General features: G+C 43.4%; 6 protein-coding genes and 1 long non-coding RNA gene across 17 annotated transcripts; 2 read left to right on the top strand and 5 right to left on the bottom strand.

Annotated features, from left to right (window-relative positions):
* Positions 1-14,241: 14,241 nt before the first annotated feature.
* LOC133514442 (Na(+)/H(+) exchange regulatory cofactor NHE-RF2) lies at positions 14,242-47,946 on the bottom strand. Of its 4 annotated transcripts, XM_061846144.1 has the most exons (8): positions 47,402-47,946; positions 45,253-45,567; positions 26,919-27,146; positions 22,620-22,773; positions 20,700-20,818; positions 15,236-20,610; positions 14,556-14,690; positions 14,242-14,282 (listed from the first exon to the last, which is right to left on the bottom strand). In XM_061846144.1, the coding sequence occupies exons 1-6, from the start codon at positions 47,606-47,608 to the stop codon at positions 20,455-20,457; spliced, it is 1,179 nt and encodes a 392-aa protein (XP_061702128.1). In that variant the 5' UTR covers positions 47,609-47,946; the 3' UTR covers positions 14,242-14,282; positions 14,556-14,690; positions 15,236-20,454. The 4 variants fall into 4 exon arrangements, with proteins under 4 accessions (XP_061702128.1, XP_061702127.1, XP_061702129.1 ...); XM_061846143.1 differs by lacking the exon at positions 14,242-14,282 and having other exon boundaries at positions 14,373-14,690; XM_061846145.1 differs by lacking the exon at positions 14,242-14,282 and having other exon boundaries at positions 14,373-14,690; positions 18,215-20,610.
* A 2,353-nt stretch (positions 47,947-50,299) lies between these two features.
* LOC133514443 (somatostatin receptor type 5-like) lies at positions 50,300-55,503 on the bottom strand. Its single transcript, XM_061846147.1, has 4 exons — positions 55,382-55,503; positions 52,947-53,651; positions 52,443-52,865; positions 50,300-52,233 (listed from the first exon to the last, which is right to left on the bottom strand). The coding sequence occupies exons 2-4, from the start codon at positions 53,607-53,609 to the stop codon at positions 52,129-52,131; spliced, it is 1,191 nt and encodes a 396-aa protein (XP_061702131.1). The 5' UTR covers positions 53,610-53,651; positions 55,382-55,503; the 3' UTR covers positions 50,300-52,128.
* Positions 55,504-61,589: 6,086 nt separating this feature from the next.
* LOC133514675 (myeloid-associated differentiation marker-like) lies at positions 61,590-64,082 on the bottom strand. Its single transcript, XM_061846509.1, has one exon. The coding sequence runs from the start codon at positions 63,982-63,984 to the stop codon at positions 63,133-63,135; it is 852 nt and encodes a 283-aa protein (XP_061702493.1). The 5' UTR covers positions 63,985-64,082; the 3' UTR covers positions 61,590-63,132.
* A 2,255-nt stretch (positions 64,083-66,337) lies between these two features.
* On the bottom strand, positions 66,338-69,968 carry LOC133514676 (myeloid-associated differentiation marker-like). The gene is made up of 3 exons (XM_061846512.1): positions 69,848-69,968; positions 69,508-69,783; positions 66,338-67,668 (listed from the first exon to the last, which is right to left on the bottom strand). The coding sequence occupies exons 2-3, from the start codon at positions 69,772-69,774 to the stop codon at positions 67,075-67,077; spliced, it is 861 nt and encodes a 286-aa protein (XP_061702496.1). The 5' UTR covers positions 69,775-69,783; positions 69,848-69,968; the 3' UTR covers positions 66,338-67,074.
* Positions 69,969-75,735: 5,767 nt separating this feature from the next.
* On the top strand, positions 75,736-82,425 carry si:ch211-202h22.9 (uncharacterized protein LOC559480 homolog). Its single transcript, XM_061847344.1, has 5 exons — positions 75,736-75,901; positions 77,015-77,166; positions 80,949-80,963; positions 81,810-81,954; positions 82,028-82,425. The coding sequence occupies exons 2-5, from the start codon at positions 77,031-77,033 to the stop codon at positions 82,131-82,133; spliced, it is 402 nt and encodes a 133-aa protein (XP_061703328.1). The 5' UTR covers positions 75,736-75,901; positions 77,015-77,030; the 3' UTR covers positions 82,134-82,425.
* A 1,075-nt stretch (positions 82,426-83,500) lies between these two features.
* Positions 83,501-112,805, top strand: spag9a (sperm associated antigen 9a). Of its 6 annotated transcripts, none has more exons than XM_061846043.1 (31): positions 83,501-84,005; positions 88,166-88,286; positions 89,930-90,000; positions 90,106-90,194; positions 90,323-90,476; positions 92,156-92,242; positions 94,712-94,847; positions 94,952-95,045; positions 95,135-95,256; positions 96,403-96,414; positions 97,183-97,240; positions 97,368-97,520; positions 97,599-97,650; positions 97,767-97,897; positions 98,380-98,436; positions 99,789-99,953; positions 101,460-101,589; positions 101,738-101,827; positions 101,909-102,025; positions 102,137-102,314; positions 103,720-103,935; positions 104,020-104,233; positions 105,750-105,854; positions 105,963-106,043; positions 106,155-106,222; positions 106,343-106,491; positions 106,571-106,742; positions 106,835-106,948; positions 107,437-107,613; positions 107,940-108,077; positions 109,924-112,805. In XM_061846043.1, the coding sequence occupies exons 1-31, from the start codon at positions 83,706-83,708 to the stop codon at positions 110,040-110,042; spliced, it is 3,870 nt and encodes a 1,289-aa protein (XP_061702027.1). In that variant the 5' UTR covers positions 83,501-83,705; the 3' UTR covers positions 110,043-112,805. The 6 variants fall into 6 exon arrangements, with proteins under 6 accessions (XP_061702027.1, XP_061702026.1, XP_061702030.1 ...); XM_061846042.1 differs by having other exon boundaries at positions 101,909-102,031; XM_061846046.1 differs by lacking the exon at positions 92,156-92,242 and having other exon boundaries at positions 101,909-102,031.
* On the bottom strand, positions 97,834-109,068 carry LOC133514390 (uncharacterized). Of its 3 annotated transcripts, XR_009798799.1 has the most exons (4): positions 108,972-109,068; positions 101,903-101,998; positions 99,668-99,823; positions 97,865-97,973 (listed from the first exon to the last, which is right to left on the bottom strand). It is a non-coding gene; the product is annotated as an uncharacterized LOC133514390 (long non-coding RNA). The 3 variants fall into 3 exon arrangements; XR_009798798.1 differs by lacking the exon at positions 99,668-99,823 and having other exon boundaries at positions 97,834-97,973; XR_009798797.1 differs by lacking the exon at positions 97,865-97,973 and having other exon boundaries at positions 98,873-99,823.
* Positions 112,806-121,759: the final 8,954 nt, after the last annotated feature.

The raw sequence follows: 121,759 nt of genomic DNA, 5'->3' as shown, positions 1-121,759 counted from the left end.
AGCGTTCAATTCCCCTATCAACAGGTTGCAGCCTTTGCAAAAAAACAAAACAAAACGTGAGCCTCACTTAGGAGGACTCACAGTACAACACAACAGGAAACTGTACAGATTTGCCGGGTTGTAAGACAATAAAACACCAACGGTGGTCTCCTCATGGGAATGGTGCACCTACCTGAGAGAACACTGTTACTCCTTTCTTCCGTGTGTCGTTGACTCTCACCATGTTCTCCAGTGGTTGTGGCTCAACTACATAGATGTCAGCCCCTCTCTCATGCTCTCGCTCTAGCTCTCTCTCCTTCCTGTGTAGTCTCTCTCTCTTTCTCCTTGAGCAGTACAGACACGAGTGTGTGAGAACGCGAGTGTGTCTGGGTGCCAGACGGGGTGAGAGTAACCGAGTAGGCGGGTCTGAGCCCGGTCCAGGGGATTCCTTTATGACGATGTCAGAGAAGAAGAGCCCTCCCCTTCCGTGTGTCTCCTCTGTCTCTTTCCCAACAAGCATTACACCCCCCCCCCCCCCACACCCTCTCACCCGCTTTCCTCCCCCACAGGAAAGGGGGCAGGGACCTAATTGGCCACACAGCCGCTAATAAATGAGCAAAGCCAGTCGGAGTCAATAACAGGCAGGAAATGTACGTAAGTTCAGCAGCCAAAGATGTTGAGATGCTTTTGGATTGGATCCCTTTTAATGTACTATTGTGTACTGTACTTTATACTTCAAATGCATTTGTTGTTAGAAACATATCTTTCAGTATTAGGGTTCGATTTTAGTACGGTTTGGGTTTATCCGTTTGTTTGGTGCTTTACCAATTAAGACCCATTACTATGACTACTAAAAAAAGCAAAGCATGGAAACTTACACCAAAATGTGAGTGGAAGACACTTTTATAAATTGATAGTCGTCAACAGAACATAAAGATAAAGAGATTATTACACATTCCCTATTATTATCTTAAGCTCAAAGAAAGCAGATTTCTGTTTTAATACCCAAATTATTCATACCCTGGGCAAATTAATGCACATTTGTATTAGGCGCTTTGGTATCGGTTGACCCAATGGCCTCGTGTTTAGTATGGTTGCCTCACAGTTGTAAGGTTCGAGGGTTTGAATATGTGTGGAGTTTGCGTGTTCTCACCGTGTTTGCATTGCTTCTCTATGCATTTTGGGTTCATTGACGATTCAAAATTGTAGGTGCGGGTGGTGATTTATCCAGTGTGTACTTGGCCTCTCGCCTTAAATCAACTTTATTAAGCGCCATCTTACCTGCAGCCCCAATCAGGACACGCACTATAGAATATGAATTGATGGATTGATATCTTTTAGCAGGAAATGAAACTTAAAGGCAGCAAAGTAGATAAGATAAGACTTTATTGATTTCATATTCGGGAAACTCAGTAAAAATTCTCGAGATGTTAATAATTACCGATTACAATTTGATTTTACTCTTTTTCAACACATACATTTAAAGCCAGAGTTTTACATACAGTACACTGTCCAAAAGCACACATTTCATTTTTTGTCTCACTGTCTGAAGTCATATCAGACTAAACATCTGTTTCAGGTCAGTCAGGATTACCGAAATTGTTTCATTCTGTTAAATACCACAATAATGAGAGATAGTATTTTATGTTTTCTTGAAGGTCAAAAGTTTACAAACAAAATGTACTGTCTATAAAGAACACAGGGATGCGCGGATAATGATGTCATGGCTATGGAAGCTACTGATAGATTAACTGACAGCACACCTGGGGTTCTATTTAAGGCCATACCTCAAACACTCTGCTTCATTTTTTGAAATAATGGGAAAGTTCAAAGAAATCTCCCAGAAAATCAGAGAATCACGGAGCTCCACAAGTCTGGCTCATCCTTGGGTGCAATTTTCAGATGCTCAAAGGTGCCACGTTCATCTGTTCAATTACATCCAAGTATAAACATCATGCCAGCCATCACAATGCTAATCAAAATAAAATATTTTTGGTGATCCTGACTGACTGAGACAAAAAAATGAGAGGTGTTTTTGAAGTGTATGTAAACTTGAACTGTAAAGCATAGCCAAGACCAAAAATGATTATTGCTCTAAAGTAACCAGGACCCTTTAAAATATTGCAGTGCAAAATATTTTCTTCAAAATTGTTTTACATCATTGCAACTTTATTTCTAACAGCAAAAGTTCAATCAATTCAAAACTATGATTAAAATTGTAATTTAGGGGATGCTTAATTTTGGGGCTTTTTGACATCTGCTGAGCCTCACCTGCTATGATGGGGACCCCCACCAACAAACACACACTGAGTCTTGTGATGGGGTGTTATTAGAGGCTTTACAACTTCCCTTCAAGCTTTTGTGTGCATGTGTGTGAGAACAACAAAGTCCCACACAGACAACTACGCCCCTGTAGACGTCACGCATTCCACTCGCGCACACATGCACACACACTAGCTTGTCTCTTAGCAACACATACATCGAAGCCGAGTCAAATGACTGTGCCAGTAACACACATGACCGCAAGCACATTTATTTTTAAATGGAACAATGTTTTTTTTTTCTCTCCCCCTCTTATGTCCTTTACAGTTGAAGTTTGTCGCTATTTTTCATTATCGTATTCACTCTAATGATCACCACGTGTACAGAAGCAGGTAGATAATAAGAAGAATTGAACTCAAGAAAGGCTTCCAAGTCTTTTTCTGTGGTCAAAACTGGGATGCACGCCTTACACACACTCCCTTCTAATATGGCTCCAAGGACATGACACTTAAAAATTATTACTGTAATTAATCAGTGTGCAGATGAGACCAAACAATGCTCTCCAAATGTAGACTTCACTCCCTATTGAGCGTCATGATCTCAAATTATGTTTTGTAAATGTATAAGAATAAAATATATATTCCATGTAAGTTCCATGATTGTAACTTAAGTTGTGATCGGTCTGTGTGTGCCATCAGCATAAATGTTTAAAGCTGCAAAAGACAAATTAATATTATTCTTGTTTTTATTGTTCATGTCCTTAAGCCATGTACGGTGTTTAACAGATGAAACCAGGGTTTATGAAATCGTAGCTAAATTAACAGTATTGATAATTACCAAAATCATTTTTATATCCCAGTAACAGTTTACATATTTATGATAGGGCTCCTTATCCCAAATTGTATTTTTGATATTACTTCTGTCCATGGATTTGTCCATGTACAGTTATACCCCCTCGTCTGCCCCCCCCCAAAAAAAACCCATCGACACAAAATGTATTGCTTGATCAATTATGAATCTACATAAATAAATACAATTAATTACTTACATCCTTGAGCAGAAAACAAGTTCCGTAGTTGAATTTTATGCATGATTAGTTTTTGGGAGTCCCATTTAGCTGGCTTAATTATTATTATTATTATTATTATTTTAATCAAAGGATGTATTTAGCTTGAACGTCCTGCTTCCTATTGTAAATGGTGAAATACTGAAGGTTCACTTAAAGTTAAACCGTGTGCATTAACGCACTTGATGCTGGCTGGATGATCTCTTTTTTTTTATGACAGGTGGTCAACAGAATTCAAATTTAAGTGCCTTAATTTTTCCCTACGTACGCTTGGACACACGTGTCAGCCAACCACGTGAGATAATAACCCGGCTGACCATCTTGGTGTGTGTGAGTGAGTCATTGCGCGACTCTATTCTTGGCCGCAATGTCTGGGAGACAAAAAGGAGAGAAAAAAAAAAAACAGTTCCGTTGTTATGTACTGTCAGATCAAATTATGCATCAAAGGGTCAAATGTTTTTTTTTTTAAGTGGCAAATAAATAAAAGGGAGGAATTCTCATATTCAAGATATCCAACTTTCCCTAATGTAATGGATAGAAGATCACAAGCAATAATGTGCTTCTTTCCGTCAAGATGCATGTCCTTGGGATCGATCCTCAGGGGTGGATGGATCTTATAAAAAAGTAGAATTTTACACTTAATTTGTTCTGGTTTCCGTCACAAAATGTTTGTCCTTTATTCATAATTAAACTTTCTTGCTTCTCAGCAGGTGGGACAATATAGATCAGCATTATTGTTTTGATGGGCCAAATTATTTTGTTGTGTGTGTGTGCGCACCATGCACCCCCCCTGTTTAATAAGGCTAAATAGTAATTGCCCAATAGACCAGTTTAACAAAAAAAAAAGTCCTTTCTAGTGCACTGGTGTCAAACACGAGGCCTGTGGGCTAAATCCGGCTCACGCACATGATTTTATGTGGCCTGGGAAAGCAAATCATGTGTGGCAGCTTCCATGATTCTTGTTAAAATCTGTACCAAAATTTCTATTGTTATACGCCATAAATGACACTGAGATATTGCAACCATTTTGAACAATTGTTGAAAAACCCATTTCCCATGATTTTTTTTTATTCCAAAAATAGTTCATAAACTTCGTGTGAAAATATGATGAGGCGATTAAAGCTTTTTTTTATGGTTTCACAGTCATGACGGTAACTACAATGCGGCCTGTGACAAAAATGAGTTTGACAGCTCTGTTCTAGTGGAAGACGATGCAAGTAAGAGTATAAAAATGAATAATGAGACAACTTTTACTTAAAATGCTACTCTTTATTATAAAACATTTCATGGGAGAGGAATAGCTGACTAACTAGAAGGAGTGGAGGTCTAGTTTTTTTTTTGTAGTTGCTGTTTGTTAGTATGTAATCTACATTATGTACCTTTTGGTGCAGATGTTACATTCTTTTGGCCTTGACTGTCTATTTCTGTGTACATTTCAGGTGACACACACATCTGTTATGGCGGCGTTTACATTCACCGAACACACGAAACAACCGGCACACGCAGACGCTGCAGATGCACAAATTGAACGACATAAGTGTCCTCTCCTTTCGGACAGTAACAATACAGGAGTAAACGACGATAAATCCAAATCCTGAAAAAAAATTAACTCAACATTCCGTTTAAACATTTAGTTAGCCTGGATTTCCCCTCGTTAATTTAAATGAGGGTAACTTACTTGAGCATTTTTTTTGCCTGTATAAAGTTGGAAACACAGTTCAGCAGTTACAGCTTTACACTGCGGCATTCATATTTGGGCATATGCATTAGTATGTGTGTTATATTTAAATATAATATTTTCAATTGTAGGACTTGGGACTTGCTTGGCTTAGCTTTACAAAAAGACTCAACTTTGACTTGCTATTCCGGACACTTGACTCAACTTAGACTTGAGGTAATTGACTAGACAAGGCTTGCCCGGTTATATTTGAAAATCTTCATTTCCCAGATGGTGCGGTGTTTGTTCTTATTTTTCTTTCTTTCTTTTTTTTTTTTTTTTTTTTTTAAAGGAAAATGACTTCTTGCATAGTGTGCTGGAACCCATCAAGCCACAAGTATTGTATAATGCAGAGTGCAGGGGCCACTTCATGAAGCAAATATCTTAAAGGAGAATATCACGTTTGGGTTCAAAGATTTTGATTTGCAGAGTGGCTAATGCGTAAATGTATATTGCGACGGATTCTGACTTGGTTTATGACTCGCTTAACCAGACAGATGCTTCGACACAGCTTGCTTGTTTTTGTGAGAGTGACCTGGAACTTGTTTGAAATTAGAGGGTTCAGACTTATGTCTTGCACAGCTGTGCTTTACTCCCTCCCACCTCTGGGATATATGTCACCAATCGGTGACATCAGGCAAACTTTTCCAGGTTCTATCTGATTTGTACATTTTTGCTGCGATCGCATTGGCAGATGTCTGATACATATCGGCTTTTTATCTGTATTTTGGAAGTGGCCTGATTCTGATCTGAAGATATCCCATCCCATGCGTTTTCATTTTTTCTTTTACGCCGCCGTGACTCATATCCCAATTGTGCCGCTAGAAAGCAGAAAATGCGAATTGTGTGACTTGAACCGCGCCGCGTAACTCCAGCCTTACATCAGCGCGATGTCATTTAGCAGATGCTAAAGTGGGGCCTATGGTGGGAATTGGTGAGATGTACGCCACTCCCAGCCGTCAGTTCAGCGGCCATCTTGGCATTTCTTTCAGGCTGATGAAATGGGTTGAAATACTGTACATTTAGACTTTTTTTTGGCAGAAAGAAATGGCTTTAAAAAAATCAATGAAATGAGAACCGTACCACTTAAGCAAACTATTTGCCCCCCCCCAAAAAAAAATTGACTTGGCAACAAAATATAAAATGGATATAAAAAGTCTACACACTGCTGTTTAAATGCCCAGGATTAATGCTGTTAATTTCAAAAAAAGGTTTCCACCGTCAATGTACCTGTACAACCCAACAGTGAAATTTGTCCTGAAAGAGGAAATAAAAACATACTGCTATAATGTAGTTGCACGCAAGTATGCACACGTTCCTTTCTTAACTCACTAATCAAAGCATGGTTAAATGTCTTTGCATGTCAACAGTTTTTGCGTTCATAATACATAATTTACTATTTAAAATTGTAATTTCAGTGACAGCACGATTAAGTGCCCCAATTTATGTGTTTTTCTAGTTACAAGCAGATGCTTGGCTGATTTTATTTAATAACTTTGTGACCTTTGCCTTGTCAGATTGTATTGTCATCATACTTTTTAAAACAAGTATTTTACACACGTATTTTGTTTTATGTTTTTATAGAGTGTAGGTGCAGTTTTTATTATTTTTGGTGAGGGCTGGCATACACGAAGGGGATTTCCAATCATTTCAATGAGGAATATAGATTTGATTTGAGGATTGAGTTGAGTAGAGAGCTTGGTCACTGAACTAGATAAGGCCTTAATTCGCTGTAGTTTAGTTGGTCTTTAGCTTAGCACGAATGCTGTAGTTCCTAGTTAGCATCTCTTGGAGCATCATACGTTTCCCCCTGCCTAGTTGGTGGGCTCCCTCCTCCAACTATCAGCCCTTCATCTCTCCCGCCTCGCCCTCGGCTGCTCCACCCCGAGCCATCCCATTCACTCCTGGAACACTTGAGCTCACTCCTTTTTATACGGCTCAGTCACGCTGGAGCGCAAAGCCAGCGAGCGGCGGGTCATAAAGTGCACAAAAAAAGATCTTGCACGCATTGGACGGAGGCTTCGCCAGCCGTCTCCAAGGCTCCGACTGGATTCATTTGACTTTGATTGCTTTCTCTCGCGCGCTCTCTCTTGCTCCGGTATTTATGTGTTGGCAGTTACCGTGGAGACAGGACACACAAACACTGCGGCGGTAGACAGGAAGTGCTGCGGAACCACAATGGCGTCACTGCGGCTCTGCACTCGCTCGCGTCGCTCTCTCTCGCCCGCCTGAGCCAGCGCGCATGCTATTATCCTTAGCAAGGGAGACCACACGGCTCTGCCGCCGCCTCTCTTGCGCTGTTGCTTTTTCAGCTGCGGGCCTCCTCTCCTCCGCTCCCTCGTCGGCCATGTTTGCCCCGTTTTGGAAAAATCTCATGTCTGATTTGCGGTGTCTGCAGCGCCCTACTTCTTTCGCTGATTTGCCGGGAAGCGGTCTGTGGTTCTTCCATTTTTTGCGTGTGTCAGTCATATTCACATTTCAAGCATGAGGCTGCGTTGCCCATCGGCCCTCAATCTGGTTTTGGTGTCCAGGAGCTGTAGCTTGCCGGTCCGCAAAATAATTTGCAATAAACCTTGACTTCCGAGTGCCCAAACTTGTGAGTTTCTCGAGATCTGAGGTGTTGCCTGGTAGATTTTTTTTGCTTGGTGAACCAAAATTATTTTATTGAATAAAAAATTAAATACTTTGAGAAGTCGTATATTTGAAAGTCTCTTAAAATGTGCTTTTCTTCCCTTCCACTTTAGGATCATAAAATTACAACTTTGTCTCACAAAATGCAACTTGATTCACAGAAGATTGCAATTTTTAAAGGAAATACGTCTTTTGTTTTGAAATGACTTTACCCTTGCTCCATTTTAACAGTTTTTCTCTCAGATATAAAAATGTATTATGATGACATTGGGCTTTTTTTTTTCTTCAATAGGCAATCTTTGAATTCTTGTGGCATTTTGGGGTACACCTATTAGTGATTGTAATTCCCGGCCTACAGAGCTCAGGTGCGCTAACGATAGTACCGTGTTAACGCTAGCACGGCGCTAATGCTAGCGTTGTGCTAACACTAGCGCCACATCAACACATAAACCGCAGGGTTGTAAGCATATGAAAAAAGTTGTGGCTTGTAGGCCGAAAATTACGGCACAGTATTATGACGGTTTCCTTGGGTTTGTCCCTTAAAGTTTTGAGAACCCCTGCTGCTATGGCATGAATGGAGTCAACAGGTGACCGAGCGAGAAGGCACGCGCATGGTCCTGTTGCAGAGACTTGCATCAGAACGGCTTTAGCGTCCATCGTAGGCAGCTCCTGTTCTGCCTTGTCTTTTGTACACATCTCAATTCTAAATATACTCCCCTGGAAAAACCCCTTGAATAGATATCGCCCTCTCCCAGTCCGCATGCTAAAAATAGGGTACCTTTCCAAACCCCACCCTGCCAACTTGCGTACTCCATTCTCACTCCCTTGTTGGCTGGCCTGTGGCTTTTCTGGCTTGTGCACTCTTGGCACTCAACATGAGTTCACAAGCTTTGTTCGACGCTGCCCTTTTGTTGCCTTCCACGCCCCAAGTCTGTGCTTCACTGACGTTTTCAACACATCAACCTGTAAATTGACACTCGCCAGACAAAAGGCTTCCTTAAGCCAGCTGCACACTCTAAATGTGACTGAACTACTATTCACTCCCTTCACACACTGTGCATGGTTCTGCAACAAGTTATTATATACTGTAGATCATTTTTTGCTGACTCTTTACAACTAGTTGTCATCGACTCTACAAGTGAATGACGTTGTGTAGTGTGCAGCTTTCTACGTGTGGACACACCCTGGAGAAATTTGAAATGAACGCGTATTTGGAGGTTTTGCAACCTGGGGAAAAGTGAATAAATTCTTTGTGAAAATTTGGGCCACAAGCCACAGTCCCTCTTTCTTCTTGCTAGAGAAGGGTGAGTAGTTAAACTAGGTATTGCTATCAGGCGAAGAAGATACTCATGAAGGTAGCTGATACCAGCCACCAAATCTGGCATTGATTCAGTTAGGTGCTGTCATGATCATTTAATATATTTCCCCCAAAATATCACGAGAAATGACATTGTCGTTTTTATGTCTCTGAAGGTCCTTGAGCTGCAAGACTGTGTCCAAAATAGGTTGACGCTCGCTAGAGTCAACTCCTGGCTGAATAAAGTGTGCCTATGAGGTTATGCTTAATAAATAGCTGACGTTCCCATGTTTGTTAATTGTGGACTGACACACACAACTCTGAGGGAGGGGGGAAGGTTTGGGATCATGATCCCTTGAGGTTAGACTGGAATCCCTTGGGACCATGATGTTCGCAGATGATATTGTGATATGCGGTGAAAGCAGGGAGCAAGTGGAGGAACAATTAGAAAGATGGAGGCACGCACTGGAAAGGAGAGGAATAAAGATTAGCCAAAGTAAATCAGAATATATGTGCGTGAATGAGAGGGGTGGAGGGGGAAGAGTGAGGCTAGGGGGAGAAGCGATCGTGAGGGTGGACGACTTCAAATACTTGGGGTCAACAATCCAGAGCAATGGTGAGTGTGGCAAGGAAGTGAAGAAAGGGGTCCAAGCGGGTTGGAACAGTTGGCAGAAGGTGTCTGGTGTTCTATGTGACAGAAGAGTCTCCGCCAGGATGAAGGGCAAAGTCGAAAAAACAGTGGTGAGGGCGGCCATGATGTACGGATTAGAGACGGTGGCACTGAAGGGACAACAGGAACTGGAGGTGGCAGAAATGAAGATGTTGAGGTTCTCGCTCGGAGTGAGCAGGTTGGATAGGATTAGAAATGAGCTCATTAGAGGGACAGCCAAAGTTGGATGTTTTGGAGACAAGGTTCGAGAGAGCAGACTTCGATGGTTTAGACATGCTCAGAGGCGGGAGTGTGAGTATATTGGTGGAAGGGTGCTGAGGATGGAGCTGCCAGGGAAACGAGCGAGAGGAAGACAAAAAAAAAGGTTGATGGATGTTGTGAGGGAAGACATGAGGACTGTGGTGGTAGAGAGGAAGATGCACGAGATAGGCTTAGATGGAAAAAGATGACACACTGTGGCGACCCCTAAAGGGACAAGCCGGATGGAAAAGAAGAAGAAGATGTCCACTTCATGAAAATGTCACCTTACTATTAGGATGTAAATTTCTATAGTGGCTGTGTACTTTTGATAATCCAGTTTATATTCCATAGTAATTTATGTGTTTTTAGCAGTAAGCAAGTGTTTTCTTCCTTCTGTTTTACTTGTATTGTGTCGTGTTGTGGATTCTTGGTAGTTTTCATAACTTCTTTGTTTGTGAGGGTCTACTTTTATTAGTTTTTATTGTTATGGGGAACCCCCTGGAACTGAAAGACCCCCCTGGGGGATCATTTTCTGCTCCCATTTACTCAATTCTTTACACTTGTTCTCATCCCCAAAGGTTGCAGAAGCCCTTCACACTTCCAACTTGCCATCCGCTGGTCTGTCCATTTCTCCATCAGTCCACCAATCAGTTCTTCTAACCTCCTGTCTGTCCGTCCATTCATCAAATTACCCGACCACCCGTGTGGCCAGCTGGCCAGTTGAGGAGCGCCCCAGGCATCGGGGATCTGGCGGGTGCTGAAACACGGACAACAGATGAGTTCCCAGGATACACAAACTCAGATGAAACCCAAGTGGATTTTGTTGTGGTGAGCTCATCGTCAGAGCAAGAGATGAATCAAGCGGAGGGAAGGATTAGGAACAAATTGAAGAAAGTTCACAGAGGCTTTGGTCTACCAGTGGGAGTATAAAACATGTTTTCGAGGGCGATAACACAGACACTTGCGGCAGCAGGGATTGATTATGAATGCTACCAGTAGCTGTGTTGTTACAAGACAAGTAAAGAAGGATTAATTACCCACAATGAAAAGAAGATGCTTTGACTTTTTTTTTTTCTCAAGTGAGGAAGCGGGCCACACACAGACCGATTTTAATATCTAATGAACCTTTAAAACGCAAGAGACCTCACACATGACTGAGAAGAATCAGAACGTGTGTGCTTACTGCATCGAGATGGCCAACAGCACAGCACACAACGACATGCGTGAGAGCCCCCTCCCAAACCAGATGTCTGTCATAATACCAAGACTGATCTGTAAGAGGGAGCGCAGTGCCACAGGCCACCAAGACTGGCGCAAAATACAAAAAAGAAAGAGAGGTTAAAGTACAAAAACAGAGAGCGCTGCGCTGCAGTGAAGAAAAGTATTTGAACACCCTGCTATATTGCAAATTTCTCACACTTAGAAATCATGGAGGGGTCTGAAATTTTAAATCGTAGGTGCATGTCCACTGTGAGAGACATAATCTAAAAATCTGGCGTGTCGCTGAGAAACACCAAGTTTCAGCTCCCTCCAAAGATTTTCTATTGGGTTTAGGTCTGGAGACTGGCTAGGCCACGCCAGAACCTTGATATGCTTGTTACGGAGCCAATCCTTGGTTTTCCTGGCTGTGTGCTTGGAGTCATTGTCATGTTGAAAGACCCAGCCACGACCTATCTTCAATGCTCTGACTGAGGGAAAGAGGTTGTTCCCCAAAATGTCACAATGCATGGCCGTAATCATCCTCTCCTTAATACAGTGCAGTTGTCCTTTCCCATGTGCAGAAAAACACCCCCAAGGAATGATTCTACCACCCCCAAGCTTCAAAGTAGGGACGGTGTTCTTGGGATGGAACTCATCATTCGTCTTCCTCCAAACAGAATTATTAAACAATAGAATTATGACCAAAAAGTTCCATTTTGGTCTCATCTGACCACAAAACGTTCTTCCCATTACTCCTCTGTGTCATCCAAATGGTCATTGGCAAACTTAAGACGGGCCTTGACATGTGCTGGTTTAACCAGGGGAACCTTCCGTGCCATGCATGATTTCAAACCATGATGTTTGAGTGTATTACCAACAGTCACCTTGGAAACGGTGGTGCCAGCTCTTTTCAGTCCTGTCGTGTAGTCCTGGGTTGATACCTCACCTTTCTAAGAATCTTTGAGACCCCACCAGGTGATATCTTGCATGGGGCTCCACTCCTATTAAGATTGACGGTCATGTTTAGCTTCTTCCATTTTCTAATGTTTGCTCCAACAGTGGCCCTTTTTTCACCAAGCTGCGCGGCAATTTCTCCGTAGCCCTTTCCAGCCGTGTGGAATTGTCCAACTTTGTCTCTGGTGTCTTTGGATAGCTCTTTGGTCTTGGGCATGCTACAAGTTTGAGTCTTCCTGATTTTATGGGGCGGACAGGTGTCTTTATGGAGCTAACTACCTCACACAGGTGCATCTGATTCAGGATAATACATGGAGTGGAAGTGGGCTTTTAAAGGCAGACTAACAGGTCTTTGAGGGTCAGTATTCTAGCTGACAGACAGGTGTTCAAATATTTATGTGCATCTGTATCACACAAATCATTAAAAAAAATCATACATTGTGATTTCTGGATTTTTCTTTTTAGATTATCTCTGTCACAGTGGACATGCACCTACGATGAAAATTTCACACGTCTCCTTGATTTCTAAATGGGAGAACTTGCAATATAGCAGGGTGTTCAAATACTTGTTTTCTTCACTGTAGGCTAAGTCCTGGGTTCTGTGTTAGCTAGTGGATGTCCCGAAAGGATGTTTTGACAACATTTTGTTCAACTGAAAAAGTAAGAAAAAGCATGTTTAATGTGATGACCAAAGATTGTAATTCAGAGATTGATGCGCTTTACAGGATTTGCAAAGTTGATGCAATAACGCTACACTGACATGTCTCCAGACCTTAGGGACATCTAACACATTCTGGTTAAAATATTTCTCATCATTTCCTAGACATTATACAAACTAGTTTTTCCATTTATTTGTTGTCCAGCAAGAGAACAAGCTTCAGGTCACTTTCTAGTGATTTATTATTTTTTTTTTATTTTATTTTTTCCCCATTCATGCCCGTTGTGGTCTAAAGTGTCCACGCCAGCGTGAAGCCCATGTCCACATGTTGATTATCAGCTTGGGATTTTCTAAAGTGTTTTTTTGTTTTTTAAAAAAAAAAGGTATTCCCTCTTTCTCTCCATGGCGTGTGCTCACATGTAGCCAAAAACAAGGTGTTCTAAATTAATCCACACACCGGCTATCATGTAGCGTTTTTAAAAAATACCTTCCCCTCCGCCCTCCCTCCCTCCCTTTTCTGCCTTTTTCTCCGTGACGTGTGTGCATTCGTGGCTGGCAATGAAGCGCTCCAAAGCAGCCAATGCAAGGAGTGTCCAAACCAAAGATGCACGTTCAGGGTGTAGCCATACTTAAATTAACTGCACATCACAAATGCTGATGTGAACAAAGGCACTTTATGTCGTGGGCTATGGGTGAGTCGCGTTGAACTCCAAAGTGCGTTACGAGGCACCGCTTTAGTCATGGCCAATAAAAATAAAAGAAATGGTCACGTTTCCTGCAAGTACAGTATCTTGAAACATGTAATGTATTTGGGGAAGAAATTATTTACTTTACAGGGTCTTTAAGAGACGTTTATGTGCATAATTATGACTTGATTTTAACATGAAGGCCCGATAATTGGATCTTTGCTGATTTTGATCAGAAAAGAGGAGAAAGGCTCAAATTAGCCCCGTCGGTCGGTATGCGTGTGCCCTGCTTTTACACTGCCGGATGGTATGTGGAGTCATTCTTGAGAGTGTTTTTGGTGGTCAACAAGAGCGGAAGCCTATCTGCAGCCACATGGTGTTTCTGTTCCTCCATTCAGGCCGCTGACATCGTCCGGAGTGACACGCGGCCGAGCGACTTCCTCCACGCCATTAATCACACTCCCCGATCCCGCCCCACTTTGCAACTCCGCATCGCATTCTGTCCCCTCTCGTCAGCTTCCTGGCTCCAGCGCGAGCCATTGACGCTGTTTCACAGGCGCTGGTCCACTTTAACGGCAACCCCCTGACCCTCCACATTCGCACCCCCTTAAAGTAAGAGCCGTGAAATTCACCCGCCACCGCCGCCACCTCCTTGCCCACTTGCCACCCTGCCTGCTCCTCACCTGCCGCCTGAGTGAAAGTTTGTACTGAAACAAGGTGTGGCTTTGACGCAGTAAAACCTGCAGCCGTTAGTTGACAGGTGATATTTGAAATCTGCGTAGATAACAGTACAAGATAGAAAATCAACTCTGGGCTTTGTATGGCTCATTTGAGTTCCATTTTATTCAAAAGTAAACTAATGTACACCAACTGGTCTTGCCGTGGGAACCGCATTTCCCCGTGGTCATTAGCTCTTGACCCACTGTAATAAAAGTCAAGAAGAGGAAAAATAAAATAGATTACATTGTTTTAACCATTGAGATGTTCAACGCACATTCTCAAGAAACTGAAGACGTGTTCAGGTCCTATGTGGAGAACAAATACTAATTCTTCCTGAGATGATAACATGGTTGTCTCAGTTTTCATGTAACTGTGTGCTGACTTTGGCAAAAACAACAACAACGGTGAATCATTGTGGCAGATGTTGTTTTCCTTCGCCGTGATTTGGGCTTTTGTTTTGAAGCGGATATCGTACCAACGATCGTTGCAACGATCCCTTTTCTTGCTTCCTTTTGAGTATTTGGCAACGTGACCACGCCACCTCAGGCCCGGCAAATGAACTGCAGCGTTGCGGTGTCTTTGTTGGAAACTCCCGTTCTTTGAACCAATTCTGTGATAATGGGAAACATCGTGAAAACAAAGAAAAAGATTAACACCTACCTAAAGTTATGGCCAAGCAGTGCAAGTCCAAACCTACAAAATCATCCTGGTGCTATAAAAATGGCGGTTACATAAACTTAAAGGCCCAGTACCGTCGCAAAAATGTTCCCATACTCCAAGCATCACAATGACTAATCATAATAACCCAACTACTCATTGATTTTTACCACGTAAAAGCATGACCCGCGCTTTAGTCATCTTACTGTATTATTATTTTTTTAAGACATAGCCTGTTATCCATTTCCAAAATCCAGTGGGCACATTGTTTGCTGAGCAAAACCAGGTGCTTGCAGACTGCGTGGGTGTTACACAATAAATGGCTGCTTCAGTGAATTGAGCTAAGGTGTGCTCCAAGCTGGCGGGAGCGTATTTGTGCGTCAATGGGATGGACACACAGGCCAACGCACGTGCCCTCGGCCTCTGGCCTTTTCACTCATAGGAAATTCAAATTACTTTCATGTCCCCCCCCCCCCCCCCCTTCTTCTGACAAATTACCTTAACCGGTTACTTCTGCCCTCACGTTCGCCCCTTCCGTGCACGTTGTTGCAACCGTCCTTATTTGGCATCCCTTTGACTAAGTGGGAGTATGAATGCGCCCGAGTGTATGTGTGTGTTTCCTCCTGACTGTGACTCACTGCTTGCCTGACTCACGGGCGCTAACAAAAACATACAGTTGCCATGGGGACGCTCGCCCTCGGTTTCCCTCCCCTCTGGCCTTTTTTTTTTTTTTTTTTTTGCGGGCACCGCTGCATCCTGGGCAGCCCTGGCACTGCTCAATGGGTGGCACGCCTGGGTTGGGTGGGACTATGTGGCCTACACATACTGAGAACCAGTGGTAGTAAGAAACCAAGTACAAATACCGTGTTACTTTAGTAGTTGTACTTTTTTTTTTTAATACTTCAACTACGTATATTTGAAAACATCGGTACTTTATACTCCTGACTTTGTCAAAATAAGCTCCAAAAATGACAACATTGCTCGAATGATTTGTGGAAAATGTGTCTTGTGCCAGTTTAGGATTCTCTGGTTTCAAATCTAAACGAACACAAAAGTTTCTATTCCCCCCGACCCATTGCTATGGTAAGCTAATCTAGCATGTTTTTATTAGTGAAGTCATTAGCAAAGTTATGGAAGCACTAACCCACTTACGCGGAGAAGAAAGAGAGGTTGAAATAATGACAGAAACCGATAAAAAGCTGGGTTGGAAAAAGACAAATCATCTTTCATCAGTTGTAAGTAGAAATATCTGCCTGGGTTGACGCAGGCTAAGCACAAGAGCGACCACCTGGGGTTCTTTTCTATGCTGTCTTTCTCGGCGCTTTTACTGCTGGGAAATTGCGGCCCGCTTTAAAAGGGGGCCTTGTGTCCTGCGAACGTCACAGTTTTGACCTTAGCGTCACCTCCGGGGCGCGCGATCACGTGCGCCACGACAATTTGACAAAAGGGTTACATATGGCTTCCCACACAACGGTGTTTCGGGAGAGGTTAGGCCTACTTCCTGGAAGCAAAACGCAGAGGATGCACCACCTAGTGGAGTAATTATTTTCTCTTCCGTGCAAAAAAAATTCTATGGAAATTCTACAATTCTATAGAATTTGTGCAGAACAACTTCTGTAGAAATTTTGCTGTGATTTTCTATAGAATTTCTACAGAACAAAAATGTTTCTATCGAAATTTTTTAGCAGGGTTTTATCTTCAAGACGCCTCACTGTGTGTCTCTGGCATAAATCATCAATACACTGTAATAAATTAACATTTTCTGGAGCAGTTTAGTGACATTTCTAGCGGACTTTTGGGCGAGTGGCGAGCTGCATCCCGGTCAGCCGGCCAATCGCTCGAAACGACCTTCACCATCACAAATTTCACACCCATCTATACAATTTAGAGTCTACTCATAACTAAACTTTTCCATGGTTGCCTTTACATAATTCAGTAATAGATAGTGACAAAGCGGACATTGGCAATTTAATTAAGAAATTCAGGTCTTTGAGGGGGCGGCACGGTGGATCACCTGCTAAAGCGTTGGCCTCACAGTTCTGAGGACCCGGGTTCGGTCCCGGCCCCGCCTGTGTGGAGTTTGCATAATCTCCCCGTGCCTGCGCGGGTTTCCTCCGGGTGCTCCAGTTTCCTCTCATGTCCCATAAATATGCAACATTGATTGGACACTCTAAATTGCCCCTAGGTGTGATTGTGAGTGCGGCTGTTTTTCTCAATGTGCCCTGTGATTGGCTGGCAACCAGTTCAGGGCCCGCCTCCTGCCCGTTGACAGGTGGGATAGGCTCCAGGACTTCCCGCGACCCTCGTGAGGATAAGCGGTGAAGAAAATGGATGGATGGAGGGCTTTGAGGGAGTGGTGCATTTCTGAACATTTTATTTGAGCTTTTATGTGTTTTTAGACGAGTTATCTTTTGTGCTTCACTGCATGTTGTACAGAAGAAAAGTAGATTAAGGTATGGTCACAATATGCTAACCTTTTACAATTTTCCTCTAACACAGAAAAAAAATTCAATTTTTAAATTTTCTGACGATGGCATTCGTTTTAGGTCCATTGGTAGTTACATTAAATTTGAAATCCCACAAACAATGGTTTTATAAAGTAAATGTTTTTTTCGTTGTCTTTTTTTATATACAGTAATATATAGATTCACATTTAGTTTATTAATAATTGATCGGAATGATCTTGTGACCAGCCGCACATGAATGAAGTTGCAAAAATTATCTTTGAAAAAAAAAAAATCTTTTGTAGTCGGCCTAACAATGAGGAATGGAGTCAAAAATTCGACTTTGTACAAACTAATGTGCACGTGGAAAGTCAAACAAGGTTTCGTCTAGATTAGATCCAGATTGCGTACTTGGCTGGAAAATCCCATTTAACGTTTGGAGTTTTTTTTTATTTGTCTGCCATATTGCATCACATTAGATATTTATTTGTGGGTTTTATCTCTTACCACGATAAGTAATACAAGGTTAAGGTTCATCTAGACCCCAAATGGATTTCCCACTCTGTGTTGATAGTTTTACTTTTTTGGTACTTAGAGCACATTATTTGTCTCAGCAGTTTTTGGATACGTCTCCCGGAGTCTCTAAGAACAATTACAAACTCGGGTTGTAAAACAAAAACAGAGAGCGGACACGCATCGCGATACATCTTTGACCTTTACGCGACACGCGCAGCTGTCTGGTGGAGAATTCTGAGAACGGGATGAAACCGTACGCCGGCGTAATCCTCATCTGGAGCGACAAAGAGTCGAGGAGGACAAAAACGTGACAAGAACGTTCAAGTATGTCCAAAGTAAAAGAAAAGAGTGTACTGTAATGCCAGTTCCACACTTTATTGAAAACGCTACTGCGTGTGTCCGCTTTGTAACATCGTTTGCTTGCTGTCGAAGCGTTTAGAGCCAAATCGGAACGCTAGTGGGTAAATAAAACAAAAAACAACATGTACACTGTCCACATGAATGGCTTTTTTCCAACCTGCAGATCCACTTGAAATCCAATCATCGCAAGACGTGAAATGACACACACCAGCATGTGCGTGGCAGCTGCTCCTGTGTGTGCGTGCAATAATCCTTCATAAAATCCTCCCAAATTTCTCCCTCAATCTGAAGCAGCGCTAAACTTGGACGCTCTGACTTCAAAATGCCTCCAAGCCTTTATGACATTAATTCACAAGCCCCCCCCCCCTTGTTTCCCTTCACTGGAAGATTCATTTCAACACAATGTACTCATAATTGTGGTTAGAGATGCTGAATACTTTTTACTCATAGATGTACTGTGTACACATTAAACAACAGTACTCAATCCGGAACTTCATTACGAAAAGTGGGTTTTATTTAATGGTGTACATGCTTTGCGCCTAAAAGTGCGAACTTTAATGGACTAAATGTATGTAACTAATAAACTAGAAGTACAATAGTAAGTAATTGTGGTGAGATCACCATGTAGTATTTTGCAAAGTGACAGCGCGGCCGAACATTCCTAGTTTAGATAAATGCTAAATTTTACCCCTTTATATTTACGAGGTTCCTTCATATGCTCGGATTTTGTCATCTCCAAGAGAGTTTTTACGTGATCCGCTCCAATTAGCGACAACGTTTGAGGCGTTTGGTCATTTTAAATTGCTCAATTTAGTAGAAAAAAAAAGTCCTGTTGTGTAAAAAGTTGTGAGCTGTTATGATACAATACAGTGAACTGGCATGAAATACAGATACTGTATCACCATCTCTTGTGATATTGATTCGTCACCATCAGTTATTGATATCGTATCATGACCTCTTGTGACACTGCATCATTAGACTGATGTCGAGTATTGCTTGCACGGTGTATCGTGCCTGCTATTTCAATAATGTATCAATACGCAGCTGACATAACGATATCGATGTGACTATTATGATACAAAGTATTGATACTGTGCTGTCGCTAATATATCGTATCAGGAGTTCCTGCGAACAGTATTGATACGGCAATGTTAGCAACTTTGCACCGTTCCACCAGCGTCTAATATTGATATCCCAATGGGTCCTATCGTCTCTTATGATAATATACAGGCAACAGATATGCATATGACAATGTATCATCTCTTGTGATACGGCATCGTCAGACTGATGTCCAGTATTGCTTCCACGGTGTATTGTACCTGCTGTTTCAACAATGTACCAATACGCAGCCAACAGATATCGATATCGATGTGACTATTATGATACAAAGTATTGATATTGTGCTGTCGATAACACAATATATCGTATCAGGACTTCCTGCGATTATTTATCAACATTGTACCGACACAACAGCGTCTAATATTGATATCGCAATGGATCCTGTCGTTTCCTACGATAATATGCTGGCATCATATATCCATATGACGATGTGTCATGATCTCTTGAAATCAAATATTGCTTTTGCTGCTGTCTGCTGAAAATCTGTGCAGTTCCTTATAATGATGATCTTGCTATTGTTGTATTGTGATACCATCATTTTATTGTTGACATCATATGTTTATTGAGTTATATTCCTAGAGAGGAGTACCTCTTTCGCCTGTGTATGGCCGTGCCTTTATAATCATAATTGTATTGTAATACTGTCTCTTAATAGCTGGTTACCTTTATCAGCAGCGCATGCCTCAGCTCCTTATTAATTCCCCCGAGTAAAATACATTCTCCATTACTCGTCCAGTCTCAACCACATAAACGTGTTTTTCACATTAAACCGCAGTCGGGAATAAATATGCCCAGACTAACGTAACGTTATTCACTTCTTGTCGTCGGCAAATTGTTCATAATGACTCCCCGAAAATCCCCTCAAGAAATCCAAGGGGCGTGTTGGATTTGTGGTGCGAGTTTGCCCTCTGCTGCACACATTCAGCGAGTTTTCTGCATGTTAAAAAAAAAAAAAAAAAAAAAAAAAAAAGTGAAATGGCAGCACAAAAAGCGATTGCCAGTTTGCCGAACCCCTTCGAGTCATCAATTGTCCTTGTGAGAGGTTTTGAACCCGCTTGTGGCCGAGGGCGTCCTCTCTTATCACAGCGATCTTCAGGGCTACAATCGTTGACGTCACGGTGACCATGCGTAAATTCCTCGTTGCCGTGACGATGCTTGTATAGCTTTCAAAAGAAAAGTAAGTCCGCTGGAGTAGGGAAATGCTGCTGAAATGTCCCCAGAGCTCCTTCAATTTCCTTCTTCAAGTTGTCGTTGCTAAAAACGCGATTCGACGTCTCTTCAGTAGTTGCTGAAGAGCTCGTACTTCTTCATCCAGTCCATCTGAGGCGCCCGCCTCTTCTCTTTCGCGTGGAGCTTTCGCTTTTCCTCGGCCGCCGTGGCGCTCAGGCCGATCTCCGCGAACGGGTCCGAGAACCGGCTTAGCTCGTCGCCCGCCTGCCGGAGAAGACGCACGAGGGGCAGTTGCCGGGGGTTACGGACGGCGTCGGTGAAGACGGCCCGGCGTGAACGAGGGCCGCACCCACCTGTGTGCCGTTGCTGCGGCTGCTTATGTCCGACGTCATCGACCGGATGGAATGTGAAGTGGAGCTGCCGTTCAGGAGAGGACTGTGGGATCCGTTGGACATGGAGGGACCGTCGTAGTCTGTGAGAACAAACACACTGCATGCGATGACTCCACGTAAAAGGGGGGGTAAGGAATATATATATGAGTATTGTTACAGTATGTCTACATGTGGCGTTCCACCAAATATCCTTCCATCCATTTTCTGAGATGCTTATCCTCACAAGGGTTGCAGGACTGCTGGAGTCAATGGACCTTTCCGACCTGTCAATCACTCGTACAATAATAGCCAATCAGATATCCGCGTTGTCTTAACCCCTGGCTTGACACGCCCTTCTCGCCATATTGTCCCACAAGCAATGCTGGTTGTCAGTAGCGTGCGGTTGGAAAAGTTGATGCCGCGAAGAAAATGGTCCTGAGGTGCGCTTGGGGAATGTGCAATTCTGATAAAAGATATCCTGCTTGGTTACAACGGGCCCGATTGATTCATTTTCCAAACCCTTAAACACAGTTGAGGAAGTGTATACGATGGACTAAGGCTCGCGGAAGAGCGCACGTACAACTAAATGTGGACAATGTCAACAAACAAAAGGCTGCATGTTCGAAGGTAAGTCAGGGAGAAGTCATATTCTCTTAGTTTGATTGAATTATTATCAGTGCTTTATACATTGCAGGAGAACAACTTTCACTTTGTTAGCATTTTACTACCCTTCTGAATGAAGTGTGTCATGTTTCATGCCGAAGAGTCGTGTTAGTGATGCGTAAATGCGCCATGTCATGCAAGAGAAATTTGCCTATTTGTATCACATCGGACTTTTAAGACAGAGCACTGGGTTCGATTACGAGCCTAGTCAAATGAATACACCCACTCACCTCTAAAGACTACAAAGATATCACTCGTGATCTTTCCAAGTAAAATGTACTCTCCCTGCTTTACATGCACAGTACGATTCCACTATTTTATCCTGTTGGATTTCAATATGAAGTTTGTGAGGCATCGATCGCTTACGTTTCGCTGTCACTCTGACATTGCGTCCTGCTCCGTCCATAATCTTAATTCCGTGTCCATATCCTTGTGTGAAATAGTTGAGACCTCTCTGTAGAACTCACTATTATCTATACCTCACTATTATCTGGAATATGCGATAGAGAATTGACTTCAAACATGTTCTGTTCAATCGCCATTTTGGACACTTGTGGGACATGGCTAAGGGGGCGGAGCTTAGGATTGCCATCGGAAAGGTCCATTGCGTAAAGGGTTCGCGGAGCCCTTTCTGACTGTCGGGTCGACAGGGAGTCGCGCTGAAATGGAAAGTTTGATTTCTTTGGCGACCTTTTGGAGACTCCTCTAGATGCTTTCTGTAAACTTTACATTGGCTTTTAATGTCGCCAACTTCAAACTTGGAAAATGTCAAAACGATCGGGGGGTGGGTGGGGTGTTGGGGCACCCCCATGTTTGAAAACCACTGGCTTAATGTCACAAAACGGCGATCAACTATCATTTATGCGGACGTCACTATTTCTTATGATTATAATCTTATTATTGTAATGTACTTAAACTTAAATCACTCTTAAAATTCAGTTAAGCGGCATGGTGGATCAGGTGCTAAAGCGTTGGCCTCACAGTTCTGAGGTTCCAGGTTCAATCCTGGCCCCGTCTGTGTGGAGTTTGCATGTTCTCCCCGTGCCTGCGTGGGTTTTCTCCGGGCACTCCGGTTCTCCCCCCCACATCCCAAAAACATGCAACATTAGTTGGCGGCTGTTTGTCTCCATGTGCCCTGCGATTGTTCTCGTTTATTTACTTTTGGTTCACGGAAATAACTCGTAGCTCAGTTTGAATCCCATAAAACGTTTCTCCTTGAGCCTAGCGGCGACCTTTTACCTTTCACGTGGCTGACGGTTGGGATAATGCCCTTCATCTTGAAGTACTCGTCCGCGTCCGGATCCACAACCAGCAACCAGGTCTCGTCGCCTCCTTTTTTAATGAAGGCCACTACCTCGGAGTGCCGCATGCCCTCGATGTTCACTCCATTTACCTAACAACAAAATACATAAACAAGGAAAGACGATTATTACTGTGCCTCCATCAAAAGAGGTTCTTACATCCATTATGCATTTTCTCCCAAATTGATTGTGAGTGTAGAATCCCAATAATACTGTGTGCCCTGTATCCATCCATCCATCCATCCATTTTCTGAGCTGAGCTTATCCTCACAAGGGTCGCAGGTGCTACTGGAGCCTATCCCAGCTGTCAACGGGCAGGAGGCAGGGCACACCCTGAACTGGTTGAGAGCCAATCGCAGGTTTCCAACTAATGTTGCATGTCTTTTGGATGTGAAAGGAAACCGGAGTGCTCGGAGAAAACCCACGGTAAGCACGGGGAGAACATGCAAACTCCACACAGGCGGGGCCGGGATTGAACTCGAGACCTCAGTACTGCGGAGTCGTGGTACACACTGTGGCTTCGGTGCGTCCAGCGTGGGATCGATTCCCGCTCAGTGATGGTGTCGATATCTGCCCTGCGACTGACTGGCGACCAGTTCAGGCTGTAGTCCACCTTTCGCCCGAAGCTAGCTGGGATAGGCTCTAGCTTTCCCGCAACCCTTGTGAGGATAAGCGGCTGGGATAATGACATGACCAGAACTGCGAGGCCAATGCTTTCCAGCTGCTTCACCGTGCCGCCCCTCTCTCTCTCTCTCTCTCTCTCTCTCTCTCTCTCTCTCTCTCTCTCTCTCTCTCATATACTGCAATTTCTCATTATCCCAGTAGGGGGAGTAGTAGATCAACATATGCAATCGTGCACAAGCTACTGCCACGTTCCAAGAGCTCTCTCATTTTAAGCGTTAAATTATTGCATGTTTTGGGAACTCATTTTAGTTTCTGCACCTTTTGAACAATCTGGTAGCGTTTATAGTAAGAATCTTTCACGCTCATTGCTCATAATTTTCTTTCTGTGCTTTCCACGTGAGACGGGAGTGTGTGAGATGGATCACAAACTGTGGCTGGTAGGAGATTTTTGTTCTCTTTCCTTTCTGTTGCTTTTGCGTTAAGTATGAAAGGGGCCATATAAATCAAGTACTGATATACTGATACTGACTGCAATACAACACGCGGACCCGATGGACGTCCGAGTCCAATTGCTGCTTTGTGTCAAGTGGGCTTTGTGTGCCCCCGGAGGGTAAAGCTATGTCTAGACCTGTGCTTTCCTGTGCCCGCCTGGCAGTTTCACAACCCGCACAGTTAGCCGTGCATATAAATTATTAATGGCTCTCTTTGGTTTCGGGCCTGGTTTCATATGTCTTTGTCCTGAGGGACACCTGAATTAGTGCTTATCATATTGGCCTAAAAAAACAAACACATGTATATAGTACTGAACCGCACTTAACCAGTCTTTCAGGAATAACAAGCTAAAAACAGAAAAAGACAGCTAGGTCATTAACTATTTCTCCCATATCACTCGTGATAGAAGTGCAGAGAGAACAAGCATCTTTGTATTGGGTCTAAGAATAGGTGTCAAGTTCCGCAGGCCTTCATTAACGCCGCATCCCACATACGACAATGCAGTCTGTTCTCTCGGCTAATTAAAATGTGCCGTAGGGACGGGGCAGCTCCTCGAGGGACCGCATTGGAAAACACCCGACCCGAGCGGTTGCACGCGCGAGCCACAGAGATTCATTTTCGTTTTCATCCCTTCGCGCTGAGATGACGAGGCGACGTCCGTCATCTGGTCGTCACGTTGCCGCGCGCTGCGTAAATGTAAATTGACTTATTTTAGGCGTGTGCGGCTGCACTCCAAATAAAATGCCGCTTTCTGCTGATGAAAAGTACGATAACCAAGACTTGTGTTGACGTAGTATTCTAGGTTTGATTAAAATATTGTTAAAGCAACCCTTTGCTTCTGTAGTGTAAAACGGGTTCATACACCTATTCTGAGGTCAATTTTCTTCCTGATTTTACACCAGTAACTGCTAAATTGCGCATTTACACGCAAGGAAGTGCCTGATGATGTATGTAACAAGGAAAAGTAGTAGCCAGACGCTTTTGCCAGTTGCAGTAGCGCTGCTGTCAGTGTCAGCCCGGTATGGTTTAGATATTAAATGGAGAGTGACACTTTTCATCACGATGATGAGTATTAAATTGGTCCAAGTGATAAAATATATGCAGATGAATGTTCTTATAATCGACGGTGAAGGGATTGAGAACATTCATTTGTCCGATGATAAATCTCGAGAACAATTTTAAGGACTTCATCTACCTCAAGGAACACACAAGGAGCAATTATTTTCTCAGATTGATTAACATTTGTATTCAAAATCTTTGCGCTACACAGATGTGACCAATACTGTTTGCTTTGGGGCCTCAAATGATGAAACGCTGCTGCTGTACTGCTGATTTTTGCATAAAAGGACTGTAATTAGTACCGTAATTTCCGGCCTACAAGCCGCGACTTTTTTCACACGCTTTCAACCCTGCGGTTTATGCAGTGATGCGGCTAATTTTGGGTATTTTTTGCCGCAAGGGGGCAAGGGGAGGGGTGGAAAAAGTAAGAATGAGACCAGTGGAATATATGCGCTGAGGAAGTGACTTTTACCGGCCCTGATAGCGCTGTGCTAGGGTTTTGCTGCTGTGTTACTGGCGTGTCTCAGTGATATTTACTGGTAAGTTTTTTTTAACTGGCCCTGTTAGCGCTAACGTTAGCGCGGCGCTAGCACTAGCATTAGCGATAGTGTTAAACTCTTTCTGTGTACCATCTTTCTTTGTAAATATCTCATGTTTCAATCTGGGTTTCAATGTGGGCACTTGCGGCTTTTACACAGCTGTGGCATATATATGTACCAAATAGTATTTCCTTTACAAATGTACTCGGTGATGCTTGTAACCAGGTGCGCTCTGTAGACCGGGAATTACGATAAATAGAAAATTATGCATTTTTTCTGAAACCTCTAAAACACTTCAATCTCATGTTGAGGGGTTTAAAAAAAATCTCCAATTACCGTTTCATATTTTCTTCATCACGTTGAAATATGCTCAAGACAAACAATTCTGTCGTGTTGCAGGACGCCGAATGAAAGTACAACACCTTGTTTTGTGGCTTCAACGCACTATTCACACATTGGCTTTAAAAGGATGACAATAATTTAAAAGAAGTTGTTAAATCTTGAAAATGTGCTGTAAAAAATTCCAAGTCATCCCTATTTTAGTGGTACAACAACAACAACAACAACAAAAAAAAAAAACCCCATTCAAAGCACTTTTTGAACCCAAGGAGATGTTTGGCGCCCGAGAGCCGGAGATGGCAAAGGTCATGAGAACGATCGCGAAATGCGGACTAAAAGTAAATCTAGCTCAAATGATGATAAGACGGATGACATATCTTACATTTAGACGACCGTTTAAGGAGCGCAATTTATTAACTTTGGCTTTGATATGACTGCCAAAAATACACAGTGTGGTGGTGCTGGATGAAACTAAACCTATTTGTATTCATTCATTTTTGGATAAGGGTCAGCTTCCTTTTTAATGATGAAAAAGTCACGACCTTTAACCAATGAAAGACTGAAAACTGAGTCCAGCTTTTGGGTCCAGGTCTCAGGTCTTGGTGTCAGACACGAGTGGGACCCCACCACTTGTAATTGTTGTTCTTTTATGATTTGGTCTCAGCAGCTTGGGATCCTAATCATAATGATGATGATATCCCATAATATAAACTTTTACCAGCCCTGTTAGCCCTGCGCTAGTGTTAGCGCTGTGCTAGCGTGTTGCTGCTGTGTTATTGGCGTGTCAATGAGGAAACTCCGTCAGCCCGCCAGTCGCCAAAAACATTGATGGCCCGCGGGCATGACCATCCCTTTGCACGCCACGCCTTGACTGCCGCTCAGTTGTAAAACAACTTAACCACTTTTACCACAAAGCTATAGGAACTATACTTCGGTTAAACTATTCTTCCATCCATTCATTTTCATTAACGCTTGTCCTCACTAGGGTCATGGGTGAGCTGCAGCCTATCCCAGCTGACTTTTGGCGACAGGGTGGGCTACACCCTGGACCGGTCACCAGATGACCATTCATTCACACTACTACCCATGGACAATTTAGAATCTTCATAATTTTGAAACGCACCTAGAGATGAACTCAGAGAACATGGAAAAGCGAGATTCTCCGGCTTCCCTGTTCTTCCTACCTCAACGATTCTGTCCTGGGGTCGGAGCCCAGCTTGGTCCGCAGGCGAGCCCGTGTCCAGCGAGCGAATGTACTGGCCCGGCCTGGAGCGATGACTGTGGAGGTTGAAACCGTAGCCCGTCTTTGAGCGCACCAAGTGGCACAGACGCGGAGCCAGCTCCGACGGGTCGCCGTGGAGACGTGATCGGGACTGCGCCTGGGTCGGGGCTACGGCACGGATGGAAACCTCCTGAAACATTTGGATTTCCGGTTAGAGCCGTGGACATATTTTTAAATTTGTTAATTTAAAATTGACAGTTTCAATTAACCCATCCCAGCAAAAAATAGAGAGACAAAATAAGTGGTTAAGGACAGAAGGAACCCAGTTTGTGTCCCTTTGTTCACGGGCAACATTCTGAACCCGTGAACCAGGGCTTCCCTAAGAACGTGAAATACAAAGTCTTTACTTATTAAGTCAACAAAAATGCTGCGGTGCACCGTTGCCAACTTGTGGTTTGCTCTTGCTTTTTTGTTTCGCTTAGGCTATTCGCTAAGAATTCTCACATTTGTTTCACTGTATGTACTTTCTGCAAAATCCCAATATGACACAAGATGATTTGCCCTGGCTAATAATTGAAAAATACTAATTGGCAAGTATTTTTGAAATGATCTATGCAGTGATACGCTAAGATCTTTGTATATTGGGAAGGAGCTAAGTTTAACCTGGGTTGTTATCGGAAGTTTCTTTGATGGATGTGCAGGTACGTGCGCGTTTCCAGTGCATTTCTTTCAAAATCAAAGAATCCACTTTCCCAGTTGCTTATCCTCACAAGGGTCACAAGAGTGCTGGGGCCTATCCCGGCTAACGAAAGGCAGACTACACCCTAAAGCGGACACCAGTCAGTTGCAGGACACATATTGACACCATCACTGAGTGGGAGTCGATCCCACAAATAATCATTACATTTCAATGATTTTACAATTTTTTTAATAGACCAAAGTTCAGTTCAAGTTAGCGCAATACGATTTGGGTTTGGAACAGTCAACGCTGGTCTGGATTGTTTTGGTAGCAGCATTGTGATAACTGCCTCTCCCTTGTGAGTACTGAGAAATGATCGTAGCACCTCAAAGAAATAATAAAGCCAAAGTGACCAAAACACACATTGTATGATTATACACCTGAAATTATGAGAATAAAGTCATAACATTTGGACAAGAACATCATAACTACAAGGATCAGACACATTTCGGTGATAGCTAGTTGCATAAAATAAGTCAAAGTAAAGTAGAAATACCGCGAGAATAAATTGGAACAAAAAATATTTTAAAAGAATTGCATCGAAATAGTACATGGTTAAAGTTGTAATATTATGAAAAGAAAAAATAAATAAATGTGATGATAAAGGAATAATTCTATGAAACTATGATATGTATAACAAAAAAAAATACACACCTTGAGAATGGTGTTGACATTTTACTGGAAAGTTGTAATTGGAAAGTTGTAATTTTAAAAGAATAAAGTGGTAATTCTACAAGACAGGTTCTAAATTGACAGACAAAAGTAAAAAAAAAATACACACCTTGAGAATGGTGTTGACATTTTACTGGAAAGTTGTAATTGGAAAGTTGTAATTTTAAAAGAATAAAGTGGTAATTCTACAAGACAGGTTCTAAATTGACAGACAAAAGTAAAAAAAAAATACAATAAGGTAAAGTACATGTCAGGTTTACCAATTAGACATTCATTAAACAGGACAAAAAAAGGAAGCAAAGACACCAGTTCAAGTTTGAGAGCTCGCGAGGAGAGAGGAGAGGAACTGTCTCGTACAATTTGCCACTGCACTCTCTGATCATCTATGTATTTAGTTTCAAGACGCCCCTTATTTACATGCATGGTACGAAAAGGAGACGGCAAGCAAAACACAGTTGGAAACAAAGTGTACTTGTTTGTTCTTTGTGTTGTGTGCATGTGTGTGGAAAATTGCTGAGTACATGTGTGGTCATCATTTCTTTAACAGGCAGCAGGTGTTTCTGGTTCTGACAGTTCTCATGATTAGATGTTTTTGTTCTTGCCATCTCCTGCTAGGCGGCTGCTATGTTATCCCTACCAGAGCAAAGCATTTCTTTATTGGAAGCAGATGTATGATAATTATATTCACAATTATTCATACATTTCCCCCCTGTTTATCCCACATTTGCTACCACGTTTTCTAGAGCAGAGCAAAGCATTCTTCATTGCAGGCATGAACGGTAACTGTATTGTATTAGACGACTTAAACACCATTAAAAGTCTCAGTAACCTTCCAAAAAAGGTGCGACATGATCAATTAAAAAAACATGCAATCAGTATGCTGTTATAGATTTTTGTTACATTTTGCGATATTACCAAGCATGAACAAACAGTGGTGGCATTAAGGAACTCTGATGACCCCTGTCAAAATCCACTTATTTTGACAAATGGTTAGAAAAATACTCGTATTCCTCATTGGCACGATCAGAAACTTTAGCAGCCTTCATAATTTGTGAAGATGCCGGGAAACGGCCAAGCGTACTGAACCTGACGGAAATTATTGCTACGTGCTGAATGTAGGCCGTAAAACCTCCTCATTACATCCCCCAAAACCTAAAACTTCCTACGGGGTGATCACAAATGCAAAACAGCAGTGGCTCCGGTTCGAGATGGGCGACATATGGTTCCATTTCAAACCCGTCAATCCCTTCAGATTCTCCTCATCCTGACAGAAAGCGAGCGGCCTTGCCAAGGACTGGGAAGACGGGGGCGGGTCTTCCACGGGCGAGAGGGAATCTCGAGTCTTTTGTGTTTTGAATACTGGGAATTGGGCTATTGAGAACAAACAGCAAAAAAAAATGGAGCACAGGAACGAAAACGACAAGAGGGAGAGTGTGTGTGGGAAGCAAAGCTCATCAGAAGCCACAGGAGGATTGAGATTGGCAGCTCGAAAATAGAGAAAGAGCGAAGAGTAATTGAAGACGGCACACAGAAATGTGAGATAACACCGGCAACATGACAGAACTTTTCAGAGCGGAGGGAAAAGCAGTGAAACTCCTTTTGGATAAACACTGTGCAGCTGGGAGTTATTATGTGGAGGGGTTTGGGGGTTTGCGAGCAAATGTAACCTCCGACTTGCCCCTCACGGCTCACCGCACCCCTCCAATCGCCCCCTGAGGTCTCTGCCGTCCGTCGCCATCTTTCATCAGTCACAGGTCCGAGCCCTGGAAGCTTAAAACGTGAACGTTTGCAGAGTAAGCGCACAGTTGCACGTGATTGGTGAGAAATCGAGCCAAGTATTTCGCAGCGTGCAGTGGCCAGCGAGGCCTTTTCTGCTGGCCCAAACACAATTAGAAGTATTGAGTCCTTTGGCAGAAACGATGACTTGAAAACCCCAAAAAAGCTGAAGCAAAACTTCTGCCTTGAAGCTTCGCAGGGATCGTTTTTTTTCCCACCAGTGATACCGCAGACCCACAATGCACCACTCCTTGTAGAAATAAAATGGCGCGATGGTGGCAGGCTGGGTGGAAAGAGTGCGTAAATGACAGAAGATCCCAAACTTGCCATTATTTCATACTTAAAAAGAAGATGAAGTCCAATGTCTCTCCTGCACATCTATGATCATGTCTACGATCTTCAACGCGAGGGATCGATGTTACCTATAGTAAAGAAAATAAGTATTTGAACACCCTGCTATATTGCAAGTTCTCCCACTTTGAAATCATGGAGGGGGCTGAAATTTTCATCGTAGGTGCATGTCCACTGTAAGAGAGATTATCTAAAAATTAAAAAATCCAGAAAGCACAATGTATGATTTTTTTTAACGATTTATTTGTGTGGTACACCTGCAAATATGTATTTGAACACCTGAGAAAACCAATGTTAATATGTCGTACAGTAGCCTTTGTTTGCAATTACAGAGATCAAACATTTCTTGTAGTTGTTCACCAAGTTTGCACACACTGCAGGAGGGATTTTGGCCCACTCCTCCACATAGATCTTCTCTAGATCACACAGGTTTCTGGACTGTTGCTGAGAAACACGGACTTTCAGCTCCCTCCAAAGACTTTCGATTAGGTTTAGGTCTGGAGACTGGTTAGACCACGCCAGAACCTTGATACGCTTCTTACAGAGCCACTCCTTGGTTTTCCTGGCTGTGTGCTTCGGGTCATTGTCACTCAGCCACGACCCATCTTCAATGCTTTGACTGAGTGAAAGAGGTTGTTCCCCAAAATCTCACAATACATGGCCGTGGTCATCCTCTCCTTAATACAGTGCAGTCGTCCTGTCCCATGTGCAGAAAAACACCCCCAACGCATGATGATACCACCCCCATGGTTCACAGTAGGGATGGTGTTCTTGGGATGGAACTCATCATTCGTCTTCCTCCAAACACGGTTAGTGGATATTATGACCAAATAATTCCATTTTGGTCTCATCTGACCACAAACCTTTCTCCCATGACTCATTGATAAACTTAAGACGGGGCTTGACATGTGCTGGCTTAAGCAGGTGAACCTTCCGTGCCATGCATGATTTCAAACCATGATGTCTGGGTGTAGTACCATGTTTCAAGTTTGAGTCTTCCTGATTGTATGGGGCGGACAGGTGCCTTTATGCAGCTAACGACCTCACACAGGCGCATCTGATTCAGGACAATACAAAGAGTGGAGGTGGACTTTTAAAGGCGGACTAACGGGTCTGAGGGTCAAAATTCTAGCTGATAAACAGGTGTTCAAATACTTATTTGCAGCTGTATCACACGAATAAATCATACATTGTGATTTCTGTATTTTTCTTTTAGATTCTCTCTCTCACAGTGGACATGCACCTACAATGAAAAAAACCCTCCAAGATTTCCAAGTGGGAGAACTTTCAATATAGCAGGGTGTTCAAATACTTGTTTTCTTCACTGTAATTTGATATGAACTTAATCTTTCTAACCTGCTCCAGATGACGATGTTGCGCGCTGTCATATTGCGTTTTATATAGCGTTGATGGGTTCTATAATTGCAAAGCAATCGTAGTGGTCCAGTAAGGTCCCACTGATGGGCCAGGTACTGATTTTGCAGCCTGACACTGTTTGAATAAAGGAGACACGTTGCTTTCCCTCGTGGTCAGCAAAATAGTTTGTCATTGGAAAAAAAACAACCCCCCCTAAAAAAAAAAACAAAAAAAAAAAACAGCTGGCTATCTGGTTCGCATTAGGACAAGCTGTGTCAAAGTCCCAGATGGGAACAGGAGAGGAATAGTCCACGATTGGAAAAACTGTATTCTGTTTACACAAATGCAGCACACCTCCGAACGAGCGCACATGGAAAGACTTTTGCTCCCACTTTGTAACATTGTTCCACTTTACGAGTTTTACACACACAAGCGCACGCACGCCACGACTCAGCCGTACACAGGATGTGCTTCGAAAGGGACATCCCATAAATTCCTTTAACTTCAAGTCACAATGAGCCTCCGCTTTGGTCTGTGTAAACATGTCAGCCATTTGTTTTGTTTTTGGACTCCGCTTCTGGCGCGCATGCCGTTTCGATTACATTACAAAACAAGAAAGCCTCTGGAAGGCCACATTGTGGCATTTTTCTCTTGCAGTCCAGCACACGAGTCGACGGAACCGCGATTGTGCGCCGCCTGTCCTCAGTACCAGGGGGAAACCCGCACAAACGTAACGAGATCTTTCTCTAAAGAATCGCAGACTCACTATCCGGATAACTGACTGTTATTTAATTTTTATTTTGCGTTGTTACAAGTAGCTGCGGCGAGCACTACAACAAACCTTAATACTTTGTGCAATTAGGCGGTTTTTCCGGTTCAGCACGTGTTACCTAAAGCCGGTTAACAGCACTGGTAAACTCTCGCCTTGTGAAACTGCGTCTATTTAAGGCAAGGGGATTGCCCGAGCGCGGTACCGAGAGAGGAAATTCATCAGCAGAAATACGAACATCAAGCTAATTATATTCCAAGTGCCAATGATGCCGCTTTTCTTCCATGGAAGACAGAAAACAAAAGCGCCACTGACGTGATGTAGATGGCGGTTTGGAGCAAGAAGCTAAGCGTACTTTCCACAAGTCGAGGCTTAGTTTTACATATTCACCATCACACCACACCGAGGGGCAATTTAGAGTCTCCAATGAATGTTGAATGTTTTTGGGATGTGGGAGGAAACAATAGTGCTAGAAAACCCACGCAGGCACAGGGAGAACACGCAAACTCCACACAGGCGGGGCCGGGATCGAACCCGGGTCCTCAGAACTGTGAGTCCAACACTTTACGAGCTGATCCACCGTGCCGCCCTTAAGTCTTATTTCGTGGTATTAAAGAGCTTGGTAAACTTTTTTGGGGGAGCCAAATTGCCACTTGTTGTAAAGTGAGTTGAATTTAATTCACTGTCGCACGCAGCGCTTGTATATCAAATTTGCGCTCACAAAAAAGAAAAAAAAAATTCGCACAGATGACCACTAACATCGTAAAAAAAAAAACTCCCAAGTCAGCTCACTCCAATTAATAAATAATAATAAAAGTAAAACCAGCGGCACAGTGAATCAGCTGGTAAAGCGTCGGCCTCACAGTTCTGAGGACCTGTGTTCGATCCCGGCCCTGCCTGTGTGGAGTTTGTGTGTTCTCCCCGTGCCGTTTTCTCCGGGCACTCCGGTTTCCTCCCAGATCCCAAAAAACTGCGACATTAATTGGACACTCTAAATTGCCCCTAGGTGTGATTGTGAGTGCGGCTGTTTGTCTCGATGTGCACTGCGATTGGCTGGCGACCAGTTCAGGGTGTGCCCCGCCTCCTGCTCCGTTGACAGCTGGGATAGGCTACAGCACTCCCAGCTACCCTCGTGAGGATAAGCGGCCAAAGAAAATGGATGGATGGATGGATGGATGGAAGGATAGATAAAAGTAAACCCATCTGGAAGCGGGTTGTAAGCAACACCTTGACATGAAGTAACCACAATAATGAAAATATATATAATGAGACAATGAGACAAAAATTGTTTGAAAAAAAGCACAACAGTAGAGAATTATATTTACTCATGTGACATTCAACATCATAAAAAGAAAAACATCCTGGTCCTTATGTACTTGAAAGTTCAGGCCAATTAAAAATACCACAAGGATTGCAGCGCTCATGTTAATGCCAGGGAAGAACAAACGGCGCCAGTGCGTGGGGCCAAATGTCACCACGGGCACCCGGTTGGCATGGAGACACTCGGGGAATGAACGAACTAACTAACTAACATCTGATGGGTCAAAACGGACTCCTTCCAGAAGTTTTCTTAAATGAAGACATTTTGATTCTCACGCCGTCTTGTGTGCAGCTGCTGTTGAGTGTTGCTCAATCGGAGGACCAAAGAGAACTCGTCCACAGAGGTTCCGTCGAAGAGAGGGCCCGGGAGGAAATGACAAACGGATTGGTAACGATCAAAAAGGGGAATTGAGAAGGGGACTCCAGAGAGGGCCATGCGATGAACAGAGCGGAAGGCAGAACATGAGAACCGTTTTTTTGTGTAACGGCTCGGCCCGACAAGATCTCGTTAAAGAGCACGCTGACCTGCTGCGACAACAACCTAACGGACAAAATGCAATTTTAATGGATACTGCTTCGTTGAACATTTTTCTTATGACTACATGTTCGTGGCTCAAAAATACTGTATATTTATGGAAGTAGATTAGTGCCACCAGGATTTGAATATGAAATGTAAAATGATTACATTTTCAATAGTTGCTACAATTCACTGTCTGTGCCACCAGGCAGGGTTACTTCAGGTCAGAACTGAACACCCAGCCAATCGCAGTTACCCTTTCTTAGTCACGTGACATCACATAATAAGAAAGTGGATTGAAGTGGATTGGCTGGTTGTTCGGTTGTGACCTGAAGTAACCCTGCCCGGTGGCACGGACGTTGAATTTTAGACAGCGAATTGTAGCCGGTTGAAACGTTTACATTGAAAAGTTACACTGAAATGGAACTAATGAAAATGTGATCACAATACATTTCAAATTCAAATCCTGGTGGCACTAATCTACTTCTATATATATATTCTTCATATATACATATATACTTTAGGCCTCTAGTGGCTGAAAAATACTGCATCCCTCCGGGTATGTCACTACTGGATTGGATTAATAGCTGAGACCAACGAAGTGCTCATTGCCAAACTCCAAAGTGCGTCAATGGGCGCCGTTTTCGACATGACCCAACAAAAATATGGGCATTTTTAAATATAATCATCCCGCCCGCTATACACACACACACACCCTGAGTTTCTGTTTTCACACACTGTGCTGATATCAGTGATGTCATGTACGTGCTCACACCCTCGTTATCAGTCTGTGGCAGATGTTCCGTGCTGCCTATTTTGGCCCTAACTAAGTTTTTATTTTATTTTTTTATAATTTTTCACTGCGTGGAGTGTAACGTCCATTTGTGTATTTTCACAGCGGTTCAGTTCGCATATCACCACCGAGTCAGATATTTCTATGTTTACGCGACAAAAATTCCGTTGACACTGTTCGGCTTGGATGTTTTGGTATGCAAATGCGCATGAAAAATTCATATATAAGGGTGGCAAAATGCCAGAGATTGTTTGAGAGCGCAGTTATCAACACAGCTGTGAACGTACGCGAGGGCAAAGTGAATATGTGAAAGGCCGGAACGCAACAGAGGGCGACATGGGCGAGCCTTTAAGTGGTCCACAACAAAAATGAAACAACGTTGTTGCCGGCACTCTTGCGTGGGCAGCACATGCAAATCGATGTTCGACAAAAGATACATAAAGTAACAACAGCAGCAGAATCACACAAATGGCTTGGAATCAGGACAGCATCATCAATGCCGTTGCCATAACAACCCGAGATTACCTCTTTTAGCCGGCTATAATATTGGTGGAGAAGCCTGGGTCGCGCACAGCATTTCTGTGTCTGTGAAAGTTTGCAAACGGTGTTTAAGCGAACTAATTGTCGTAAAATTTCAGTAATGTGATTTTATAGACGAGTTCAGTAACAATACCCAAACAAAACCCCCAATAGGGACCAAGCCCACCCGTGAATAGTTGAGCACCCACTAAAAAGGTTTATACTTGCCATGAGAGGTCAAAGCACTATTCTTTCCCTGAATGAAGTTCCTCAACTCACTTATATAGTTCCTCGATACCAAGATGCCACATGATGGCTATTTTTGTCAAAATGAAACTCCTGAACTCACTACAGTACAGTTCCTCGAGACTCAAGAGGCCACAAGATGGTGCCAAAGTTATCCGTGTGTTGCTCCGGCCTCAACACAAAAACAAAAAATAAGTTTTGGTCACCAGAAAACTGAACACATAGTCACGATTCAACATTTGTACATTCATAGATGTGGAAGTTTAAAGGTCCACTGTCATGAAATACATGATTTTTAGTATGTCATTAATGGGGGAAAAAATGCAGCCGAAATGGACAGATCCATTTTTTCACCACAAAAAATGATTTTGACGTATTTGGATTTTTGTAACTCCCGCCATGAAAATCCTCTCGAGGGATTTGTTTTGGAGAAGAAGCAGGAAGTGACGTTGCTCAAACACTCGGGAGGATGGATTCATTCTTCGCACTTTTAAAAAAGACCCGGTTCGTCGTGAAAAATGGATTGCACGGGTGCAAAGAACGAGACGTTTGTGGGTTCCAAATGACAGGTAGGCGTGTATACAGCTACTAAAAAAGATTTGCGTACGTAAGTCTGGGGTGCTAGATGTGTCAAATGTGATTCGGGCGGGGAGGTGGTTTGGCCGGGCTCTCCCCCCACCGGCCACCGGTGTCTGGGCACCCCACTTCGAGCGTCGGCTCGCCCGCCAGCGACGGCTTCCTCGTTGTACCCGACGCAGAGGTGGTTTGGCCGCGTGCGGGAGGAGAAAGGAGCTCCTCTCCCGCCCGGCATGGGTCCTCCTGAGTACGCTGCATACTGTCGGGGAGTCCGTTGTTAGTTCAAAATGGTCCGCATATCATCAAAATATGGCTTGAAATGATTGGGTAATATTGCCCAGGTAATTTCACTCGATTGTGAGATGTTCTCTTCTTCGAAAAGAGCTTCCGTGTCCCATAGCAAGTTGCCACTATGTGTTTTCAATGGCGAATGTCCCGCTGTAACATCTGCTGATGACGTTGCAGGCAATATGGCGACCGCTTGGATGTCAAATGAGACTTCTGCAACTTTGCGCATGGATGACATGCTTTCCGCTCATATTTATTTTTGGGTATAGGGACATTGAAGTGAATAATGTTATATGTATTTTCCATTGCAATATCTATTTTAGAATGTCTGTAGGCATGACAGTGAAGCTTTAAACACAAGTTTTAACTCATAGGAAATAATGCAAATAGAATTGATCCATTCAGAGTCAACTTGTAACCCATTATTAATTATGCAAACAATGTTTTAAGTAACATTTAAACTTCTAAAATAGCAACAATCACACATTCTCGTAACTTTAATGACTAAGTACTACTAATGCACACACACAGACCGTAAATATGCGATAGGTTCAAGGTAATAATGCACTTCAGGAAAGCACTTTGTTCCGGAAGGTCCCACAATAATAAGACCTTACGTAAGAAGACGCCAGGCCCGTTTCCCCACATTCTAGAAGCATATAAACGCGTGTACGTGATGAGTTGTGTGGGCGTCTTATCATTATTTTGGCATTGCTGCGACTTGTAAGAGGCAAACCCGTCCGTGGCTCGGCAAAAAAGAGAGAAATTAAAAAAAAAAAATGCTGTAATCATACTGTGGAGAATCCGTCCGTGTCCTTGGGCTGAACACGGGTTTACATTTCTGCTCGAGACAAAATGACACGCAGCTGTGCTCGCACACTCCTTTCAAACAAGCAACTTGCTTGTTTCCCCTTCGCCGTACACCTAACCGAGGAGTTGAATAGCAATCTTGGGTTACCCCCCCATGAGACCCTTTTACACGCACGTGCATGGTCCAGACCCCTGCGTCGTGATGTAACATATTTGGTATTCGAGAAAGGAAAGCAGGGGGGGGTTGGGGGGGGTCTACAAAACACGAGCTCCAGATGTTACTCAAAAGAAATACGCACTCGGTCTCAGCAAGTCACTTAACAAGCATTTAAAGGCAAATGTGATCCACTACAAGCTGATGTGGATCTAGAACCACCTCCATCACCCCCCCAAAAAAACCCAAAAGAAATCACTTTTTCAATGTTACTTTATAGGGTGCTACATTTCTTTGCTCCCCCGACAGCACAACTTTATTATTCATTGTAAAAACACACCAGAAGTACTCTGGACATCGCAGTTTTTATGATTCTTGGATGGATTTAAAAGACAACAATGTACGTGATTATAGTGCAGATTGTCAGCTTCGACGAGACACATGACATCATTGTTTATGTAAGTAGGGATGGAGGATAACTATCAGGCCGATGAGCGTGAAGCAGGTATGACAAGACGGGTTTGGGGTTCTGACCGTGTCCCCCGCATCATTTTCTAATGTTCAACTGATGTGGGGATCAGGCTGGGGACGTGTGTGTTGACTGCGCCCCAGAGACGAAGACCATGACTCCACCACAATGGAATCCGCCACTCATTGGATCGGCTCGGACTGAGCTGCTGTGAACACGCGCGCTGCTGCAGTTCTTGGACCTTGAAATCGAGACATTCCCCCCTCCCCATCCTGCTTTGTTGCCTCCTACCGCTGCTCCTGCATCTTTTTTTTCTCCTTTGCTGTCGTCCCGGAGACGAGTTCAAGAAGGATGTTTGTAGCAGCTGTGCTTCTATTCAGTCTCAAAAATCAATCCATCACACTCAACATTCCGGCACGACAGTCGCAAATGCACTAAGTTGGACTGAGACTCGAGCGATTATTTACAGATGACACTGACGTGTTTGGAAAACAAGGAAGTGATGACAACGTATTTTTTCTTATCTGCTGCCTTGATACCCGAGCTAGAAAATAAGTAGTACAACGCAAGCAAACGACACAGACCGTCTATTTTTAGTATAATATATTGGTGGAGGGATGCCCAGAGTTTTTTACCCCAAGGTCTACTTTTCAAGTAGCCAGCCTCTCGCGAGCTACCGACGAGAATAAATAAATATATATATATATATATATATATAAAATACAGAATGAGCTTTTTGTGCACTGTATTGTCTATGCTTTCATCCTGGATTAGGCTGTGCCAAGGTGGATTTTGAAAATGACACACCATCTCATCCTGCACTTTCTACTTTGGCTTCAGACCAGACCTTTCTCACTCGGAAAAGAGAAAATCTCATCCAGTTTCGCCACTTTTTATTCAATTTTTCACACACTCCAACAGTCATTGCATCTTAAAACAACAGCATTTCTTTCTTTAATGTTCTCCATTAATATCAAAAGTCAACATAAGTAGCATGTCGAGCTCGTCTTTGCTCTACGTTGCCCTGACTGTGTTGCTAACTAAAGCAGCGGTGGTGGACGCTGTCATTATAAAACGCATTGATGGGCTGTGTAAGGACTGTAACATTTGTAATTACGAGTGTACGTCTTTAAGAGCGAGGATGTTGGGCGGGTGTAAGGTAAACTAGGAAAAAGAAAGTGTGGTGGAGCAGCGGTCGTTGTTAGAGAAAGTTCCGCGCGCTGGCTAAAAGAAACTTATTTTCAGTTTTTACATTACGTATGTGAATTGTGCCATTGGATGTAACAACCAGTCATCACTCACTCATTGAATCACGTTACAAAATGCCACTAATTGAATAGCTGTATGTTATACTTTCAATTTGCGTTGGATTATTATTTTTTGATAGATTTTTTTTGCATCAGCAGTGCACAATTGCACATTTTTTATTTAATTTTTGGCACGCCGTTTCACGATTCGCGATCGATGCATTCAGCACCCCTGCATCGATGGCTCTAATTTTCAAATATTCATTTCTTAAATGATAATAACACAATAACGCCATTACTACAAACAGCTGGGAGTCTTTTTGTGTTCACTCTTTGCCAAATTGAAGGAAAGAGTTGAGATCTCTGCCATGATACAGCGCTTGTATCTCAGATTTTTGCTTGCAAGTTTGAGCAAAAGTATCGACCTACCTAAAAAACAAACAAACAAAAAAAACCTTTCTTTTTAATTATAACACTGCAAAATTCTCCAATTGATCCGATATGTTCTTGACAAAATGTGGTTGTGAGGCCTAATGCAACATTCACGATCACGCCTTTCCACTTAACTTGTGGCTTTTTAAAATAAAACTGAACATTCTTTCCAGCATTTTAATTGAGATTTGGACAATACATCCTAGCAACAACGATCCTGTTTGGCTCCAAGCATGCTTGGTGTGGTGGATCGGGGGGGGGGGAGTGGAAAGAAATACACCAAAAAATAAAGACCGCAAGATGTTTGCAGGAGAGCGCCAGAAGGCCCACCATATAACACCTCCAATATAAGCGCCAGGAACATGTCTGGCTGCATGTATGCTGAGTGTGCGTGTCTGGTGGGGGGGATTGCACGTTATCTGTTTGCCATTCTTTTTTCATAAGTTTTGCTTGCCCCGTCTGACATGTGCGCGCAATCACGCGTTGGCAGGTTAAAAAGAGGATCTGCTGAGAAAGTGACAGCTGACACGTTACCTTGAGCGTGGGGGGCGGGCGGCCGCCGACGGGACCCGCCTGCGCGACACGGCTTCCGTGCCGACGCGAGCGTGTGCAGTGGGTGGGGTTAGAGATCACCGCTTTGACACCTCAGGTATGTGCTCAGGTGAGATGATACGCGTGAAAGTCCAACGTAGGGGAGGGTGCGGAGGCTCCACGGCGCACTGACACGTGCGAAGGACTCACGGAAGAGAACAAGTGACTGTGCGTGTGTTTGTGTGTCGGCCGTCTCACAACTCAAAAGGATAGTCAACATGAGGAATGCAACAAAACCAAAACCAAAGGGGAGGGGGGGGGGGCAGCTGGGAATGGGGATTGGGGCAGAACAAACACACTTCTAGCATGTTTACTGGACAAATATGATAAGCTGAAAACACTTTCATAAAACACTGACTGCTTATAATGCAAGTATAGCGGCATTTTGGCATACTAGTACCTTAATAAATCTCGTCGTTGACAACCTTTGCTAATTACATGCTTGTGGTATTGTGTTAGGCAACTTAATTGCTCAACACCGTTCAGGCCTTTCTCTCTCACATAATGAAGCCAATCAATGAATAATCATCTTGCTCACAGGCCAAGAGTGCATAAAAATAACAAGAACGCTTGTCTGGTAATGCGGTGCCGAGGGGAGTAATCTGTTGCCCGTCGAATAATGCCATGACTTGATACCACACACGGACCAGAATTTAGCAGCGCGGCGCATAAAAGATGTTTCAGGTCCTGAAAGGTCAAGTGTCATGCCAATAAACATTCTAAAATAGATATTGCATTGAAAAATACATATTACATTATTCGCTGCAATGTCCATACGAATATCCAAAAATATGAGCGGAGAGTTGGGGAAGTCTCATTCAACATCCAAGTGGTAGCCATATTACCTCGATCATCTGTTTATTACATCACACCGCGACATTCGCCATTGAAAACACGCTATTCCACCTATTATGGAACACGAAAGCTCTTTTCATAGAAGAGAACATCTCACAATGAAGTGAAGTGACTGGAGCAATATTACCCCATCATTTTGAGCCATGTTTAGATGATATGCGGATCACTTCTAGCTAACAACAGACTCCCAGAGAGTATGTATGAGCCAGCCTGGGCGAAGCCGTGCACCGTGGCGGAGGCGTCACCGAAGCCATCCGCCGCGGACACAATCGAGTGAAGTGACCGGGGCAATATTACTATATTATTTGTTTTGTTTCAAGCCGTAATTAGATGATATGCGGATCACTTCTAACTAATAACAGACTCCCAGAGTATGTATGACCCAGCCCGGCTGAAGCTGTGCCCCTCGTCCAAAGCCGTGGTCGGCGCTGACAGGTACATCGACACATTTATCACCCCTGATTTACGTGCGTGGATCTTTTGTTACATTCTGAGAGGATTACCCCCTGCGGTCCCAAACTATTGTTTTTTTTTTTTTTTTTTTAGCAGCTGTACACACCTACCTGTCATTTGGAACCCATGAAACTCTCGTCCTTTGCACCATTTTTCACGACGAACCAGGTCTTTTTTAAAAGTACAAAGAATTAATCCATCCTCCCGAGTGTTCGAGCAATATCCAGCAATACAACGAGCCGGCATTTTGGCTAACACGAAGGAACAACGAGCTACCTTCCAACAAATAAAAATAGTATAAACAGACGAGACCGCTTGAGTGGGCGTCTGGTACTAACGTCACTTCCTGGTTCTTCTCCTGAACAAATCCCTCGAGAGGATTTTCATGAGGAGAGTGACAAAAAGCCGAATACGTCAAAATCATACTGCGTGGTGAAAAAACATTTGGGTCCATTCGGGGTGACTTTTTTCATTAATAACATACTAAAAATCATCCATTTCATGACAGTGGCCCTTTCAATGCAGTGAAATCAAATGCAGTGGAAGAATTAGTCACTTTTAAAGTCACAGCGGAAAGCTCGATTGAGTTCAAACGGAGACCACAATTCAGAATGTGACTTGCGTTTTCTCTGCCGCCTTTTTGTGGCTCTGTTGCGTCGCCATCGCGTCGCGTGAAGCAAGCAGACTGGCAGCCAAAGCGATAAGACGCTTTCGACATAAGACCGGTCGCCCGTTATCGTTAAATGAGCTCCGTATTGGAGGTTTATTCAAATTTGATTATTTTTACTCCCGCGATGTGAAAATTGCTTCCAAATGGGAACAAATTGGAGGTCACTCATGGTTTGATTAGCTTTGACTTTACGGATTCCGTCGTATCATGTTTTCGTAACAAAATGCAGCATTTTAAGCGGAACCGATTCGCGGAATGTCCTAGCGGTTCAAAAAATGTGCAGACCCTCTGTCAAGCACATTCATACGCTCTCCCTCACGCTCCAACACTTGAGCACCCTGCATATGCTTTGTTTGCCCCCCCCCCCTTTTTCAGGGAGTGGGGGGCCCACTTCCTACTGATCTTAGTAGTTAGTACAAGTTCAATGCTGCTTTTTTTTCACGTTTTTTTTTCAAGATTTTAGTAACCATGGAAAAGTGACAACACGAACAGTAAAATAAGTTTGCTCCTTCTCAAGCAGTATCAAAAATGACACATTTTGGCTGAATTGAGTCAGTGATGACAGCGAAGATGTGGTTAAACGTGAATTCTTTCTTTGGTGATTAGAGGTTGAAACACGCACACACACGAAACAAGTTGATTAAGAATTCCCATGAAGTGACTGACTGGGACTCCTCCGTGCAGGTCACTAAAGGCAACCGCGCACAAACATTCTGGTTACAACTGATAGGCGTTGTCGCTTCTCTTTTTGCAAGGGGGACCCACTCACGAGGTCCATCTAAGCCAGAACGCATGTTGTGTAAAAGCATCTTTGGGGGCGGGCATGAGGAAGCATAATATTAGTCTTGCGCCTCAGTACAAGTAACGATGATATAAAAGATATCAAACAATGTGTGTTTGACAGGGACGCATTTCTTGTGTAAGAGTATGAATGTTCTTCTTATTTGCCACTCTGGACGATTCTGCCGCATATTATTGACAAACATTCTGACTCAGTCTATGCAGACAATTTCCTGGGGCCGTCTAGATTTCCGTGGACCGCCAAATGTGTCATAAAAATTGATTAATCTAAAGTGAAGAAAACAAGTATTTGAACACCCTGCTATATTGCAAGTTCTCCCACTTAGAAATCATGGGGGGGGGGTCTGAAATTTTCGAAATCACAATGTATGATTTTTTTCAACCATTTATTTGTGTGATACAGCTGCAAATAAGTATTTGAACACCTGTCTATCAGCTAGAATTCTGACCCTCAAAGACTCGTTAGTCCGCCTTGAAAAGTCCACGTCCACGTCCACTCCATGTATGATCCTGAATCAGATGCACCTGTGTGAGGTCGTTAGTTGCATAAAGACACCTGTCCACCCCAAACAATCAGGAAGACTCAAACTTGTAACACAGCCAAGACCAAAGAGCTGTCCAAAGACACCAGAGACACAATTGTAGAACTCCACACGGCTGGAAGGGGCTACGGTGAAACTGCCCAAGCACCTTGGTGAAAAAAGGTCAACCGTTGGTACAATCATTAGAAAATAGAAGAAGCTAAACATGACGGCCAATCTCGGTCGGAGTGGAGCCCCATGCAAGATACCAAATCGTGGGGTCTCAATGATCCGTAGAAAGGTGAGGAATCAGTCCAGAACTACACGACAGGACTTGGTCAATGACCTGAAAAGAGCTGGGACCACCGTTTCCAAGGTGACTGTTGGTAATACACTAAGACGTCATGGTTTGAAATCATGCATGGCACGGAAGGTTCCCCTGCTTAAGCCAACACATGTCAAGGCCCGTCTTAAGTTTGCCAATGACCATTTCAATGTTACAGAGGAGACATGGGATAAAGTTTTGTGGTCAGAGGAGACCAAAATGGAACTTTTTGGTCATAATTCCACTAAGCGTGTTTGGAGGAAGATGAATGATGAGTTCCATCCCAAGAACGCCATCCCTGCTGTGAAGCATGGGGGTGGTAGCATCATGTTTTGTGGGTGTTTTTTTGCACATGGGACAGGACGACTGCACTGTATTAACGAGAGGATGACCGTGATGACCGTGAGATTTTGGGGAACAACCTCTTTCCCTCAGTCAGAGCATTGGAGATGGGTCGTGGCTGGCTGGGTCTTTCAACACGACAATGACCCGAAGCACACAGACGGGAAAACCAAGGAGTGGCTCCGTAAGAAGCATATCAAGGTTCTGGCGTCGCCTAGCCAGTCTCCAGACCTAAACCCAATAGAAAATCTTTGAAGGGAGCTAAAATTCCGTGTTTCTCGGCGACGGCCCAGAAACATGTCTGATCAAGAGAAGATCTCTGTGGAGGAGTGGGCCAAAATCCCTCCTGCAGTGTGTGCAAACCTGGTGAACAACTACAGGAAACGTTTGATCTCTATAATTGCAAACAAAGGCTACTCTACCAAATATTAACATTGGTTTTCTCAGGTGTTTAAATACTTATTTGCAGGTGTATCACACAAACAAATCGTAAAAAAAAAAAAAAACATGCAATGTGATTTCTGTATTTTTCTTTTTAGATTATCTCTCTCACAGTGGACATGCACCTACAATGAAAATTTCAGACCCCTCCATGTTTTCAAATTGGGAGAACTTGCAATATGGCAGGGTGTTCAAATACTTATTTTCTTCACGGTATGTACTATCATAGTCTTTCTATATGTGTCAGTGGTTCTGTTGTTTACCTTCTTCAGAGCTAACGATGGTAGCTTCCTGGTGTGTTTGGGCACCTGACAGCTCTCGCTCCTCTGCAACATGGACTGCAGCACGCCAGAGCCGTTCTTCCCGTCCTCGTGCTTGTTCTTGTTCGGAGAAGCCGGGAGCGAAGTCGGTCCGGGGCCGGGGGGTTCTGGGGGCGAAAACGGGGGCGGGGGCTCCTCTCCGGGAATGGCCATCTCTTCTGTGGCTGTGAGGCGCAAGTTGCGCAGATATTCGTGCGTTTCCTGGTCTACTACCAGTAACCTGGTCTCGTTGTCTAAGGCCTTGATCCGCTGCACCACCTGAAAGATGGGACACAAAATCAAATGACGCTTTGCCTGTTTTTAGTATATAATGGGTCGTATAAAACATTACATTAAAAGATACGATGTTTTGTCCCCCCGCGTTCTCCCTTTGCTTGTGTGGGTCTTCTCCGGGTTCTTACATGTGTGCTTGGTTGATTGACGACATTGGAAATCATTTTTGTCATGAGCAGCATTGTAGTTATGGTTATTAGCGTCTCATATTTTTACACAAAAAAGTGATGGATAACTACCTTTGCAACTAGTTTTTTAGTAGATTTTATTTTGAAAGGGGTTAACCCCCTCCCAGCTGACTCTGGGTCAAAGGTGGTGCACACCCTGAAGTCGTTGCCAGGCAGTCGCGGGGCACGTATAGACAAACACTCGTTCACACTCAGATTCACACCTAAAGGCAATTTAAAGTTTGCATGTTTTGGGGATGTGTGTGTCGGGGGTGGGGTCAGGGTGGGAGACCCACGCAGCAACAAGGAGAACACACAAAACCTTCAAACAGGCTGGATTTGAACCCGGGTCCTCAGAACTGTGAGGCAGATTACTAACCAGTGGTCCGGGAAGGGGGTGGTGGGTGGTCTTAACAACAAACACTTGCACTATTTCAACATTATTAAGAGTGAAGACAATTTGCAATTTTGATATTTTAAAGAGAAACACGAAGTTTCCGGCGACACGCGTGATTTGCTTTTGCGGGCCAGATGTGGCCCTCGGGCCTTGAGTTGGACCCCTGTTAACGTAGTTATGAAAGATTCTTATAATATATGTGCCCTCCTTGGCTGGCGGCCAGTGCAGTGTTTAGCCCGTAATTTTCAGCAACCTACAATGACGTGATTAAACTGTGAGGATTGGATATGGATCTGTCCGCAGTACTAAGTATGTGGTCATCTTGTGACGGCAGAGCGGCAAATCCCTGCTACTTTGTCACATCCTCATTTCAAAGCAGTGGCACTTCTTTCCGGAATGACTGGCACGACGCTTCCGTCTCGATCAACAGGTTTGCAAATAACGACTTTCATTTGTCGGGAGGTCTGTTGTGTTGCTTGCGACCGACGAAAAGTGTGTAAAAAAGGCGTCCGGTTGTGACACGACCAGCAGGTGGGCCTTAAACCTGCTGAGTCCATCTTTTTTTTTTTTTACACATTTATCTTCATTTTAACTGGTATTACAAGCATTTGTTTTCACTAAATCCCTCCTTAACATGATACAAAACAGGATTTTCCATGACAACTTATTTCTAGTTCAGTTTATTAAAAATATGCCATTGTGTATAATATCATTAATATCATATGAACCCCCCCCAAAAAACAAAAACAAAAACAAAAAAACACAGTCACAAGGGTCCTCTTAGGGGAAACTGAACTATGATGTGGGTGGGAACAAAAGTTTGGCAACCGTTGAAGGCACATGAGTTAAAAAAAATGTAAATATATAATTGTAATATAACAAATATATATAAATATAACGACAAGATTAATTGCACTTTTAGGAATTTAGGATGGCTTGACACAGTTTAGTCTTACGTGGTCCCAATAAGTGCTTTTGATTCATTGTTTATTAAATGTTTAATGGCAGTTGGTGGTTGTAGTTAATGGAGATTAGATCAGTAGAGGAGCCAAACAGGCTTAATCAAATAAATATACCTATTTAAATTATATAATATTTAAATATTACATTATTTATTGTTAAATTAAATTATATAATTAGAATATATATAATATTAATATATTTAAATATAGGATATTGTAATATTAGGAAATGCTGTATCATGATATCGATAGTACAAACATACAAATTGTAGACGATGAGATGATTAGAATACCTGGTGGTGCGTCTCCCTCTCCACGTTGACGCCGTTGACCGCAACCAGGCGGTCCCCCGCGCGCAGACCGGCCGCTTCTGCAGACGAGCCGGCCTCCACTTTGCGGATGAACTGCCCGGTCTTGCCTTTCTCCCCGTGCAAGTGGAAGCCGTAGCCCTGCTCCCCCTTTGTCATGACGCAGAGCCGCGGTTTCCTTTCGCCCGCCATGTCCAGCTTGTGCCTGGCGAGTCCCCTTCGCGGGGTTCAGGGGATGGGGAACAATTGCAAAGGGGTGGCCCGGTCGGTTCAGGAGTGGGCTAAACACATATCTGACACTCACGCACGCTGGCCGCTGTGTCAGAGCAACACCAGTTTAAAAAGTTTAAAAAAAAAAAGGATAAAACATAAAACTCCGCAGTGAGGATACGCGCGTCGTTTCATTCCAGGCGGTGCGTCCAGTTCCCAAAAAAACGTGATCCTCGGAGCCTCCAGTGCAGCATGAGGGATGTTTGTGCACGACTGAGCTCCAACTTTTCCCTCGACATCGAAGCACAGCAACAGCTCGCTTGCACTTGCGCAGCCAGTGTGGGGCCTCTCGCCCCCCCCCCCCCCCCCCCATTTCGATTTGACTCAGACTGATGTTGCGACGCGAACGTGCGCGCGACAGAGTGCAACACCGCCCTCATGTGGCACAAACTACGCCCTAATTAGATTTTCTTGCAATACTGCTTTTCAAACATCCATCCATCCATCCATTTCTTCGCCGCTTATCCTCACGATGGTCGCGGGGAGTGCTGGAGCCCACCCCAGCTGTCAACGAGCAGGAGGTGGGGTACACCCTGAACTGGTCGCCAGGCAATCAATCGCAGGGCACATAGAGACAAACAGCCGCACTCACAATCACACCTAGGGGCAATTTAGAGTGTCCAATTAATGTTGCATGTTTTTGGGATGTGGGCGGAAACCGGAGTGCCCAGAGAAAACCCACGCAGGGACGGGAGAACATGCAAACTCCACACAGGCAGGTCTGGGATTGAACCCAGGACCTCAGAACTGTGAGGCCAACGATTTACCAGCTAATCCACCGTGCCGCCGCTTTCCAAACATTTTACACGCAATTAAAAAATATATATATTGGCTCTCTTGCACCACAATCCTGTCAAACAATAAAATACAGTAGTGTATTAGGCCCAAGGGTTAATCAAACAAGAGACAGAAGAGAGTAGGTTCAAGCATGTTAAAAAAAAAAGGTATTCAATAAGGTGGCACTGTGGAGGAGTTGGAAAGCGTTGGCCTCACAGTTCTGAGGTCTTGGATTCGATCCTGGCCCTGCCTGTATGGAGTTTGCATGTTCTCCCCGTGCCTGTGTGGGTTTTCTCCGCTGGCTTCCTCCCACATCTCAAAATCATGCAACATCAATTGGACACTCTAAATTGCCCCAAGGTGTGATTGTGAGTGCGGCTGTTTGTCTCTATGTTGCCCTACGATTGGCTGGCAACCAGTTCAGGGTGTGCCCCTCCTTCTCCCCATTGACAGCTGGGATAGGCTCCAGCACTCCTGCCACCCTTGTGAGGATAAGCGGCTAAGAAAATGGATGGATGTATTAAATAAAATAACGTAAATTAAAAATGTGAAATTAAAATATTCGACCACCAGGTGGCGGCACTGTATCGGGGAAAAAAAGAGTTGGGTCAGCAACCATCCATCCATTTGGAGCGCTGTCGCCTATTCCAGCTGTCAAAGGGCAGGAGGCGGGGTACACCCTGAACTGGTTGCCAGCCAATCGCAGGGCACATCTCGACATACAACAGTCGCACTCACAATCACACCTAGGGGCAATTTAGAGTGTCCTATTAATGCATCAGCAACCAGTTTCAATTTCAAAACTTAAAACATGAAAAAGTGCGCTTCACTGGACTCACCACCAGGTAGCAGCATCGTATCCTAAAAAAATATAACCAGATAGCCTCGCGCCATCTGCCCACGAGTTAGAACAAATGTATCAAAATACTGTATTTCATTCAAGACACCCCCCCCCCCCATAAAACCACGTTTACGCCTTCAAATGAAAGCTCTCACGCTATTACATATATTCACAAAAATCACAGTCGCACATCCACCACTTTTTATTCTCACACAGCTAACACACACGTCGCATGAAGAAAACAACAAGCTCTCGTTTGAGGTGAGAAATTGATGAGTGCATGTATTATATATCAAAACTAGAAGCCTTTATTCTACCGCTCGCTTTTGTACTTTTCGGACCAAAAGACAAGTTTGACATCATACCTAATATTGCAGTTCTTCACGCAAAAAATGAAATCTTAGCCATTGAAATGAAATTAAAGCGCGTGACCTCTCTATATCAAGTGCATTTATAGCATGAATAAATTTTTATTTATAACAACAACAACAACAGCTACAATTATCACCATAAAAAGCCGATGTTACTTTGCCTCGAGCGGATTTCCTTTACACCGAACCGAACCTCGGAGTGGAACAAAAGAGTGCCGTCGTCATGTGACATCGTTTTAGGCCCAACAATGCCTCTTTAATTAAAATCATGTCACGAGACAAGATTTTCATACATTTCGGATTATTCTGCTTCATGATACGCGGTCCATCATAGATTGGAGCAAAGGCAAACGTTCACATGCTGCACTTTTTTTTTTTTTAAAGAGCAGCTTTTTGGAAAGTTCCCCATTCAACAACTTATATTTTCGCCGTCATAAGGATTTTAAACATTTGCTTTCATACATTCCTCCAAATTCTTGTAAGGACGGCAGACATCAGACATAAAAGATAGTCAGTGATGAGGATAAGGAGAAAAAAATAACACAATGACAGAAAAGACTGAGAAGTTCTCCAAATATTTCTTTTTTTTTTTCTCAAGAATTTCTTCAAGGAAACATTGGCAGTTAATAAAACTGTGACACTTTATTATCATTTATTACAGCACTTGTTTGAGTCAGTCGAGGTCTTTCCAAAAGAAATTCAGCATCATTAATTTACTCAATGTGCAAACGTTTATGTAGCCAAAAACATCAATGTGATGATTTATGGAAAAAAATGAAAATATTTGACCAAAAAGTGACAACAGAAGGGTTACAAGACAATTTAATATTTCGGTTGTTTTCAGATCAACACTGGGATTTAGAGGACATCACATATTGATCACATATCGCGATGAGAATGATAACTCCTACATTATATATTTTGCATTGAAAAAGTTGACTGGAATATCCAAATTTAGTTTTTGCACCGATTAATTACTTAGATTAAATAATGTTTTTTTTTGTTTGGGAGATTTTTTTTTTCATTTTTAATCCTAAGGTTATATATACTATTCTTGCAGCAAAAAAAAAAAGATGAAAACAAAATGTCATAACCTAAGCTTCAAGCAGGGCACAAACATCATTAATCAGGACTATGTTGAAATGAGTTGTTTGGTTTTGATTAAAAAAAAAAAAAAAAATAGCACCATGCCAGCATCTTGTGGGATCGGGGTGCGCAAGGAACTATGTTGAAGTGAAGCGAGGCATTTCGTTTAGACAAAAATAGTTCTTTGGCGGCATCTTGGCGCCACGAAAAATACGTTGACCTGAGTTGAGCAGTTTCATTTTGACAAAAAAGGTTGTCATCTTTGTCGCGTCACCGTATTAATATGTATTGCTCTAGCTGGAGAGGAAACACTTACACATTATTTCCCGAAAACCTTCACATGTAAAACCACGACAAATGAACATCAAACAAAAATACTGCTTTTGGTCATGGATTAATTCCCCTTATTCTAATGAGTAATATCAAGTTTGAAAAAAAAAAAAAAAAAAAAGGACATGAAGTTTTTTGAACTCTTTGAAGATTAATCGAGTTTTAAAAATGACCACGTCTTGTATTTTGCAGAGGTTCTCCATAATGGACCTTTCCGATGGCAATCTTAAGCTCCGCCCCCTTAGCCATGTCCCACAAACTAACAAAAACTGAACAAAACGTGTTTAAAGTCGATTCTCTACCGCGTATTCCAGATAACATTGGGGTATGTTTTTTGGCAAATGCGTCGGACTTGTCCAAGAGAGTTCTAAAGAGGGGTCTCAACTATTTCACGCAAGGAATTTACGCGGGATTACGATTTTGGACGGAGTTGGACGCAATGTCAGATTTACAGCAAAACGTTGGCCATCAATGCAAAAAAAGTTTGACGCCTCACAAACTTCATATTGAAATCCAACAGGATAAAATAGTGAAATCGTACTGCGCGCGTAAAGCAGGGTGAGTACTTTTTACTTAGAAAGATCACGAGTAATATCATTGTAGTCTTTACGAGTGAGTGGACTTGGCTCATAATAGAACCCAGTGCTCTGTTTTAAAAGTCCGATGCAATGCAAATAGACATTTCCGCGAGCCTTAATCCATCGTAGACACTTCGTCAACTCTGTTTTAGGTGTTGGAAAATGAATCAAGTGGGCCCCTTGCAACCCAGCCGGATATCTTTCATCAGAATTGCACGTTCCCCAAGCGCATCTGAGGACCATTTTCTTCGTAACATTAACTTTTCCAAGCGCCTGCTACTGACAACCGGCATTCCTTGTGGGACAATACGGCGAGAGGGGCGTGTCAAGCCAGGTGTTAAATCAATGCGGCTATCTGATTGGCTATAATTGTACGAGTGATTGACAGGTCGGAAAGGTCCATTGAATGTAATCCTCGCAGCATCTCTGATAAGCACAATAATAATGGACGGTTGAATTTTAGTCAGCTTGAGTTCCGCGGCAAAATGGTGCCACATCCATTGAGCAGGGCAGGGCAGTTAGAGGCTCGTTGTCAGGTTTTTCAACGGCCGCCGTCTGGATGCACTGTTAGGGGGAAAAAAGGGGGGTAGGTATTACAAAACAGTGACGTTTTTTTAACATTCCGTATTCTGAGCCTGAATATGTGCAGAAAAACACAAGCCGGCACAGGAGAAGTTCCAAACCCAACACTGGAATCTCAGAGCTCTGATTTAAACCGCTTTAATGGCGCAGTTTGTTTGTTAATAATGGAGGAAATTGACACAAGATCCCACCTGGATGTTTGGCGCATTTCCATTGTGGTGAGGTTGGCTGGCCTGGCAAAGAAGATCCCGGTTGTCTCTTGGGGTGTCCTGGGTTGCGTCCCGTTGCGCTACCCTGTGCTCTGCAGCGCCAACCGGGGCGGGTTTGTGGAAACAGAGCACCATTTGGAAGCTCTGTCTGAATTTGTCCGAGAGGAAGCCGTAGAGGATCGGGTTGGCGCAGGAGTTGACGTAGGTGAGGATGACTAAGAAGAAGTAGGTGGCCACCGTGGCGTTGTTCTCTGGGATGATGTGAACCAGGTTGACGATGTTGGTCGTGAAGAAGGGCATCCAACAAAGTACAAAGACCAGGACTATGATCACCACCATGCGTGTCACCTTCCGCTCGGACTTGCGCCGCTTCGTCACACCCGCACGCACGCCCGCTGACCTGACCTGGAGAAAGGCAAAGAGGACAATTTCCCAAAAAGCCTTCACGGAAAAGCAGCGGGTGAAGTCAGTCGGCGAGACGTGTACCTTGACGACGATGAGCAAGTAGCAGATGCTGATGACGAAGAGCGGTCCGAAGAACCCCAGGATGGATGTGTAGAGGATGAACACGACGGACCACCAGCTCTGCATCTCGGGCCAGGTGATGTTGCAGGTGTTGAGGCCGTCCTGCACGTGCGAGTAGATGGTGACGGGCAGCACCACCAGAAATGACACCAGCCACAGCAAGCCGCTGAGAATCTTGGCCACCTGCGGCGTCCTCCACTGGGCGCTGCGGATGGGGTGAACCACCGCCAGGTAGCGGTCGATGCTCATCACCGTCAGGCAAAAGGTCGACATGAACTGGCTCATGGCGTCGGCGGTCATGCACATCTTGCAGAAGAAATCGCCGTAGGGCCAAGAGTAAAGCACGCTGTTGGTGGCCAGGAAGGGGATTCCCAGGATGTAGAGTTCGTCCGCTACGGCTAAATTCAGGATGTACGTGTTGGTCACCGTCTTCATCTTGGCGTAGCGGATCAGCACGAAGATGGCCAGCGAGTTGCCCAGGAGACCCACGATGAAGACCGCGCTGTAGACGACCGCCGTCACCATACGGAAGTGCAGCGGCTCGCTCGCGTCGGACGTGCCGCTGCCGTTGTGGCCCGTCGGGTCCGCTACCTCCGATACTGACGTCAGATTGTAATCGGCCATCTTGAGGTCGTCTTATCCAAAAGGGATTATAGTTGGGGACAGCTCATAATTGGAAAAAAAAAAACAAAAACACACACTTACGATCATAACACGCAATATAATATAATAAGAAACAAATCTCTCAATTCTTTAGATGTGCTTTGTCACCGATTGGTTGGATATTTTTTCAAGAGAAAAACAACAAATGCAAATAAAGCCACTGTCATGAGCAAGGCTTGGCCACTGCCGAGAGGGGCGTGACCACGCCACAGCTGTTTCACACTGGGACTGTCATTAGGTTTTTGTCACTGGCATTTGCCAGTTCGTTGCCTTGCGTTAATGAGTTTGCACTGTGTTACCGTGCCCGGACACTACTTCTGGAAAGAAAAAAAAAACCCACTGGACATTATGCCTTTGCCTTGTAGTCCTGCATTTGGGCCCTCCTCCGCACCGACGTGCTCGTGACTGCCAGATTGATTGGTTGTTTATTATTGTTGACATTTAAACCCCAAGTCGTTCATAATGAGAAAAAGTCAAAGCCATTCGTGGGCAGCGTCCCATTTTTGGGCTGAGATTATAAATTGGTAAAGTTATCATATAACTTAACCATAAAACGAAAAAGGAGTGTTATTTCCTTGATTGTGGCCTGTTAGGAGATTTTTATCTCAATAAGGCAAAAAAAAATTGCCACCCAGCCCATGAATGGGTTAAAGTAAAGATCATCTCAAGTGAGTTGTTTGTTCTTGTCTTTGGATTTTTTTTTTTTGTAGACACTTTTACTTCTCAAACTGTAATAACTCCGTAATTTTGAATGAGTTTCTGAATACTGTTAGAAGTAATTATTGCACTCTATACTGTACTTGCTATTACAAATATGTAAGCTTGACATGTCATTAAGTGTTCACAAAAACGTTATTATTCCAATTTATTCACTCGCTCATATTGCTTCACTGTGTTTAAGTTCTCGTAGTTTCATTGCCCGTGTGAATTTAAAAATAATCAACTTATTTTGTCAAATCTTTAAGGGGTGGTCTTGAGTCGCATTGATACAAGTACGCACCACGTCGGCCCAAATTTGAAAAGTGCCGCCTGTCGGTCTTCGCGACCCGGGGCCCTGGAAACGTTTTTGCGCAAATACAGTCGCCGGTTTGATGTAAAGATTCAGTGACCCGCGTTCCAAAACAAGGAGAAGTGACGCGCGACCCGCAGCGCCTTGTTGGGAAAACAAACTCCGTTTTTGCTTCAGGCTACGTACTGCTTGACATCTTGGGCGAGCAATTAGTCATTTTTAGGGCATTTTTGTCCATATGATCACATCGACATTTGGCCTGAGGTCTTGTTTGCCTCCCAAAAATAAAAATAAAAAATTGAGGAAAAAATCCAATTAAATGCAGTAAACACTTTTACAGGGAATTTTCACACACACAAAAATTCTAAATTTAGTATGTTGTGACTTTTATATCCTGCAAACAGGAAAAAAAAAAATACACTATGTAGCCCGATGGTGTACGTTAATGTAACCTTTCTCATAACAAGCTGCAAATCCTTTTAAACATCACTCACGAATGAAATTTAAAACAAAAGTGCTGGAATTGCTTTTGCATTATAATTCTTTGTTTTAGGTACAAATAGAATTTGGAGAAATATTCATTCTTGGTCTTTTTTTTTCAATAATCATAATACTACATCACAATTAAACACTGTACTTTCGGAATCCCACAATTTACTGCAGAATTATTCCCATCCATTTGCGCAAATTATATTGTGAGTGCCGAAGATGGGGCTTCTCCTACCTGTTTCTTTCCGCGAGCTTCATCTCGTCTGCTCCGCCATCTTTCGGAGTGATGCTGTGCGCTCTCTGAGCGGCGAAAGACGCTTTGGAATTTTTCGGGGGGTCAGAAAGACGAACTTTCCAGCTCGGTTTCCTCGTCACTTTGAAGCTTCATCTTTGTGGACATCAGTGCCTTGTTTGACGGGGGTGGGGTGGGGGGGGTGGGGTGGAGTTTTGCCTTGTGGATGTTGGCTCGGGCGCTTCACTCTCTCGATGGCGCCGTGTTGGAAACGTGTCGAGGGTGGATGCCCGGCCGGTATTTATGTGAGGAAAAATGTCAGCCCTCCTTCTGATGTGGAAGTCCCACCCACATACGGGCGGGTGTACGTACCATCACAGCCCAACGGTGGAAAAGCTTTTACAACATCCGGAAGTAAACATACTATTAATAACTGCCACTAAGAGCGTGTGCGTGTGTGATACGGAGAGCAACGTTGAGGCTGCCGATTTAGACGAGTGTGGAGAAAAGTTTTAACAACTGCAATTTAGACTTTTGTGTGTATTTTCAATCAGAGGCAAACTGCATGTGCGCTGTTTTGCTCACGATGGTCAGTTGGTGACGTGGGTTGAGAGGACCTGTTTGGCTGGTCCCAAGTTGGGAGCAGGGTTAATTGTGAGTAAACAAACTAGAAAGTTGACCCAGCACGTGTGTGCATTGCTTAACGGCGCATGGGCGGGCGGTGATATGGCTCATTTAGATGAGATCTCGGGACAACCGGGGCTGGAAAGCATGATGTGCGTTCAATCGGCGTATCGAAGGTCTGATTGGCGATGTGATTTCAAGACAAGAATTAATTAATGCTATCCGTATTTAATCCATCTAATCCATCCTTTTTCTTTGCCGCTTATCCTCATCAGGGTCACGGGGAGCGCTGGAGCCTATCCCGGTTGTCAAGCGGCAGGAGGCGGCGTACACCCTGAACTGGTTGCCAGCCAATCGCAGAGCACATTGAGACAAACAGCCGCACTCACAATCACACCTACGGGCAATTTAGAGCGTCAGATTAATGTTGCATATTTTTTGGGCTGTGCGAGGAAACCGGAGTGCCTGGAGAAAAGCCACGCAGGGACGGGGAGAACATGCAAACTCCACACAGGCGGGGCCGGGATCGAACCCGGGTCCTCAGATCTGTGAGGCCAACGCTTTACCGGATGAGTCACTGTGCCGCTCACTGAATTAATGAATTCATGATTTAGTTTGTTTACAAATAAAGTGTTGAAACAAAAGTGTGTGTAGAAAAGAGGTAAAATGTTATACATGTATAACCGGACCTCCATAATATTATATTATAATAATATAATATATGTCATGTCATGACATTATCCAAGCTGCTTATCCTCACAAGGGTTGCGGGAAAGCTGGAGCCTACCCCAGCTAGCTTCGGGCGAAAGGCTGACTACACCCTGAACTGGTGGCCAGTCAGTCGCAGGGCAGATATAGACACCAACACTGAGCGGGAATCGATCCCACGCTGCTCGCACCAAAGGTAGGCGTGTGTACCACTACACCATCAGTGACACCACTAATATAACATATAGAATTATTATTATTAAAGTATAAATATACAATTATTATATAATGTTAGTGCTGTTCCAGTTCCTCACCCGGTCCGTTCCACAACCCTGTACACACACACACAAAAAAAAATTAATTTAAATTCAATATACCGCTTAACTCTCAACCCCACTCCTTGTCAAAAACATTTTTTGGAATGTTGCCAAGAAGTGAATTATTTCCCCCGCGTTGTACATGAATAATGCAGTTTTACGTTTGACCGCTTCTATAATTTAAACTTGGACGGCCTTTACCACTTTCGAGCACCATTTTAACTTTTAGCTTTTTTTTGGGGGGGGGATGAACACATGGACTCCGGTTCATATTTCATTTTGACTACAAAAAAAATACAGTACATAGATGCTCACAATTTTGATAATTTGTGAAATTAAGCCCCAACGAGACCTCTGAAGGTTTTTAGACGAGTCAGTTTGGGATCTCCAAGAGCCAAAGTTACCTCATTTGGCACTATTCTTATTAATTTTTTAACAGCCTCATCTAGTACAAGACTTTGCTGCCTGCTGAGTTCAGGATCGTCGCTCTGGCACGACACTTTTCCTTCATTCATTAATTATTATAACACAGAGATGATCATTTATACATAACCCTGGGATTGACTGGGGATTATTGTAGTCCAGGGTTTCCTTCGCCTATCACCCAAAATCAGATCAGCTCGACGTTCATACGCAATGATGGAAACAAATTAATATATTCACGGGTCCACCGAGTGCTTCATGCCATCGACTTCATTAGTTTTGCTCGCGGGTGCTGAAAAGGGAAGATTGCCGCAATGGCATTTGTAAGCTTTTATTGATTTTCTCTTTTTTCCATCCCCGTCGCACCTTCACGACATCCTCGCAAGGCTCCAGAGGGGGTTGAGACCCAGTTGAATCGCTCGCTTCAAAACAGGACAAGCTCAGCTGAACCGGCAATGATTGAAAAAGTGAGGTGATGTGTTTGTCGCAACTTTTTTGTAAAGTCGGGACAAATGCTAGGTTGACGGCGGGCCGGAAGACTCGCTGTGACCCGAATGCCAAAAATATGGCGGTTAGGCCTAATTGCTGGAGAGGTGCCACTTCCCCCTGCTGAATTAACGGCCCTTGGGGATGCCCCATCATTCTCTTCACGTTTGCGTGCCGTTGTTGGGGACCTGCGTGACAAAAATGTGTCTGGATATGCATTTTGGCAGGTTGCGCTGGTGTGGAAAATCTGTGCTGATCGGCCTGGTGATGCGCTACAAGTAAAGGTCATTGTTGTGATTTTAAAAGACCATAATTACCACAACACACGAGCCAAGTTTGGATGGAAGCTGTGCTGATGTAATGTGGCATTAAGAGCCCTAAAGGGCATCCTCATTATACAGTGACGAAAATAAGTATTTGAACACCTTGCTATAGTGCAAGTTCTCCCACTTAGAAATCACGGAAGGGTCTGAAATTTTCATCGTAGGTGCATGTCCGCTGTGAGAGAGATAAACTAAAAAGAAAAATCCAGAAATCACAATGTATGATTTTTTTAACGATTTACTTGTGTGATACAGCTGAAAATAAGTATTTGAACACCTGTCTATCAGCTAGAATTCTGACCCTCAAAGACCTGTTAGTCCACCTCCTCTCCATCTATTATCCTGAATCAGAGGGACATGTGTGAGGTCGTTAGCTGCATAAAGACACCTATCCACCCCATACAATCAGGAAAACTCAAACTTGTAACATGGCCAAGACCAAAGAGCTGTCCAAAGATACTAGAGACAAAATTGTACAACTCCACACGGCTGGAAAGGGCTACGGAGAAATTGCCAAGCAGCGTGGTGAAAAAAGGTCCACTGTTGGAGGAATCGTGAGAAAATGGAAGAAGCTAAACATGACGGCCAATCTCGGTCGGAGTGGAGCCCCATGCAAGATACCAGATCGTGGGGTCTCAATGATCCTTAGAAAAGTGAAGAATCAGCCCAGGACTACGCGACAGGACATGGTCAATGACCTCAAAAGAGCTGGGAGCAGCGTTTCCGAGGTGACTGTTGCTAATACACTAAGACATCATAGTTTGAAATTATGCATGGCACGGAAGGTTCCCCTGCTTAAACCAGCACATGTCAAGGCCTGTCTTAAGTCTGTCAGTGACCAGAGGAGTCATGAGAGAAAGTTTTATGGTCAGATGAGACCGAAATGGAACTTTTTGGTCATAATTCCACCAGCCGTGCTTGGAGGAAGATGAATGATGACTTCTATCTCAAGAACACCATCCCTACTGTGAAGCGTGGGGGTGGGAGCGTCATGCTTTGGGGGTGTTTTTCTGCAAATGGGACAGGACGACTGCACTATATTAAGGAGAGGATGACTGCGGCCATGTATTGTGAGATTTTGGGGAACAACCTCTTTCACTCAGTCAAAGCATTAAAGATGGGTCGTGGCTGAGTGACAATGACCCGAAGCAGACAGCCAGGAAAAACAAGGAGTGGCTCCGGAAGAAGCATAGCAAGGTCCATATTCTTCTCGTATCATTTTCTTCTTTTTTTTTTCATGACGACCTCCTCGTTTTATGAAAACCCACAAAAAGCCAACGCAAAAATCGAAACCTAGTGAAGGGTTAATAATTAGGTGGAACTTAAAGACCGTTTTATAGTAGAGCAAAAAACAAAGCAAATGCTGCAACGACAGTATGGTGGCCCTTAAGAACAAAAGACGCTCAGATATTTGACCAAACTTGCCAGGGTGCAGATTTAGTTTTGTTGTTTTATTTATTTATTTTTTTTTAATCATAGTTGGCCTTTTACATGCAACTGTCACGGAAATATCTTTCATTCACAATCAAGATCAAGAAAGCGGGAAAACGCATAACTTTTGATCGTTTCAGCGAGCCCGCCCCGACCGCGTCTTCAGAAAACGGCACGAGAGGAATATTGTCATTTGTCTTCATTGACTTTTTGCCTCTTTCTGCCATAGTGGAGTTTCGTGTTGAATCTATCATCCTCCATATAACTTAAGAGAGTTGACATCGGAGGGTCCCTGGTCCAATCCAAATCACAGCGGACCTCGATACCCTACAAAGACTATTGACTTCAACATGCCTCGCTGGCGGAGTACAACAAGAAGAATTGAAAGAGGTGGGGCATGGGGGGGCTTCAGGTGTTCCATTTGACTCAGGTTCACTTAAAATGCCACCCCTGAGATTGTGCTGCAAGGTCACAGAAAAGCTTTACAATTAGTCCGATGATGGGATATGCCCGGAGAAATCCCACACAGAACATGCAAACTCCACCGTTGAAATCTAGTTTAAAAAAAAAAAAAAAACATTACCTACACTTTGGGAATTATTGTCTCATCTGGCTCCCGAGACCCTCTTTCTCTAAAGTGCATTTCTGTGTCTGCTGCTTCCATCCAATCATAAAGGACCCTCGGAATTGTTTACAATTGGAATTGTACAGGATTTTTTTCATGGAGATTAGAGAAAAGAAATACTGTGCGCGTCCTTCCGAGAAGTCTTTTAGATGAGCGGCGCTCACGTCTCACTGGGACCTCAAAACAGTCATTAAGAAAAAGCCTAATGTAGAAATGAAGGGGGCATTACACCCCCCCCCACCCCCCAATATTGTAACCATGGAGAGGAAATAGGTGCCCATTTTCCAAAGGAAATTAACGGAGGAGAAACAAGTGACAGATGCAGGTGTAAAAACAGCTTTAATGACCGTATTATGTTATTATATGACGGGAGGCGGCACGGTGGATCAGCTGTAAAGTGTTGGCCTCACGGTACTGAGGTCCCGGGTTCAATCCCACACCTGCCTGTGTGGAGTTTGCATGTTCTCCCCGTGCCTGCGTGGGTTTTCTCCGGCCACTCCGGTTTCCTCCCACATTCCAAAAACATGCAACATTAATCGGACACCCTAAATTGCCCCTCGGTGTGATTGTGAGTGCAGAAACCAGTTTAGGGTGCACCCCGCCTCCTGCCTGTTGAGAGCTGGGATAAGCTCCAGCACTCCACGCGACCCTCGTGAGGATAAGTGGCTAAAAAAATGGATGGCTATATGACAGGAAGGGTTTTTCCAAATTGAAATGATTTTAAAAAAATCTAATCCAACATTTATTATCATAGGTCTTTTTTTTCATCCCTTACCATGTAGTCCAGAGGAGAATAATTTATCAGTCTAATCCTGCAAGAACTAACATAAGAAGTCCCAAAAAAAAAATATCCGGACATTGAATGAAGGGGTAGGGGGGGAGGAGAAGTAAAAAAACATGTGAAATCGGGGTTCAAACTGGTCAAAATCGAAACATTCTTCCAGCTTGGTGGCGCTGTGGGCGTGTCACTGAGTGCTCTGAAAGCTCCGCCTCCCTGGAACTTCCAGCTGTCAATCAAATGCAGTACATACCTTTTGTCCGTACGCGGGGAGTGGAGAATTCCCAGCGACCAACGTTGCGCAAGCCTTCATTGGTCTCCACGGATGTCCTTCCTGTGGCCTCTGAGGCCTTTATAGTTGCAAGCATAGTTTGATAGCTAATTGCCTGCTTCGTCGTATCATTTAGATTTCAGTCCAAAAGACTCACAAGTCATGAGTACAATTTATGAATATTTTCCATCTTTTTTTTTTTTTTTTAAAACCAACCTTGATAGACTTTCAGTCGTGTTTAAATTTATTTCAACATTGCTAAATCTGGCAAATGAGTTAGTTGTGTAAATTCCGTTTTTGTACCTGCGCGTTGACAAATCCTGTAAAGGTTACTGAAAGGCTTTTCTTACGTGTGAATTTAGACTAAAATCCCCAAGCTCAAATCAGCAAAATATGACAAAGCAGTTGTATTGCGTTTCACACAATTTAATCACACACACACAACACAAAAATAATAAAACACAGAATAGAAGTTCAAAGACCGAGTAGTTAAGCCGAGCTATAAATAGTACTTGTCTACGAGTGGTGGTAAGAAGCTCTGCTGGCGGTCCTTCTCAGTTTTCTTATATGGGCGCACCTCAGAACATTCCACAATTCCACATCACAAAAGAACCGCATCATGATAACATAAAAGAATGAGAGGAAAATAAAAAAAAAAAAATAAAAATACACACACATAACACTCTCCCCCTTACGGAAAAGAAAGTTACAAAGAAACTTTCTATTTTAACATAACTAAGCAACACTTAAAACATGACAAAACAGAATAGAAAATAGAATAAACAGAAAATGAAGAAACAAAAACACAGAAAAATAAAATAAACATAATACTAAAATAAAAAAAGGAAAATAAAAAATACACAGTTACATACACTTTCTTAAATCTGTTAGCGTGTTGGGATGTATTTATGTTGCGCACTGTACAGTACATAGCTTCTGTTCCGCGTTCTTGAAACCAGAAAGGGAAAATTGTAGATTTTAGAGGAATTTAGATTGTAGAGGAAAAAACGTCACACGCATAATCGTAATGAAGTGGTTAATAATGGCAGTAAAGTGATGTGAAAAGCGTAAGATGAATGGATCCAAAGTTCTCTGAGGTGTATATTTCTCAGCTGACAACTGTAATACAGTTTTAATCATTAATTCTACTCCAGCTCTTTGAACACACATTAACATGCAAAGTATCCGACAACGGCAACTCAAATCAATCCACGGGGAATGGGGAAAAAAAAAAAAACGAGACGTCACACTTGATCATCCGGGTACTCGACCGCCATTGTCGCAGACAAGGAGTCAGCTGTCCATCGTGATCGTTGCTCCGACTCGAGTAAATCATCGTGCCAGATTTTTGTCGCATCTACGGATGTGGAAATCGTGGAAACGGTGCAAAAGGACGTCTGTAATTCTAGGTCGTTTCGAGGAAGTCTTTTAGATTCTGTGAAAGTACGTCGTCGTGGAGAGTATACGGATCGATATCTTCACAGAGTTTGATCTTCTGTGCATATCTAGCTTTGGCGACATCATTGAGTCAATTAAAGTAGGCAGAAAACGTCTGCCGCTCGCCGCTTACACATGGTTTCTGTGGACGTTGCCGTGGTGATGTCGTCTGCAACGCCCAGCTTGTCTGTAGAAATGGCGGCAATTCGATTGAGGGCACATTTTTATCACGTGATTACAACCCGAGAATGATGTAAAACCTGATTTAAATAAAAGTTGTGTGCACACGAGTCAAACACAGAACACCCATTTTCAGTTTTTAATGACGGCTTCACTCGCTGGTGAGACAAAACACGAGCCATATAGAGTAGACGGAGTCCACGCTGTAAACGCACAAGTTGAGAAGTGTCATGAAAGTGACCATCCCCAATTTATCCCACGAACACAAGTAGCCGCATTGTGGCGGTCTCGGATTGTTCCGGAAATTATAAAGTGGCCAGATAACCGTGGCTGTTATGTACGAGACCGCCGCTAAAATGTTGTAGGCGATCACTATCTTGTCAAAGAAGGGGAGCAGAGTGGTCACCTGACCCACCGTGAGCAGGATGATCACCAAGGCTAAGATGAAGCACAAAGAGTACACGGCCACACACCACTGCAGTTCGGGGGTGCTGCTGTACTGACTTTTCTCGAGAGATGTGAAGATGAGACAGGCGAAGAAAGCTTCCAGCATCTTCATGATGCCGGGCCAGGTGGCGAGGAAACCACGGACCTGCCCGCTCGGCCGACGCCGCGTGAGGCTCACCTCGAGAACGTACACCGCGCTACACACGACGGCCACCACAGAAGCGCCGATCTGCCGGTAGCAGATATTGCAGGCGAAAAATGTCGGGTAGATGGCGCAGGCCGTCAGGCACATGAGGCTTGCCAGCAAGGCGAAGGCGGTTGTGAAGTCGTCCCAGGCGAAAGGCATCTTGCTGCTCAAGGTGCTGACCTCCAGGATGACGATTGAGAGGGTGAAAAGGAAGCAGAAGCACCAGGTGAACATGCACCATGCCCAGTACGAAGAGGGGATGTACTGCACCGATGCCACCAGGCTGAAGCACGTACACGTGAGGACGATGGCCGCCAAACGGGCGATGCTCACCGGCTGGGTGAGACAGTGAACGTCGACGTGGATCATTGCTGCTCCTGCTCCTCTCTCTCGGATTTCGCCTCCACCTCTTCCCCGTCTTTGCTCCGGAATGCCCACCCAAAAGAGCTCCAGTTGAAGAAATCCTTGTCCACGAGAAACACGATGTCGGAAATTTGAAGCAGAAAGCAAGGGCGTGTAGTCAAACACAGCATCTTCGGCTCAACTGTGCAGTTTATGGTCTTTAGCTGATTGGGCCTGCGCTGATCGCTATCAAGCCCACATCAGGATACACTCACACTGGACTTTGCTCTTGGAACCTCAATCACGGGCTTATCTTTATCACGGCCGGTCTATGTGCTCCTCAACCTGGATCGTGCGAGTGCTGAGACTAAAACAGTCACACTGACAACTAGAATGACACTCAGGAGAATGCGGAGCTGGTTGAAAAATCGTTCAAAATAAAATATTTGCAGCCTCTGCTGGTACTATGGCTGGATCAAAACAAAATCACAGTACCAGTCACTCACATTTGACGCACGCGACCGCGCCCGCGCTCCTCCATGCTCGTAAATCTGCACAGTCGAACACGAAAAATTTGTTCCGAGTAGAAAAAAATAGATATTGGAGGACCTCGCTTATTTTATGTAGTCTTGACATTCATTTACGTGTTTATTTCACAAGTGTTGTTAACTAAACAAGGCTGCTCCAAAACAACCAGTATTCACCCGGAAACAGGAAATGCAAGTTGACCGTACTGAGCATGTCCGGAAGTGATGCCGAATGCGCATGTTCAGAGCTGCTTCACGTACTGCGAGTGCATTTACGTCGAAGGTCATCAATATAATGAGCCATGTCAAAGGAAATTCATTTACACCAGGGGTGCTCATTGCGTCGATCGCGAGGCAGTGTGACGGCATGCCCCCCCCCCCCCCCCCCAAAAAAAAAAAAAAGAAGCTGTTAGACTATCATCCACCTCTTGATTCAGGTGTGGCCAATACGTCGAGTGCATGCACATAAAGGCGCGTTCTAGCAAGCCGGCCTCCTATTTACGGCAGTCCCGCGACGCGCATTTGAATTATTAATGAAGAGGTAATGATGTCGTGTCACTTAGGCTAACTGGAGACAGATCACGGCACATAATTGATTTGTCAAAATTCAGACTCATTCAAGCAGCTTGAAGATCGCTGCTGTATTAAACCTGAAGTATCAAAATATAAAACATTAGTGAGGGATTTGTTATTATTATTTTATAATGATAATAATAAAAACTGTGTTTTTCCCAGGCCTTTTACTAGCGATGCTTTGACTTTTTGTGCATTTTGCTGCGATCTTCAGCAGGTCGAAAATTTATCCAGTTGACGTCAAGCTCCTGACTTTGCCGTTGAAGACTGTTTTTGCCTTCAAAACGTTCAAACTCTCGAGTTGTTTCGTGGTAAGTTTCGGGTCGTCGTGATGGGTGGGATAGGCTCCAGCACGTGACCCTTGTTAGGATAAGCGTTTCAGGAAATGCTTTGATGGATGGATTACTTGAACGTTGCCAGTGGTTTGAACCATGTTATAACCCCACACGCCATCTATTTATATTCATGAAAGCATTTCTCAAGTATCAATTTTGACAGTGAGAATGTACCTGACTTGTATCAATGTGGTTGACTATTATCTTTTAAATTCACTTGCCCATGTCATTGCAAGCCTGAATGTACACTAAATAAAATGTCGTTGAAGTGTCAAGAGTTATTTAAAAAAGCTCAGCAAAGCAACAAAAATGTATTGCTTTACGGCTCCCCTCCGATTGAGAATGAAGTAGTGAAAACAATGGCCGCCGTGTGTGCTTTATGGTAGTCGCCGCTGCAACACGCCCATGTAATCAGAATTGAAAGGTGAACGGTGGATCGCCTTATCTCTTCAACCACTTCATAAAATAAACAATCCATGCCATGAGTCACTGATGGTGCAGTGCTACACACGCCCGACTTTGCTGCGGGCAGCGTGGGACCGATTCCCGTTCAGTGACGGTGTCGATATCTGCCCCGCAACTGACTGGCGGCCAGTTCAGGGTGTGGTCCGCCTTTCGCCCGAAGCTAGCTGGGATAGGTTCTAGTTTTCCCGTGACCCTCGTGAGGATAAGCGACTTGGATAATGGATGGATGGAAACAATCCGCGGCTGTCATCAGTAATTGATGTGCTTCAACAATCGGCTAATTTGACACGTAAATAAAAGCAAAGCAAATTTATTTGTATAGCGCATTTCATACACAAGGTAACTCAATGTGCTTTACATGATTGAAGACATTTGAAAACAAAGAGATAAAACATTTAACAGTTAAAACCGCATACAGTGCAAGTAATATGATCAAAAATTTGATATATTCTAAAAGCATGAGAAAAAAAAAACCTCACCTCTGTTGGCAACTTCTTCCATTTGTGTGCAGCATAATAGCTAAAAGCTGCTTCCACATGTTTGCTTTGGACTCTGCGCTCCACTATTTGACCCGAGTCAGTCGATCTCAGAGCTCTACTGGGTTTGTATTCCGTAAGCATTTCTTTCATGTATTCACGGCGTAAATCATTTAGTGATTTATAGAGCAGCATCAGAAATTTAAAATCTATTCTAAAGCTGACTGGAAGCCAGTGCAAGGACTTTAGGATTAGCCGTTATATGCTCTGACCGCTTTGTTTTGGTCAGAACGCAAGGTGCAGCATTCTGAATGAGCTGCAGCTGATTAATAGTCTTTTTTTGGGCAGGGGGAGTCCAGTCAGAAGACCATTACAATAGTCAAGTCTACTTGAGATAAAAGCATGGATGAACTTTTCCTGGTCTGCTTGACACGTACAAGACTTCACTCTCGCTATGTTCTTCAAATGGTAGAAGGCAGTTTTTGTGATTGATTTGATATGATTGTTGAAAAGTCACATTTTTATTCATTTGAAGCAGAGGTCACATTGTGGTAACAGTCATAGCGCATGAATGAATGAGTTTGTGGCATCAAGTGAAAGCGCCAATAGATAACAACACTGCATCAAAAATGGAGAATATGTCAATCTATATGAATTGGAAATCACTCAATTAAATTGTTTCACGTGGTACACGGTAGGCTGTATATTCAGATTTTCCAATCTTGAAGTAAAAACTAGACATTAGGTTCTAGTCATGAAGAAGACCAGCCGGAAGGAATAAAATGTATCAACAATATAAGCAACAAGGTTGAAAATGGTCATAAAGGTAACGACCACAAGCAAATTCCACCCACACGACTTTGGAAATTGGTTGCAGATAGCTGGTCTGGGATTATCCTTTAAAGTGTAATAAGGCCACAAGACCACAGCAGTCATGTACATCAAAACCGCCAACACATTGCACACAATGAGAATTTTGTCAAAGGGAACTGGAGAGAGGGACAGAAGTCGGCAAATGGTAAAAATGATGACGAGGAGTGCGAAAATGAAGCAAATGGAGTAGACGGCCACGCACCACTGCAGCCCCGGGAAGTGCGTGTACGGGACATAGCGCACACATACGAAGATGATGCAGGCCACGTAGGCCTCCAGCACCTTCAGGAGACCTGGGACTGTGGAAAGGAATCCACTGATTTCTCCAGGTTTGGCCCGGGTCAAGCTGACCTCGGTGGCGTACAATATGAAGGCCAGAAAGGAAGTCACGCAAGCGGCGATGAACTTGGAACACGAAGAACACGCGAAGTAGAAGGCGAAAATGACCGATGTGCTGAACACCTGAAAAAAGAAACAAAAAAGGAAAACATTTCAAATGACCAAACACTGTACGTTTTGAATTGATGTTAAAGTGCCACTGTCGTGAAATGCAATATTTTTAGTATGTTATCAATGAAAAAACGGCAGCCGGTATGGACCCGGCTGTTTTTTCTCCACTTTTTGTTACTCCCGCCATGAAAATCCTCTCGAGGGATTTGTTTTCGAGAAGAAGCAGGAAGTGACGTACAGGACTGTAGCGCGCTCAAATGGCCTCATCTGTTTATACTAGTTTTACCGTTGTTCCTTCGTGTTAGCCAAAATGTCCGCTCGTTGTATTGCTGGATATTGCTTGAACACTCGGGAAGATGGATTCGCTCTTCATACTTTTCCAAAAGACCCGGTTCGTCGTGAAAAATGGATTGCACGGGTGCGGAGGACGAGAGCCTCGTGGGTTCCAAATGACAGGTAGGTGTGTATAGTAAGTTTCTTTTGGCTTGTCCTGTTAGGGGTCGCCACAGCGTGACATTTCAGTTTTTTGCCGGATGCCCTTCCTGACGCAACCCCTCTCGGAGAGTGGAGGCCCCCCAGTGAGATACGAACTCACGACCTAACTACTTAGCTAAGGGGCCTCCTAGGTGTGTGTAGAGCGACTTAAAAAAATAATAGTTGAGGGCGGGGACACGTAATCTTTCAGAACGTAACAACAGATCCCCGTCCGTAAGTCAGAGGTGCTAAATGTGTCAATGTGCCCATCGGTGCTGTGTTCGCCGATCACGGCTTCGGCCGGGGTGGCTCATCTATGATCGCGGAGGTGGATTGGACGGGGAGGTGGTTTGGTTGCAGCGTCGTCGTCGCCCGTGGAGGTGGATTGTGTGGGAGGGCTGTTTGGCAATGATCCGGTTATCAAATATGGCTCGAAACGATAGGGTTATATCGCCCCAGTCACTTCACTCGGTTGTGAGATCTTCTCTTCTTGGAAAAGAGCTTCTGTGTCAGAAGGGTCGAGTTCGTCTCCCATAGTAGGTGGCACAGCGTGTTTTCAATGGCGAATGTTTGGGGCGACATCACGGACAGTAGATGCAGCCAATATGGCGACCACTTGGATGTCGAATGACATTTCCGCAACTTTGCACATGGATGACGTGCTCTCCGCTCATATTTATTTTTCCGTATAGACATTGAAGTGAATAATGTTATATGGATTTTTCATTACAATATTATCTATTTTTGAATGTTTATAGGGATGACACTTGGGCTTTAAATGAACAGCTCTCAAATGGTTTTGATTGGTTCGCCACGGCAGCCTGGACACCTTTCGATTTGTCAGTGCTTAATACAATCAAAGCAGATTTACTGTCTCACATATTTTTTTCACTTTCACTTATGAGCGATTTAAAAAAAATATCTGAATGCTGTGAGACTCAAGCTGTATTTTTAGGAGAGTCAAATCATTATTTACAAAGGAGTATAATTTCCATACTGAAACAAAATAGGAGCTCAGTTATTAAAAAGGAGGTCCATGCCTCACAAACTCAGTCACCGTTTTTAAGGTCGTGTAATCCAGTTTCCCCCGCAACATTTACTGCGACAAGGCGGCCATTTACAGGAGTTACTCTATCATATAGAAGACGACAACCAGGAAACGGATTTGTTGTTTCCCCTGGCGTCTCAGAGTTGTTAATTGTATTAAGTATGAATGGTGCATCAGCAACACAAAACAGTCAGTACTAGTGTTCAATACTGCGTACCAGACTAGTCGCACGCAACAAGTGACTACTAAGCTCCTCTCTTGATAATAATAGTAATTAAAAAAAAAACTGATATGAATTGCACATCCAGGAAGAAAAGGAGGACCCCCACCATGAGCGTGGCCAACATGGCAAAGGCAGTGGTGAAGTCTTCCCAGGAAATAGCCAGCTTGGAGCCGAGACTCAGGAACTCCAGAGAGAGGATGAGGATGGTGACGACGAAGCAGAAACACCAGGTGAACAAGCACCAGGTCCAGAAGGAGTCTGTCGAGGTCCCGACCGATAGCGCCAGACTGAAGGAGATGCAGGTCAGGATCACCTCCAGAATCCGCAAAATGCCCACGGGCGTCGTCAGCGCCCTCGTGTCGAGCGCCACCATAGCTGCTTTCTGCGATGGATATCAAAATTATCTTCTGTTCAATATGTTCGATAATCCTACAGTATTTGACTACATGAGCGTCAGTGACGAGCTGTCATCCTCCTGGTGCCGCACCAACAGCTGCTGCCACACGTACAAACGCCAACGTGAACTTGCCACTCCCTTTCCGTTGCGTTCACTTTACATCCTGTAACAGGCAGAAACCTTCCCTTAAATGCTCATTCGTCTTATATCATATTTCATTTTCGTCAGAGTGGGCGTTGATCACCTCTGTTGGCTTATCACCCCAGTTGAGGTTATGTCAATAAGTAGACCCCCCCCCCCACCCCTGTATGACACAGTTTACAGATTTCTCTCCCTATCGAATTCCTTTTGTGGTATGTCGGCCCATTAATAGATCACATATCCTCATATATGTCAATGTTTCACAAAAAGAATTGATAATGAACTTCAGTATTCGACAGGAAGGAAGAATGTGCTTTGACACATTGTGTAGTAGAAAATGTACACCTTGAATGTAAAGTTTAACTGCATCAAACTGACCTTAGACTGTCATGCACCATAAAGTACAATGTTTTATCCCATTAATTCATTTGATAGATCACAGATTCCCCTTATGACTGGCATAAAATGATTTGTTCTTATCTGTTTCTGTTTTCTAGGCGCTTGTAAATGAGGAAACACGCACACATTTTGTCTCTTTTGGTTGTTCTGTGTAACAAATGGCCCTCCTACCTCGCGTCTAAACACACATTCCCTAATTTCTCGAGTATAATGCATCCTGAAGTATAATGTATGTATTTGAATACCCTGGTATATGCAAGTTCTCCCACTTATAAATCATGTAGGGTTTTCATCATAGGTGCATGTCCACTGTGAGAGAGAGAATCTAAAAAGAAAAATCAAGAAATCACCATGTATGATTTTTTAATGATTTATTTGTGTGATACAGCTGCAAATAAGTATTTGAACACCTGAGAAAAACAATGTTAATATTTGGTACAGTAGCCTTTGTTTGCAATTACAGAGGTCAAAGGTTTCACCAGGTTTGCACACACCGCAGTAGGGATTTTGGCCCACTCCTCCAGACAGATCTTCCGGAGATCAGACAGATTTCTGGGCTGTCGCTGAGAAACACGGAGTTTCAGCTCCCTCCAAAGATTTTCTATTGGGTTTAGGTCTGGTGACTGGCTAGGCCACGCTAGGACCTTGCTATGCTTCTTCCGGAGCCACTCCTTGGTTTTCCTGGCTGTGTGGTTCGGGTCATTGTCATGTTGAAAGTCCTGGCCACGACCCATCTTCAATGCTCTGACTGAGGGAAAAAGGTTGTTCCCCAAAATCTCACAATACATGGCCACGGTCATCCTCTCCTTAATACACAGCAGTCGTCCTGCCCCATGTGCAGAAAAACACCCCAAAAGCATGATGCTACCACCCCCGTGCTTCACAGTAGGGATGGTGTTCTTGGGATGGAACTCATCATTCGTCTTCCTCCAAAGACGGTTCATGGAATTATGACCAAAAAGTTCAATTTTGGTGTCATCTGACCACAAAACCTTCTCCCATGACTCCTCTGTAACATCCAAATGGTGATTGGCAAACTTAAGACGGGCTTTGACATGTGCTGGTTTAAGCAGGGGAACCTTCTGTGCCATGCATGATCTCAAACCATGATCTCTTAGTGTATTGCCAACAGTCACCTTGGAAACGGTGGTCTCGTCCCTCGGCCCCAGGTCAATGACCAAGTCCTGTCGTGTACTCCTGGCCTGATTCCTCACCTTTCTAAGGATCATTGGGACCCCACGATCTGGTTTCTTGCATGGGGCTCCACTCATATTGAGATTGACCGTCATGTTTAGTTTCTTCCATTTTCTAATGATTGCTCCAACAGTGGACCTTTTTTCCACCAAGCTGCTTGGCAATTTCTCCGTAGCCCTTTCCAGCCGTGTGGAGTTGTGCAATTGCGTCTCTGGTGTTTTTGGACAGCTCTTTGGTCTTGGCCATGTTACAAGTTTGAGTCTTACTGATTGTATGAAGTGGACAGGTGTCTTTATGCAGCTAACGACCTCATAAAGGTGCATCTGATTCAGGATAATACATGGAGTGGAGGTGGACTTTTAAAGGTGGACTAACAGGTCTTTGAGGGTCAGAAATCTAGGTGACAGACAGGTGTTCAAATACTTATTTGCAGCTGTATCACACAAATCGTTAAAAAATCCTCCATTGTGATTTCTGGATATTTCTTTTTAGATTATCTCCCTCACAGTGGACATGCACCGAGGATGAAAATTTCAGACCCCTCCATGATTTCTAAGTGGGAGAACTTGCAATACAGCAGGGTGTTCAAATACTTATTTTCTTCACTGTATATGTTTAAAAAAAAATTACCACTCAATAGAATTATACAATGTGATTGCATTTTTTCTTTCATCCATACCTAAATATAATGCGCTCTATTAACGTTTTAACTATTAATTTTTTGAAAAATTTGCACATTATTTTCTGAGAAATTATGGTATATGGGGTGCAAAAGAGAGGAAACAGGAAACAGACATAAAAAAAAAAAACAAAGGGTGACATTTGAAGTCTGGTCTCGTGTTCGGACTGTGAACGCTAATCCTCCGGCTTTACTGTTGCAGCTGCAACAGTTGGATCAATAATGCAATAATGCACATTTAGCGAGTGTAATGTTTTGATGTAATACGTGCGGGGATGGTTTCGGGTTTCCGCTCTCCAGGAAAAGAGTGCAAAGAGATAAATGATGCCGCTCTCACTTCTTTCGTTCTGTTGAGAGAACACGGACGCTATTTCGGCTGACTCTCGTGATTTCCATTTTTGTTTGAATGCAATGAATGAACACGTTAACAAACTTTTACACACGCGTAAAATGCGAGCCGGTGGTCTGTTGCTGAGTTCCCCACCCTTTACTGAGCGAAGCCACATTTTTATTTTTGAGAAAACTCATGACACATTACCAGAGAAGTTCACAAAAAAATCATTTGTAATGTTTCTTTCGCCATCTGGTGGAGGAACATGCGATTTCTATCTGCCAGCATAAATAGATGGGCAAAAATGCATTATTTGTATTTTTTTTTGAACCATCTAGGTTAACTGGACTATTCAAAACTTCTATATTATACTGACCTCGAGTTGTTATACAATTTAAAACCTTAACAATAAATGTCAACCAAACCAAAAGTGGTATAATTAGGTCAACACAATATTTTCAGGAAAATTTAAACATAATAAAACAACAATTTAAAAGTTCATCAGGTTACACAACAATCCCAAAACATATAAAAGTCCATAAATGTATTTTGCTTTTTTCTTGGTGTGATATAACTTCCTTTCCACAACAAAATTCCCAAATTAAGTCATATTTTGCTAAATTACCCTGTTCCACATAGTGTCCCCTTTCCGGTGTCCAATTGTCTTTTCTCCAGAAATTGAATTGTCCTTTTAAACATGAATAACTCACATAAATACACTTTACTAAGCAAATGTTTATAGCACTTATGGCATATTGCCAAAATAATAATTGCAGATTTCTAGTATGAATATGACCAGAGAAGCATTTAGTGCAAACAAACACAAATCTTTTCCACACTCCCAAAAAAAATGAAAAAAACACAACCCTAACCCAGGAATGCATTTATATTGTTATTTATGCAGTTAATAATGCCAATGGGAATTTTAAGAATACAACAAATTTTAGTCATTCACTTTAAATATTTCCCAGCAGAGAAAATAATTTCATTATTCCGCCATTATGGACTGGATGGTGTTCAAGTTTGGAAGTTCTGTATATTTTAACATTCATTCATTCATTATTACAGTACTGTATTTATAGTTTCCTTCCCCGTATGATGGCTGCAGAAATCTGTGCGTACAGTAATCCCACATTTTTTGTGGTTAGTTGATACCAGACCCACCCGCAAGAAGTGAAAAACTCTAAAGTAAGGGTAAATGGTGGGGGGTTTTTTTCAATTTATTTTTTCATTCTCATTTGAAAATTGTGTGGGTGTGGTCAGTTATACCCGCAGATATAAAATTACAGGTTTGGTCTACTTGTCATGCCCGCAGATATAAAGTTGCGGGTGTGTTTGTAATTATGAGTGTACCACTTTAAGAGCAGAGGGGGGCAGTGTCAGGTAAACTAGGAAGTAGAATTCGGCTGAGCAGCAGCGAGTTGTTAGAGACGTGTGCTTCCGTGTTAAAAAAAAAAAAAAACATCAGGCTGTGGTTCACTGCGCTGGATCAGTTTTCATGTGCGCCGAGAGTGTGCAACAAGTCCGCAATTGCGCAATGGCGCAGCTTAGAGGGAACATTGGTCAAGACTACGCAACGTCTTTCAATAGATATATATTTCTACTCATAACACATTTTACGCATGTGATTTTTCATGCTCGACTGTGCAGATTAGCGAGCGCGGTGGCGTGCGGCCGCGAATGCGCCTGTCAAACCACAATGACTGCTAATGTATGCTGGCGTTGTTTTTTTAAAATGTATTTATTTATTTACATTTTATATATATATATATATATATATATATATATATATATTTTTTTTTTTTGCTTCATTGGTCCATGTTGTTGTTGCCTCCCCCAGTAATATACAGTACAGTACTGTACTAATGTATGCTGGCGATTTTAAAATTTTGTATTTTTTTATTTTTGCTTCATTGGTCTATGTCAGTGGCATGGTGGATCAGATGGTAAAGCGTTAGCCTCGGAGTTCTGAGGTCCTGGGTTCAATCCCAGACCTGCCTGCGTGGGTTTCCTCCGGGCACTCCGGTTTCCTCCCACATCCCAAAAACATGCTACATTAATTGGACACTCTAAATTGCCCCTAGGTGTGATTGTGAGTACGGCTGTTTCTCTCTATGTGCCCTGCGATTGGCTGGCAACCAGGTCAAAATGTACCCCGCCTACTGCCCGTTGACAGCTGGGATAGGCTCCAGCACTCACCGCGACCCTCGTGAGGATAAGCGGCAAAGAAAATGGATGGATGGATGGATGGATGGTCTATGTTGTCGTGCCGGTGATGACGCATTAGTAGGTAGCGATCCATCTTTTTTTTTTTTTTTTTTTGTGGGGGGTGGTGTCCGGAAATCCGCGATGCACTGAAGCCGCGATAGGTGATCCGTGAAGTAGAGAGGGATTACTGTATTTGAGTATTTTTGTCTGTCATGAATCTTATTGTGAGGTTGCTGAGGCGCTGACAAACGGTTCTCACAGGACTTGTGACATGTGACGTGTGACGGTCATGCGGTCTTGTGTCACGCGATGCGAAATGCGTGTGTCACAGGAATGTTCAGGAGACCCAAGGCCATTTTTCTTTTTTAAAGAGTCATCACAGGGATGAGCGGAATTTGTCAAAGTTATTTCATTCAAACGGTATGTTTTACTCATATGCACTTGTAGAGCCGGGGTAAATGATGATGTACTTACAAATGTAATATAAAATGCTGTAGGGCATTCCAGTGCTATTTACTCCAAGTGCAAACAGGCGTGTGCTTCTTCATCCGCCGTACATGGTAACAAATGAGCTATCGGGATTGAAGAATCGATGTCATCTCTGAAGTCGCCACTTAATGATACAATGTTGGCTTTAGTTTGTAATCATAATATTTGTTCTGGCATATAGGGTTAGGATTACATCAATCAATCCAGTAGAAAAACACTTTAAATTGCCATGATAAGTATTCATAGGTACTGTATTCCATGATTTTGGACGAAAATTGATAATGACCAAGTTCAACTGTCTATTTCTTCTTCATTGCGGAAATAAAAACAAAAAACAAAACAAAACGTCTGCTCCCTGCCATTCGTCGATATTGATGCCAAGTGTATCGACAGTTATAATTAGATTTTTTTTTTTCTCTGAAGTATGCAGTCACGTGGGAGGCTGGGTGGAGACGATGGGAGGGACTTGTTTTTTTTCCAAAGATAAAAAATTGAAGCACATGAGACTATACACTCTCTGTAGTCTTATCTATATGGTGAAATGCCAAATTTATAACCGCCTTGCGCATATTAATTTTGTCCTCTCGTCTCCAAACTCATTCAGTGTCAAGCGGGTCCGGCGAGGAAGGTTCTTCTTGCTCTTTGCTGGTGAAAAGCCACAGGTAGGTAAATTGTATGTGTGTGTACATGTACTGTATATACTGTATATAGGGATTTTATCACATATTGAAAGAAATTTAAAGCAGCCCTTGTTATGGTGTTATGCAAATCTGTTGTATTGGTATGACATTTGAATGTTGATTTTGCTGATATTTTGCCAATATTTCACCCCAAAGTAGAGCTGACGTCAAGTGAAACGGTATTATTTTACCTGGTGAGCAATGTTTTATTATTTGTGTATTACGTAAGGTCACTTGAACAGATAAGAAGTCATCTCACTGCCATATTGTACAAAACAGGGTGAGGCACCCGCGCAAGACTGCGGTCCGCAAGAGCGCTCGAGCGGCTTCTGCTTCTTTAAATGTTTTAGTATAGGTTCACGGTGAGATTTAGGATGGCTGGCCGAGAATGGCTGGGAATACACGCGATGATCAACGGTCGGAGCGCGACGGGATCCTGACCGGCGCTCTGCAACATGATCCCAGCTTTTAAGCACGAGCCCCGCTTCTCCCTCGCAATCAAATTATTGATAAGATGAAGTGCTGCGGCTCCACGATTCCTGGACCATGGACTCTGCGAGAACCGCAATTATTTGGTCACGTCATTTGAACTTCACCATCAAGCATGAAACGCTCAATTTACACTAAGGGGCTAAAGAGTACGATCACAATGTGGAAGTAAAACCTCCAGTGAAACATCAAAACACGGAAGTTTAGTTTCATTCGACAGGTTCACACAGTTTCAAAGTTCCCAGGTTTTGTATGTGAAATGAGAGTTGGATTAATGACAATTGAGGGGGATTCTTGCAAAAGACCAAAGTGTCACTTACACTTAATTGTCTCGTTAGGTTGCCGTGGCATTTTCCTCTGAATTGCCATTGCGATAACTAGAACAGCAAATATTGACTGCACAGTACATCTGTGGGCTAACCCACTCCTGCTAACACATGTCAAAAAACAATCATTCATGTCTTTGATAACGTTGCGCTTTTGTTCCCTGGGAGGGGCCCACAGCCACGCATTAGCTGGAGCGCTTGCAATGTTTTGATCGTCCACCTGGCTGTTTACTCTCCAGTTTGCTAAAAAAAAAAAAAAAGCAGTATATTTCCCATCTAGTGAAGGACTTCTCACAATGGAAAAAGGATACCCTGGACAAGAATCAGCTCCACCCTACCCTGGCCCACCCATGACCTACGGGGGTCCAGCGCCCCCGCCTGTGTTGTACCCGTCCCCTAATGCAGGACCCCCACCGATTGGATACCAAGGAGGTCTGTGGATGCCGCCCGTCTAAAATGTCTTAACTTCCTACAGAGCTTGCGCACGTGACGTCACCATTTTCACGGCGCCATATTGCTGGTCAAAAAGAGGTGCTCGACATTGAACCGGAGGAGAATATTTACAATACCAGCGACCTGTTGTGCTGTTTGTCACAACAAACGAGAAAGATATTCAAGGAGCTCACGGGCGCCTAATATGATCCTCACAGGCTACCGTTTGCCCGCGGGCACCGCGTTGGTGCCTCCTGTTCCATAGAATACTAGCTGAAAAGACAAGAAAATATCGATGGATTTCGGCAATTAAACGTGATGGATGGTGCCCAATAGGGATCGCACAAAAATGCTTACTGTCATAACCGGTTTTCACCGAACACCTGTAGCAAAAAAACAATTAACCTGTTTTAAAACTGGTTTATGTGGTGTTTACATAATTCACCCGCGGGAGCTCGAGTTGGGGTGCAGGCTTCCCCACAGACTGTTTTTGTTGTTGCTCTTCCGCAGTGACGAGTTCACAGAGTTCCGCCCGTTTTGCGAGTAGTGTTTTGATGTCTGCCAATAAAACAAGTTTTGTTCCTGTGTCCGACACTCCGCCTCCGGCTCCTTTTTCTCCGGCGCTACAACTTCTTGTAAAGTACTCCTATACTTTGGAGCGTTTCCTCGATGCCATGTTAGATGTTTCTTTGATTTAACTGAATGTTCTTTTGAGTCCAACTTTACTCTAACAGCGAAACTTGAAAAAAGTGGAAATGATATTGAAAAAATAGCGCAATGTGGAGTACCGGAACCGGAAGAAATGATTGTAAATTTTAACCGATTTTGAAAGTCCGATTACGGTTTCGGTTTTAAAAAATCTAAAAACGGTTATAACCGGTTATTTGTAACCGGTTGCGATCCCTTGTGCCCAACCAAATACACACGCCTGTGTAGCAATCACTTCATTTCAGGTTGGAATTATTCTTCTCAATCTCAAATTCCCAAGAAGTACTTATAATGCCAAGTTGGCTCATTTGAGAAGAATGCTTTAAAAAAAAAAACAAACAAACAAAAAAAAAAAACGACAGGGAGTCATCTCTAACGTACATGGAAGCGTGTTGTGGCCTCATGTTAAACTTTGGTAAACCTCTCCCCAACAGACTTTTTTTTTTTTTTTAATAGGCATTGTTCTCAAATGACTCCCAATGCGTATTTTAAAAAAAGAAAATAAACCGTCGGTCACGGTTTATGGTAATCCAGTTGTCCAAGACAAGCAGAAGCGGGTTAACAGTCCAATTTCTTATCGGCGAAACATCGAATTCAGCATTAAATACGGGTCCCAAATGCAAGTGTCTCTCATTTTTCCATGTACCTTTGTTTATTATCACCTTCTAAATCTTTAACGGTATCAGACAAAACTCTGTGAGACTTAGCTAAACCTCTCCCCGATAGACTTTTTTTAAAAATATGCATTGTTCTCAAATGAGTCCAATGTGTATTTAAAAAAAGAAAATAAACCGCCAGTCACACAGAGGTTTACGTTGGTGAACGTGTGGCCACAACAGGCTTCATTTACAGAGGAGCCGACTCACTGTCTTTTTTTTCCCAATCATCGTAAATTAATGCAAGTTTGTGTAAAAAATATTCAAATATTGGTATTTGTATTGAAAAAATGTGAGCTCCATCACTATGTGGGATTTATTCCTGATTGAGAACAGATCCAGCATCGAAGTATTTGTATGCGTCCAGAGTTTTCTACGCTTTTAAACTCTTCCGTGTAAATCTCGACGACTTACTCAGCAGATCCATGTGTAGATCCAGTTGTCCAAGAAAAGTGGAAGCGGGTCAACAGTCCACTTTTTTATCGTCGAAAACATCGACTTCTGCATTAAATTTGGGTCCTCTACACCAAGTGTTTCTCATTTTTCCACGTACTTTCGTTTATTATCACCTTCTAAATGTTTAACGGTATCGGACACAACTCTGGGCGTCGTGCTCTAAGACATTTTCGTGTCGTCTCCAACCGACTTAGCATTGAAGAATGCTTTGCAAGACCGTCAATGTGGGCAGTCACGTGACTTCGGTGACGTACATGCACGAAATACACGTAAATTTATCTTCTAGCATGATGCCCAGAGTCTTGTCCGACACCGTCAGACATTTAGAACGTGAAAATAAACAAGGATACGTGGAAAAATTAGATAAACTCGGCATAGAGGACCGTATTTAATGCCGCAATTGATGTGTTCGCCGATAAGAAATTGGACTGTTCCGCTTTTGCTTGTCTTGGACAACAGGATATACGCATGGATCTGGTGAGTAAGTCGTCGAGATTTACACGGAAAAGTTGGAAAGCGTATAAAAGTCTGGACGCATATGAATACTTGGTTGCTGGATCTGTTCTCATCAGGAATAAAACTCACATAGTGATGGTTTTGATGGCTCGTGAATGCAGAAGTGTGTTCGGCCACATGTTAACCTTTCCTGGAATCCATCGATTTTTTCAGCTAGTATTCAACACAAATACCAATATTTAAATGAATGACCCCTGGTTTTACACAAACTTGCATTCATTAACTAAAAAAAAAAAAAGAGAACAAGCGAGTTGGCTCCTCCGTAGTGTTTCCCAAGAACTACTTATAATGCCAAGTTTGCTTATTTGAGAACCATGCGTTAAAAAAAACAAGACGTAGTCGGCTCCTCTGTACACCAAGCGTGTTCCGGCCACACATTAACCGACATAAACCTCTGTGTAACTGACAGTTTATTTTCTTTTTTTTTAAATACGCATTGGACTCATTTGAGAACAATGTATATAAAAAAAAAAAAAGGGATCTGTTGGGGAGAGGTTTACCAAAGATTATCGAGTGGTCGCAACACGCTTCCGTGTACCTTGGAGACGACTTCCTGTGTCTGTATGTTTTTTTTTTTTTTAACGCATTGTTCACAAATGAGCCAACTTGGCTTTATTAATACTTTTTGGTAATTTGAGATTAAGAAGAATAATTCCTACATGAAGTGAAGTGTTTGCTACACAGTCGTGTGTATTTGTTTGGGGACCATCCATCACATTTAATTGCTGAAGTCCATCGATATTTTCTCGTCTTTTCAGCTGGTATTCCACAGAATGATCTCTGAATATCTGTTTTGTCTGTTGTGACAACAGCACAACAGGTTTTGGGCATTGTGTATATTCTGCTGCGGTTCAATGTCCACCACACTGTCGAGCAGCTCGTTTTGACCGGCAATATGGCGGCGTGGAAATGGCGACGTCACGTGCGCGAGCTCTATAGCTGTTGTCATGTTGGTCTTCTGAGTACGGCAAAGTAGCCAAATAGTAGACTTGATTTTGCATTATTCTTTCAAGCCTCAATCATTAAAAAAAAAACTCATTTTACAATCATCCAAAGCTATGCCCTGGGCAGATTCTACTGACATGGCAACACAAAGAGAAGGAAATCCGATTGGGCAAATGAAAATCGAACATCCGTAGATATGTACTGGAAGCATTGCAGCTAAGTGAAATGCTACGGAATAACGGGAATAGAATGCTGGGAATGTACAGTGTGCAAACAATTTCTTGGACCAAATATATGAATTTGTATTGTAAATGTAGGTTAGTGCTTCATCCAGGAGAAAAAGTCCTGTTGGCCAAGACAGCTCACCACTGATCCAAGTCCGCTCATGCAACTCTTATTTGTTTTATGCAAGAACAATCGAGTTGAATCAAATTAACAAACATGCTGTGTTGTTTTCTTGTTTTTTTCATCTGCCATATGGTGCCCTCACTTCGGAACCAGGTCCGACGACCACAGGTGAGCTAATACGTACACAAAAGTTGCACAGGTCCGGTCTTTTATCTAGAAAAATGTTGTGTTTACAACAACATTTTTTTCAATGAAAAGTTGGTAAGATTATGTGAATAAAATGTTGCTTTCCCAAAGAAAAACATTGTGGTGTTACGCAAATAAAGTCGTTTCTTTTTTTTTTTTTTTTTAGATGAAGTTGCAATAAAATTCACTTTTTAAAAATGACTTTCAAATGTGGAGGCACGTCGGATCATCTGGTAAAGTGTTGGCCTCACAGTTCTGAGAACCCGGGTTCGATCCCAGCCCCGCCTGTGTGCAGTTTGCATGTTCTCCACGTGTTTGTGTGGGTTTTCTCCAGGCGCTCTGGTTTCCTCCCACATCCCAAAAACATGCAACATTAATTGGACACTGAATTGTGTGATTGTGAGTGCGGCTGTTGGTCTCTATGTTCCCTGCGATTGGCTGGCAACCAGTTCAGGGTGTACCCCGCCTCCTGTCCGTTGACAGCTGGGATAGGCTCCAGCACTCCCCGTGACCCTCGTGAGGATGAGCAATAAAGAAAATGGATGGATGGACTTTCAAAGGTGAATTTTAAAATTACAACTTTACTCTCACACGTTTCCCTGTCCTGACTTCAAGTTGTTCAAAATAAGGAGAAGATTACTGAAATTACTGTACAAGAATGAATGAAACTAAAACCATATCAACAGTTCTCGTGTTTTCACGCCAGTAGAATGTAGCGTTCACTTCCACAGGACAGGGAGGAGAAAGAAAGCAGACCCGTGAGGCTATGCCAGAGCATTTCAGCTGGGTTGAGATGACATGCTAACCGTGTGCTTTCCTCAACTTCAGTGACACAGATGGTGGTAACACCTGCCCTGCAAGATACCGCTGGACAAGCCCTGTGCTCCCACTGTCAGCGGACTGTGGTCACCCGGACAGAGCACAAATCAGGCTTGTTGGCCTGGGCCATCTGCGGAGGCCTCACCATCTTTGGGTAAAGAGAAGAAACACACAAAAGGTAACGACTCCAAAAGATAGTGGTTTACTTTTTTCTGTTCCTGCATCAGATGTTGGCTCTGCTGCTGTATACCATTCTGTCTGGACTCCTGCCAGGATGTGGAGCATCACTGTCCATCCTGCCAAAACCTCATCTACGTTTACAAGCGACTTTAAGTCGCCCCGGATCGGGGATTGGATGCTGATGACGGCATTTCCAGCAGAGAATGAATTTGACAGAGTAAACCTTGCAAAAGCTCAGATCTTCTGTGCATTGTGATGTGTGAATGTTGCATGGCAGATGACAAGAATACATTATTGATCAGTCAGTGGAAGAAAATGAAACATGTAAGTGAAGAATAATCATTCGATGATAATGTGCATTGTCTCTCTGGAAGACTACTTTCACAATGCTATCATGTTGTAAAAACTGAAATAAACACACACGTGATTATAATTTACAAATGCTACCGCATTTCTGAAACCGAAAACAGTACAGAATGAAAATGAGATGTGAAAAACTCTCAGTTTTTCTCGAAGAAGTTATTATCCTGCAGAATATCCATAACTGACGTAACTTCTTCAAGTGGACAACGTAAAATATTTGGCAGTACAACGATGAATGAAACCCACACCCAAAATATAAAAATAAAAGAAGCTACACAAACCGAAATTTCAGTTCAGTTACACTAACTTAAAGAAAATCATTATGGCAGAATTAAAAAAAAAAAATACACCGACAAATTTCAATATAAAGAACTTAGAACAGTGATTCCTAAACAGTGTGCCGGGGTACATTAGTGTGCTATGAGCGCTATTCAGGTGTGCCGTGGGAAGTTATCCAATTTTATGTAATTGCTAAAAAATACATTTATTTCCAAGAAATAATGTATATTTATTGATCCATTCATGCCAGTGAGGCACAATGACAAAATCCTCTTCTATTAGATGGCAGGAAGTACATACAGTAATTAATCCATCCATTTTTGGTGACATTTACTTTTGTTGGTGCGCCGTGTGATTTTTCAATTGTAAAATATGTGCCTTGGATCTATAAAGGTTGGAAATCACTGACTTCGAATATATGTATAAACGAGACAAGTCTGTTCCTGGCATAGCCGTGACGTCATAGCGTGATCGGGTCAACAACTCGGTTGTTGTAATGGTGCATTCAATGACCTCAGGAAATAGTATGTGCAGCGTGAACGTGATCGACACTTTTTTTGTTTGGAAAATAGGAACACATTCGAGGAGAAGAAGCCACCTTCCTCCCCCCCATATAGAGCTCAACATTCACGGACATTAAAAATGATTCACTCTCAACACGTGTTCCAATTTTAGTCACACATATTTCTAATAAATGACACCTAAACGAAAGTTAAATTCGTGTATAATTTTGTGGACGAATGATGTGATGTTTACAGCGTGGGGGAATGGGGTGTATAGCGTATTCTCCCTTATGTTCCCTTTTTCATGGATTGTGGAAAAGCGAAGCTTCTGGAGTAGCTCCTGAAGGCACCATGGGAAAAGAGGGAGAGAAAAAAAGGAAAAGAAAAAGAGGAAGAGCTCCACGTCGTCTCCTGCATCGTAACGGGTCCGGTCGAGTAATGGTCTCGGCGCCTCCACTTCTTCCAACAAGCGGGTAAATGTGTCTGGGAAATTGACAGAACCAACGTTCTTATTTTGGATAAAGCGGAGAGGACTAAACAAACCAGCAAAAAAAAAAATAAAAAATAAAATAAAATAAAGATGGAGCTGGAAGACGGAGTTGTGTACCAGGACGACCCGGGGACATCAGCGATGATGTCCGAGCGGGTGTCGGGCCTGGCTAACTCCATCTACCGCGAGTTCGAGAGGCTCATCGGAAAGTACGACGAGGACGTGGTGAAGGAGCTCATGCCGCTGGTGGTGGCCGTCCTGGAAAACCTCGACTCGGTTTTCGCGGAGAACCAGGAGCACGAAGTGGAGCTGGAGCTGCTCAAGGAGGACAACGAGCAGCTCATCACCCAGTACGAGCGCGAGAAAGCGCTCAGGAAACACGCGGAGGAGGTGAGCAACAAAGACGCACACATCATTTTGAAGCAAAAAAAAAAACCAACAACATTTATTTCGCTCTTTAGTTTGTCTGTTGATGACATGGACTTGACTGGGCGGGCGTCAAGCTGACTTTGCTTGCGGCGCGTGTCAACAAAACAGTGTCATGCTAATGTCACCATGCTAACCGCGCTCGGTATAAAGTGTGCGTCGCGTGGGGACTTGCCCACAATAATATCACCAACGAATGCACCTGTTCGTCGCCTTCAAGTCAGTGAACGCACCATGTCAGAACACCCCCCCCCCCCCGAGACCTGGACCGCTGTGACTCAGCACTTTAGGCCATCCCCGAGAGAGTTGCACCCGAGGGTGGGGAAAGGGGGCTGTCAAGTCCACTAAAATTCGCGATTATTTCAATTAGGCCAAGGGAGACCGTCGGTAAAAAAAAATAAAAACCACCAAAATCAAATTTCCCATTCGAATCGATCGTTACCCAATTAAGTTATAGATAAAGGTGGCAGTTCTTACTTTTCACACCTGCAATAACACCTCAACAAATACTCCCAAGTATCATCAAAATTGCCAAAAAGTAAAATACAATAGGGTGGCACGGTGGGCTCAGCCGGTAAAGCGTTGGAGTCACAGTTCTGAGGTCCCGGGTTCAATCCCGGACCTGCCTACGTGGAGTTTGCATGTTCTCTCCGGGCGCTGCGGTTTCCTCCCACATTTCCAAAAACATGCAACATTAATTGGACACTCTAAATTGCCCCTAGGTGTGATTGTGAGTGGGGCTGTTGGTCTCCATGTGCCCTGCAATTGGCTGGCATCCGGTTCAGGGTGTAACCCGCCTCCTGCTCGTTGACAGGTGGGATAGGCTTCAGCACTCCCTGCGACCCCCGTGAGGATAAGCGGTGAAGAAAATGGTTGGATAAAATACAGTAACGTGGTCGTCAAAATGAAGCAGGCCAATCATTCCAAAAATTTTATTCCTGTAAGCTGCTGTAAAATCATGCAGTTTGTACATGTGCACTGGAAAAAAAAATGTGTAGTCAAGAGTGTTTGTCATATGAGTCATATTTCAACAATGATTACAAATGAAGAGGCTTGAACAATACGACAAGCAGTGTAGAGTACAGGGTGTATGTTAATATTCATTGTGCAAATTTGATATGTATAACATTATTGCACAGTTGCCAAGAGTATTATAGTTAATCATGAACAATTTAAACGATGTTTTTGTAAACTGTTGGGGGTGGATGTGAAGGAATGTCCACGATAGGAAAAAAAAAACGTTTTTCTTGAAAAATTACTCTTTGGTCAAAATGTGTGTTAATACAATCCTGTGTCAATCTTCCTGACAAATTAAGTCAAGTTCGTCAATGAAATTCGTGCTGTTTCGATTAATACCAAGGGACATTTTATCTCAAGGCGCTCTATATTACATAACTGGACCATTACAATAAGGAGACTCAGTAGATCCCAGAAACCAAACAGGAAGTATCCTTTTCTTATTCTTCCAACAGGAAAAGAAATCATTTGACAAAATCCGTCTGCTACATGCAGAGGGGAGACCAAAACGTGCAGTCTGTTTTAGTGGTAACAATACGACAATATGTAATTCTACTAAATGTTGGCCTGTGGGCCACATATTAATATCACTGCTAATGTGAAGAACTATTGCAGAAGTTATTGGCAGTTGTAGGAAATAAAACCTTGAACTGTTTGCTTGCCGTGTGCTACAAAAAAAAAAGAAAGTACCAGTATTGGATTACAGCTGTGTTGCATCCAACCTATAGAGTTCATGCACGTGACGTCACCATTTTCACGGCGCCATATTGCCGGTCAAAAAGAGCTGAATATTCACAATGGCCGAGACTTGTTGTGCTGTTGGTTGTTACAACAGACAAGACAGACATTCATTCTATGGAATACCAGCTGAAAAGACCAGAAAATATCAATGGATTTCAGCAATTAAACGTGATGGATGGTGCCCAACCAAATACACACGCCTGTGTAGTGATCACTTAATTTCAGGTAGGAATTATTTTTCTCGATCTCAAATTCCCAAGAAGTATTTATAATGCCAAGGTGTCTCATTTGAGAACAATGCGTTAAAAAAAGAAAGGACTGAATGTCGTCTCCAACGTACACGGAAGCGTGCTGCGGCCGCTCGGTAAACCTCTCCCCGACAGACGTTTTTTTTTTTTTTTTTTTAAATGTGCATTGTTCTCAAATGAGTCCAATGCGTATTTAAAAAAGAAAATAAACCGTCGGTCACGGTTTATGGTAATCCAGATGTCCAAGACAAGCAGAAGCGGGTTAACAGTCCAATTTCTTATCGGCGAAAAAACATCAACTTCCTCATTAAAAATGGGTCATCTATGCCAAGTGTCTCTGATTTTTCCACGTACCTTCGTTTATTATCACCTTCTAAATGTTTAACGCCGTCAGACAAAACTCTGGGAAACATATTTTCGTGTCGTCTCCAACCGACTTAGCATTGAACAATGCTTTGCTTGACCGGCATAATGGCCAGTCACGTGATTTCGGTGACGTAGGTGCATGAGCTCTATACGGATGCATGTCGATAAATAAGAATATCATAAATAATGGATTATTGCGTTCCAATTTTTCTAATTAAACTATTGAAATAAGTTATATTTTTCATGATATTGTAATTGTTTGCAATGGAACTAAAAAATGTAACCTTACAGACAAAACTACACTATTCCATCAACAATTGTAGTAGGTCTGGGTTAAATGATAACACACGGTTAGAAAGCGCTTTATATTATGATATATTGCACTATTTTATATTTGAATGAAAAAATGAAGGTTTATTATTTTAGTATACGAAGAAAGTCTGAGGTGAAGTTAGTAACAGTCCTTCAGAAATGTGTGAATACGCCCCTGCTGGCTCACTTCCCCATGTGACAGGCGATACAATGCGACTCGGACCGTCTGCCACAGCTAACTTCTCGACTCGGGGGGGCTTTTGAACCGGAGCAACAATGACACTGACGCAGTGTGACATCCAGACATGGTCGGTGTTGTGTAAAAGTGCATCTTGAGCGGTCAGTATTAAAATATATCCGCATATTAGATGTAAGACGCGGCATCGCAACGGAAGAGGAAAAGGAGGCTGTGGGGCTCCACGGAGGACAACCGTAGTTTGGAGCGGGCAGGATATTACTTCCAGGTCATGTGATTCATTGTACAGAAGTAACAAAAAGGGAACCCCCCCCTTCCCCATCACAACTCGCGTTTCCCTTTTTCCTGCCTTAAATTTTTAAAGAAGTGTAGTGGACGGCCCAATATTGTGAGTGTGTGGTCACATTTTAGCTAAGAAATACGCGTTACACTATGTATTGACGTACAGTATTACTTGTCTTACTGATGAACTATCTGTCAATTAATCATTGCACTTTGGCGTTTATTGTTCAAAGTCTTTCATGTTTAATCTGATCACGACAATGTGGTTAGGAATATTCAAATGTTTCCTACTGACTAAACATCGCTTATCAGCAAACAACATGCTGATATAACCTTGTGGTTATTTTCCATTTGTAAATCAGAAAATTACTTTGCACCCTGCAACATGCGTTCTACAGGATGTGTGACTCACAAGTTATGAGGAGGATTTTTGCAAAAGCAAAGACAACAGTTGTAAACGGACAATTGGGAGTTCTTGGACATTTTTTTTTTATTAGCTCACTCGTGTTTAAATGGTGGGTAATTAAAACATTTTAGTGCGGTACACACTCATGCGGTGGGTGTTGAGTGTGGTGTAATGACATTTTTTTTTCAGTTTGTAGTCCAGTTCAAGTGAGATATGGTGGTTTCTTACATCCATCCATCCATTTTCTTAGCCGCTTATTCCCACAAGGGTTGCGGGGAGTGCTGTAGCCTATCCCAGCTGTCAACTGGGTACACCCTGAACTGGTCGCCAGACAAACAGCTGAATATGGCAGTGGTGGGACTTGAACCCACGCCTCCTGAGAGACCGGACCCTAAATCCAGCGCCTTGGACCGCTCGGTCACACTACCTGTTGCTTTCTTATATTTTCATACAATTAGCTAATATTGCAGTAACCGGTAACTAGCGGTCCGAAAACCAGTGACCTGATGCGTCGCTGCCGGGTCTAATCCTGCCGCCCGTCTGTGTCTGTGAGTAGAAGTTCATTGAGTTTGAGGACACGCACGAACAGGAGAAGAAGGACCTGCAGAACCATGTGGACAGAATGGAGTCCCACTCGCGGCAACTGGAACTCAAGATCAAGAACCACGCCGACCAGAGTAAGCAGCATTATGCGCACTCAGATGCACAAATGGCTTCCTTTATGTCATTCTTTGTTATAATTAACACCAATGATGTATATATTAAAGAAATAGCTATTCTTTATTTTTACACGTGACGCACACATGCACACACGTGCAGAAAACACACACAGACACCGACTTCCTTGCACGTTTTGGGGAGCCTGTGTAATTGGATTATAGGATTTATGTTATTCCCATCCTAATGCGGCGCCGCATCGTTCACCGGCTTTCTTGTTGGTGGATTAAGGGATATTTTATAGTATTGAAAAGTGTTCTCACACCCTTGATTCACAAATGCTAGTAACAGTTAAGTGTCCGGTCCTGCATGGCAAATTTGGGTCAGATGAGGTAGTTGTAGACCAAATGGACTGGAACTCAGTGTTAAGTTTGATCATAGAAATAAAAAAGAAACGGCCCCTTTGGTTCTGGAAGTGAAAGGCCATAAATTGTCTTATAATTACAGCAACAGTTTATTCTTTTTATTTGTTGAGTCATAGCTGTTACTCCTCATCTCTCGCAATCGTCACAGCTCAAGACGGCCCGAGTGCCTCTGAGATGCGGCGTCTCCTCCCATAAATGCTTCAGTGAGCATTTGTGTGCACACAAAATGATTTTGAACAGACCCTCTTCTTTGTACGTAGCTCTTCAATCCATGATGGGTCTCCTTGAATTCGATGAGTCATGATAGCGGCACAAAATTAACTGCGTTTTGCAGCCCATCTCCGCAAAGCTTTGGATAAATCCGGCATGTGCTTATTGGATTAGGTAATTTTTTTTATCACTTTATGTTGAGGATTACCATGAGGAAAATCCCATCTATTTTTATAATATCAAATAATATTATAGAACGCTCAGCCTCACAACTGGCAGGCAGACATGCAATGTCTTGTCTACCATGCCGCAACTTCACATTGTATGTCACAGCCTTATTTCAAAAATTATTATTATTTTATTTCCCTGAAAATTATACACATAACTTCAAAGTAACAATGGGGTGAAAAAAATTAAAAATATATTTTAAAATATTATTTATTATTTTCAATATTAATTGGACACTAAATTGCCCCTAGATATGTTTGTGTGTGCAGCTGTTTGTCTCTATGTGCCCTGCGATTGGCTGGCGACCAGTTCAGCGTGTACCCCGCTTCCTGCCCGTTGACAGCTGGGATAGGCTCCAGCACTCCCCACGACCCTCGTGAGGATAAGCGGTGAAGAAAATTGATGGATGTTATTATATTTTATGTTATTATTTGAAATTAAAATCAAGATCCCGCGTACATACTGAAAGTATTCACAGTCTTTGCTCAGTACTTTGTTCGTACAAGAATAATACCTTTTTTTTTTTTTTATGATTTTTCCAAACATGACTATCTTATATTTACCATCTTCACACATTCCTTTTTTACAGTCGTGCTCAGGCTACATCTGGTTGGATGTTCATGTCACCATCGTGAGAAGTCGTATTTTGAGGGGAAAAACGAAAAGATTTATTGAATTTTGGCATAACGCTGTACCATAACAATATGGGTGAAAATACGACAAACTCTCATCCGTGATCCAAGTTGACTAACTGGGTTGATGTCATTTTTTTTTTTTTTGTCGTTTTTTTGTTTTCTTAGTCGGCAGGTTAGAAGAGCGAGAGGTAGACCTCAAGAAGGAATACAACTCCCTCCACCAGAGGCACACAGAGGTACAGGAAGTGGGAAAGGAATGAGGGTAGGGGGGTGCAAAACAAAAACATCTTTCAATGTCATTTCTAACTTGGTGTCTGTGTCGTTTGCTCTGTCCCTTTTAGATGATCCATAATTACATGGAGCATGTTGAGCGTATCAAAATGCAGCAGGGTGGTGAGACTACAGAGTTGAGCGGTATCGGCCGAGTCCGGTAAGTCAGCATTTTTATGTTCACTCCCAGTTCACTTTATTTATTTATTGTATTAATCAAGAATGTGGTCAAAATTAAACATCTTGCCACTCTGCATGGTACTGAAAGTCTCTCTTCTTCCTCTGCAGGAGGGAGCGTCCCCTTTCTTTGGGCATCTTTCCAACATCCGGCGGCGGGTCTGTGCTAATTCCGGATTCCCAGACCCGTGCAGTGACACCGAGCGCGGAGGCCTGGCGGTTCACCGACGCAAACTCCCAAACCCGGTCCACTAGCAGCCTCCAGGTGGGTGCCGTGGACGACACGCACACATTTCCACGCCACTCCGAGTACAAACGTCGTATTGAAGTCAATTGATGGCGGACGACACATTCTGGCTATTCTTCCTTTAGAGTCTTGGCTTTGGGTCATCAAAAAAAATAAATAAGAGAGCCTTTGATAAGGTGTGCTCATGCTCGTGTGTTTAAGTAGGCTCCTGACAAAGAAGTCTCTGTTTCCAGACATCCTCTTTTAAGGCTCCCATGAATATGCAAACCAGTCTCATGAGTGCATAAAGCACACTGATGTGCAAACGTCATAATCCGTTTGTGAGATACCCCGAAGTGAACTCTTAAGGGGCCGTGGTTGGGGCAAGCTTATTTCATCCCTCTTCCGCGTTTTATTACAACTGGGACACCCGCTCTGCTGCGGTGCATGATGGGAGTTTTGCCTCTGTATGGCTGGCAGCCAACTGCTGATGAAGAGGCATACTCGCTGGAATATAATAGTCCCTTATGTAATGAGCACAGCAGCGCACTCCCTGTTGCGCCTTGGCCTTTTGAACTCCCAGTAAGCTTTGAAATGCGCACAATTTTATGATAGGTCAACAAGGATGGAAGCGTTATGAAAGGGTGAGATTATGCTGCTAGGCAATCGAGATCTCATCAACGAAAACAATGCGGGTTACACGAAAGCCTCTTTGTAAATTTAAAACCTGTTCAATTATATTTGTGTCATACGTGGATTTATTTACGTTGGACAAGGTAGGTTACACAGTATATTTTGAAACCAAATATATAAACAGTAGTCAAATGTGATCTTTTATTTGAATTCAAATTTGTAAACAAATTTAATATGTAATATCCATCCATCCATTTTCTTTGCCACTTATCCTCACGAGCTGTCAACGGGCAGGAGGCGGGTTACACCCTGAACTGGTTGCCATCCAATCGCATGGCACACAGAGACAAACAGCTGCAGTCACAATCACACCTAGGGGCAATTTATCGTGTCCAGTTAATGTTGCATGTTTTTGAGATGTGGGAGGAAATCGGAGTGCCCGGAGAAAACCCACACAGGCACGGGGAGAACATGCAAACTCCACACAGGCGGGGCTGGGATCGGGATCGAACACGGGTCCTCAGAACTGTGAGGCCAATGCATTACCAGGATATCCAAAGTGCCGCCAATATGTATTATATAATATATTATAATTTTTTTGAACTGACAATAAGAGACGAGAGACGGAAGGAGACCCTTGATTTACTTCTATCCCTTTTGTTCTCCCGGTGTCCTGAGCTCACTCCATTTAAAGACAAAACATACAAATATACAAGTTCAAACTTATGTCTTAATTTAATTCCATCAAAACTTTATTTCTTTACGTTACCTATTGTTCTTTTTGTAGGTATATTTTAAAATACGGGGATCTTTCTGTTTTTTTTGATGGGCCTAGAACAAATTAATAACATTTCCATTCATTTCAATGGGGAAAGTTGATTTGTGACACAAGTGATTTGAGTTCTGAGCATGGCCGTGGAACAAATTAGTCATAAATCAAGGCACCGCTATTTGGTTTTTGTGCCTTGTACTTTCAACAAAAACCCGCTTGTTCACTTGACAGACATGCACACTTGCTTTGGGGGTGTTTGCATTTCTGCCGAACGCAGACATTGAGCTTCAATCTTACTCTCCCCCCCAAGCAGCAGGACTTCGCCAGCCCCCCAAAGGAAAGTGGGGGTAAGAGTGCGCAAGACCCTACTTGGGGGAATTCACTGGCTGACAACTGCAAGGTAGTTGAATGAATGTCGGGCGGTGGGTGGCGGAGCGACACCCCGTATCTTCTGCAGGGGGGGGCCACTTTGTGTGTGCGTGTGTGTGTGTGTGTGTGTGTGTGTGTGTGTGCGTGTTGGCTGTCGTAGATGTTCACTCTTTGCGCTTTTAGGCGGCATTGAATGTTCTCAATTGTGCCCCATGCAAACACGTTGTGCCGTTTGCCTGGGAAATTTGGCGTTGGAAATATGCAAATTGTTTGTCTGTTAACGTGGAGAACAATGTGCTTGCATCTGGGTGCGATTTATTTCTTCATTTCAATTAAAGCTGCATGATAGTGTAGCTACTTTTGCCTTTTGGTATTTTTCTTTCTTTTTGCAGGTTAGTCATGTATGAAATCTCGTATTTGACAATAGAACACTAATTTATTTATTGAATGTCGTGTATCATAGTTGTGCTGTATAACTATTCCTATTATACTCATTTTAGTTGTAGATTTGTGTTGTTTTGGATCTCGTGTGTCTTTTGTTTGTGATGTGTGCTAAACTCAGTGTAACTTGGTTGTGTTTTTGTCATTTAAGTGGTTGGTGTAAAGCTGATTGTGAAGCTATGTAGAAGCTTGCTCATTGTTTTCCCTCTGTGGTCAAAATCTTTATTCTTTGCATTCCTGAGCGCTAGTCCAACAAAAAGTGAATGTTTTTTTTCCCCTGGTTTATTGACATCAATAACCAACGTTTACTACAAAGAATTGGCTTCAATCAGGGTTATGCTGCCATCTAAGTAATAAAGCTAGGAGCCATTTTACACTTAAAATTCTGTAAAACATCTCCTACATTTTTCATATGACTAAGGCTTTCCTCCATTTGATTTTAAGATCCTCTGCGGCGTTGTCTAATGCTTGGTTTATATTATGTCCCCAGTGGGCTCGGCAGTGCAGGAGAAGTAGTGTCTCCTGGGATTTGGGCCATTTTTTTTTTACCCGCCTTGCTAAGTTTCCCCATAGTCTATAATTGTATGAGTGATGATGGGCTTTCGAGCGAAGTGGCAAAGTCTTGGTGTCCTACCACAGATCTTAGTCTACCATGGATGCCAGTAACTTTCCGTTCTAATTGGGTAGCTCACAATTTTCATGTTCTGTCAAGACATTCTACAGATGAATCATAGATGCCGAGGAGCTTTGGTGCAGGTTTGTGGCCAAGCCAAATTTGAATGAAGCTCTTCCGCCGGGCCCGATGTGATGATCTGAGCGCTCCCCCGTGCTGAAAAGTCTCCTTGTGATTAATGAGCATGAATTACTAACAGGGGAACTCTGGGTACGTAGTAGACGCTTCCTGGGAAATCCCCCGGGTCTCATAGTTCCCCTTCTTCTACATAGAGGGAGTTAACATACATTGTAACCTAATCCTAAACTAACCTTAAAACAAAAGTTGATAAAAAGATATAAATATATAAATGTATGTGTTCTGTGTTCGTCTTTCTGAGACGTCCATAGCAAAATGAACACTCGGCGACAAGTTGTCGAATGGCACAGACTGGCCGGAGGTTTACGAAATATACACGTATGCGCATTAATCACAAGGAGACTTTTTAGCATCGGGAGCGCTCAGACCGTCACACCGGTCTGCCTCGTTCCAGACTGCGTGTGCCATCTCAGACTGTAGTAAAGTGCAATGTCCAGTATAATGTAGGGCCTGTAAAAGTTCTCAAGCTGGGATCTGGAGTTATAAATGTGGCAAAATGGTTACAAGAGACCCGAGCTTGGTGAAACCTGTGGTCAAACTGGACAAAGTGTGCAGCAAATGTGCTAGAAGATGACACAAGTTGAAAGGACCCCAAGATGCCAGGGAGGTACCCACCTTCTTTGGCGTTTGCCTCATTTTACTGGGGCTGACAAGGTTGCACATCACCACCAATTGTTTTTGGACCGTTTAAAAATGTGGGCTACCACAGTCATGGCAGTCACGGCACGCCATGTTTGCTCAACCTGGCTCATGCTCATCTCTTTTTGTCCAAGATGCCATGAAATGTGATTGCCGTGCCCGCCGGGTGCATAATGTAAACCTACCTTAATGTGGTTCCATTAGCCTTCTTTTGACAAACAAATCTTTCTTGTTTCAATCTCACATTTTAGAATTTAATTGGGCTTGTTCCCTCGTTAGTCTACGTCCAATTCAAACATTAGCAAGTAGACGTTCCAAGCCGTGATTAAAACCACAATGCGAGGAGATATTCAGTCATGTCTTATGTGGATCCTCAAGCCACATACCATAACAGCCAAGTCCCGTATCCTTCCACAGATGACGTTTCGACACAACTGTGTTGCATGTTAGGCAATTTATTCATTCACTTTTCTTTTCTACTATTGTGTCTTGTGAGTTAACAGTTTCTGTTTGAGTGTTTTGTTTTGATTGGTACAACTGAGATCCTCGACTGCAGTTTGGACATATCTTGTGTATTTGGCTCATAAAATTCCCCGCCTTTCTTTACAGGATGAGATGTCGGACTTCACCGGCTCCAAGTCGGCCACGCCGATGTCCACAACTGCCTCAGAAATTGGGAGGGAAGATGGGAACTGTAAGAGCACAGAGGTGCAAGCTGCACCAGGGACCAGATCTGTATCAGTTGGTAAAAGACCTTCTATTTGTGACAAGATACAGTAGTTTTTAAATGTTTTTTTCAGTTACCAAAGTAGGTCTATCTACTTACTGTATGACTCGTGATTCGGTTAGGTTTACCTGATAATGAAGACAGTTCAGATGTCCAGGACATAATTGAGTCCACACCTGAGCTGGACATGGATCTGACTGGCTACAAGGGATGCAGGTAGTACAAACAACGTCCACTTGAGAGTCGCTGAAACTCATTTTCACCAGCCGGCAAACATTCTCTTCCTTCGCGGATCATTTTTCTAGCACTCCGACCAAAGGCATCGAGAATATGGCGTTTGACCGCAACACAGACTCTTTGTTTGAAGAGCTGTCGTCCGCAGGCACAGGCCTCATCGGGGATGTGGACGAAGGTGCCGACCTGCTGGGTGAGTTCCAGCTTGATGCTTTGAAACTGTGTCGCTGTAAACCTGTCAAGACTGTGCGTAAGTGTATTTGCGTGGAACGTATGGAAAATTAATTATATGAAATATTGATTTTTACACAAAGAATTTCAGCATGGATACTAATGTTTGTTGTCTCTTGCTCCTCCAGACCTTTGTATTTTTTTTATCATGGAAGGAGAATGTTTTATACACACACACACACACGTTGTGTAAAATTGGAATGGGATGGGCCACTAGAACATGTACCTTAATTCCTGGCCTACGCAGTGGACTTGGTTACAAGCCTCACTGAGTATATTTGTAAAGGAAACACCCTTTGGTACATACATACACCGCAGCTGTGTAAAAGTCCCACATCGAAAGCCACATTGAAACACGAGATATTTACAAAGAAAGACTGTACACAGAAAGAGTTTCACGCTAACGCGAGCGCCGCTGTAACGCTAACATGGCTGGTTAAAATAAAACTTACCAGTAAATATCACTGAGAAACGCAAGTCACACAGCAGGAACACGCTAGCACACCGCTAACGCTAGCGCACCGCTAACAGGTTCCGGTAAAAGTCACTTCCTCGTCACATATATTCCACCGGTCTCACTCTTACCTTTTCCGCTCGAGTGCCCCCCTTGCGGCTGTTAGAAAAAATGCACAAATTAGCCGCATCACCGCATAAACCGCTGGGTTGAAAGTGTGTGAAAAAAGTCGCGGCTTGTAGGCCAGAAATTACGGTAATTAAAATTAATTGCAGTATCGCTGCTCTGTAATCTCACCCTCAGCAAATCCCACTGCATTTTTTAAACACATTGTTATGTATACTGTACCTGTTTCTAAACGTATGATTATATTTTTAAAGGCAGACTTTGTAATATTGTTAATAGACTGTACACGTTTACTGACCACAAAAAATGTCCAATATTTACACATTTGTAACATGACATGAGCTAATAACGTAATTGTAAAATTAGTTTGAAATATGCGGCAGTACTTGCTGTTTGCTGCAGTTATTTTTTTCCACCGCTGGCATCGGTCCAACAGTTCTCAGCACACTTATCCACCTCCCTGTGTTAACATCACCTCTCTTTTTCCTCCATGTTTCATCCTCCCCTGCTTTTGTCCATAAAACCCAGTGGAGTACTCGGGTGTGTATGACCTCAAAACCTTTCCCTAGCCGGCCATTTTATTTGTCCTGTCCTCAAACTTCACCTCCTGCAAATGCACCACGGCGGCACCTCGGAGTGTTGCGCTCATTATTATTTCATGCAGCAGCTGTCTTAGCTTTAGCGCTTCTCAGCTGTCAAATTGTGATTGATTTATTCAAGCCAATCTGACGCTTGGCACGGAAGCATTGGGTTTCCTTTGAATCACTTTTTATACCAATGAATCATAAAAAGGTGGTCTAACTTTTGTTTTGTACAGCTTTGAAATCTTTTCACTTAATTTTTGTTCCTTTCTTTTGATGCAAATGTAACTTAGCCTTATGCGGACACATCAGCATCTCCTTATATTTGCTTGTGGAGTCAGCAGCTAAACGTCATCATTTCAATCATTCCGGTGTCTCACAGTATATCTGCATTTCTTTTTTTTTCTCTCTCTCCTCCTTATTCTTTCCACCTGGCTGGGATTGCATGGTTTTCTCAGACCTTAGTTTGATTGGTAAGACCTCACCTGCTCTATCCATCCTTTCTGCCTGCCAGTCATGTGACGCGTTGCTGTGTGTTTGCCGCTTCTAGTTTTGCGAAAGCTTCTAATGACAAATGGCAAATATTTGACTATTCATGCATTTAGTTTTGTCTGAGTGTGTTTTCTTTAACCCTTCGTAGTGCTAGAATAGTTAACCAAGCTTGCTGTGAAATTGTGTTAAAGAAAAAGGAAAAAAATATTCCAACGTGCCTGTTTATTTTTGTCAGGTATGGGCCGGGAAGTGGAAAATCTCATTCAGGAGAACTCGCAACTGCTTGAGAGAAAGTATGTTATTAATAAAAGCATTATAATTTTTTTAACATTTTTGCTGAGACCATGTGTCTTGTTCTGTTTGATGCCCAATTACTGGTTCCGTCCTTTTGCATTTTTTGACTCTCACCCTCCGCTGCAGGAATGCCCTGAACGTGGTGAATAAAGACTTGATATTGAAAGTGGACGAGCTGAGTTGTGAGAAGGAGATGCTTCAGGGCGAGCTGGAGGCCGTGCAGCAGGCCAAGACAAAGATGGAGGACAAATACCGAGAGTTGGAGGAAGAGCTCAAAAAGTAAGCCTCGGCTAGCGCCGTTTTTGATCGGAAGACTTTTTGATATCGTCCGTCTGAAATCTGAATGATGATCTACAGAGTGCGACTCGAGATGGAGGAGGTGCTGCAGAAAACAAAAGAAGAGGAAGATGTGAGTGATGTGTCTGTGTGGACACTTTTGTTGGGCCCTCGTGAAGCTGAACCTTGGACTTAAGACATTAGCGCGTCTCTATAAACACTCGTACGCGGATGTCATTGCTGCCGCAGAGCGACGTACCTACAGCCCAGAGGAAACGCTTCACCAGGGTGGAAATGGCCCGAGTGTTGATGGAAAGGAACCAGTACAAAGAGAGACTGATGGAGCTGCAGGAAGCTGTGCGGTGGACAGAGATGATCCGGTAGGGCAGGGGTGTCAAACTCATTTTTCTCGTGGGCCGCATTGTAGTTCCGGCTTCCCTCAGAGGGCCGTTGTGACTGTGAAACAATAAAAATATTTAATCGTATCATCATATTTACATCATCAATTTATGAACTAGTTTTGGAATCAGAAATCCAGGGCAATGTGTTTTTCAACTGGTAACACAAAAATGCTTGTAATATCTCAACTTCATCATTTACGATAATGACATTTTGAAATTTTGGTACAGATTTTGCAAGAATCAGGCAAATTGACACTCTAGATTTTGCTTCGCGGGCCAAATAAAATCATGTGGCGGGCCAAATCTGGCCCCCGGGCCTTGACTTTGACACCGGTGCGATAGGAAAACGAGTGGTGTAAGGACAAAACAAAAGAGCATTTACTATTAACTATATAAGATGGTTCTACTGCTTGTACACTACACAGTCATACTCTGAGATGATGATAATTTGTGCTCTTCAGGGCTTCGAGGGAGAATCCTGCTCTTACGGAGAAGAAGAAATCCAGCATTTGGCAGTTGTGAGTCCTTTTACAATTTAGCGTATTTTCTCCAAACAGCAATTCCATTTATTAGGCCTTTTTCCTATGCAATTACTGGAATACATTTTTCTCCTATCTTTTTCGGGATATGCTTTTGAATTGGCAGCATTAGGTAAAAGTGGTTCGGTAAATAATCTCCCAGTCAAACCTAAAGTGTCCCCTGCCTACCTTTTGAAACAGAACTGCCCCCCTGTTACAAACTTTGATGTGTCATCATCCATAATGTTGTCTCGTTATGCAACTGCATCTGTTTTTCCACGAGAATCTCCTCTCATTGCTCTCATCTGGTTTTTCCCTATCTCCTGCCTGCTATTTTACATTTTGATGTTTTTTTCCCCCACTGTTTACTCAAAGGAGAACTTTAAACACTCCATGTATGGGGAATGATTTGAGCTGCAGTATGTAGTGCTACAATATTCGATGATATCACATATCAGCTGCTAGTCTTCTTCTGCCACAAATTGAGTTATGCTGGTATTAATGTATGGTACGGTAGCCAACTGGTTAGGACTGCCTCACAGTTCTGAGGACGCGAGTTCAAATCAAGCCTCCCCCTCAGTGGAGTTTGCATGTTACCCCCCGTGCCTGTCTGGGTTTTCTCAAGGTACTCTGGTTTCCTTCCACATCCCCGAAATATGCATGGTACGTTAATTGAAGACTCTCAACTGCGTCCTTGCGACCAGTTTAGGGTGATACCCGGCTTCTCGCCCAGTCATCTGGTTTAGCATCCAGCACGCCTATAATCTTAGTGAGGATAAGCGATATGGAAACTGCATGGATGGTATTCATGTATGAATTATATATTTTTGTTTTTGGAGAAACCATCAAACTGAATTTCGTCTACTGCAGTGTTTTCTTTGTTTTTTGTTTTTTTTTTACTCAGAAAGGAAGCCAAGCCAATTAAAAATAATTTCTTGGGCAGACAGTATTAATTTTAATGAACTATTATTATCCATGACACACTGTTTTCACAAACTACAAAATGTATACTGGATATACAGTTTGGCCGAGTGCGCCAACATCACGCCTGCAGCGTCCCTTTATTAAGGAGAGTGCAGAATAATTTGGCTATCGTTTTTATGCAGATTTGAAGAAACGAAGAGAACGTTAAAAATATGCACTTGGTTTCAGTAACAACAAAATCTACGTCTTTGTTGCTTTTTGTTTATCTGTGTTTGTCTTATACACCCAGCATGCTTAGCTGTAATACATTGGCATTGATCACTGGTGTTGTTTGGTTTTTGGGTGACACCCTGTTGCTCTTTCCTTCTGCACTGTTCACTCTTGGTGGCTCCATTTCCCTCTCGGCTGTGTGACTTCCCTGCCTTCAGCTTCAGCAGACTTTTTAGCTCCTCCTCCAGCACCCCTGCCATAAAGAAGATGGAAGCCCCGTCCAATGTAAAATACAACGCTCCGGCCAGCATGGTGAAGCGAAGCAGCACTTTCTCCCAGTTCCCCACAGAGAAATCCAAAACGTTCGACTTCCTCAATGAAGAGTAAGTAATACACTCTGACCAAATTTGTGATTATTATTTTGGCCACGAAACAGTACTTTTTCATTTCAGTGTGGTACGCAGTTTTCGCTGATTCAGTTGTCCAAAGTTGTGAACGATCCTAACATACAGTGAAGAAAATAAGTATTTGAACACTCTGCTATATTGCAACTTCTCCCACTTAGAAATCATGGAGGGGTCTGAAATTTTCATCATAGATGCATGTCCACTGTGAGAGAGAGATAATCTAAAAAAAAATCCATTTAATTTTTTTTAACGATTTATTTTTGTGATATAGCTGCAAATAAGTATTTGAACACCTGTTTATCAGCTAGAATTCTAACCCTCAAGATCTGTTAGTCCGCCTTTAAAAGTCCACCTCCACTCCAGGTGTTATCCTGGACCAAAGAGCTTTCTAAAGACACCGGAGACAAAATTGTACAACTCCACACGGCTGGAAGGGGCTACGGAGAAATTGCCAAGCAGGTTCCCCTGCTTAAACCAGCACATTTGAAGGCCCATCTTAAGTTTACAATGACCATATGGATTATACAGAGAAGTCATGGGAGAATGTTTTGTGGTTAGATGAGATCAAAATGGAACTTTTTGGTCATAATTCCACTAACCGTGTTTGGAGGAAGACAAATGGTGAGTTCCATCCCAAGAACACCATCCCTACTGTGAAGCATGGGGGTGGTAGCATCATGCTTTGGGGGTGTTTTTCTGCACATGGGACAGGACGACTGCAACGTATTAAGGAGATGATGACCATGGCCAATTATTGTGAGATTTTTGGGAACAACCTCTTTCCCTCAATCAGAAGATTGAAGCTGGATCGTGGCTGGGTATTTCAACATGACAATGACCCAGAGCGCACACAGCCAGGAAAACCAAATAGTGTCTCCGGAAGAAGCATATCAAGGTTCTGGCGTGGCCTAGCCAGTCTCCAGGCCTAAACCCAAAAGAAAAACTTTGGAGGGAGCTGAAACTCCGTGTTTCTCAGTGACAGCCCAGAAACCTGTCTGATCTAGAGAAAATCTGTGTGGAGCAGTGTGCCAAAATCCCTCCTGCAGTGTGTGCAAACATGGTGAACAACTACAGGAAACGTTTGACCTCTGTATTTGCAAACAAAGGCTAATGTACCAGATATTAACATTGTTTTTCTCAGGTGTTCCAATACTTATTTCCACCTTTATCACAGAAATAAATCATTAAAAAAAATAATACATTCTGATTTCTGGATTTTTCTTTTTAGATTCTTTCTCTCACAGTAGACATGCACCTACAATGTAAATTTCAGACCCCTCCATGATTTCTAAGTGGGAGAATTTGCAATATAGCAGGATGTTCAAATACTTATTTTCTTCACTGTAAGAAGTTGCTTTATGCTGTCATGTGACATGGCATGCTGGAGTGAGCTGTAATGATTTGTAGAAGAGTAGCTTAGTAGGTTTTTTTGCCACTCCCCTGAATACTGAGATACATCTGACTCCTTTCGCAATAATACAGAAAAGACCAGTGCAGTTCACCGTCTCGCAAAGAGCAGAAGCGAGCCCAGTACAGACAGGTGAAAGCGCACATGCAGAAAGAGGACGGCCGAGTCACTGCGCATGGCTGGAGTCTGCCGAGCAAGTTCAAGGTAGGATGTCAAGCGAGGTGAAAGGGAACTCTGTAAGAAGGTGTTGTGTAATAACAATGTTGGTAATGTTTCATATGATTGTGTTTGGAAGATGCTGTGAATTTAATTTCAACTGGTTGTGTGCTATTTTTATGTAACACTGTGACAGGGGCCAAATGGTGGACAAACAGAAAACAAAATTAACCTGCCCGTGCCCGTGTATTTGAGACCTTTAGAACAGAAAGATACTTCTTTGAAGGTGAATATACCAGAACAACGACAATAAAATATGTCAAACTGTGCTGATGTATGAGCACATTTCTCTTCCCCTCACCCCCAGCTTTGGTGTGCTGCTGGCGTCAACCTCTCCGGGGGTAGGACGTCACACCAGTCTGAGCTTGCAAAGCAGATGAAGGGATCTCAGAGTAGCCTGGACCATTTGGAACAAGAAAACAAGGTCAGGGTGAGGATTTAAAGATTAGCTGGTCTCAACAGTGTTTGCGTTTCCCGTCCCGGTAGGTCCAATACATTCCGAAAACAATATTTTTTTTTTTCACCACCCTATCAGGATCAAGAGAAAGTTGACGAGTTGATCCTGCAGGATGAATTGTCTAGTCGGGTGTGGGTGTGCACCAGCACCCACTCCTCCACCAAGGTCTTAGTGGTGGATGCCGCTCAACCGTCTGACCTTGTCGACAGCTTCTATGCCTGCAACACCCACGTCGTTTGCATTGCCAGTGTGCCAGGTACATCTGGGTTACTGAGTCTTTATTTCCGTGTTTTCTATTGTGGGCAGAAGTCTGGTCACAGGTTCATTCGAAGCCGATACGGATTTTTCTCCTTTACACAAAGTCATGTCACGAACCTCTGGTTCGGGGCTGGACCCAAATGCAGGACCCCAAGACGAGGGCATGATGTCAGACAGTTTTTATTCAAAGCTAAGATCAAACACGGTGTAAGCAGTCTGAGACGGCAGAGGTACAGAAACGCTAAGCAAAGGCAGGATCCAAAAACGTGAAACAAGACAAACTATGAACTAGGACTTGACTATGGAACATAAGCTCAGAAAGGACTAAAATGAGGTGTCACAGAAACACTGTGACTGGGATAGCTCAACACTCCACTATTTTCAGTGTTGGAGATTCCTACTGTCAGTGAATGCAAATCATTAACTCAGGGCACAACGAACTGGCAAATGCCAGTGACCAAAACTCCGACTTAAATACACCATCTTATTACTATCCCAATGTGAAAAAGCTGTGAGCGGTGGCCAGGGCAGTGGCCACGCCCCTCTTGGCCGTCGTCCAGCCTGGCTCATGACATGTCATCGTAGTTCAGTACTTGAAAAATATTAGACCATTCATACCTTTATGATTACAACTTGAGCGCTGTTTGGTGGCAGTGACACAACCCCCTTCACAATAACTAGGACTTGTGTATAGTGAACAATTCTTAAAAAAAAAAGCGGACCCATGCTGTTTTTTGCCTCCCGGTTGAAGCTTACTATTAAACTAAACATAAAACATCGTGTGTATTGAAAACTTTTCCGTCCACTAGCTTAATGCTGTCCATGGCACATGAAACCTTTTAAGCAACAGAATGAGCACAAACTGGTAGAGCAAAACATGTAGACAGACAGTTTACTGGTACAGAGACTGATTCTTTATCCTCTGGATGTTAATGACTAATATTAGTGCTGTACTGATGAGCACAGGGAGTAGTTGAGATGTCTCAATGAACAGTATATTTGTCTGTCTGTCTTATACTACCCCCACATGGCCAAGGTGGGCACATCAGAAGGAGCTTCACAATGCCCATATGTGCTATTTTTCCCTCATTAAAATACACATTATAACATTTTTTTGTGGGGATGGGGAGGGACGAAAGCAGCTGTATCTTAGTTTAGTCGAACGGGGGTACACCTGTCGAAGTTTTTGAATCCTGAATTGCTTCCAGTGGGGGCAGGTGGTGCCTTTCATGGCAGCAGGCGGCCATTGCTGCATGAAAGCGAGCGTGAATGGGCGACCATCTGCGAAGCGCTAAATAAATGCACTTGTACTTCTAGGCCCCACTGTACTTGTCTATAGCCGCATTTTTCTTTTTAGTTATTTTTTTTATAATTCACTCAACATTGTCAACATTCATTTTCAGGTGTGTCAGAGTCCGATTATCCAGCCGGTGAGGAAGTACCTCAGGACATGGATGCAAACCAGGGCGACGTGGTCTCACTGGCCGGCAGCGTGGCCAGTGTGGGGTCAACGGGCAGCGACGGTACCCTGGCAGCAGAGGGGACCACCGCCATCCCCCAGACAGCCAGCGTAGGAGGCCTTGACCAGCCAACGGAACACAGCGCCGTCCCTGGCTCAGGTACTTTACGGTCTTTGGGCTCATAAATACGTATAAAGGGCCGTGTGGCATTATTCTAAATAATGCAAATAATATTATATTCAGTGTCCACAGCTGAGCCGCCCAGCCAGACAAGCCCAGCGGACGTTCCCACCGCCGAGGAGGCGACAGAGGCGACCGAGGCAAATGCGGGCGGGAGCGAAGAAGGGGAGGAGGACCAGGGACCTGAGCAAAATCAGCCCGGAATCTACACGGAGCACGTTTTCACCGACCCGCTGGGGGTTAGACCAGATGAGACCTCGCCTACCTATGTACAAAGGTGACTGATACATTCTGGAGCAGCGTTTCTCTAACTATAGTGTCAAAATGGTAATGGGGCAATCTTTTCATGTTTATATTTCAAAATGCACCCTCATACGTTAACATGCACATTAAAGGGGAATTCCAGTGGTTTGCATTAACAATGTATCCAATAGGTCATGTAATATGTACTCTATCTTGACAATGTGATGGTTAAATCCTCTCTCATTTAATAATGTTTTGAGAAGATTTTTATCGACAATTACGAATTTTCAGGGGCGCTGCCATTTTCGCGAGTCACATGACCTACGTGCCCGGATGTTACGTGCCGTTCCAAATGCTGGATTACATGGGACACCATTATGCTCAGCGCAGATTTCTCTGATTTATCTTCATCTGATGAAGAAATAGCAGTATCGGTTGATCGGGAAGACGGAAAAATACTTCCATACAGAGCGACGGAGCCGTGAGCTCGCTCGTCATCCTCTGCGTCATTCCGCCCAAAGAACCATCCGAATATTCAACATTATTTGCAGCCGAGCGGCGGAGCGAGCTCCCCGGCCAAGCGAGCTCCGGGGCTCAGTGGGGAGCGAGCTCACGGCTTCGCCACTTTGAACGTTGTTTGGTTACCAGCGAAGGTGAGGGGTGGTTATACCGAGCATCTTACTGACATAGGGCTCGATGTCCACGTCCTGGAGGTGCTGGAAGGTGTGTGCGTGAAACAATCGAAGTGTGGAATTCAGTCGGATGGACACCCAGATGCCATCTCTGACCCAGGCCATCTGTCTAACCCGACTCTCTTTGCGTGGGTGCGCGTCGAACGACTTCTGCTCAGCCTTTGCGGATGGAAATGCGACATTTACGGTCATTTACGTGACGTGCTTTTTGCCGATAATGTCACGATACCTCTATCCGCGTGGCTTTGGGCTCCGCCGGTCGGCTGCAAATAATGTTGAATATTCGGACGGTTCTTCGGGCGGAATGACGTGGAGGCTGACAAGCTCGACCAGGGAGCGAGCTCACGGCTCCGCCGCTCTGTATGGAAGTATTCCTCCGTCTTCCCGATCAACCAATACTGCTATTTCTTCAACAGACGATGATAAATCCGAGAATTCAGCGGTGGGCATAATGTAATCGAGCCTTTGGTGCGGCACATAACACGTCACATCTGCGCACGTCGGTCATGTGACTCGCGAAAATGGCAGCGCCCCTGAAAATTCGTAATCGTCGATAAAAATCTTCTCAAAACACGAATAAATGAGAGAGGATTTAGCATCACATTGTCGAGATAGAGTACATATTACGTGACCAAACCACTGGAATTCCCCTTTAAGGATCCTATCTATGCTTGGCTTCCATTTATCTCAAGTTGTTATGATGAATTTCTTACAAAATGACCTTCTGCCACCTTGAAACCAAAAAATATTTTGTTAGCCAGCAAAGTTCATCATTACAAATAGACGAGGTTGGACTCAAAATGTGACTTATCCTGGACACAAAATGTTTGAATGATTTCTCTGCTGTTTGCGATCCAGCGGCTCCGTGACGTCCTTGCCAGATGACCCTGACCCCTCAGCTCTGGAAGTCAAGCGGATGAGCAGCGCCCTCCCCACCATGTGGCTGGGAGCTCAGAATGGATGGTGAGCAGAATCCTCGCATCCAGTAGAGGGCGCTAAATGTTAAGTGATGCCAAAGAATCCCTCGTCACTGTACCGTAGGAGAAAGTGAACTTTCTTGTCTTCCTCCAGTCTGTACGTCCACTCCTCCGTGGCCCGATGGAGGAAGTGTCTTCATGCCATCAAACTGAAAGACTCCATCCTCAGCATTGTGTAAGTATACAGCTACAAACTCATACGTAGACTATATGCCAACATATTTTCTTAGTGTAATACAAAATTATTATGTTTTAAAGGTGTAAAAAGTGTGTTAATTTGATACAGGCATGTTAAAGGCAGGGTCCTGGTGGCACTGGCGGATGGAACATTAGCAATTTTTCACAGAGGCATCGGTGGGTTTGTTTTTATATGAAACTTTGAGTTGAATCTGTCACTATTTCAATCAGTCGTGGTCATTTATTAAAGACCTCCTTGTGTGGATCTTTAGTCTGCATTTTGAATCTTCGTTGCAGATGGGCAGTGGGACCTGACCAACTACCACCTGTTGGATCTGGGACGACCCCACCACTCAATCCGCTGCATGACCGTAGTCCACGACAAGGTGTGGTGCGGCTACAGGAACAAGATCTACGTCATCCAGCCCAAAGCCATGAGGATAGAGGTAACGTGACATTGTCGGCAAAAAGCACGTCACGTAAGTGACCGCAAATGTCACATTTGCGACCGCAACGGGTGAGCAGAAGTCGTTCGACGCGCACCCACGCAAGGAGAGTCAGGTTCGGCAGCTGGCTTGGGTCGGAGACGGCATCTGGGTGTCCATCCGACTGGATTCCACACTCCGATTGTTTCACGCGCACACCTTCCAGCACCTCCAGGACGTGGACATCGAGCCCTACGTCAGCAAGATGCTCGGTATAACTCCCCCCTCAACCTTCCCTGGTAACCAAACAAAGTTCCCCCAACTGCTGGAAATGACATAAGTCAAATGTCCATTTTCTTTTCAGGCACCGGTAAACTGGGTTTCTCTTTTGTGAGAATCACGGCTTTGGTGGTGTCCTGCAACCGACTGTGGGTGGGGACTGGAAATGGCGTCATAATTTCCATCCCGCTGTCTGAAGGTGACAAATTGCACTCTCGTTCTCGTACCGTTTGAAATATTTCATATTGTCATGCTGCTCCTATGCAGTACCTCGTGTAGATTAAATGATGGGAACAACTGAATACATATTGCATAACGTTCTGAACCTGCCCCTGCATGTGATGCAGTCTCATTTACGCCTGTCCTTTAAAACAAAGTGAGCGACGCACTAAGCATACATCCTGTGTCGGGCTGCTCTAAATGCATCAATTGTTGCTCCTTGCATACAAGATGACTGGGTTGCCATGGATACTGGGTTTGCAGACACTGCGCGTTCAACCGTCAAATTCAGAATCCTCTGGATGTTTGTCTAAAAACAACACGGGCGACATTTCACTGTGCAAAGCAAAGAAACATGTTTGGAGAGCTGTCTCGAGTTTTGCGCGTCACACGTTTTCCCCGTCATCCACATTTGTGGGAAGATAGATCAATAAAGCAGAGTTTAACAAGTATTCTCTAACCCCGCAGCCAACAAGACTTCAGCAACTGTGCCAAATTGGCCTGGCAGCGCCGTACGGGTTTATAGCGACGACGGCGCCGAGGGTGCCCTGCCAGCTAGCTTCGTGCCATACTGCTCCATGGCCCACGCCCAGCTTTGTTTCCATGGACATCGAGATGCTGTCAAATTCTTTGTTACGGTGCCAGGTGAGTTTCAAGTGCCAAGACGACTGGAAATAGAACTGAATTCCAGCATGTGACACTTGTCAACGGCGCAGTCTGGACACACGTTGTCCGCGCAATCAATGAGATCCGGTACAAAAAGCTTGGATTCGATTTTGCCTTGAGAAATGTGCCAAAACACAATTGCTTCAAAATCAGTTTTGATGAAGCGGGATATGGCGTGAGTTCATTTCAGAAGTTTTGATACTGCTCCCTTCTTGGATTTGAAATAGAGGTCGAGTCCGACTTCTTAAGGCTGCAGTGAGCCCCTCCCATCTGACCTTTTATTAATTGTCTTTTGTTCTTCGCAGGTCAAGCCATGCCACCTCCCGGAAGTGCCGATTCGGGCTCCGACGACCCCCCGTCTGAATCCTCGGACACTGCCGCGTCGGAGCCCAAAACGTACTTGGTGATGAGTGGAGGAGAGGGCTACATAGACTTCAGAATGGGTAAGACGTGCATTGCGGGTGTTTTTCACACAAACGTGTCTCTAGCCGGCACGTAAATTATAATATTGCTCCTTTATGGCGTCACGTGGTAAATGTTCAACTCGGTAGCTTTTGTAAGAGGCAGGGCTTGGAGAATACTGTAATTCCCGGCCTACAGAGCGCACCTGGTTACAAGCCTCACCGGGGCTTACCATTTGTAAAGGAAATACCATTTGGTACACACATACCCTGCAGCTGTGTAAAAGCCGCAAGTGCCCACATTCAAACACGAGATATATACAAAGACGGTACACAGAAAGAGTTTAACGCTAGTGCCGTGCTAACGCTAATACTAACGTTAGCGCCGCGCTAAAGCTAGCGCTAAGGCTAACAGGGCCGGTTAAAATAAAACTTACCAGTAAATATCACTGAGACATGCCAGTAACACAGCAGCAACACGCTAACACAGCGCTAACGCTAGTGCATTGCTAACGCTAGCGCTAACACTAGTACCAACGCTAGCACAGCGCTAACGGTAACGCTAACAGGGCCGGTTAAAATAAAACTTACCAGTAAATATCACTGAGACATGCCAGTAACATAGCAGCAACATGCTAACGCAGCACTAATGCTAGTGTAGTGCTAACGCTAGTACTAACGCTTGCACCGCGCTCAACTAGCGCTAATGCTAGCGCCGCGCTAACGCTAACAGGGCCGGTTAAAATAAAACTTACCAGTAAATATCACTGAGACATGCCAGTAACACAGCAGCAACACGCTAACACAGCACTAATGCTAGTGTAGTGCTACCGCTGGTAGTAACGCTAGCACCGCGCTAAGCTAGCGCTAATGCTAGTGGCGCGCGAAAGCTAGTGCCGCTCTAGTGCGAACAAGGCCGGTTAAAATAAAACTTACCAGTATATATCACTGAGACACGCTAGCACAGCACCAACGCTAGCACAGCCCTAACAGGGCCAGTAAAAGTCACTTCCTCGAAACATATATATTCAACCGGTCTCATTCTTACCTTTTCCGCTCGAGTGCCCCCTTGTGGCTGTTGAAAAAAAAAAAAATCCACAAATTAGCCGCTTCACTGCATAAACCGCTGGGTTGAAAGCATGTGAAAAAAGTCGTGGCTTGTGGGCCGGAAATTACGGTAGTCAAGATTTTATTCTTTTGTTACAAAACTAAAAATGCTTACCAAAGCTTTACCCTCCTGAAACCTTGGCACTGGCTAGTATAAGACACTAATTTACTAAAGATTTGCACAAGCTAAAATGGGAACAAAGTTGATTGGCCTCGCAATCAGAAGCAGCACCTCATCGGCCGAGCGGGCGCAGTTTGTTTTTGTGCCATTCGAGAGGACTGTACGCAATTTGATCGCTGTCGGCACACACAACGTGATTATTTATCAGACCTGAGGAGAAATGCGGCGGGCCATTTTGGGTCTTCAAATGCCCGCCTTAATGACCGCGTTTATGCGGATGGGAGAAGGCGCCGGCAAAATGAGAGGCGACTGGGAGAACAGATCTTTTCCGCTCATGTAAACAATTTTTAAACTCCAAAAACTCCAATTATTGATTTTCATATACAGCAATATAATTTTGGAGCCTCTGGATGATCAAAGGGCTGACCTGGAGTAGACTGAATCATGCAATCATATACCTACGACTACAGTCCATGTGTAAATATGTTTAAAATGATAAAAAATAAGGTTGTTTTCAAACGATACATGTTCTTCATTTCTATAAAAGTGAGTCAGAACTTACCGATCGTAGGAAAATGCGGGCTGCAGGGTGACGGGCCCTCTTTTAAAGAATCTTCCTCCCGCGCGGATCCCCCCTTTTTGTCTCACCGGCCACCTCAGGTGACGAGAGCGGAGAGCTGGACGGCACGTCCGAGCCCGCGCCGGGCCAGCCGTCGGCGCCGACCAAGGCCGAGCGAAGTCACCTCATCGTCTGGCAGGTGGCGACGTCTCTTGATTGAGAAAACGCCCGCTGTCGCAACAACCGTCGCCCTTCTCCCCGCCCGCAGCCCGCATGCGCAACTTCACCTTTTTTTTAATTGGATCGTATTCTTGAGTCATTTGCTACTTTGTAAAAAAGCTAAAAGAAGAACAAAAAAAAAACAATTCTTTTTATCAGTATTTTATTTTGTACAGTTTATTCCTAAGATCAGTACGGACGTCCAAGAGGTCCCGTCGTCGGGGCCGCAGGTTGCCAACGCCGTTACACGCCGCTACCACAGGGCTGGCGGACGTTTTGATGATATCAAATGTGGACGGCACGCCAGAGGAAGGAGCGAGGCATTTTTTTTTTGCAGACAGGGGAAGAAAGGGACAAGAAACTTCCTGTTTTGAGCTGACCTATTATTTCACACTCTACCTGTTAAGACTTTTGACATTTGTATACCACAAGTCTCGGTGTGAGAGCTCAGGTGTGTGTGTGTGTATACAGCTGACAGTCGTGCGTTTAGCTCAGGGGTTCTCAAACTGGTGAGCTGTGGCTTGAGCACCACAAAATAAACGGCAATAAATGATTATATCATTTTGTAAAACGTTCATACTGGGATAATGGGGAGGGGCATGCCAATAAAACAAAAATAATAAATGCATTACTACTCTCCACGTTAGCTCTGAGGCGATTTAAAGTTCTCGTATGACTGTGTCATCCGTCACTTTGCACACAGCTTTTGGCTACCAACCATAGATAAAGATTTAATTACTCTACATTAAATGGCGTTAGCGGCACGGTGGGTAGGCTGGTTACGCGTTGGCCTCACAGTTCCGAGAACCCGGGTTCGATCCCGCTCCCGCCTGTTTGGAGTTTACATGTTCTCCCCTGTGCCTGCGTTGGTTTTCTCGGGGTACTCCAGTTTCCACCCAGATCCCAAAAACATGCAACATTAATTGGAGACTTTAAATTGCCCTTAGGTGTGATTGTGAGTCCAGCTGTTTGTCTCTATGTGCCCTGCAATTGGCTAGCGACCAGTTCAGGGTGTACCCCGCCTGCTGCCCGTCGACAGCTGGGATAGGCTCCAGGACTCCCCGCGACCCTTGTGAGGATAAGCGGCAAAGAAAATGGATGGATAAATAAGTGGTGTTAAATCCAAAACTGAGTAATGTGGAAAAAAAAATACAAATAATTCCCATTTCATTTAAAGGTACACCAGGTAGTTAGAGTACATTTAATTGACATAAAGATGATTCGGGGGGGAGGGTCTTCAGAAACCCCCCCCCCCAAAAAAAAAAAAAAAAAAACAGTTTGGGAACCCCTGAACACCACCTTGTAACTAATGCTGCATTTCTCACCTTGTGGGGGTGTACCAAATTTAGTGTATCACAGATTTTGGCACCACTTTTGACAGTAGGTTAGGACCAAATTGTAGCGCTTTATGAAAATTGTACTCCAACCAATCACAGCATCTAGGCTTGGTGTCACCATGAAATATAACATCGAAATTGGAATATGCTCACAAAACCTCTCCTCAGATATAAAAATTTGTCAATACGCAGTTAAGTCAGATTAGAAGTTAGGAACGCAGCAGTGGTGCACAAACTCTGGTGTTAAATGTGCTTTTTATTCGCTGCAGATGTAGAAAATGGCTGTCAACAGCTGCATTTTTTTCGTTTTATTTGCTCATGGATTTTGATGTGGGCTGTGTGTTTGTGTACTGGGCTTATTAGTCACCAGCGTACATTTTTTTTGTGGGAGGAGGGGGGCAAGAGGCAAAGTGCCACAACCTTGGTGCTTGCTGTTCCTGTTTCACGGGCACTTTATTCTGATAGATGATCGATTAGCTGCAAAAACAAACACTGCTCTGCGTGCAAAATAAGGTGTAGCAATGTTGTCATCCCAATAACCAAATGATGACTGGAAGAAGTGTGAAAAGGAATTTAATAATGTCACGAAACTGTCTTTTTGAATAACTAAAAAGGTGCGCTTGTTTGCATCAAATCAACTTGAATAGGACACTTTGGCCAAATGTAATATTGCAATGTGGCACCTGTGCTGCCGCATTCCCTCTGTTGGGGGGGACGATTATTGTATGTTTGCGTCGGGCATTGTTTTGTATCCATCTTTCAAATTTTGAAGTATGTATATGACTATAAAATGCTCGCTAGGATTGTTTTGATGTATGAAAAGGTCAGGCCGCGTCTGCTCGTCGTCCGTTTCTACCATTCCAGTATTTATTTGCGTTGTAACCGAGGCCGACCTTGGTTTCGAATGTAACTTTTTATCAAAACAAAAAACGACTGTTGTGAATAATGCAGTGCTATGAGTTTACATGATTGTTCATTTTAAAGCACCGAAAGATTTTTTCAGTCCCTCGATCAAATTTTGAAAACGGTAACAAATTGTTTTGACATCGATGTACTAAGCTATGCATGTTTTTTTTTAAAAAAAAAAAAAAAAAAAAACAACACTGCAATGTTATTGGCTCTTTAGTGCCACCATTTTGAGTAGGATAAGTGTGCGTGTATATGTATGTGGGCTGAGTGGTGTGCGCGCGCATGTGTTTGTGTGAGGTGTGCGTGTAAGTTTGGGTGCAAAACACATTTGTCCGTCCATACACGTGTGTGTGTGTGTGTGTGTGTGTGTGGTTGTCGTATTTGTGTGTATTTCCATCTGGAAAACAAAAATCTCTGGATGCCATAACAGTTCACCTCCTGGTCAGTGTTTGTTAAATAAATATCCATAGCCTTATTTTTAACAATCTATTAAACATGAATTTCACCAAGATCCCACTGTTTTTTTTCTCCATTTCTTTGTGAATCTATTTTTGTGACCATTTATCAATAGATAAAATGGTTAAAAGTGTGTCGAATTGATGTTAGGCAGGGGCGGCGAAATGACTTTGAAAGTGGAGCGTGAGGGGGGGATGGGGGGTAACAGTACTTTTGGGGCACTTTTTCTGTACTAAATCCAATTGTGGCGGTGGTGATGGAATATTTTTAGGGCACTTTTTGCTGCGCGATGAGGGGCTCGATTGTTTAAAGGGCGGGGGGAAAAAAAGACACTTTGGGTGGAAAAAGTGAGGAGGCACGTACTAACCTCAGACCCCTCTCGGTTCCGACGCCTCTGATGTGAGATGCGCTTGAAAGTCACTCCAGTGTTTGGTTAAACTGTGTGAACCCAAATGAAAAATGTAACCAAAGAACCATCAAGACTCTTCTGTCACATAACACACCAGACATCTTCTGTTCCATCCCACTTGGACCCGTTTTTTCACTTCCTTACCACACTCCCCATTGCTCTGTATTGTTGGCCCCCAAGTATTTGAAGTCATCCACCCTCGCCATCGCTTCTCCATGGAGCTTCACTCTTCCCCCACCGCCCCTCTCATTCTCGCACATAAATTCTGTTTTACTTCGGCTAATCTTCATTCCTCTCCTTTCCAGTGCGTGACTCCAACTTTCCAATTGCTTTCACTGCATATCATATCATATTTACAAGCAATATGACTTTTCAGATGGTCAGTATCACTATAAATTGCATTTGGTGGCGCCATTTGAATCATCATGAAAATGTAACGGCAACGAAACTTTTTTTATATATATATATATATATTTTTGTAGCTGGCCAAACATTTACGTGCTTACAGTACAATTGTCTCAAAATATGTTTTTCATTTGATACATTTTTGTCTTTCCACTAGGTTTTTGCTAACTATAGTGTAACAAGTGGTGAAATGACACTAAATTAGTGATTCTCAGGCTTTATTAATCTCAGGGTACCCCAACAAACAAAAGTATCCCCAAAAAATTGGATACACAGGCTAGTCACAGACTTCCTAACATTTAATAGAAAAGCATTTATTTATTCTGTCTGTCTTTATATGCTGCTGCCAAAGATAGACGAACAAGGATACATTATCTGTTGTAAATAAATCATATTTTGACCAATTTAAGTGAAATTTGAATATTTCCTGTGACACACCAGAAGAGCTCAACTAAAAATAGTTGTACTGTCCACAGTAAGTTATTTGATAAAATCTGTTATTTTCATCATGCGTATTCCATTTTAGTGATTATATCGAACATTTTGCACCCATCCCTGAACTTGCTATCCATGCTCTCATTATTAAGTAAAATCTCCTTAATTCATATTCAAATACTTTGCTACTGTAAATTATTCATTACACCCCTCTCCCCGTATCTGTACCAGAGTATTTACTTTTGGTTGAACATTATACTTTTATGCCCTTAAATTGAAAAAAATGTACTTTCTACCCCATTTTTTGTCAATATTAACCCGTGCGATTTTCCCCGCTGTTGTCGTTAAGAGGTTATTATATGGACATGACAGTCGTGAAAGAATCATTTACTTTTTACTTTAGTACTTGAATACGTTTCTGTTTATCCTTTCTTCACATTTTCTAAATCCGGGAGATCACTTTTTTCTTTTTTTTCAAGTATGCATACTCAAATCATTTTGCCACCTCTGGTAGAATATCATTCAATCTTATACCGAATATTGTGTTGGTGTCATAAATGAGTTATTTTGAGTGTTTGTTGGTGGAGCTCCTGTGAATTCATGAGTGCAATATATGATTTGAACGATAGGGGGCGGTGCTGCTTAGGCTTCCGTTGGCTGCAACGTCACCATATATATATATATATATATATATATATATATATATATATATATATATATATATATATATATATTACATCACGGTACATCTTCCGCCTCCTCGTTTTTCCCTCTAGCCCCTCCTCACCCACCCACCTCTGCTTAAGCCATGCGGGGGCTGATACACATACACACACACACACACACACACACAGACCGAAGTTTCTGACGTCACAGAGTGTGATGTCGCCCATCCAGGGGATTCTGAGAACACAACATGCCAGGATTGTTGTGATTTACAGCTGACATGCTGCAAAAGAGGGGAGGGGGGGGGGGATGAGAACAGAGTCCAAAGCTGCTTCTTTTGGGGATTAGTAGCAAAAAAAAAAAAAAAAAAAAATCGACTTCATATTCAAACTGATGTGGTTTGTTGTGCGTGTTTGCCGAGGGGAGATACATTCGAATGTGCAGGTTGTGCTGTTATATAACATCCGCGGCAGCGTCCTCTGTGTCCGTCCTTCATCTTTCATTGCAATTCTATGTCCCTTTTTTTTGGGGGGGGGGGCAGATTATCTGGTTGTCGTGTCCTCCGCCAAAGACATCACCTGGATCTGTTATGAAAAACAAAGCCCTTCGCGGGAGGGAAGCCAACGTCTTTATTACACATGTATGGCTCCCATTTGAAAACACCTCGCTAAAAGCACCCCTTTTAGTCTTCTTTGGACTCATTTGCTTGGCTGGGGTGGGGGTGGGGGTGGGCTAGGGTAGGGGGGGGATCGTGAAAGCCCATCAAGTCCAAAGGAGAGAAAAAAAAAAAAAATCAAAGTAAATATGAGCGGCTGGCCAGATGACAAAGTGAAAAATATGCCAGAGACGAGGAGACATCTGTTTTCTGCTCTCCCGAGTCGCCCCTCGCGAGTCGTTGTGGTAAACAGGAAGTGCGTGTGTTTGTTTGTTTGTTTGTCTTTGCATACATCGGCGCTGGCAGCGTGTCCGTGGGCCCACAAATTCTATTACCTCCACCAAGAAGGAAATACTCTTATTTTCATACCATTTTCATCAGTGCTGGGATCTCGTGAACTTTTACTACTTATTACTACTTTTCAGTTATTATTATTATTATTATTATAGATGTTTTTTTCTTGGCAACTTTTCATTTTAATTGTACATTTGAGAACTGACCTCTTATATTTTGACTTCCATCCATCCATTTTCCTAGTCGCTTATCCTCACGAGGGTCCCGGGAGTGCTGGAGAACTATCCCAGCTGTCACCGGGGAGGAGGCGGGGTTACACCCTGAACTGGTTGCCAGCCAATCGCAGGGCACCTAGGGACAAACAACCAATCACACTCACAATAACACTTAGGGGCAATTTAGAGTGTCCAATTAATGTTGCATATTTTTGGGATGTGGGAGGAAACCGGAGGGCCCGGAGGAAACCCACGCAGGCACGGGGAGAACATGGAAACTCCACACAGGCAGGGCCGGGATTGAACCCGGGACCTCAGACCCACTGTGAGTCCAACGCTTTACCCGCTGAACCACCGTGCTACCGCTTCCATCTTCTTTTGAATTATTATTTGTTCGCTTCTGTAACACGCTGTGTGTATGCAAATAAGCTCGCCTTTGCCTTTGAGCATTTTTCCAGGCCTTCGACTTCACACATCAGTGGTGGGTAAAGTAGGGCCCGTGGGCCACATCTGGTCCGTCCACACTCTCAGACTGTCTCTCACAGCTTTTATGAAGCCCGCCATGCTTTGTTTTTATTTTGCCGTGCACTTGTGTTGTCAGCGCAAGCGAACAAGAGCTCGTCTTTTTGTCTTCAGTGTTTCCGACTTAGAGATATGATCGCTGCATTACGTGACGTCCCCCCCACCCCTTCTAAGAATTAATCGTGCCAACAGCAGCTGTGCTCCTTATGTTAGCAACATTCTCATTTCCTGCACGGTGGAGGGAAGAGAGGAATTAGCCCTGGAAACGATTTGGCAGTCCTCGCTAAAAACGGCTAATATGAGTCAGTGCTTTTTGCGCTCATAATGTCAGCACACTAAAAATAGAAATCAAAATAAATTGTAATGATTTAATAGTAATGTATTTTCCTGGTGTACTGTTCTGTACTTTAGCCCCCGTGAGATTGCCCTTGGAGGAGTGCACGATTTCACCGTGAAGGCCCGACCAAGCGGGATTCTTGCCGTGAGCAAATTAAAAAAATAAAAAAAAAAACTCATAACCGACCAAAATGTATTGTTACCCCACGGTGAACGGCGGTTGGCGAGAGAAACAAGATGGCGCCGCGGCGGCAACGCTTTGCGCCTCTATGTGTCTATTTATAGGACCTGGCTGAAGTGCTGAGAGGGCTGAACCGGGCTTCAAAGCAGGGGGACAAAATAATGGGACACCATTTGCAAGATGGCACCCGTGGTATGGATGACCATCTTTCTCGCACATTAATATTTTTAAGACTTTATTTTGCGTTTCTGGGCTCCGGCCAAATCATTCGCTACACTCGAACAAGCTGATTAGATGGAATACAAGAACTGGATCAAATGTTCTGGGGATCATGTTCACTTTTTTTTTTGTACTTCCTTGGTCATGTTTAAAACAAAAAAGGATTTACTTTGTTTTCAATGTTCAATCTATTGTTGTGATTGTATTGAAGCCAATCATTTTAATAACTCCCCCCCCCCCTGCATGTTCCTTAATGTCTCTCCTAAATAATTTTAATGACGTGTACGGGAGGCGAGCGAGTGTATATGAAGGCGCATCATTTGGAGCTGATTCAAATTAGGATTGTTCAGCCTTTATCGCCGCCACTCTAATTAAACAACGCATTTTCCATCGCGGTTATAATTAGCGTGCGCGTGGAAGCCGCCGCGTGTGACAACAACCTGTTTGTCATATCCTGTTTATTTTTTATTTTGAATTTCCATTTAGTTATCAATTACCGCACAGCTCGTTGGTAACCAACTATTAGCTCGCAGTTTGTTCTTTTTTTGACAGGGACAAGTCGCTTGTGTAGAATAAAGCAAATGGAAATGAAAGTATATTTTGACGACAAAGAGCAAGAGTAAAAATGTAAGTAACAAGATTTAGGCCTCCAGCGAACCACACTGAGAGCCATTATCATCAAGTGGAGAAAACATGGAACTGTGGTGAAGTTTCCAAGTTGTGGCCAACAATATTAAAAAGTGTGAATCCTCAAAATGATAGCGTCAATCAAAATTAAGCACGATAACAGGGGTGTTAAACTAATTTTTCTCGCGGGCCACAATGTTGTTCCGGTTTCCCTCAGAGGGCCGTTATGACTGTGGAACAAAAATATTTAAGCATCTCGCCATATTTACATGGTCAATTTATGAACTCGTTTTGGAATCGGAAATCAAGGGAAATGTGTTTTTCAACTATTCACTTCTGAGGTCCCAGGTTCGATCCCGGCCCCGCCTGTCTGGAGCTTGCTTGTTCTCCCTGTGCCTGCGTGGGTTTCCTCCGGGCACTCCGGTTTCCTCCCACATCCCAAAACATGCAACATTAATTGGACACTCTAAATTGCCTCTAGGTGTGATTGTGAGTGTGACTCTTGTCTGTCTACAAGTGCCCTGCGATTGGCTGGCGACTAGTTCAGGGTCTGGCCCGCCTCCTGCCTGTTGACAGCTGTGACAGGCTCCAGCACTCCCCGTGACCCTTGTGAGGATAAGCGGCAAAGAAAATGGATGGATGGATGGATATCTCAACCTTATCATTTATGATGTATGACCATTTGAAATTTTGGTCATGATTTTTACAAGAAGCACGGAATTGACACTCCAGATTTGGCTTCGCGGGCCACATAAAATCATGTGGCGGGCCAGATCTGGCCCCCGTGCCTCGTGTCTATTATGGGATGTGCGAGGTGAGCTTCCGTGCAGCCCGGGTGACATCATTGGCCAGGAGGGCATCACACGACAGGCGCACTGTAACATTAGCGGCGCACCTCGCTGCACTCCTTTATTTATCCCCTCATCTCCCCGGGGGCCTCGCTAATCTTTCGCCCATGACGTCGGCCCTCTGCTGTTGTTGCTCTCCCTCGCTTCCTGTCCTCCCCTTTCTTTTCTTTCTCTCTTTTTTTGCTCTGAAAGTGGACGGACAGCTGGATGAGCTTTTGGCTTTCATGATTCATGGGGGGCTGGCAGCGGTTTTTCCCTCTCTGAAGAGACACTTTGGGCTTTCACTCACTCCGGCTGTGAATCAGCGCGGTTGTTATATAATCTCCCATGCAAAGAAGCCGACCGAATCGCTAAATTGAAGATATTTCTATACCTCAATGCCGCGCAGCACTCGGCATTCTTTGAAAGCGAGATCCGTAATTTATCCGTGACCAATCAGCAGCCGGCAGTCTAACTCGTGTTGCGACGCTTATCTTCCGCTGTGGTTGGTACCCCGGAGGGAACATTAAAAAATATATATATATATATATATATTCCAAACGGGTCGGCTATTTTGATACCTGGCAATGTAAAACCCAAAGACTGGATCAAACTACGGGTAGCTGGAGTTATTATTGTCAAGTCTAAACGCATACTGAGAGTCAAAATGAAGGTGGGGTGGGGGGGGGGGGATCGTATGAAACGTGCCACAGTGCAGAGATAAAGGGAAAAGTAAATGGCTGTACAATTATATTAATTATGAAAACATCCAAGTGCGACTACGAGAGCAATAATGTTGTCAGATTGAGGTCGATAGTCGATTTTAAATTGGCGGAACGAAATTGTACAGCAAAATGGATGATTAGCAGTTGCTGCGGTGCCAGTGCTGGAAAGCGCCTCGCAGGGTTCCCGGGTTCAATCCCAGCCCGCCTGTGTGGAGTTTGCATGTTCTCCCCGTGCCTGCGTGGGTTTCCTCCCACATCCCAATGACATGCAACATTAATTGGACACTCTAAATTGACCGTAGGTGTGATTGTGAGTCCAACTGTTTGTCTTGGTGTGCCCTGCGACTGGCTGGCAACCAATTCAGAGTGTACCCTCCCTCCTGCCCGGCGACAGTCGGGATAGGCTCCAGCACTCCTGCAACACTTGTGAGGATAAGCGGCTATGAAAATGGATGGATGGATGGATGATTAGCATCTGCGGTATACAATATTTATCGAAAGTTACTTTCCACAAAATCCTAAAATTGGGCAAAAAAAACCAACACCAACTCCCATGAATATTTATCAGCATGCTGCATATGTGTTAGATTATTAGTGCAAATTATTATTAAACTTACTTTTTCACATTTGGAACTGCACATTGTAGATGGTAAAGTCTCATCTCTGTAACGCCTTGCATCAACCAGAAAGATGTAAGTAGAAATACCATCAGACAGGCACACAAGCACTTTTGTTTTTGGTATCACAATGGAATGGAACTACTCCTTTTGTTATCTATCCATCCATTTTTTCGCCGCTTATCCTCACAAGGGTGTTGGGGGTGCTGGAGCCTATCCAAGCTGTCAACGAGCAGGAGGCAAGGTGCACCCTCAACTGGTTGCCAGCCAATCGCAGGGCACAAGGAGACAAACAGCCGCACTCACAATCACACCTCTGGGCAATTTAGAGTGTCCAATTAATGTTGCATGTTTTTGGGGTGTGAGATTTTTTATTTTTTTTTACTAGAATTAAAAAAAATTGTACGGCGATTCCATTTTATGACAATATTTGATGCCGCAGCAAGAAATAAGCAGGAGCAGGACCGAGATCACAGTCTTTTGTCTTGTTGGTATTCGTACTGTCGCTGCTTCTTTCTTGTCGGAGCGCAAGCTGCCGGCTGTACCGCAGAGACAATTGCTCACTAATGTGTTCCGGTAAACAAATGTAGCACATGCTGTACATGGAACTTGCATTCAACCTTGACTGAGGCCTGTTTTCTTCTTCTATTGTATTTCAGTTTTGCCTATGTGCTTCTGTCGTAATTAACAAATGAAATCATGATGAATCTTTGCATTCTATTAAATTATGTTAGTCCTGGATAGTTTTATAAAGTGCTCTAATGGACAGTACAATTTGCCTATTTAATTTTTTTGGGAGGGACTGGAATGGATTAAAAGCTTTTTCAGAGATGAGAATTTTCCACGGATTTGCGGAATTCCGAGTTTTTTCCAGCTGAAATTGTCGTTTTTATGAAACGTGTAAATCCATTGAGAAAATTTTTTGGGTGGGGGGTACGGCTTGACGCGGGGCAAGGCTGTGATCAAGACCGGCCGCCAGCATCTATCGGCAACGCTCGTCGTGAAAATAGTCACAGCTGTGATAGCGGAAAACGGCATTGCTATCTGTTTACGGCATTGCATTAAATTTGGCGTTTATGATAACGACAACATTCTGATTTCCGGCAGCATTTTGGCGGTATTTCGTCTGTATTTTCACTCTGATGTTAACATTTCATACAGAAGCATTCTGTTTACTACGGCAAATATATAACTTATAGACATACGCACGCATATGTTATCGAGCGGTCTGCACGTTTGCCAGTATGTTGAAAGTCTTGGAGCGAAAAGATGAAGATTGTGGCAGGGAAATTGATTAAAAAAACCACTGGGTAAAAAGCTGTTTCAGATGGGCATGGCTTGAAAAAAGTGTAACCCTGCAGATAGGAACGAAAACTGGATCAACATGTCAAACAAAACACACAAAAAAAAAGTGGACGTTCCCGGCAAAGTGCCGTGCACTCTGTGTTCCGATATGATCAATTATGGAAGCCGAGGAGCAAAAAAATATCCAGGAGCATATCCAAACCGGGAGGTAAGTTGGAGGTAAATTTCTCAAATACTATATAATTGACAACTGTTAATACGATTAGGCCTATCTGTAGCACTGACCCTGTAGATCATGCATTTTATCACTCACTTTCTTTGTCTCTTGAGCCCTATCTATCTATCTATCTATCTATCTATCTATCTATCTATCTATCTATCTATCTATCTATCTATCTATCTATCTATCTATCTATCTATCTATCTATCTATCTATCTATCTATCTATCTATCTATCTATCTATCTATCTATCTATCTATCTATCTATCTATCTATCTATCTATCCATTTAAACAAATGTCTGTGATTGGCTGGCACCCAGTTCACGGCGTACCCCGTGACCCTCGTGAGGATAAGCG

This window comes from Syngnathoides biaculeatus, chromosome 16, assembly GCF_019802595.1.
Source record: "Syngnathoides biaculeatus isolate LvHL_M chromosome 16, ASM1980259v1, whole genome shotgun sequence".
Taxonomy (NCBI): Eukaryota; Metazoa; Chordata; class Actinopteri; order Syngnathiformes; family Syngnathidae; genus Syngnathoides; species Syngnathoides biaculeatus.
This window is presented reverse-complemented; position numbering and strand designations above follow the sequence as displayed.

Bases quoted from the DNA above. Each gene is read 5' to 3' on its own strand.
- LOC133514442 (XM_061846144.1), bottom strand. From the start codon at position 47,608: ATGGCGGGCGAAAGGAAACCGCGGCTCTGCGTCATGACAAAGGGGGAG. The intron at 27,147-45,252 runs GTAAACAACAGA...CAAATGTTTCAG, and splicing joins CATCGTTAGCTCTGAAGAAG to GAGGTTTCCATCCGTGCCGT. The intron at 22,774-26,918 runs GTAGGAAGAACA...TTTTGTTGTTAG, and splicing joins CCCAGGACAGAATCGTTGAG to GTAAATGGAGTGAACATCGA.
- LOC133514443 (XM_061846147.1), bottom strand. From the start codon at position 53,609: ATGGCCGATTACAATCTGACGTCAGTATCGGAGGTAGCGGACCCGACG. The intron at 52,866-52,946 runs GTACACGTCTCG...GCCTTTCTCCAG, and splicing joins ACTTGCTCATCGTCGTCAAG to GTCAGGTCAGCGGGCGTGCG. The intron at 52,234-52,442 runs GTGGGATCTTGT...TCCCCCTAACAG, and splicing joins GAAATGCGCCAAACATCCAG to TGCATCCAGACGGCGGCCGT.
- LOC133514675 (XM_061846509.1), bottom strand. From the start codon at position 63,984: ATGATCCACGTCGACGTTCACTGTCTCACCCAGCCGGTGAGCATCGCC.
- LOC133514676 (XM_061846512.1), bottom strand. From the start codon at position 69,774: ATGGTGGCGCTCGACACGAGGGCGCTGACGACGCCCGTGGGCATTTTG. The intron at 67,669-69,507 runs GTGGGGGTCCTC...TTCTTTTTTCAG, and splicing joins CCATGTTGGCCACGCTCATG to GTGTTCAGCACATCGGTCAT.
- si:ch211-202h22.9 (XM_061847344.1), top strand. From the start codon at position 77,031: ATGGAAAAAGGATACCCTGGACAAGAATCAGCTCCACCCTACCCTGGC. The intron at 81,955-82,027 runs GTAAAGAGAAGA...TTCCTGCATCAG, and splicing joins GGAGGCCTCACCATCTTTGG to ATGTTGGCTCTGCTGCTGTA.
- spag9a (XM_061846042.1), top strand. From the start codon at position 83,706: ATGGAGCTGGAAGACGGAGTTGTGTACCAGGACGACCCGGGGACATCA. The intron at 94,848-94,951 runs GTAAAAGACCTT...TGATTCGGTTAG, and splicing joins GACCAGATCTGTATCAGTTG to GTTTACCTGATAATGAAGAC. The intron at 97,521-97,598 runs GTAAGCCTCGGC...GATGATCTACAG, and splicing joins TTGGAGGAAGAGCTCAAAAA to AGTGCGACTCGAGATGGAGG.